Here is a 116172-nt window from a genome sequence, read left to right on the forward strand (position 1 = left end):
AAATAAATAAATAAATAAATAAAAACTTTAAAAAATTGTAGATGAAGAGTACTTCTTTGAAAAGTGCTGTTGGTCCAGGTGCCATGGTGCACCCCTGTAATTCCGGCGACTTGGGAGTCTGAGGTGGGAGGATCGTGAGTTAGAGGCCATTGTTGGCAACTTAGTGAGGCCCTCAGCAACAACATGGTCTTGTCTCAGAAAATAAAAAGGGCTGGGGATGTGGCTCGGTGGTAAAGCAACCCTGGGTTCAAACCCCAGTACCAACAACAACAACAACAAAAGGGTAGGAGGCTCAATTAGATTAAAAAAATTAAATAAGTGAAATGAATAAAAATAGAATCATTAAAATAGAAAATAAATAGAAATAAGAAGAAGAAAAAAAAGCACACCTAAAAACCACAGAACACCAAAAACAATGATATGATCTTGAAAGTAGCTGGAAATAAAAGACAAATCACCAATGAAACAGAAATTAGACCTATTGTGGATTTCTCAGTAGCAAAAGTGGGAATGGGGATGATACTTCCATTCAGTCTACTGAGAGAAAACAACTGTCAATCTAGAACTGCATCCGTGTTGGTCCTTCAAAGATGCAAATGGAATAAACACACTTTAAGGAATCAAAACTGAAAATTGTTGGCTAAACCTATTTTCTTATTAAAGGAGATTTTAAAGAATTGAGTTCAACAGAAAGAAAAGCCATATCCGAGGGGGAAATATGAGACACAGAATGGAATAATGAGCAATAAAAGTGACAAATGTGGGTGCAGATCTAACAGGACCGTGATGGCACAAAAACACATTTCAGGTTAAAAAAAAAAAAAAAGCAGGATAGACCTAAAATCCATGATAATGGTAAGTTAAAAGTTCTTATGTTGTTCGTAGAAACCAAAGGATTGATGAGAAACTTTAAAATAAATTTTTTTCTTAGTTATACGTGGACACAATATCTTTATTTTGTTCATTTATTTTTATGTGGTGCTGAGGTAGGTGGTATTTGCAGGCAGGGGATTAGCTTCCATTACTCGTGATAGGGACACTATGGCATATCCAGCTTTCCTGATCCCCCCATGCATAAAGGAGCTGCCATCAGTGAACCAGGTGTAATCAGGTTGGTCTAGAGGTCCTCAGTGATATTAGTTGGGCATGGGAGGAAGTTTTCTAGAATTTCCCTGAATTTATGTATTGGGGACTGTGTTTGACCTTGACCCTGAATGGGTAACAGAGTTGCCAGGTTGAGAGGGGCACAGGTTTGGAAGGACACGGAGGAGTAGAGGAAAGAGACCAAGAGACAGAAAATTCGACAGATAAGGAGGGTTTGCAGTCCTCTGTACTTTAGCAAGTCCTTGAGGTGATGAGGGGAGGTGACAGTGATTTGAGCTCCAAAGGTAAGCTTTTGTGATTCTTTTAATACAACATAGGAGGCCGCTAGGGCACGGAGACAAGGAGCCCATCCCTGGACAGTTGGATCTGTTTTGAGAGGTATGCCACCGGAGCAAAGGTGGGCCCATACATTTGTCCCAGCACCCCCAAGCCTTGTCCTTTGTTTTCATGGACATAGAGAGTAAAAGGCCTATTAACATCTGGCAGGTGTAGAGCCGGTGCTTGTAAGAGGGACTTCTGGAGGGATCTGAAATGTGGTTCAGCTGAAAGTAACGAGGGCTCATGCTTGTTCCCCTTTGCTAGATCATACAATGGTCTGGCAAGTAATGAGTAATTTGGTACCCATGCCCTAAAATAGCCTGCCAGACCCAGGAACGAGAGAATCTCCTCTTTGTTTTTTGGTACTGGAAGGCTTTCAATAAGGCATTTTCTATTGGTTGTGATAGCTTTCTTCCCTTGGGAAATATGGAACCCAGGCCCTCACATGTGCAAGGCAAGCACTCTACCACTGAGTCACAACCCCAGCCCTGATGAAAAACTTTGATAGACAAAACATGCTTCTATTTTTTTTAAGAGAGAGAGAGAGAGAGAGAGAGAGAGAGAGAGAGAGAGAGAGAGAGAGAATTTTTTAATATTTATTTTTTAGTTTTCAGCGGACACAACATCTTTGTTGGTATGTGGTGCTGAGGATCGAACCCGGGCCGCACGCATGCCAGGCGAGTGCGCTACCACTTGAGTCACATCCCCGGCCCAAAACATGCATCTAAAATAACAGAGAACGTGTAACTTCTAAATTCCTAGAGGGATAAAGATGGACGAGAAAAACCCTCCATCAAAAAGAAGTCACAAAAGGTGAAATAAGAAATCTGGAGGGAAATGAAATAAAGAGAAAGTGCATAAAATATTGTGGCTTAAATATAATAAACATATCAGCAATTAGAATATGAGTAAATGGAGTAGCAATTCAGTTAAAAAACACATACGCCAAACCAGAAGCAGGAAAAAAAAAAAAACTAGGCTTGTGCTGTTGACAAGACAAATGACCGACGCCTTAGAACAAAGGAAGGTTGAAAGTAAAAAGAAGGAAGAAGATTTATCAGCAAAAAACCACCAACAACAAAGACTGTACAGCTACAATAACAAATAAAAAATACCAAAGCAAAAAAAAATTTTTTTAAAGGTAAAGAAAGCCGTTACCTAACAACATAAGAGTTCAGTTCACTGGGAAGAGATAATGATTCTAAGATAATCAACAAATTTCACCCAACAAGGAAAGAATATATTCCTTTTTTAAAAAATTTTATAGTATTTATTTTCATGTGGTGCTGAGGATTGAACTCAGAGCCTCTCATATGCTAGGCAAGCGCTCTACCACTGAGCCACAACCCCAGCCCCAAGAATATATTCTTTTTATTATAAAACTGTTCATTGCAAAACTGACAAAACTTTGGAAAGATTGATAGAAAGAAAAGGCATAATTAAACCAAATTAAAAATGAATAAAAGGGACAAAGATACTTATTCACAGATATTAAAATGACAACTAGAGTATGATCAACTTTTGTCGGGGAGGGGGTACCAGGAATTGAACTCAGGGGCACTCGACCACTGAGCCCCATCCCCAGCCCTATTCTGTACTTTATTTAGAGATAGGTCTCACTGAGTTGCTTAGCACCTCTCTTTTGCTGAAGTTGGCTTTGAACTCATGATCCTCCTGCCTCAGCCTCCTGAGCTTCTGGGATTACAGGCTGTATGATTGACTTTTTGTGAATGTATTTGAAAACTTAGGGGCAATGAACCAATTCCTAGGAATTTACCAAAATGGGTTCAAGAAAAAACATAAAATAGCAATAGTTATGTAACAAGGAAATTAAATAAAATGAGTTACTGGTTAAAAATTCTTCCCTCTCCACTCAACCACCCTATCAAACCAAACACATAAAAACACAGGCCAAAAAATTTTTTAACAGGACATTTCACCAAACATTAAATAAAATAGCAATTCCAGTCTAAAACACATTGTTTCCAGAAAGAAAAGTGAGGAAAGATTTTCTTTTTCTTTTTTCTTTTATTTATTTATTGGTATGTGGTGGTGAGGATTGAACCCAGTGCCTCACACGTGCCAGGTGAGAGCTCTGCCACTGAGCCACGTCCTCAGCCCACAATTTTCTAACTCATTTTATGAGACTAGTATTACTTCGATATCAAAATCTGACAAATTTGTCAATGTTCATTGTGAAAAAGAGAATTCTACTCAAAAACATAGATGCAAACACTGAACAACATATTAGCAGACTGAAATTTGCAGTGGGTTTGTAAGAATGGTTTAATATAGAAAAATCAATAAAAGTAATCCAACACATTAATAGATTAAAAGATGCAAAAAAAGCATTCTAGAAAAATTCAGTATGGATTCATGACTATAATCTCTTAACAAACTAGGAATCGAAGAGTGCTTCCTCAGTGGTGTATGAACTACAAGTGTTAAGGAAAACTCCCTAAAAATAATAAAACAAAAATGGATAATAAGAAAAAAAACAATAAGAAAATTAGAGGCTAAACCCAGAAATGACAAAAAATAGAAAACAGAAAATACAGTTATGAGGAACGCATTAAAGAAATACTACTGGGAAACTCACTACAGCTGAACAGAATTGGAAGAGACCTACAGAGTGTTCTGCACAATTGTTAAAATAGGACAATAATATTTCAGAACAGTCACTGTATAAGCTTTCAGAGAGGGAAAAATAAATCACAGTTAAAGGATGGAAGGATACTGGAAGCTCTGGGGAGAAAATGTTATTTAGCTTATGCATCTATCAATCAAATGGAAACAAGATGAGACATTTTCAGGCAAACAATGTCTCAAAAAAAATTGCCTCCCGGCACTGTTTCTCAAGAAGCTTCTAGAAGATGTTTCCAGTGAAACAAGATAGTAAACAGAAAACAAAGGCCAACCTAACAAGGTGGCAGAGGGAAGGTGGCAGAGGGAAGTCCCAGAGAGCTCAGAGAGCAGCTTTGGAACAGATTTGGAACAGATTTGGAACAGAAGAGCAGAGATACGGGGGGTTCAGTTCCAGTATCATAGGAGTGGGGGAGGGGTACATTTTAACTCCAGTTGTAAAGAAAGACAAAAAGGTGGCATCATAAAGAAATACAAGGGGACTGGTACTGTAGTTCAGTGGTCGAGCCCTTGCCCAGCTCTGAGGATCTACTGGGTTCAATCCTCAGCATCACATAAAAATAAAGAAAATAAAGGTCTTGTGTCCATCTACCACTAAAAATCTAAGGATAGCACCCTACATTGCTCTACTCTGCCATTTCCCTAAGCACAAGAATATCACTGAATATGGATTTAATAAAAGTCATGGAATAACAAAGGACGCTGTTCATCCTTTTGGAAGGATGAATGAGAGGAAGGAAATATGTGTGTGGGAGAGGAATTACGCCCTTCAAAACCCATGAGAAATCTAATCGCCATTGCAACAGTATTAAGAGATGGATTAATGCCATTATCTCCAGAGTGGATGAGTTATCCCTAGAGTGGGTTCCTCACTAAAAAAAAATACAAGTTCAGGAGGCTAGGGTTGTGGCTCAGCGAAAGAGAGTTCTCCTGGTATGTGAGAGGCCCTGGGTTCGATCCTCAGCACCACAAAAATAAATAAATCAATAAAATAAAGGTATTGTGTCCAACTATAACTAAAAGATAAATATTAAAAAACAAATACAGTTCAGCTCCTTCTGTCTTGCAGGTGCCTGGCAGCCCTTATTTTGAAAAGATGGGAACAATGACAATTTGTGTGGATGACATTATTATTATTTTTTGCCCCCGTCTGTCACTGTGGATTCTATGCACCAAGTCCGGGTCCTCAGGAGCGGCTTCTGGGTGAAGGCAGATTGTTTGAACCTGCTTGCAGGACTCTGTGAGCTTTCCTTCTGCCGCACAAGCAGGCAGAGCTTGAAGATCCCCCCAGAAAGCAAAATGGTCCTTGAACCCGGCTGCGCTTGCTTTGCTGAGCTGTGAGAGCTGTTTCACTTGATGCTCAAGTCCTGGCCACATTCACCTCCAGCCAGACTGCAGTTTCTCAGCCAGACCTGATCCGTAGCAAGTTGGAAAGAAGATGCTTCTTGGTACTGAAAGGCTCGTAGGTCCTACTCATTCACGCACCCAACGTTGGGTCAGGGACAGGGACAATTGGCAGTGAACTCCCGTGACCTTGTCTTGGCTTTCAAAGGCCCCGCACCAACCCCAACCTATTTGAATACCCAGCCATCTCTCTCCCTGGTCTTCAGTGTGGGAGAAAACTCACACTCCCCCCCCCCACATCACTGCAGTTCCTCTTCCAAACCTGTGTGATCCAGCCTGCCTAGAGTACGCTTTGTTCCTGTGCAAAACCCACCCACTTTTCAAAGTCCAGTTTCAGGCTCACCTCCTTCTTTCCCACTTCCAAAGTACTTTTTTTTGAATGGCTGCAACATTTCTGCTTCATGCATAACCTTTGAATATACCTCATGAATATCCACTGTTTTTTAATATTTATTTTTTAGTTTTAGGTGGACACAATATCTTTATTTTATTTGTATGTGGTGCTGAGGATCAAACCCAGTGCCTCTCACAAGCCAGGCGAGCGCTCTATCTCTGAGCCACAACGGCAGCCCTTCACTATGTTTTAACATCTAGTTTACAGGTGACATCCACTGCACACACCTCAGCAATAATTCTCTCCAAGATATCTCTCTCCTTAGTTTTCAAAGAAATAAGTTTTTGTGTCAGAGGACGAATCATCTTCAGTCATAATAAATGCTCAGCACCATTTGGAACCTCCTGATCAGAGTTCCCAGGAGAACATAGTTGGTATTAGTCACATAGCATCCATGCCTATCATGCCCACAGCCCAGTTGCTGAAAGACCAGAGACAGTGCCTGAAGATAGCGTGGGAGACATGTGACTTATTGGGGAAAGTTTACAAGAGATCAGTGACGGCTCCAAGAAGCGTTTGGTGGTGACAGGCCAGACAGACAGCACCTCCATCCCTCACTGTGTTGGCCAACCAGCGCCTCCTCCTCCTCCTGTCCAGGGCAGCAGGCTGGACGAGAGACCCCCTATTCTTTCACATTGCTCTCAGTTCCACAGCGGTCAGCACTGACACAGTTTTGGATGTGAAGCAGCAAAAGCATTAGCATTAGCTTGTTCAGTTTGCCCTCTGACTGGCATCCCAAGAAGCAATTGTCCCGGTGTAGATGCAAGAAAGTAGCCTTCTACAGATCACACTAATTTGCTCTCATTCCCATGTGCACAAGACTAAGCTAGTGTCCTTCAAGATAATATGTATCTGGACATTCCAGCCCAGGCTTGCTCTCTTTAGTCACTCAACTAGGCTAGGTTTTTGAGAAAGGGGGCATCCAGGGACATGGGGCTTTACTGTCCCCCTTTCCTCTAATGGTGATACAATGTCATGAAACTTTACTGAATTAATACGCTCAAATATTTGCCTATGAACACACTATCCATCTTTCAGCATCCAGTTGTGCTAACTCCTCCTCTAGGAATCTTTCTGACTACCCAGGTCAAGCTGGTCCTTCTCCAATGTCTTGTGACATCCCTCTTCTTTATATTGATCAGGAAAGTCATCATTTACCTGGGCCACTATGTGTTAAATGCTGTCTTTTCCACTGGCCTATGCACACCACCAGGACAGGAACAGGGTGCCACCTGATTACACTCTCTGTGTGCCTGGCAAAATGTTGGGCACAGACTTGATGTTCAGTGCATTGCTTGGTAAAAAGAAAAATTCAAGTGTGATTCTTAAATTAAAAAATTCAAGTGTGACCCATGGCTTTCCCAAACTAAATGTACTAGCAAGAGTAAATTCTTCTTAACATTTCATTAGAGAAATTTTCAAACACTCCCAAAAGTAGAGAGAAAAGTATTATGACCTGTTCCTGTGTACATTATCCATCTTTGACAGTATTGTTGCCAATCTTTCAATACATCTTATTGGGGTATAGTTTATTTACTATAAAATGTATGCATTTTGAGTGTATACTTTTAACAAATGTGTATACCTACAACCCCCCACATTTCCCTGGTGGCACAGGGAAATTCTGTGTCTAAAAATTTTTTTTTTTAACAGAGAGTGAGAGAGGAGAAAGAGAGAGAGAGAGAGAGAGAGAGAGAGAGAGAGAGAGAGAGAAATTTTTTTTATTTTTTTATTTTTTTTTTTTAGTTCTCGGCGGACACAACATCTTTGTTGGTATGTGGTGCTGAGGATCGAACCCGGGCCGCACGCATGCCAGGCGAGCACGCTACCGCTTGAGCCACATCCCCAGCCCTAAAAATTCTTAGTAAATATTTGCTACCTCATTCAGATGAGATCCAAGACAAGATGAGGAAAAGGACTTGGATTTTGAAGAAACAGGAGATTTTAAATACCCTGGGGGACACATAAAGGTAAAAATTGGGGCTCTTTGGACCCTTTCATTATCTTGGGCCTCAACCTCAAATTGTCTCAATTCGATCCAGTCAGAACACTCATTGTCTACACTCTCCTGGAAACTTCTTCTCTTGTGATCTGAAAATGGAGACATAAAATCTTTACAGTGGGTGCAGCTTCTGAAGCAGGCCATCCAGAGCCCATGACTGTTTCTTTAGCCTTCTTATCACCAATCGTCAACGTCTACCCGTGGTAGCCTCTTTCCCCTGTCCTCACTGGCTGCTCACAGGCCCTGAATACGGGCCCATGGTCTGTTCAGAAAGTCTACCACACCAAGGATGCCAGACAGGGCTGAACAGGAGCCATACCCTTGGCCACAGCTCCACCCTGGACACGCACTGCAAGCCCCAGAGCCGGTTCTCAAGGAAAGTGGGGGATAATGGAGAGGGCAATGGGAAAGGACAAGGGTAGGTGGTTGGTGAGGGGCAGGTGCAGAGCCCAAGAGCATCCTGACAAGGCAGAAACCAGTGGTAGAAGGTGGGGTGTTTAATCATATCCTTTCTACACCGCAAATGTCAGGGGAGGAGAGTTGTTGGGGGACCTCAAAAGGAGGAGGGGCACCTGACAGAAGAACATGAGGATCCAGGGAAGCCCTTATTGAATCAGTATGCAAAGTGTCACTGACTGCTACAGGAACATTACAGCATTTCCTTTGAGCAGGAAATATATCCTAGAGAGGGTCAGGAAAAGGAAACGGGATTCAAGAGAGCTGTCCTTTATTGGAGGAGAGAAAAGCAACCACCTCATGGTGTTGACACTATTTTTTCACATGCCATATTTCCAGCTCTTGGTTCAGGGGTCCACCACAGCACCTGCAGACTTGCTGCAGATAAAATTTCTGCATCTGGGCTGGGGATGTGGCTCAAGCGGTAGTGCGCTCGCCTGGCATGCGTGCAGCCCGGGTTCGATCCTCAGCACCACATACAAACAAAGATGTTGTGTCCACTGAAAACTAAAAAATAAATATTAAAATTTAAAAAAAAGAAGTAAAAAAAATTTCTGCATCTGCTTCCTCCCTCAGATTTAACTTCACAAATCCCTTTACTAGAATCACTGTTCATTCATTCCCCAAGCATTTGGGTCCAGCACTAGAGATGCAATGGGAATTGCACGATAAAGACACATTCAAAAAATTTGAAATGAATCTTTTCTTTTTAAATTTTTAGTTGTAGATGGACACAATACTTTCATTTTATTTATTTATATGTGGTGCTGAGGATTGAACCCAAGGCCTCACACATGCTAGGCAAGTGCTCTGCCACTGAGCCACAACCCCAGCCCTTGAAATGAGTCTTTTATCACTGTTGCTAGCACACATTGAGAATGTTCTCCACATCTGGCGAATCCACTATCGAAAATGAGAAATCAAGTAAGTCAGTGGACATTTGCTAAGAGGTCAACAGAGAATTCCAGAATGATAAGGAAAACCCTCTACTTGGGGGAGGAGAATGGAAAAGGAAAATACAAAGTCAAAATACCCACAAATTCTCCCGAATGATGGGGAAAGAGAGGTCAGAAGATAGGTATTGCTATTTCTTGGAAATAGCATGTAGGAAATTAAGAAATTCAGGAAAGTGATTTCTTGTTCTATTTCTGCCTGACTCATCCTGAAAATTCCAGTCCCTCTATTTACCTCCCGGTCACTCAATCTTCCTCATCTGTTGCAGCTGACCTACACTAATGGAGTGCAGATGGGTATCATGAAAACGAAACAATGTACAAAAAAATGTGCATTGGGAAAGAGCTATATAATTGGGAAAGAACAAATATTTTCTAAAGTCCCTGCTCACATTCCGTAGCTGCCTTCCAGGCACATTCTTTCTTGACACTCAACTCCATTCCATCACCAGCCGGTGTCTGACCAGGTCACACACAGTTGTGGGTGGGGTTTCACTGAGCAAACACTGCAATGCAGAGGGATTTACACATTTTGTGCTCTCAAGGAGCCCAAAGTGGAGATGGGGAGGTGAGATAAGCAAACAGGATACTGGTGGTCAGTACCATCACCCAGAGGAAGAATTGGAATTCCTGCTGAGCAGCTGGTATGTGCCTTGAATCTTGGAAGCCCTTGGAATATGAGACAACCCTTCGGCAGCATTTCATGTTTGCCCTGACTTCACTCTAGCCTGGAGGTCCCTGAGGTCTGGGGCGTTGCATCCTGGGAGATCCCTGAGGATAGGGCTTTCTTTCCCCCTGTCTATACACACATGTTCTGTTCCGTGTGTACACAAAAGTCTGATAGAGCTCACTAGGCTGGACTTGAAGCCATTCTCAACCTCCACTGCACATTAGAATCCCCAGGGGAATTGTGACAATTGGTCACATCCCAGGCCAATAAATCTCTAGAGGGTGGAATTGTAAAAGTTCTTTGGGGGATTCTGACACGAACCTAAAGTTGAGAGCTACTGAACTCCGGCGCCCTTTATATGTGTACATGAGACACCTGGAAGTCTTGATAAAATGCAGATTTTGATTCAGCAGGTCTGGTCTTAGGGTTGGAGGTTCTGCATTTCTAACAATATCCCAGGTTCTGCAGATGCTGCTGGTACCCAGACACACACTGGGCAAAAGGGGGCAGAAACACAGACAGCTGCTTCAGGATTGTGGTTCTGGTGCCCTCTGGTGGCCAGAACCTTCCTAGCAGCCCTTTGCAGAGAAGATCTGATGCTGGAAGTCCTGATAGAGGAACAATTTCTGGAGTCTTCACGGATTCATCCCTTCCAGCCCAGCCAGTGTCCACCTTGACTTTGGCCTTGCAATAAACTGAGCAGTGCCCTGCCAAGCCTGCCTGGACTCCTGATCTACAAAACGGAGATAATAAATGGGTGTTGTTCTAAGCTGCTAGATTTGCGGTAATTTGTCACACCGCAGTGGAAAATGAAGAGTTTTACAGTCTTCACAGGAAAGTTGAGAATCACAAACGCACAGGTTTGGCCAGTGACCTTGCATAGTGACTTTTCTCTAGTCCAGCCAGATGGATCTGTTCCCAGACGCCTACTCCAACAGGAGGCAAGGACAAAGTCTTTGTACTTTAATACCTGAGGCTGGGTACTTGTAAAGACAGGAGGCTCAGTTTGGGAGGTTCAGGTACATGGCCTGGCAATGGCTCTGCTCTAGTGGGGACCTCATGGCAGATGGTATCACAATGAAAAGAGCAAGAGATCACACCGTGAGACAGGGAGCCGGAGAGCGATCCAGGGGCTGATCCTGCTCTTATAACAACTTGCTCTTTTGTGAACCAACTACCTCTCATGAGGCCCCCCAATAACCTAACTATCTCCAACTAGGACTCATCTCTTAAAGGTCCCAACAACTCCCACCACCATCAACACACTGGGGACCAAACTTGTTGCACATGAACCTTTGGGGAACACACTCAAACCACATCCAAACCATGCCAAGGTGAATTGCCTATGTTTCATTAATCATTATTTTTAAAAGATGGTTTCATAAGAAGTCAATCCTGGTTATTACAAAATATTTGGAAATTGACTCTAAAAATTTTGGGAAAGATTAACATTTTTGTAAATTCTCTTGTTTTTTTTTTTCTGTTTAATTCACTTAAAAGTTTGTCTCCTTAAATAGTGGGAAAGTATAGCTTTAGGTATTTTCCCCAGGTGCTTCCCCACTTGTGGCAGGCAGACCTCGAAGAAAGCCTCCTCTGATGCCCACCTCCTGTTCATGAGATGAGACATCGGTCCTGGCTTGATTGAGGCAGAAGATACCAAAAAGCTACGCCTGGCTTCCTGACCCAGAGAAACTGAGGGATAACAAAGGTGGTTATTTTTTTCTGGAGGCGGGATACTAGGGATTGAACTCAGGGGCACTCGACCACTGAGCCACATCCCCAGCCCTATTTTGTATTTTATTTAGAGACAGGGTCTCACTGAGTTGCTGAGCACCTCGCTTTTGCTGAGGCTGGATTTGAACTTGCAATCCTCCTGTCTCAGCCTCCCCAGCTGCTGGGATGAAAGTGTTCGCCACACTGCCCAGTAACAAATGTGTTTTTAAAGCCACCATATTTTAGGATAGTTTGTTGTGCAGTAATAGATAAATAACACCTCACCTCTCTTCTAATCTCCTTTGAGTCATTTCTTTGCCCAGTGCCCTGTCGTGCCCACCCCACCCCCAGCACACACCAGGTTTCTCACCCCGCGTACCAGTCTGAACCCACGTGAATTATGCATTTCTGTTACACCCTGGACCCCAAGACTTCTTTCCTGGTGTCTGTACCTGTGTTTGCTGAACCTCCTGTGGAACACTGAGTCCTTTCCTCATCCCTATAGAATCTTCTCCCCTGCAGCCTGGGTTTGGTTCTGAGTCCGTTAAAGCCTCCACCTCCCTGAACATGACAAATTCATTTCCTGGTCCTCTGCGCTGGGCTGAACTCAGGCTCTGCAAAATTGGTGGCTTCCTCAGGATGCACTGGCTCTTCTGGTGGCAGGAAAGGCCATTTCCTCCCCATCAGGAACTTTCTTTCCTTAGTGTTCCTTCCTTTTCTCTCTTTGTGGCAGTTGGGATTAGGAACCTCCCGATTAGGGCCATTTAGGCTTCTCAACTTTGGAAATCTGAGAGGTCTTGCCCAGCACAACCCCCTGAGGAATCTTGACCCGAGAAGGCCAAGTGCAGGAGCAGCCCCCATGGATGCCCAGGCTCCGTTTTATTGGAAGGAGAGCAGAGTCGAGGCCACCTGGGTGTTTCTGCGTGGTCTTTTGGCCTCCTTTCTTTACTCTCGCCCTCACCCCTTGTATTATGTAACAATTCAAGTTGTTTTTCCCACAAAAGTTGCCTTCACACCATCTGTCTTTCCTTTTGTTTTCACACATTACATTTTAAATTTACATTTTGTAAATTTGAAGCAAGTACTGCACAGCAAGAAGGGCAGACCTGCCTCGGCTCTCAAACAGAGATGGAAATTTTCCATGTGTCCAGTGGTTTCCATGGCCAAACATGGAAGAGGCTGTTTTCTATCATCTGGAGCGAGGCATGCCTTAGTTATCACCCCAGAGTATGAAAAAGGGTTCAGCAAGGCTAGAGGCACTTGAGGTCCCAGGATCCAGGCAGCAGCATAACCGCAGACAGCAACCATGGGAGCCTGGGTGGTCTCCCGGTCAGAGGCCTTTGCGTGAAGACAGGCTATCAGTAGTTTTCTCACCCTCCGAAAAATTTCAGTGCTTATGGGGAAAAGCTCTGAGTGAGTCTTCTTATGAGAAATAGGAAAATGGGAGATGCATAGCTTGGGGGTCCCCGAGTTACAGTAAAGCAACAAGAGCAACAGCTTCAGAGGACACTGTGTCAGCAGACCTGAGTTTTAATTACCCATACACTTAAGTATTTATTGAGTGACTGTATGTTTCAGGTACTGTCTTAGGAAGTGAGGTTAAAAAGGAGAACAAGACATGTATATCATCAGCACAAATTAGGATCCATTCCAAATTGGATGTTGCAAAGATCTATCCATCAAACATGAAAACTACAAAATAGTATAAATAAATATGGGGGGAATACTTTTTAGAGTTAATCTCAGCTTTGGAGTGGCCTCAGTATGATGTCATAAAGTTATTCATATTGAAAAAATACCATAAACAAAATACAACACAAATGACATATTCTTTAACACACTTGATACGCATAGCACAAAGGATTAATTTTCCACCTTTATAAAGAGCTTCTAAAAATCAACCAGAAAAAATATCAGTCCAGTTATAAAATGGGCAAAGAATAGGAAGAAATCAAAATATGATGAAATCATATTTTCTTTTCAGAAAGAGAAAAATCTAATGTTTCTTCAACATAAGAAAAGCCACTTGACTTCAGTCATCTTAAGAGAAGAACAAATTTATTAGTCAGCCATAGGAAGAATGAAACTGTGGCACGTGAATGGATCTGGAGACTGTCATGCTAAGGGAAATAAGTCAATTCCAAAAACCAAAGGCCGAATGTACTCTCTGAGTAAATGCAGACTCACAGGCGGGGAGGGGTAAGAATAGAAGTTCACCTGATTAGACAAAGGGGAACGAATGGAAGGGAGGGGGGATGCCAATAGGAAAGACAGTAGAATGAGTTGGACCTGATTTTCCTGTGTCCATATATGAATACATGACCAATGTAACTGCACATCATGTACAACCATGAGAATGGGAAGTTACACTCCACGTGTGCTATGTATATTAAAAAGAACAAAAAAAGAAAGAAAAAAGAGAAGCAAATTTAAACTTCTACAGAACGTGATTCTTCATGTTTCAGATTGGCCATGATTTTAAAAGTTTGATAATGTTTGCTGCAAGGGTGTGGGCCGACAGGCATCATCGTATACCGCTGCTAGGAACAGAACTTGCCAGTACCTCCAGAGAAAGCTGTGTGGGAATATTTAGAAATGCAGGGTTGTGGTTTGGATCTGGAATGTCCCCCAAAGTCTTGTGTTGAAAGTTTGATCCCAATGCAGAAAGATTCAGAGGTGGAGCTTTTAGGCATGGGTCACGGAGACTCTGAATCTCCTCAGTGGATCAACCCATTTGGTGGATTAATCTGTCTATAGCTGACAGTACTACTGGCTGAGACCTAGTTGAAGGAAGTAGGTCTTTGGGGCCATGTCCTGGAAGAGCTGATCTTCTTCCTATCCCTTTCTGCTCTCGCACTCTCTCTCTGTTTCCAGGACACCATGATCTGAACAGCTTCCTTTGCTCCATGTTCCTGCCACCATGATGTCCTGCCACCATGATGTTCTGCCTCCCCTGAGGCTCAGAGCAATGGAGTTAGTTGATCATGAACTGAAACCGTGAGAGCCCAAAGGAACCTTTCTCCTATTGCTGGGGGACACAGACTGGTCAAGAAGCAGCAGGCAGTGCTCAGGAGAGGAGGAGGAGAACTCCAGGAATACACAACTCTAAATTCTGATCCACAGTTTCTGACAACACTTATAGGTGATTCAGTGTCATCTTAGACCCGTCCTATCATTGAGATTTTTTCCTCTTAAAAAAAAAAAAATTCCTAATCTTCGAGGTGCTGGGTCTCTAACATAAAGCACACTCACAGAACCAGATAAGAAGGAAGGGCTCTTTTCACAAGCATCTGTCACATTTCAAGAGGGAGTCATTGGACTCCCTGGGCAGTTATTTACCATCTAAAAATGTAGGGACCCAGGGTTAATGAGGCTTCCTGGAGAAAGGTGGAGAGAGGGGAGGGGACTGACCCTTTCCCCAGGCATCGGTTTCTTGCTATAATCATTTTATGATCTCATTTCACAACCAGGTCTGGTTTTGCTATAACACGATAAGTTGCTTTCTCTTGTAATTGATAAGAAACAAAAGGCTGACTCATACATCCCTTTGGATTTTAACCAAGACTTATGATGCTAGAAATTTTTCCTGTAGAGAGACTCACAAATGTGAGGTAGAAAATAGGTATTGCTATTCACTTCAGCATCCCCCCACACCCCATGGTACAAAAGATTGAAAACGATTTACAGTTTACGTGATTACTAATGGGGGGTAGTTAAATGAATCCCAGTTCACACTGTGGTGTGCAGCTGGCTTTCTGTGGGGGGAAGAGCACCGATTAGCATATTTGGATTCTTTATCATCTGGAAGCAAATACGAATATAGATGCTTATTTTCTAGAATACTAAATGCACCCTGTGTTTAAATCCTAGTATTCCTTACAGCTCCGCCTGGCTTTCCTGGCTCCTCTCTCCATCCATCCTCCCTGTTCATCTCACTCCTCTGGGGTTTATCCTGTAGAGACCAACAACTCCCATGTCTCCATCTTCAGTCCCGTCCTCAGAGCTCCAGAACCTTCTGGGTGGCTCTCCCAGGATTTCTTGCTTGCTGTTCACCCTCAGCAAGTGAACTCCAAGCCAGACTTCCTCCTGACTCCCCCAAACATCCCCCCATGCCACCATCCCCCCTTTATGTGGTCCCATCCCTCCTCCCCACACCCACAGTCACATTTCCATGAAAGGTTCTTTTTCTGTATCTCACTTTATTCTGAAATAATTTTAGACTTATAGAAAAGGAACAAAAAAAACAGAACACCGAGAGTTCCTAGGTACCCTTCACTCTGCTTCCCTGATCATGCATGACTACAAAAATATTAAGCAAAAACTAAAGAATTCACCTTAGTATGGCACTGTTAACTAAACTCTAGGCTTTGTGTCAATTTGACCAGCTGAGGTCCTGTTTAGGATCCTACACCGCCTTTTCTTGTCCTGGTCCCAATCTGTGATAGTTCTTCAGACTTTCCTTGTTTCTTCTTGACCTTGAACGTTTTGAAGAGTATCGGTTAAGTATTTTGTAGAGGGCTCCTTCTTTGGTTGGGCTCGTCTGATGTTTTCTTTTGATTCGATGGAGGTTCTGATGTCTTGGGAGTGGAGGGAAGGGACCTTCCAGGTGCATCAGAGCAAGGGTTCCCTGGTGTCGGCGTGACATTACCAGTGATGGTGAACTTGATCACTTGGTTAAGGTGGCGTCTGTTGGATTTCTTACTGTAAAGTTACTATTTTTCCCTTGTAAATAATTATTGCTGGGTGACCAGCACCCCCACCAGGGTAGGTTCCTGCTCAGGAGGTGTGAGCCACCTGGGAAGTAAAACGTCTGAAATAATTAGTAAGAAATAGAGACTTGGGCTGGGGATGTGGCTCAAGCGGTAGCGCGCTCGGGTTCGATCCTCAGCACCACATACCAACAAAGATGTTGTGTCCGCTGAAAACTAAAAAAAAAATAAAATTAAATTAAAAAAAAGAAATAGAGACAGATCCAGAAATTAGATAAAAAGGAGAGCACTGAGAAGTCTTCCAGTCCTGATAGGAGCTGGAATTGAACAACTGACAAATGGCTCTGATCCTTTATTTAAGGAGGAGGACATCAAAGGCAGGGATGAGATTTAAGCAGGTGGGGTCTTGGTACTCACTTCTCAGTGTGGCGGGGGGCTCACAGTAAAGAGGTTGATTGGCATTTTGGCAAGCTACATCCATCTCCTAGAGGCTGGGGGCTCCAGTGGGTCATCCCATCTCTGATCCTGTACTGAACTTGTGACGGAGCCACATGAACCAGGCGTTCTCAAACCAGCAGGGTTGCTGCTGGGAGTTCCCGATACCAGGCTTCCCAGCCTAATGGCTTCAACATCGTTTTAGTTCATACACAGTTCACAGATGGCTTCCTGCAAATAATTAATTTCCCTGCATGCATTTCCATCATAGGTTCGGGCACCCAGTAAATGTACAGAATAAGGTTAGACCTCATCTTCACTTTCCCCATGTCCAACTCCTACCATGGGAAGAAGGGACCTGGGGGTCGTCCTTGGCTGATAAAGTCATTTGCTTTCAGGCTGAAGGTCTCTGTAGTCTCAGTCTTCCACCCTGAGGCTCTGGGGAGAGGAAGGAGGGAACAGCCCCCTCCCACATCAAGGGCATTCCCACAAGCGACTGGACAAAGACTCGGCGGCTGCCTACCACTGGTGGGTGCCCTTGCTCTCAATGGCAGTGGGAGGCAGAGGAAAGTGGCATTGGGTTTGGGATGGCCAGCTAAGGAGCGTGTGAGATCGTTGTGCCTGGGAGGCCCAGAAGGCACAAGGCATGGGAGACTCATGCTGGATTAATTTCAGTCAGATGGTGAATAGTTGCAAGCTAAATGACAGTGGAATGCATTTCAATTCTTATTGCACATTAGTCGCAAGCTATTAATGGAAGAAAAGAGAGCTGGGAGACTGAGTAAGGAATTAAGGAGGCGGCTGGTTCAGGAATTCCTTCAGGAGATTATGGAAGCCTGGACTCCCACAGACACTGAGTGATGTAGAATCTTCCAGGTGCTGCTTGAGCACGGTCATTGGGAGAGGAGGGAAAGGGATGGGAGGGGTGGTGAGTCAAGTGCCCCTTTGGGTGAGGACAATGAGCTCAGGCAATTGCACATGAATCCCCAGCCTGCAGGGTACCTTTGTGTGTGTGGCACTTGATCTTTAAATGTTGTGTTCCATAGGGCTCAGTCCTAGCTAGAAAAGTACTTGGAACTGGGGACCCCCTTTCCAGTACTTGGAATCAGGCGCCTGGATTACTGAGGCTGTCCTTTATAGGACTGGGTCAGGATTACTCCCTCAATAAGTCATTTTCTGAGGTTCACAGTCTCTCTCTCTCTCTCTCTCTCTCTCTCTCTCTCTCTCTCTCTCTCTCTCTCTCTCCCCCCCCCCTTTGTCTCACTATCTCTTTTCACCTCTCTCTTTGGAAAGCATTGGACTAGATTGGGAGGGGAGATGTTCACTTGGAGAGGACTGAGAGATACTCAGTGGAAACGCAGGCCAAGAGGGCACAGGAACAAGCCAGTGCCATAACTTTGGAATTCAGCAGGAAATATGTGGTATTTAAGGTCAAGAGACATGAATAAGCTCTGATGAGAGAGAGCAGCGGACAAGAGGCACCATGGCAAAACAGACTAATTCACTCACCTAGTGGTCAAACTCCAGAGAGGGGCAATTAAAGGACTGCAGTTTCCAAACATGTCACTATAAAGCCTTCATCTCAATCGAAGCTAAGGACTTTCCTGGCCCCATGAAAAAGAGAGGGAAAAGAGACGTTTTCTATACAAATCAGAATAGCCTCAAGGTCTTGTTCTGGTACTTATTACCTTTATCAATTCATCCACCTTGTTGTGGCTCCTGAAGATGCTTCCCTATAGCTTGGAAAGGCCAATGGGTTAGAGTCACTGAGGTTTACAATGAAATAAAAATAGACCTGAATCCTACCCTAGAGCTAAGGAAAATTGGAGAAGAGCTCTTGGATTCCATCCCTAGGGGCTTTCCAACTAAAATAGATTGGTCCAAGATTCAAGAGTACAGAAAACAAAGAGAAGAACTAGTTTCTGACTGCAGGTACCTCTTAGAGAACTTCTGGAAGTGTGACTTGGTTCTAACTTTAGGTGACCACATGGTGTTTGCTTTAAGTACTCACTTTGCTAATAGGTTCCTGTGGAACCACAAGAGGTTATTAAAAAACATCAATTGTTTTTTGTTGTTGTTAACCAGGGATGGAACTCAGAGGCATTCAACCACTGAGCCTCATCCCCAGCCCTATTTTGTGTTTTACTTAGAGACAGGGTCTCACTGACTTGCTTAGTACTCACTCTTGCTGAGGCTGGCTTTGGACTTGTGATCCTCCTGTCTCAGCCTCCTGAGCCGCTGGGATTATAAGTGTGCACCATTGTTCCCAGCTTTCAAAAATATCATCTTAATCGGCAAAATGTCCTTATCTCTGATATTCGTGCACAGAATCATGAGGATGCTCTGGCTGATAAAACTAAATCTACACAATGCAAACGTATGGCTTTCCGACTTAAACCAAGACAAACTAAAGAGAAATTGTTCCCAGGCCTTCAGACCAGCCTCAACTTCACCAAAATCTTCAATAGAGATATACTTACAGACATACTGCAGGGCAAAGGGATTTGGGGCTAAAGATTGTGAATTTTAAAAGAAGTTAAAGGACAAATGTAATGGTCTAGTAGGAGTCCCATTGATTCCCTTCTGAGGAATCTGTACCCGACAAACTAATTTACTCGCCTAGTCATGCAACTCAGCCTTGGTCTCAATCTGACTAACCCGCTATATTAAAAGACTTTCCTGGCCCATTAAAAAGTTTAAAAAAAAAGAATTTTTTTTTTTTTATGTAATTCAGAATGGTCTTAGGGTTACAATCTCCACTATTTACTCCCTTCTTGGACTAATTGGTAAAGATGTCCAATGTCCTTGAATCCACAGAGTGGAATCATGAACTCAGCCAATAAGTGCCCACTTCCCTTCTGATGGAAGCCAGGGGCCCCTGTTCCATACTCAACATCCCACAGTTGCCCATTATAATTCTCAAGTACACAAACCACCCCTGGTGGGGTTAGATTATTGACCACAAGACCCCTTTCTGTATCTCTTAGACCCCACCATGTCCAACATAGCTTTTTTGTTAAGCTCTACAACCCTCTTTTCAGTTATTGGGCAAAAATTTCACTTCCAATTGGAATGCTTATCCAAGGGACTAACTCCTGAGGTCCCCGACTCCCCTCTCCCTCATCTCCAGTAGATGACCCAGGTTTTCATGATCCCTCTCGACTCCCCCAGCCCTTGGCAATCCCCTTTCAGGACATGCTTGTTCACATTCCTGACTCACTTGGGGCTAATGGAATGGCAGGCACAGGGCACATCTGAGAAGCAGAATTTAAAGATGAAAACAGACCTCGATACACCTGTCCCTAAACTAACCCAGTAGTCCCTACAACCTGAGGTATGGTTTCAGACTGGAGTGACTTCTTATTTCCACCTCTATCTTCTAAACACATCTATTCTACCAACGGAGGGCCTGGGGCGGTATCTTGGTTGTGGGGTGATGGTCTATCATGTTACCAGCCCCAGGTTCAATGCCTAGCATATCACGTGCACAAGGACACACACACACACACACACACACACACACACACACACACACACACGGTGGGGGGGAAGAAATGGAAAGAAACCTAGCCCTCATCCAGTAGGTGACTGATCTTCTGCTTGTGGTTTGCATCTGGAATGTTCTTCAACGGTCCACATGTTAAAAGCTCATTCCCCAATATGTTGCTAGTGGGCGGGGGCAGAATCCTTAAGAGGTAGGGCCCAGTAGGAGGTCTTAGGTCATCAGGAGTGTGTCCTTGAAGAGGACTGTGGGTGTGTGGCCTCTTCTTCTTTCTTTGCTTTTACTTCCTGGCGAGGATGAGATGAGCCGTTTTCTTCTCCAATGCTCCCCACCATTGTAGCCTCCAGTCTACTTCTCAGTGCTCTCCTTTTTATCTAATTTCTGGATCTGTCTCTATTTCTTTTTTTTCTTTTTTTTTTTTTTCAGCGGACACAACATCTTTGTTTGTATGTGGTGCTGAGGATCTATGTCCCAACTCACTGCATGTGAAAGTGACTATGAAAGAAGTAGGCCAGATTTCAGTGCATTTAAAGTTGTGCCCCAAAGTTGGTTTTTGTCACGATTGCCAGGATATCAAACAGGGGATTATAATGTATAACTCTGCCAGAATTCAAGGTAGCTATTACGTAAACTAAATATGTTTTTATCCTAGTTAGTTTTGTTTTGAAGTTTGCTTTTAGATGGTCTAAGGATTGCCTGTTAATTTTTTTTTTAAGAGGTACTGCTTTAAGAACTCACAACCTGGGTTAACTTAAGATAAGGAGTTATCACCTACAGGATAGAGAGATAGACATAAAAGTTCAGCACCTTTAATATAAGGCTGTTGACTTATTTGCTAGATGTTTAAGATTAAGTTTTAAAATTAAAAATTTGGCTCTTGCCCTCTGAGTCAGTCTGAATCAGGGAATAGGGAACTTTTTCAAAGGGCTCTGCAACTCTAGGCCACATAACTTCCCGAGCAGGGAGATTAATGAGACCAGTGGAGGGCAGAAGGCCAATCAGTGCATTTGCTGTAAAGAGGAGGGTCATCAGAGAAGGGAGACATCCCTGATGCTTCTGAGGGAAGCCGTATGGTCAAGCAAGGCCTGGACCCATCCCAGCGCAAATGGCACTAGCAGAACTGAGAAGCTGCTGTGAAGTTCCCGAGGACTCCCAGGAGACTCAGCTGACTGTTAACAATAGGTAGAAACATAAGTCAGTTTGACTTGCTTCATCTTAAACACTTAGCAAAGATAGTCAAAGCCAAAGCACAGCTGTTCCTGGACATCTTAAATGATAATAATAGTTAAATGTAACTTCCATAAATAAGTAGACTGGAGGCTACAAAAGAGATTCTTAGACAGAAATGCCTGATAACTGTCAAAGGGACTGCTAGAGTAGTTTTAGTCTAAGGCCTTTATTTCTAACCAACGCAGGTAGGCTTGATGTTTGCTAGTATGGTTATCCAGCCCTGAGTAGCAGAATTAAAGATTTCTCTATTAGACACAGAGGTCATACTAGCAAAGGATTTTGAAGGATCAGATGGCATTAGATTATTAGACTATATCTTAAGGGAAAAGACATCTGTAACCCTAAATGTTGTGTTGACATCCCTGACATTTCTGACAATGTGACAAATATCCTTAAAGATTTACATGCTCAGATGGAAGCCATGTCCTCAGCAACTTTGTTGTGAAAACAATATCTTAGCTCCTAGTTCCTGGTACTGCCTTATTGGAAAACATTGTTAATATTTGTCTTGGTCATTATACTCATTGGCATATTCCTGTGCTGTGGCATTTATTACTGCATCAATATGGTTCCAGTACTAATGAGTTCTTGTTTCTCTTATAGACCACCTATCACTCGAATGGCCCTCCAGCCTATTACTTCTCAATTGGACTTTTAGCATGGACCACTCGATAGACCCGATATTTTTAAGGGGGACTCCAAACTGCTTGCCCCACACCGTCCCTTTTCAGCCTGAAGAAGCCAGAGAGATCCTCTTCGTCCCCCTTCCTCACAGCAGTAAGGAGTTCCCAAATTAGAGGGGGGAATGAAGCCAGATTTAAAGTTAGGTAGTCAGTGTAGTTAGATAAATCGGGGTCTAATACCGAGTGAAATCTAAAATGGAGGCCATGCTAAAAATGATTCCAGGAAACACAGGACAACCCATGGTAATCAGAAGGCAATATGCTCCACCGACAGAGATGAAAAATGAGACTCCCCAATAATTATGATTCATTACTTTCAAGATTAAAAGTAGTCAGAAAAAGGAGTGGGGAATGAAAGGGTAAAGTTTCTAAGCTGGAAACCTTGAATTGAAATGTAAAAGATTAGGTACTATTAAATTCCTCTGTTACACCCAGATTCCTGAGATAGTTAAGACAACGCCCTACTGGCCATTCAGCCTAGGGCCCTGTGCAGTTTGTCACAGGGCCCGAACCAATCAGTTTGAATGTGTACCCAGTTTAGAAGTGACCAATCACCCCTGCCCAGCCTGTTCCCGCCAATGAATGGACTAATCATGTATCAGAGTTGTTGTTCAATTTTCCCGCGCCTCATGATGATTTGTTCTGATGTATGCAAAGCCCCCCGCCCTCTCCAAAAAGTGTACTTAAGCTCTGCTTGACCTCTGCTCTGGGCTCTGGGCTGCTCTCCCTTCTTGAGTGAGCACAGAGTCCCAGCGCGCTGGAACGGATCCAATAAATCCCCCTTGCCATTGCATGAAGCTAGTCTCGTGGTCTCTTTCTCCGACGTTTTGCCGGACCCTTACACCATGATGTGCTGCCTGGCCACTGGTCATGGACTGAAATCTCTAAAACTGTGATTCAAAATAAACTTTTCCTCTTTGTAAGTTGATTCTCTCAGGTATTTTGTTTTTTTTCTTTCTTTCTGTCTTTTTCTGTGATACCAAGGATTGGGAATTGAACCCCCCCCCAGATGCTCTACCACTGAGTTACATCCCCTGCCATTTTTATTGTAAGAGAGACTAAATATCCCCTTGACCCATCTTAACTCATACTTGGGAACTTCAGCTGAGCCTGGGAACCAAACTGACCCAAGACAGATTAACAGGAGGAAAGCATACAAGTTTTATATATTTTTACATATACCTGGGGACCTTCACAAGAGAGTGAAGACCCAAAGAAATGACCAGAATAAAAAGATATTATACCTTTTAAACAAAGAAATGATAAAGAAATGGAAAGGCAAAGGGGCTTGGGGTAGGATATTAAATAGTGTGGAAATCACTAGAAGATATATGGGGAAGGGGAAGAGATGTAAAGCTCCTGGAGGAAGTATTATTTTAGTTCAATTCATTCGTACAATTCCATTGCAGCATCAATTTGCTGTCTCTGGTGTTAAGATTTATTTTCTCATCTGGGTACAGGGAAGGCTTGCTTCAGTGTGGCCTGTTGCAGGGAAAGTCAGATCACTCTTTCTCTTTTCAAAATTTATTTATTTATTTATTCTAATTTTTTATATATGAGAGCAAAATGCACCATTCATATTCACATCAGAGCACAATTTTTCATATCTCTGGTTGTATATAAAGTATATTTACACCATTGTTGTCTTCATAGATGTATTTAGGGTAATGATGTCCACCTCATTCCACCATCTTTTTTAGCCCCCATGCCCCCTCCCTTCCCCTTCCACCCCTCTGCCTTATCTAGAATTTGTCTAATCCTTCCATGCTCCCCCTCCCAATTCCATTATGAATCAGCCTCCTTATATCAGAGAAAACATTCAGCATTTGGTTTTTTGAAATTGGCTAACTTCACTTAGTGTTATATTCTCCAACTTCATCCATTTACCTGAAAATGCCATGATTTTATTCTCTTTTATTGCTGAGTAATATTCCATTGTGAATATATACCACATTTCTTTATCCATTCATATACTGAGGGCATCTAGTTTGGTTCCACAATTTAGCTATTGTGAATTGTGCTGCTATAAACATTAATGTGGCTGTGTCCCTGCAGTATGATGTTTTTAAGTCCTTTGGGTATAGACCAAGGAATGGGATAGCTGGGTCAAATGGTGGTTCCATTCCCTACTTTCCAAGAAATCTCCATACTGCTTTCCATATTGGCTGCACCAATTTGCAGTCCCACCAGCAATGTATGAGTGTGCCTTTTCCCCCCACATCTTCACTAATACTTATTGTTGTTTGTGTTTTTAATAACTGCCATTCTGACTGGAGTGAGATGATATCTTAGAGTAGTTTTGATTTGCATTTCTCTAATTGCTAGAGATGATGAGCATTTTTTTTTCATATATTTGTTGATTGATTGTATATCATCTTCTGAGAAGTGTCTGTTCAGGTCATTGGCCCATTTATTGATTGGGCTATTTGCTTTTTGGGTGTTTAGCTTTTTGAGTTCTTTATAGACCCTAGAGATTAGTGCTCTATCTGATGTGCGAGTGGTAAAAATTTGCTCCCATTCTGTAGGCTCTCTATTCACCTCACAGATTGTTTCTTTTTGCTGAGAAAAAAACTTTTAAGTTTGAATCCATCCCATTTATTGATTCTTAGTTTTAATTCTCATGCTATAGGAGTCTTACTGAGGAAGTTGGGGTCTAATCCCACATGGTGGAGATTAGGGCCTACTTTTTCTTCTATTAGATGCAGAGTCTCTGGTTTAACTCCTAGGCCCTTGATTCACTTTGAGTTCAGTTTTGTGCATGGTGAGTACCTGACTGATGTATTGGAAACCTAGGGTATTAGGATTGTCAACCTATACTCTTTGGGAACTAACTTTATCAACTAGAGTATAGCGGATATGCAGTTCTTTTAGTGTTGAGTCTTACAGACTTCTTTGATTTTGAAAGTGACTTAGGTCAGCACTGATTCCCTTACCCTTATCAATGAACTTGTTTCATACATGTGCAATGCAGTTATTCTCTTATCACAATCTGCATTCTTTCCTGGGATCTCATGACCACCTAAGTGATTTTTAAAATTTGCATACATTAAGATTCACTCTCTGGCTGGGGTTATGGCTCAGCGGTAGAGCACTCACTCGCTCACTTAGCACATGCGAGGCGCTGGGTTCGATCCTCAGCACCACAGAAAAATAAATAAATTAAATAAAGGTATATATATAAAAAAAGATTCACTCTCTAGCTGGGCACAGTGATGCCATCCGTAATCCTAGCAACTGGGGAACTGAGGCAGGAGGATCACAAGTTGGAGGCCAACCGCAGTAATTTTGCAAGACCCCATCTCAAAATAATAAAAACAAAGGGCTGGGATATAGCTCAGTGGTAGAGGGCTCCTTGGTTCAATATCTAGCACTAGAAAAAAAATTCACTCTCTATACTATAAAGTTCCATGCATTTTTTTTTTAATTTGACAAATGCATAATGTCATGTATCCACCATCCCAGTATCCTACAGAATAGTGGCACTGTCTTAAAAACCCCCTGTACTTCACCTCTTCTTTCCAAATTCACTTTGTTCCTTTTCTATGGGTTAAACTACAGCTATCTGGGGCCAGACTGTCTATGATCTTATAGAAAATTATGTGACATGTTGCTGTAAAATAAAGTGACTAGAATTTTAAGAGCCTGGCCAGACAAAAATATGTAGGTGCATATAGGTTTCTACCATGGAATATTTTGGGGGTTCTTTCCTTGGGATTTTCTTTAAAAGTATTTGCCAAAATATATGATATGATCAGTGTTATCTCAAGGTAGAAACATATTACAAAGAAATATATAAAAATAATAATCTCTTTACTGTAAACCCTCCTTAGAAGTTTTTAGTGAAAACATTCCTAGTTTGGCCTCATCATTGTGGGCAGGAACTTTATATCATGTATTGCTATTGTACAAGTTTTCTCCTTTCAACGAGTTAATAGAGTTATCATATTAAATGACAGTGTGTATAGTTTTCTATTTTTTTGAGAAGGGAATTATCTTTTGGGAACCGCGGCCTGCACTGTCCTCATTCACTATCAACACAGTACCCACTACTGTGCCAGTTGCTGATACCTGGGTTTGAGAGAGTCCAAGAAAGCCCTCTCTTGAAGCACCACGGTTCTTAGCCCAGGGTATTTATTTCCAGATCTGGAAGTTCCTTTTACAACAGGAACTTCCAGATCTGGAAATAAAACTTCTCATATACAGAACTGGGCTCACACTTGTCCTGAAAGCAGAAGTGAGATGCCCACAGGACAAAAGACTTATCACCTGGTTCTCCCCATCTATTGTCCTGTCTTTGGTTGAAGGGATCCGCTGTGCACTTGCTGGTACAATGGATAAGAATCACGGGAGACCCCTTTGTTCGCACACTGCCGAAGTCTGGCTGGGCACAAATCAGGAGCCACTGAAGCAGGAACAAACTTTATTTCTGAACTCCACCAGCACACTCTACATACACTCCCCGGGAACTCTCTCGAACGCCACGTGGCTCCTCCAGGAACCACCAACAGGAAATCCCTCCTCTGGCACTTCCCCAACCAATGCGAACTCTCCAGGAACCCCCCCCCCAACTCCAAAGTAGCAGGCCGAGGTGGACTAATATACACAGCTTAACATAACCATTATCATCTCAATGGCTTGCTGGCGTCACCTCTCAACCACTCCGTTCTGGCAAAAATGCCATGCGTCATTCGGACTCGGCTATGGCTCTCAGCAGCACACATTGGGCATATGCTGTGTCCTGGGCACACTGAAGGGAGCTGGAACACATGGGGGCAGAGGCATGGGGCCTGGCCTTGAGCAGGGCGGGAACTCACTCTGTAGTGTGGGCAACACTCATAAAGGCTCAGGGAATCAGCACTTCCACTAGGACTGAATCCTGTGGCCTTCAGAAACACAAAGGACAGGAGAATCGGAACTTGGGTATGGAAGGGCAGGTGCAGAGGGCAAAGAATGGTCTAGTGGGAAAGAATTTATACTCTGGGGATAAACTGTGATTCCAGCTGAGTGAATTATGATGGTTACCAGCTGAATGGCCTCCTGAATGCCACTTCTCCCTGGGCCTCAGTGTCCTCATGTTAAAAGTGGTGCTATAGTTTGCACATGATTGGTTCCCCAAAGGTTCAGGTGTTGGAAGCTTGTTCCTCATTGTAATGGAAAAGAGAGGTGGTAGATCTTAAAGAGGTGGAGCCCAGTGGAAGATGACTAGTCCTGTGGGTACCAACCTTAGGAAGGATTAGTGTTGATCTTCTTAAGTAGGTTGGGTCTCACAAGTGTGAATTAGTTCTCGAGAGAGAGTAGGTTGTTATAAAGCAAGGCCACCCCATGTGGTTGGCCCCTTCTGCACATGACTTCTTCCCTTTGTGACACTGTCAGGTAGGCCCTTGCCAGATGCTGATATCATGCTATTTGGATTTTCCAGCACCTGAATTATGAGCCAAATAAATCTGTTTTCTTTGTAAAGTACCTAGCCTAGTGTATTTTGTTATAGCAACACAAAATAAGTTAAGAACAGAGATAAAAAAATTAAACTGTACCATAGGGGATATAGAGCAGTAATAAGGTAAATAGACAGGAAATGAGGTGATTTGATGCCTGAACAGATGGTTTCAAAGAGAAAGCATCCCCGGCAAAGGACGGGACATGCCAAGATGCAGAGGCAAGTGACAACTTAGTTTATTGCAGGGTCCAGGTGAACAACAGTGTGTCCAGAAAGGAGAGAGGAAAGGGCAGGGCCAGATCACAGGGCTTTGTGGATCACAATGAGAAATCTGGATTTATTCTACCTCTGTTTGGAGGCCAAGGAAGGGTTTTAACCAGTGACATGATCTGATTAAATCTGACTCTGGATGCTGTATGAAGAACACAAGAATTGATGGGGGTCCCAGGGAGGTGTCCACTCCCCTGTTCAGGAGTACATTAACAGTGAATTGGCCCAGGGTGGTAGGGTTGGAGGTGGTGAGAAGGGGACAGTCTGGCACGTATTAGGAGGTGAAGCTAATGGGACACCAGGATGGTTAGGGTGCTAGATAAGGCCCAGGCAATGTAAGCTCCTCTCCTGAACCTCCATAAGATGGTCCTTTGTACCAACAACATGGCAGGGTGGCCCCTTTTCAGCACCCATTTAGAGTGACTGTATGAAGCCAAAAGCTCCTGTTTCTTAGAGGTAATGCATATGCCAGTTAGCTCTATTCAGCCATTCTGCAATGCTTATTTCCAAAATATCATACTGTACATAATAAGCACAGACCATTTTAAAATCAATTTAAAAATAAAAAAATAAATGCATCTCATAAAAGAAGAATGAGAAAATAATATGAAAGGACCCAAGGGATACAACCTTATGCCTTCATGTATTTACTGAGTCAGAGAGCATTGTATTTTATATTTTGACAAATACCCTAAATGACCTTGCTGAGAAGGGTCTCTTAATGCCCTTTCACAGCCCTGTTTGTGAGTCTTGGGATGATGATGTTGATAGCAGTAACTTTTATATAAAGCAGAAACCATGTACCTTCCATGTATCCTGTTACCCATTAGATGTGCGTAGTGTTATTTTTCCCATTTTATATACTGGATTTTAGAGAGTCCCTGTTCTCAAATTGGAGCAATCCAAGATTGCTTGATCGCCCCAGATGGCTTGTTAAGGCATTGAACCCCATTCCTAGAATTTCGGAGTCCTTAAGTTTGTATTGTTGTCTCCAATTCTTGCATTTCAACAAATTCCCAGGCGATGCCAATGTCCTGGTTTGAGAAGGACTGAATTAGAACATTTAATATTCGTACGCAAAGATCCGCCAATCAGGTACTAACTTCAGTTTTCAATGTGAATCTAGATCCCTGAGTGAGGGGTGAAGGGCTCACCAATACCCACACCGGCAGGACGGGTGCGGGATCCGTCCGGGGCGTGACCTAGCGCTGGGAACGGTCCCTTTAAGAAGAAAACTCAGGGACGGCCCGGCGGAGGGGGCGGAGCCTCTCCGGGGCGGAGCCGCCCCGGGCCCCGCCCAGGCCCCGCCCCCGCTGCCGAGCCGCGGGCGGAACCGAGGCCGGGTCCTGGGGCTCAGCTGGTGCATCGGCGGCTAGCGCCCGGCCACCGGCTGCAGGAGAGCGGCTTTACTTCTGGCTGCGGAGGCCGGAACTTCCTGCGCGACCGTCCGGCGAGTCATTTCCCGGTAGCGGCTCTGAGTCCCCGCAGCCGGAGACCCTGGATCGGGTGGGAACGTGGGGCCTAGCCGCTGACCCTGCCCGGGGGGCTTTTCCGGATCGTGCAGGAAGGACAGGGAAGCTCGGACCCTCCGTCCCGCCTTTGCACCAGCCGGGACCCCCTGGAACTGGGGTGTCCGCCGGGGTCTGGAGGTCCGCGCGCTCTCCGCACCCGCAGAGGCGGCCGGGGCCGCGTGCGCCTTTTACACGGCTTAGGGAGGGGGCACTGAGGGCGGCAGCGCCACCCTCAGCCCGGGGTCCTGTCTCACCCGGGCCTGGCAGGATAGGTGGTGGTGGGGCTGAGTCCCTGAGAGCCACCTCTGTCACCTGCCTCTGACCTTTCCCAGGCCTCAATGGCTGTGGCGGCGTTGATGGACCCCGGGCAGGTGAGCAGGTGGTCTTCAGACCGTCTGTGATGGGATCCCCACCCTCTTGGTCCTGGCGCTCCTCTCCCTGCTTGAGTCAGAGAACCCTGGGGGGGGGGGCAGGGAACGTCATTCCAGGCTTAGGGTCCTGGAATGCAGGCCAGGAATTACACAGAGCAGTTTCCATTTCTGCACTCTGAAGGGTGAGGGAGAAAGGGTTTTCTGCCCACAGGAACCTACATGTACAAGTGTTTGTGAGGGTCGGTGTGTGTGTGTATTTGTGTGCAGTGAGTTGGGAGCCAGGAAATGTGAGGTTACTGTTTCTGTGTCTGCAGGAACCAGGCAGCCCACCCAAAAGGTGCTGGGAGCCCTGGAGGATTTAGAGCAGAGGATGAATGTTGGGGATGCAAATCAAGTCAAGATGGTGCCTGGCAGTTTGCCAGGAGGAGTGGTTTGTGAAGCAATGCCAGGGAGCCATTAAGATGATGAGGATTCCTTATTGGCTGACTGCTGTATCTAGATGATGTTAACTGAGTTAAGTTGTGTGTAATTATTTGGGTATATGTACCTCTGCTGTCCCGCAGAGAAGCGGCTCCTGCTACCTTGGGTGCCAGCTACTTTGAGTTCTTGCTCAGTTCCTGCTGAGTTCACTCGCAATAAAGTAGTTTCCGTTTTAACCTTCAAGTTGCTTGTCACCTCTGGGTTATTTTGCCCAGCCGGACTGTGGCAGATGAAGGTGGTAGGACTTGGATCTTAACCAGACTCCCTGTGGATGCAGAATGGAAACTTGAATGTGTGGTGAGGATGGACATCAGGCAGGCCAAGGAGTAGCCCACTGCAGTAGTCCAGGTCAGTAGAAGAACTGCAGGTGGATTCTGGATCTGCTGAGCAGACTTTCTGATGGGCAGGTGAGAAGGAGGACAAATGACACCATGGTTCTGGGATTTAGCTGCAGGAAGGATGAATGATCTGTTAACTGAGAGAGAAGGTTGGTTCTAGCGAGAATTTTTGGTGGAAATAGGTTAGGTTTTAGCCATGTTGAATCTCTGATGTTCCTGAAATTCTGAGTGGATTTGAAGAGTGGATGGATAATATATGTTCGGGGGCGGGGGAGGTGTAAATTAAGGGCATGAGAACAATATGCAAACTGAACAATGGCCAGACCATATGTAAAAGTGGCACTTTGTCCTGAAACCTGCCCAGGAAACCACCCCCTCATGTTCATACACACCCCAGGAGGCCAGCCTGCTGCAAGTCAGACTTGCAGGAAGTCAGATTGCCATCTCTAGTGATAGTCCAGCTAATTAAGTAACAACTTCAGTGACAATTGGCCACCTGTGTGGTCCAGGCTTGATTAATAACTGACAACTGTGATTGTTGTTCCTGTGTCCAACTTAGGACCAAACACAAAAAGCCAAATGTGTTCCCCCGACCCATCATACAGACTGCCCTGCTTCTGGTGAGTCCACTTACAAACGACATCTGCCAGCCTCGCCCTTTGTCTCCAGTCAGGGCATACCTGCAGCTCTCCTTGTTCTCCATTATAATGCTTTCCCCCAGTTCTGCCTCCCATTGAGCCTCTGCCAAACCCTCAGCAATGGAGGCTGACTCCCTTGGTTTAGCCAGCTCTGAAGAAATAGCCCTTGCTTCTCTTGTTTGGGGGTCTCTCTCTCTCTCTCTCTCTCTCTCTCTCTCTCTCTCTCTCTCTGCAAAACATCCAAATTGTGGCATCCATGTGTTGACAAGAGTGAAGATAGGTGGCAGATTTAAGAGGATGGAATCTTCAGGTCATGGTGACAATCCTGGTAAGAGTAAGGTGTGGCTGGAGAACTGAGAGTAGGACATCTTGCTTGGGCATCAGGGTTGGCTTGTTTGGCATCACAAAAATGGATGAGGAAGAGTGGTGGTCATGGTGAGGGGTGCTGTGTGGGATAAAAGCATCTGGCAAGTGACATAGATAGGAGATGGATATTGAGTAACGCTCCAGTGAGGTTTGGGCTGTCCTTATCCACCCCCTGTTCTTACCAGAATTTTGTAGTGACCCTTAATGGAACCTGGGGATTTTCAGTCAGGCTGAGGAATGGGCTCAGGGGTAGGTAATTAGTTGGAATTGTTGCCAGCAACAATTGTTGCTGTGGGATGCTGGGATGTATTAGTTAGCTTTACATTGCTGTGACAAAATCCTGGGGTGATCAGCTTAAAAGGAAGAAAGATTTGTTGTATCTCATGGTTTTAGAGGTTTCAGTCCATCATGGCTTAGCCCTGTTGCTTTGAGCATGCATGCATAGTCCATCATGGTGGTACTTGTGGAAGAGAAGGTGTGTTCAGCTCTTGATGGCTAGGAAGCAAAGCGAGAGGAGGGGCTGGGATCCCAATGTGCCCTTCAAGGACCTAATTTCCTTCCAGTAGGCCACACCTCCTAAAGGTTCCACCCCCTCCCAATAGCATCACAGGCTGGGGACCAAGTTGTCAACATATGGGACTTTGGGGGACATTCAAGATCTAGACTGTGGATGGGAGTAGGAAGAGCAGAGGGATTGGCTTTGAGTGTGAGTGATGAACACAGAGGGGGCCAAGTGCACCTGACCCCTCATCTGTGTGTGCTCCGGGTGGTTCATGTTGAAGCCAGGAGCAGGTCAGGTCTCAGAAGAAGAGGTGAGGTTACCTTTGGCAGTGGGTGACACCAAAGGCCCAGAGCAGAACGGGATCATGGTTGTATTTGTCAAGCACTCTCTGGGTGCCATGTGCAGAGTGACATGTGGGAGTCCATGGAGATGGCTGTGCTGTGGACAGGGGTGAGGGTAGCTGTGACAGCGAACATGGAGTGGTGAGGTCCAGAATTGTTCAAGGAGTGAAGCGCACCCAGGAGTGAGCTCTTGGCTGAGGGGATCCACACTGGGGATTAGGGGAAAAGACGGAGCCCCCTTTTGTTTGAGCCTGAGAAGCATGACGTAGATGGCACTAGGGAAGGGGGTTGAAGAGGGGTTTAGTCCCTCCAGGTCAGGGCCAGAGCTTAGATGGTGTCCCTGTGCCCACGGCTCCGTGGCCATCTGTGGGCTGACAGAGTGGTCACGTGGAGCAGGAGAAAAGAGCAAGCAGGAACTGGGCATGGTGTCTTCCTGGAGCTGGGGAGCAGGGTGAGGGAGGAGGGTGAGCAGGGGACAGGTAGGGCATGCTGAGGAGAGAGACTGATTACACAATGAAATGTCCTCATCGTGGCAGGGCTGTGTGACCTTTGAGGATGTGACCATTTACTTCTCTCAGGAGGAGTGGGGACTGCTGGACGAGGCTCAGAGGCTCCTCTACTGTGATGTGATGCTGGAGAACTTTGCACTCACAGCCTCACTGGGTAAGGCCGTCATGTCCTCCTAGGTGTCCTGAGCTTGTCTCTGCCTGTCCCCTTTGCTCAAGGGACAGCTCTTTCCTTCTCACAGCCAGACCATGGGAACTGCTTCCACTTTCCAGTCCATGTGTTGTGGGTTCCAGGGCGGAGCTGTGTGCAGTATCCTCGTGTCCCCGATCAGCCCCACTCCTGCTGCCTGAGCCTTGCAGAGAAGTGTTCAGGCACAAGGAGCCTAGCAGTCAGCCTGGTAGAGCCCATCTGATTTGGCCACTCCGCACCTGGATGGTCGTCTAGATCCCTGACAGTGGTTTGGGTTCTGCTGTCCTTTGCTGACATTTCCTGTGCTTGAGTGCCAGAAATTCCAAGTGCTTGTGTGGTGGCTACTTGCTTCCTGGATATTCCTTCCAGACTTCCTCTGTGTGTTCTTTTTGTAATATTGAGTTTTCTGTGATCTGATGTGGGTTAGTTCCCCCAGGTAGGTGCTGGCCACTGACCTTCCTTGTCTTTCCCTCAGGACTTACATCTTTCAGGTCCCACATAGTTGCCCAACTGAATATGGGGAAAGAGCCCTGGGTGCCTGACAGAGTGGATATGACAACGGCCATGGCAAGAGGGGCTTATGGCAGGCCTGGTTCTGGTGAGTGGGAGCTGGGGAGGATGGGGTGTCAATAATGTGTTCAAATAGTCCACCATTTTTCTTATATTCCATCATTAGTGCCAGAGCCAGTGGCCGCACTCATCTCTACCTTTCCTTCCCTATTGCCCACTTGGCATCTCTGCTCTGACTTTGGGTCCCTGGCTGGGCCCCACCTTTCTGGCCTCCACGTCTCCTCCTTGCTACAGCTTCCTCAGTAGCACTCTCCAGTGTTGGATTCCATTTTGTAAATCCTGAGATACGCATATTTCCTTTAAGTGCTTGAAAACTCAGTTGGAATCAGATTTTCCCAGGCCTAGCCTGATGTATAGCCCTCAAAGGTTTACAGCAGTGAAGACCCGGCTGAAAGGCTTTGGAGAGAAGTGAGTTAGAGATACGGCCTCTCCACCCTGTACTGTACCCCATTCTTTTGTTCTTGGTTCTAATAAGGCCTCTCTTGTCTTGTGACTTGGTCAAGCATAAGACTACAGAGCATAGCGTTTTTTACTTTGTCCTGAGGCCTCTCACCTTACCAACAATTCTATGGACTCATTCCAGGGTTGGACTAGGATATGTACTGGGGTGTTTTCATCAAAGTTTATAGGAACTTCACTAGCATTGCTCTGTTTGCAGATTTTTGCCATGGAAGAGAGGGTGAGAAGCTACCTTCTGAACAAAGTGTCTCTGTAGAAGGAGTTTCACAGGACAGGAATTCCAAGGCAGCTCTATCTACCCAGAAGACCTGCCCTTGTGACACATATAGCCTACAGTTGAAAGACTACCAGGCAACATATCCCAGGCAGAAGCCATCCATGTGTGAGGTGAATGGGAGAAGGTTCAAGGTCGATGCAAGTCCTCTCCAGCAACAGGCCCAGCAGAATGCAGACAGGTCTGTCAGAAGGGAGGAAGGCAGGGCCTCTCCTATGAAGACCTTCAGAGACCACACATCAGAGAAGACTTTCATGTGCAGGGACAGCAGGAAGGACTTTGCGACCACATCAGGCTCTCTGCAGCATCATGTCACTCCAAGTGTGGAGGAGTCACACGGGAGCAGTGAAGGCGCAGTGGATTCTCAAACTATGCGAAGACATAACAAGAGCTGTGAATTCAGGGACGGTGAATTTTTGAGTGACAAATCCACACTTGTTCAGCACCAGAGAATCCATGCTGGAGAAAGGCCTTATGAATGCAGCAAGTGTGGAATATTCTTTAGCCATGTTACCGGTCTCATTCAACACCAGAGGGTTCACAGCAGAGGAAAACCTTATGAGTGCTGCGAATGTGGCAAATTCTTTAGCCAAAACTCCAGTCTCATAAAGCATCAGAGAGTTCACACTGGTGAAAGCCCTCATGTGTGCAGTGACTGTGGGAAATTTTTTAGCCGAAGTTCCAACTTTATTCAACATAGGAGGGTTCACACTGGAGAAAAGCCATATGAATGCAGTGAATGTGGGAAATTCTTTAGCCACATTGCTAGTCTCATTCAACACCAGACTGTTCACACTGGTGAACGACCTTTTAGGTGCAGTGAATGTGGGAGAGCCTTCAGCCGAAGCTCTTACCTCATGAAACATCAGAGAGTTCACACTGGTGAACGGCCTTATGAGTGCAACGAATGTGGGAAATTGTTTAGCCAAAGCTCCAGTCTTAATAGCCATCGGAGACTTCACACTGGTGAACGACCATATCAGTGTAGTGAATGTGGGAAATTCTTTAACAAAAGCTTCAGCCTCAATAACCACCGGAGGCTTCACACTGGTGAACGGCCTTTTGAGTGCAGTGAATGTGGGAAAACCTTCAGACAAAGGTCAAATCTGAGTCAGCACCAGGAAGTTCACAAACTAGACAGGCCTTATGAGTGTAATGAATGTGGAAAAGCCTTCAGCCGAAGCTCTGACCTCATGAAACATCAGAGAGTTCACACTGGTGAACGGCCTTATGAGTGCAACGAATGTGGGAAATTGTTTAGCCAAAGCTCCAGTCTTAATAGTCATCGGAGACTTCACACTGGTGAACGACCATATCAGTGCAGTGAATGTGGGAAATTCTTTAACAAAAGCTCCAGCCTCAATAACCACCAGAGGCTTCACACTGGTGAACGTCCTTTTGAGTGCAGTGAATGTGGGAAAACCTTCAGACAAAGGTCAAATCTGAGTCAGCACCAGGAAGTTCACAAACCAGACAGGCCTTATGAGTGTAATGAATGTGGGAAAGCCTTCAGCCGAAGGCCCACCCTCATTCAGCATCAGAAAATTCACGCCAGAGAAAGGAATATAGAGAATGTACTCCCTCCTTGTTCAACACAACACCACACACCGGAGAGAAGCTCTGAGAGTAGGCTTTATGAGGAGCTCTCAGACAGATGTTGAACCTTGGTCACCCAATAGTCTGCACTGGGGAGATTTCCTATGGATGCTCGATATGGTGGAAGCTTCCAGGAGCTGAGTTGCATTTTCCGATGGTGAATGTTATCAGAGTTCTGTCACTGTGAGGATTTATAACAGAAGCTCTCCCACTGACAGACCTCCAAAGTGTATGTCAGCCTCTCCACAGCACTCAGGGAAGGCAGAGCTCTTTCTGCTCCCTGGAGAGAATGATCAGTAGCCTGAGGCCATTGGAAGATGTCCTTCCCTTCCCCTGTGGCAGATTTATCTGTGGACATGATCCATTTTTAGCCATGAAGACCTGAGTGGGGTTCTACTGGCAGCTTGCAGAAAAGGTTTCCCTCTTTCAGGGACATTGGTCTAATGTGATTCTTGTGATGGACTTATTCAGCCTCTGTGTTACCTGGCCCAAATACCTACTGCACATTGCTGTTTTGTGTGATAATAAGGGCTTTATTGATAAAGCCACCTTTAATCTCTGTGTTCTGATCACTGTTAGGAGTGGGATGAGAACAGAACAAATGTCTACTAAATTAAAGAAGTGTTGTGTGTGCCTCCAAATTTACTGCCTCAGAAGAAACAGTTTGATGGTAAAGAACAACTCAGCCCAGGTCTGGCCTTGTGCATTGCTCCCCAGGGGTTTTAAGGAAAGATCATGTGGCTTGGTGAGCCCATTTTTGCAGTCTGAATGCTATGAATTTTCATAATATGACCATGTTATCCTAAGGAGGGGGCAGTTGTGACAACCTCTAAGGCATCTGGGAGCAGTTCATACTTAGAGGATGTGTCCCTCTTTGTTCAACACAACAACACACCAGAGAGAAGCTCTGAGAGTAGGCTCTATGAGGAGCTGTCAGACAGATGTTGAACCTTGTTCACCCAATAATCTGCACAGGGGAGATTTCCTATGGATGCTAGATAAGGTGGAAGCTTTCAGGAGCTAATGTATTTCTTTTTCCCTAGCAGTATTAAGCAGTTGCTATTTAACTGGTACCTGAGGTTCAGCATCTGCTAACAGATGTCTCTTTTTACCAAGATGTTCCAAGCCCAGGTGGACCCATAATTTGTACAGAAACATGGAGCATGATTATAGGGCATAGGTGAGATTATCACAAACCAGCAGGAATGGATCTACACTAAAAGTGCATCCACAAGCCTCCTTTGAATGTGGCTGTGCAGAATTCAGGGTTTGCTGAAATTCTCAGAATCTTACCATGTCTGTCCTACAAATAAGTTTGCTGCGAGAGCAAATAATCTAAACATACTGTAGGCTCTATGCACAATGCATCTCAAAGCCATTGCTAGCCTTTCTATTAAGAGAAAGGATCCTGTTCTCCATGGATGTCACATTTTTTGCTTGCCAAGGCATGAGGAGAGAGATGGCAGAGTTAATATAAAGGTTACTAAATCTACTAGTTTTCTAAAATGGGTGGTCAGATTTTTATGTGCAACAAATTCTTTTAATGTCTTGTTAAAATATAATTGTCACACAATAATTGACTATACCTGCACACATTTGATAAATTTTGAAATACTCAGGGAATCAAACCATAATTATGATATTAAACATATCTTTAGCCCGCGACCAGCACCAGCTTCATGAATGAAGGTTCGAAACGTGAGAAATCTCTAAGGAGTTTTGAATTAAAGAGACAAGACTCCAATTACCTTTAAACTAACTCCAGGATGGCTCCTCCTAGCTCCAGCCTCCAGCCACCTATTTGGTAGCGAGGTTTACTGAAGAGGCTAATGAGAGAGAACACGCCAGGGAGTGGACTTTTATTGGGGAACAAAAAATTCTGAGGAAAATCCCATCCAATGAAGATTAAGGGGGCAATGGAGGAAGGATAGCATCTTCAACAAATGGTGTTGGGAAAACTGGAAATCCATATGCAACAAAATGAAACTGAATCCCTTTCTCTCGCCATGCACAAAAGTTAACTCAAAATGGATCAAGGAGCTTGATATCAAATCAGAGACTCTGCGTCTGATAGAAGAAAAAGTTGGCTCCGATCTACATATTGTGGGGTCGGGCTCCAAATTCCTTAATAGGACACCCATAGCACCAGAGTTAATAACAAGAATCAACAAATGGGACTTACTTAAACTAAAAAGTTTTTTCTCAGCAAGAGAAACAATAAGAGAGGTAAATAGGGAGCCTACATCCTGGGAACAAATTTTTACTCCTCACACTTCAGATAGAGCCCTAATATCCAGAGTATACAAAGAACTCAAAAAATTAGACAATAAGATAACAAATAACCCAATCAACAAATGGGCCAAGGACCTGAACAGACACTTCTCAGAGGAGGATATACAATCAATCAAAAGTACATGAAAAAATGCTCACCATCTCTAGCAGTCAGAGAAATGCAAATCAAAACCACCCTAAGATACCATCTCACTCCAGTAAGATTGGCAGCCACTATGAAGTCAAACAACAACAAGTGCTGGCGAGGATGTGGAGAAAAGGGTACACTTATACATTGCTGGTGGGACTGCAAATTGGTGCGGCCAATTTGGAAAGCAGTTTGGAGATTCCTGGGAAAGATGGGAATGGAACCACCATTTGACCCTGCTATTGCCCTTCTTGGACTATTCCCTGAAGACCTTAAAAGAGCATGCTACAGGGATACTGCCACATCGATGTTCATAGCAGCACAATTCACAATAGCTAGACTGTGGAACCAACCCAGATGCCCTTCAATAGATGAATGGATAAAAAAAAAATGTGGCATCTATACACAATGGAGTACTATTCAGCAATAAAAAATGACAAAATCATAGAATTTGCAGGGAAATGGATGGCACTAGAGCAGATTATGCTTAGTGAAGCTAGCCAATCCCTAAAAAACAAATACCAAATGTCTTCTTTGATATAATGAGAGCAACTATGAACAGAGCAGGGAGGAAGAGCAGGAAGAAAAGATTAACATTAAACAGAGACATGAGATGGGAGGGAAAGGGAGAGAAAAGGGAAATTGCATGGAAATGAAGGGAGACCCTCATTGCTATACAAAATTACATATAAGAGGTTATGAGGGGAATGGGAAAATAAACAAGGAGAGAAATGAATTATAGTAGATGGGGTAGAGAGAGAAGATGGGAGGGGAGGGGAGGGGGGATAGTGGGGGATAGGAAAGGTAGCAGAATACAACAATTACTAATAGGGCATTATGTAAAATTGTGGATGTGTAACCGACGTGATTCTGCAATCTGCATTTGGGGTAAAATTGGGGGTTCATAATCCACTTCAATCTAATGTATGAAATATGATATGTCAAGAGCTTTGTCATGTTGTGAACAACCAATAAAAAAAATGCCCCCCCCAAAAAAAGATTAAGGGGGGCAGTGTCCCAAGACCAGGGGTGACAATTGGGACTTTGGGGTAGTGGCCAGACACGTCTCCACACGGACAAGCCCTCGGACCTGAGGAGGGTGGGGAAAGCTCTGGACACAAGATGTGCCTAAGCACCTCTGGCCCAGCCAGGGAGGTAACTCAAGTCACGTGTGAGGATGGCCTCCCATACATATCCATCACCCATAGAGCCACCTCATACCCCTTTATTACCCCTTCCTGCAGTCCTAGGAAAGCCATTGATTTACCTTTTTTTTCACTATAGATTTGTTAATGTTTCTCAAATTGCATATAATTAGAATCATAGAATATTATACTCTTTTTTAGTCTGATTTCTTTTATACTGAGCACAATTATCTTTTCTTTTAACAATTATGTTGACTAAGTTGTTTTAGATTTCAACAGGAAGAGAATGACTATGTGAAAGCATAATTATTTTGAGAATCTCTGGGTTGTGGCTTTGTCTAGTTCATTCCTTTTACTGCTGAGCAGAGAACTGTTGGATGAGTACACCACAATTTTTTTTGATTTATTAGAAGTTTTAAAGTACATAGCAAAAAAAAAATTGGCACCTTAATCATGTTAAGTGTACAGTTCAGTGGTATTAAGTATACTTATATTGTTTTACATCCATTACTAGCATCCATTTCCAGAATTCTTTTCCATTTTGCAAAACTGAAATCTATACCAACTAAATAATAGTTACCATTGTCCTTCCTTGATGGGGTTCTGCCCTAGCGGGGTCCAGGGAGTCCTGAAGGATGAGTGGCATCAATGAAAAGGAGGGAAACAGAGGTTGTTCCATTGGAGCAATCTCCAGAGAGAGAAATCTAACACAGCTTTCTCTGGGTCATCTTTTATTGCAATTTTTCTCATCATTATGGATTCAAAATACATCATTGATTATACAATTTCAAAAACTTTGCCAAGATGTGACATTTTCTTAACCATCATTAGGGATATAGAAAAATGTAACATCAATTTACATTTTTTCAGGATGTGGCATTTAGTTATCATTTACTAAGGGTACAGAATCAGGCTGGGGATGTGGCTCGAGCAGTGGCACACTCGCCTGGCATGTGTGCGGCCCGGTTCGATCCTCAGCACCACATACAAATGGGGATGTTGTGTCTGCCGAAAACTAAAAAATAAATATTAAAAAAATTCTCTCTCTCTCTCTCTCTCTCTCTCTCTCTCTCTCTCTCTCTCTCTTTAAAAAGGGTACAGAATCGTTAATAAAATGCATCACTAATTTACATTTTTCAGATTTTTCTGAAGATGTACTATTTTTCCCAAGATATGCTATTTTCTTATTAACTAATGCCAAACTACGTAACCAGACTCTAAGTCTCCTCACCTATCATTAACCTTTAAGTTTAAAGTATACTTGCACCTTATTTTTAATCCAAAATTCCCATCTAAAGAAATCCCCTTAAATCTTATACTTAAAATATCCTAAAGTCTACAAAACATTCTTAAATTCTATAAACCATTCTTAAAGCATATCAGAAAGCCATACAGCTAAAAACTTAAGAATTATAAACCCAAGAATCTAAACAAAATAATATTTCTATCATTATTCTAAAAAGATGTCTTACAAGGTTGCTTTAATTAATTCCTACATTTATTCTCATTCACTGGTTGAACTGCTTTCCTCAAAGAGTTTCTTTGTTTCTTAGTCAAGGTGCACTAGTTCTTTTTGAATATTTATTTTTTAGGTGTAGATGGACACAACACAATGCCTTTATTTTTATGTGGTGCTGAGGATCAAACCTGGGTCCCTCACATGCTAGGCAAGCGCTCTACCACTGAGCCACAATCCCAGCCCCAAGGTGCACTAGTTCTTATATCTTTGTAATCTCTCTCAGTAAAAGGCAAGTTCTAAACATCAGTCCACTTACCGCCAACATTAACTATGCTCATCATAAGTCCCTATGTGAAGTAAAAGAGGGTTTATAGAAAAGAGGAGAATATATCTTCATATGTCTTAACTTTCCTAAGTGTATAACATAACTTTTCCTTAATCAAAAATAAAACTACATATGGTGGGCTTTGTGCAATAAGCCTAATGATTAGGCTTTCTAAGAGGCCAGAAATATGGGCTTGGATTCTTAGTTGATATAATCAATGTGGTGCTTAAAATTCTCATGACCTTTCAGAGAATGATTGTTGTCCATTATCAGTTTTGTCAGTGTACTGAGATAGAGGAGCAGCCTTCTATTTTGTTCTTGTCATACTGAGGGGTAGTAGAACAGCCTTCAAGGCATGAACTACCTATTATGTTCAAGCCACCTGAAATTTAATTTGGGTTACCATTTAACATACTCATGCCTCCTGTCAGGAACATGAGCATGAAAATGAAAAGTCCCAATTACATAAAAAAGGGTCTCATGATTTCGGTTTGCCAGCATTCATCCTCACTGTGACCTTGTCAAGACAGTGGGAGAGTGGCTTTGCCAGCATTCATCCTCACTGTGACTCTGTCGAGACAGTGGGAGGGGGACCACCTTCACCACTTCCTTCCCATCCCGGGTCCTGGAAACCACCATTATACTTCCTCTTTGTGTGAATTTGACAACTCTCAATGCCTCATATAAGTGGGATCATAAGCATTTGTTTTTGTGGCTAGCTTATTTCCCTTGGTATAATGTCTTCAAAGTTCATCAGTGCTGTCACATGTGTCAGAATTTCTTCTTTTTAAAAAATTTTAAAAATAGATTCCTTTAAAAAAATTTTATTTTTTTTTAGGTGTAGATGGACATAACACATTATTTTTATGTGGTGCTGAGGATTGAACCCCGGCCCCACCACTGCTAGGCGAGTGGTCTACTGCTGAGCCACAATCCCAGCCCCTTAATATTTTTTAAGTTGTTGATAGAACTTTATTTATTTATATGTGGTGCTGAGAATCTAATCCATTGCCTCACACATGCTAGGCAGGTGCACTATCACTGAGCCCCAGCCCAGAATCTCTTCTTTTTAAGACTGAAAGAATTCCAGCTTACTTCCTAAATATCATATTTTTTTGATGCTATTATAAATGAAACTGTTTCCATAATTTTCTTTTTGGAAATTTTTATTATTAGTGTAGAGTAGCAGCACCCATTTTTCCTGCATTGATTTTTTTTATCCTGCTACTTTGCTGAATTTGTTAGTTCTAATGTGTGTGTGTGTGTGTGTGTGTGTGTGTGTGTGTGTGTGTGGTGCTTTAGCATGTTCTCCATATAAGAAAATATCATTTGCAAACAGTTTTATTTTTTTCTTTCCAGTTTTGGTGCCTTTATATTTCTTTTTACTTTCATTTTTTCCTACTTGCTGTGACTAGAACTTATAGTTCTGTGTTGAAATATAGAAAGGGAGCATCCTTGTTACTGATCAGAAGGCTCTAAGTATTTCATTGAGTATGATTTCAGCTGTGAATTTTCATAATTGGCTTATGTTGAGGTAATTTCCTCTATTCTTAATTTATTCCATGTTTTTTTTAAAATCATGAAATGGTGTTGAATTTTGTCAAATGTTTTATGAGCATCATATGAGTTGGTGTTTTTGTCCCTTTATTCTGTTGATACTAGTGTATTACATTGATAAATTTTCATGTCAGACATGCTTGCATTTAAGAAGTAAATTCCATCTAGACAGGGTGGGATTTGGTTTCCTAGTTTTTTGCATCATTGTCCATAAGGGATATTGGTTGGTAGTTTTCTTGTAGTGGTTTTGGTGTTTGGTATCAGGACAATGCTAGCTAGCCTCATGATATGAGTTAAGAAGTGTTTCCTATTTTTACAATTTTTTGAAAAGTTTGAGAAATATTGGTGTTAATTCTTTAAAGGGTAGAATGCATTGGTTAAATTTTCAGGTTCAGGGATTTGGGGGGTAGGGTATATTTTTTTTTTATTCACTCTCTTTACTACTTATTGGTCTATTCAGATTTTCTATTTTTTTCATGACTCAGTCTTGGTAAGTTTTTTGTTTCTAAGAATTTGTCCATATGTCTAAGTTATCCAATTTGTTAGGATACAGGTGTTCATAGTGCTCTATTGTCAAGTTTTTATTTCTGTAGAATCAATAATAATATCTTCACTTTCATTTCTAATTTTAATAATTTGAGTCCTCTATCTTTTCTTCCTGAGAAATATACTTTATTTTTAAAATTATTTTTATTTCTTTTTGTGGTGCTGGGAATTGAACCCATGGCTTTATGCATGCGAGGCAAGAGTTTTACCCCAGAGCTACATCCCTACACCTGGTATGTCTTATTCCACTTGGTGTTGCTACAACAGAATACCTGAGGCTGGCTGCTGTCTTAAGAAAAGAGAATAAAATTCTGGAGATTCTAGAGCATCTTCTTGATTCTTGCAAGGGCCTTTTGGCTGCATCATGACATGGTGGATGTCATCATGGGAGCACATGTGAGGGAGAGGTCACATGACAAGACAGAAAGTAAGAGACAGTGGAAACCCATGAACTTGCTTCATAACAACTAATTTTTGTGAAAATTCTTCCACTCTTTGAGACCAGCATGAACCCTTCTTAGGCCAGTACCGCCATGACCTCACCATCTCCCACTAGGTCCTGCCTGCCTCTTAGAGGTTCTACCACCTCAACACCATCACAATAGTAACGAAGCCTCCAGTGTTTGAACCTTGAGGGACACATTAAACTTTATCCAAACCACAGCAGTGTGTAAATGTTTACATGTGTTCTTGTTGTATTGAATCTAAATATATAATGCCTTTTGTTGTTTTCTTAAGTATACTTTGTTTAATACCTACATAGCCACCCCTGCCCTCTTTTGGTTACTATTTACATGGAATGTCTTCCCATCCTTTCACTTTCAACTTATCTGAACCTTTGAATCTAAAATGAGTCTTCCACAGACAGCATATCATTGGATCATGGGATTTTTCAATTGTTTGTATTGTTTTGTAAAGCAGTCTACCAATCTCTGTGTTTCTTTAAGAGCTGAATAATTTATATTTAAAGTAACTACTAACAAGGAAGACTTACTTCTGTCATTCTGCTACTTGTTTTTGGTGTTTTTTGTTCTTTATTTTAGGCACTACAAGCTTCTTTTATGTTTAATTTTAAAAATGTGAAACATTTTAATTTTCTTTTGTATATATTTTATGACCACTTTCTTTGGGATTACACTTAATATCCTAGAGTCATAATATTTTAACTTGAACTTATACCACCTTATTTGATAACATAGAAAACTCTGTTCTTATGAATTCCATTCCTAACACCTTCAGTTATTGATGTCACAAAATCTTTTTTTTTTGCATTTTATGTCCAAAAACCTAGATTAATATTTTTAAAATATATCATTCCCTTAAATACTGTAGAAAAAAGTGGAGCTACAATAACACAAGCTTTTAAAGTTTCCTGTGTATGAACCTATGCCAGTTATCTTTATGTTTTCACATAGTTTTGAGTTACTGTCTAGTGTCCTTTCATTTTAACCTGAAGGGCTTCCTTTAGCATTTCTTGTAGAACAGGCCTATTGGTGATGAATTCCCTCAGGTGGAAATGCATTAATTTCTTCATCACTTTTGAAGGATAGTTTTATTGGATGGAGACGTCTTGTTTGGAGAGAAGCACACAGGGATGTGTGCACACCAAGGAAAGATCATAGGAGGACACAGCAAGAAGGTGGCCGTCTGTAATTCCACTAGAGAGGCCTTAGGATGAATCAAAACTACCCACACCTTAATCTTGGTCTTTCAGCCTCCAGAACAGAAAGAAAATATTTTTACGTTGCTTAAGCAACCCAGTCTGTTGAATAATGTCATGACAGCCTTAGCAAACATATCAATTAATACATAGATCATCTTGCCACCTGAAAACAAGGATGGTTTTATTTCTTCCATTCTAATCTGTTTACATTTCCTGTCTTGTAGTAGTGGCTAGAATTCAAGTTACAGTAAGAGTGGTGTCATCGGAAATCCACTCTTTGTTTCTGATTTTAAGTGGAAAGATTTCAGTCTTTCATCATTATGATTGAAGTTGCTTGTTCGTTTTTTTCAGTAGTTGTTCTTTATCAAGTTGAGGAATTTCCCTTCTATTTCTATCTAGTTTGCTGAGGTTTTTAATTATTTTAAAATCATGGTTTTATTTGGAAAATACTTTGTAAGTATCCTTTTATTCTTCACTTGCCAAGTGCCCCGTGGGTTTGGCGTTTATCATTTCTGCAGGTTTTCTCATGGTATGCACAGGGAGAACCTTGGGGAGAAATGGATGGCCCAGTACTGCTGAAGTATTCTGTGCTGATGTGCAGCCACAAGCAACTTAAGAAATTAATTTGGAGGAAATAGCAGTTGCCAGTGTGGACTTCAGCTAGCACTGGGTAACTAACAGGAATGAGGTAGATGGTGGCACAAAGGTGATTTGCAATCAGCATGCTCTCCTCTCCCTGGTCTCCGTAATGTCAAGGTTATACTTGGCTTCAGGCTAGAAATTTTTACAGACTCTTAGGCCATTGTCCAAAGGGTTTCCCCTTTGGGATAAAGAACTCTGGGAATATCTTACCAGGCCTCAGTGAGGCACTTGTCCCTTTCAGAATCCCAGACATTACTGACAATGACCAAGTATTCTTCTCACTTCTCTGAATGCACCTGCTGGGCACTTGCATGAGACTCTCAGTGGAAAGTCCACCTTCCTAACAGGCTTCAGGCTTCAGGTCTCATAGCATGCTATAATGGCTGTTGTTAACAAGTTCAAATTCAGTTAAACAAAACATGGCATGTTTCAGTCATCAACCAAACTTCAGGGGTGAACTGTAATGAAGAGTCTGACTCCACTTTTTGATGTTTGCTCATAGCTTTTAAGTCTCATCTCTTTCTTCTTCTTGTACCTCACATCCAGTCAAGCTGGTAAGAAAGTGATCCCACATCTTAAGCACAATAAAAACCCAAGCCTGACCCCAGGGGACCTCACTATATATAACAACCCTTTCACGTGTGTGTGTGTGTGTGTGTGTGTGTGTTCATCAGTCTCCATATATGAACTAAAGTTTAGGTGGGGGGGTCCATCCTGTCTTGTAGCGGTGACTAAAACGTAACTTTCTATGTATTTTTAAATATGGCATCAGACATGTTAATTATTTCTAAATATTTAAGTTAAAAGTATTCAGCACTTTTATTTTTATAGTAACCTTAGTAATGTTGTTCTGAAAATATTGTGTTTCCATTATAACAACAAGTGGAAAGGGGCTGGGGCTGGGGCTCAGTGGCAGAGCGCTTGCCTCACACATGTGAGGCGCTGGGTTCTATCCTCAGCTGCTGAGGGCCATTGCCAAGTAGGAATGACGCATCGAAATTTCCTTGCCAGCGTACCCCATGTTGCTTAGAGGACATTCGCTGGGACATTGCATGTATGCTTTAGTAAGGTGACCTTGCTCAAGGACCAGGGCGGATCCGGGTTTAGAGCTGATCACGTTTTAGGGAGTATCCCATCCTTGGGTTTAGGGAAGTTCCAGGTTTAAGGTGTACCCTGCAGGGGAATAGGGCGTATCCTGCTGCCTCAGGCACGCCCGATCCTTGAGTTCCCGTTGAGTTCTCGTGAGATTCAGAAAGTATTGGAAAAGAAAGCCTCGTGGAGTAGGTGAATTGGGCGGCGGCAGAACTGGGATTTCCCCAGAACGTGTGTAGAGGCCGTGTGTAGAGGCCGGTGTGAGTTCGGGAATAAAGAATTGCTGTTTGAATCTACAAAGCTGTGAGTGGCTCGTGATCTTGTGCCCAACCAAGACTGCAGCACTCAGCACCATATGAAAATAAATAAACAACATAAAGATATTGTGTCCATGTATAACTAAAAGAATATTTTTTAAAAAGTAGACAGGAACTTTGTTAACTGGAAATGAAGACATTTAGTCCAAGAAGGAAAAAAATTACAAAGCCAAAGCTAAACCTAATGATTATTATTTTTTAAATGGAAACTTTCTCTATGTAAAATAAATAAATTTGGTTAAAAATGTTTTTATCACTATGAACTGAATTGGTTAAGAAATATCACCTAAAATATAGTGAGCAGAGCATCCAGGGTTTTGCTTTTATCTTAGCTCAAGTTGCTATAGCAAAGCACCATAGACTGGGGTTTAAGCAGTGGACATTTTATTTCATCCACAATTTTGGATGCTGGAAGTCTGAGATGAGGGTGCCTGTGTGGCTGGACTCTTGATGACAGCTTTCCTTCTAGTCTGCAGATCTGCTTTCTCCTGTGTGTTCACAGGGCCTCACCTTGATGCATCCACATGGAAAGGAGAGAGAAAACCAGATTTTTTTGTTTTGTTTTTAGATGGACCCAACATCTTTATTTATTTATTTTTATGTGGTGCTGAGGATCGAACCCAATGCCTCACATGTGCTAAGTAAGCACTCTACCACTGAGCTACACCCTCAGCCCCACCACATCTTCTTTTAAGGGCACTAATCTTATCTATCATGAGGGCTCCACACTCTTGACTTCATCTAAATTAATTACCTAAAGCTTTACCTTGAAATAACATCTCACTGGTAATTAGAGCTTCCACCTATGAATTTTGGGGGGCATAAATTTCAGTCCATAACATTTCCCTCCTAGTCACCCTCAAATTCATGTCCCTCTCACATGCAAAATAAATTCATTCCATATTACCCCCAAAGATCTTAACTCATTCCAGCATTGACTTTTTTTTCTTTTGGGTACTGGGGATTGAACTCAGGGGCACTCAAACCACTGGGACACATCCCCAGCCCTGTTTTTCATATTTTTATTTAGAGAAAAAGTCTCACTGAGTTGCTTAGCATCTCGCTAAAGTGCTGAGGCTGGCTTTAAACTCGCAATCCTCCTGCCTCAGCCTCCTGAGTCACTTGGATTACAAGTGTGTAATCCTACAAGTGTGTAATCTGTGCCCCGCTGCAGCATTGACTCTCAATCCTAAGGTCCAAAATCTCATCTAAATCTAAATCAAATATGGGTGAGACTTGAAGTATGATTTAACCAGAGGCAAAATTCCATTCTACTTATGAACCCAGGAAATCTGACAAGCTATGTTCTTCCAAAACACAATGGTAGAATAGACAATCCAGTTCAAAAGTAGAAATTGCAATGAAGAAAGAGGAGGAGAAACCCAACTGACTCTAAACCCTATCAAAGCAAATAAGACAACATGGTAAATTTTAGAAATAATCCTTTTTTATTCAATGCTCCACTATCTGTGATGCTGTGAGCCTTTCAGGTACAGTTGCATCCTGAGTATTGGTTTACCCAAAGACACTGCTGGGTGGAAGTTGTGCCCTCAAGACTCCAGACTGCCCCATCCCCTGGACTCTGAGCAGCTGCAGTCTGGTCTATTGATACTGAGGTGTTGGCACTCCTGAAAATAGCTCTGTAATTCAGTCCTGTGATATCTAAGAAGTCAACAGCCTTCCTTCATATTTTCTTGTCTCTGTCCCCTTCAGTTCAAACTGGCAGAGTTTTTGCTGAGAGCTGATTAGGTTGCTGGTTCATACCCACACTAATCTTACCAATGGTACCTGGCCATACCCTTGGATTTTTCTTCCAAACACACTTTCTCATTTTGTGACACATAAACAATCTTTTGGTTTCTTTTTTGTTATTGTTTGTTTTGTTGAATAAATAATTCTTCAATTCATTTCATCCTTCTTATATTTCACTATAGGTCATCAATAGGACCCAAGCCACTTCTTTATGACTATGCTTAGAAATCTCCTAAGCTAAATATCCAATTTTACTTCCTACAAAACACTACAATATGAACAAAATTCAGCTAAATTCTTTGCTGCTTTATACCATGGATAGCCTTTTCTCCATTGTCTAACACATTTTCCACATTTCCTTCAGAAACCTCATCAGAATGGCCTTTACCATCTATTTTTTTTTCAAAATTCTGTTCATGGTTATTTATGTATTCTTAAAGGAGTTGGAAACTTTCTGTACAACTTTTTTCTTTTTTTCCTGAGCCCTAACCAGAATCATCTTTGTAAGTCCTTTTACAGCAATCTTGGCTTCTCCTAGCTTGGCATGTGTCTAACATGCACCTCAAAATTCCTTTCTCTTAGTTCCACAACCACTTCCATATTTTTTAGATAGTTGTGTAACAGAACCCATTTGTAGTAACAAGATCTGTCTTTAATCAGCTCAGACTGCTATCCAAAATACCAAATATTGGGTGGCTTAAACAACAGACATTTATTTTTCATAGTTCTGGAGGCTGAAAAAGTCTGAGTTCAGGATGCTAGTGTGTTTGTTGAGTTCTTGGTAAGAGCACATTTCCTGGCTTGTAGATGACTGCCTTCTCACTGTGTGCTCACAGGTCTTTCTTTGGTGGGGGATGAGGGGTTGAGAGGGAGGAATAGATCACTCTTCTTATCTTGTAAGGACTCGAATCTCATTATGGGGGCTTTACCCTCATGACTCATCTAACCTAATTATTTCCCTCACCTCCAAATATCATACTATTGTTGATCTTGGCTTTAACGTATGCATTTTTTTTTTTTTGGAACACAAACATTCAGTCCACAATGTTTCATCTTTTATATCACTCCCTACAAAGTTAATTGAGATTTCTTAGAGAAATTATTACTTCCAGCAATGGTGCAGGGGAATTGCAAGGTGATCTTGGGACAGCTTTGTCCAAAAAGCAAAAAATTAATATATTTTATAAAATACACAGTAGTCAGCTTAAAGGATTTCTACTGACATGAGTTGTGATAATTTGAGCATGTCAGTACAAATCTTTTCAATCCTTAGACAAAAGCCAAGTATGTCCACTCTTACACTTTCAACGTGGAACTAGAAAACACAGTATGAGTTGAATATTGAGACTGGATAGAAAGAAGTGTCTTAATTTTGTGTATAGAAATCCTAAGAAATCTACAAAAAGCTACTGGAACTCAAAGGAATTTAATTAGGTAATAGGAAAATTAAGATGCAAAAAATTATTCCTACAGTAGTTAAAGATCTTTTTCTAATTGTTTATCAAGAGTACTTGCCATGACAGAATTATTACTTAATTAGGGATAAATTTCACAAAATATATAGAGGACCTGACTCTGATTATTACAAAATATTGCTGAAATTAGAAATGTAAATAAAAGGAGAAATACATGCTGTGGGTGGTGGACTTAATAGTGTTAAAATGTGAATTATCTCCATATTGACTAATAGATTCAATGCAATCCACTTTATAATCCCAGCAGCTTTTTCCTCTCCATAGAAACTGATGTTGATTTAAAAATATGCAAGTGAAAAAGACCTACAACAGTCAAATAATTTTGAATTGTCATAATCAATATTCTTTGATATTGAAGCAAAAAAAAAAAAAACCCATGGCACAGTGGTATCTTGGTCCACTTGGATTACTATAACAAAATACTATAGACTTGGTGGCTTATAGACAATTCACTTCTCCTGTTCAGGAGGCTGGAGACTTCAAGATCAAGGTGCCAGCAGATTTGATGCCTGATGAGGGCCTGTTTTTTTCATAAACAACTATCTTCTCACTTTAACTTCACATGGCAGAAAGAGTAGTGGTGGGGTCTCTCTTGGCATCTTTTTTTAAAAAAAATATTTTTTTAGTTGCAGTTGGACACAATACCTTTATTCTATTTATTTTTATGTGATGCTGGGGATTGAACCCAGTGTCTTGCATATGCTAGGCAAGCACTCTACTCCTGAGCCACAACCCTAGCCCCTCTCTTGGCCTCTTTTTGAGAAAGTAATCCACTCATGAGGGCTCTACTCCCAGGACCAATAAATTCTCAAGGCCTCACCTCCTAAAACCATCTTCGTAGGGATAGGATTTCAATATAAGAATTTTGGGGAGGTATAAACATTCAGACCACAGCTAATGGTATAGAAGAGTATACATTGAGAAATAATTAAATCAAGCTTGTGGTCTGTTGATTTGCAACACAGTGACTCAATGAGAAAGGTAATTCTTTTCAAAAACCAGCCCCAGAACAACTGAATATGATTATTTCTTCTTTTAATAGCTTTAGTAATTACATATACTCTGGCAATTATTACATTGGTGGAGAATGAAGAGGTGAACAAAATGGTTTCCTGTTGGTATTAAAACTATTATATATAAACAAATATTTCAATTTTACAGCTTTGGCCTCAAATTATAATACTGCCAGGTATGGAGGCCTGTGCCTAGAATTCCAGCTACCTGTGAGGCTTAGACAGGTGGAACACTTAAGCCCTGGAGTTCAAGGGCAGCCTTGGCAACATAGCAAGACTTCATCTCAAAATAAGTAAGTAAATACAATAAAAATTAAAATGTTTCTGATGCATAGGCATCTCATATTGCTGTTCTCTAAATAGACAAGAATTTCAAAATTTGATTTTCTCTTTATAATAACTATACAAATAGAGATACAAAAATATCACCATTCAGATTATTCACTGTATAAGGGAGCCTTATAATAGACTCCAACAATGCGTACCAAGTTTTAAGTTTGACTAATTATGGAAAGTTTCTAGATATAGGCAGTGTCAGCTTGGAAATATTCTTTAGAACCCAATGAAATCTTTATAATATATGTATGTAAAAAGGGAATAAAAAGAACAAGTTAAATGACAGTATAAACAATCAAATGCAGAATGTAAGGCATTTTACAATTTCCTTAAACTCTTCAATAAAAATTCAAAATTGTGTAAAATGATGGGGCTCAAAAGTAATAGACTAATATTTAGGAGTGACAGCTGATGTTTTCTCAAATGTAGAAATGACTGTACAAGAGATACAGTGACAGATAAAATAAATAAGACAAAATGTTATTAACAATGGCAGCAATTTTACTATTGTTTCTGCTTTTCTCCATGTTGAAAGTTTTCATCATAAGTCTTAAAAGAAAAATTTCAAGTGGATTACTTATATTTGCTACTCTATTATTGATTTCTAATTTACCTTGAATTTTAGACAAATAATGTGGATCTATAGGCTAGTGTCAACATTTTAAAAAATAATCTTTAAAAACTTTTTAATGTTTATTTTTTCGTTTTCGGTGGACACAACATCTTTGTTTGTATGTGGTGCTGAGGATCGAACCCAGGCCGCACGCATGCTAGCCGAGCCCACTACCGCTTGAGCCACATCCCCAGTCCATGTCAACATTTTAATACACATTGTAACAGTGGATCTTTCAAGAATTGTAACTCACCTTATGAAATGATCTCTACATGAATCACCTCTCCTGTTCTTTCTTTCTGTTTTATCTGGAAAGATTTATCTAAAATTCTAAAATGGATAAGTGGATACAGAGGCATTTCTCGATTAATTTTATCTTTAGGGGTTAACTCTCAAATTTTCACTTTATTTATTTAAAAAAAAATCAAAAGAACCAGGTTCAGTGACACATGCCTATAATCCCAGTGGCTCAGGAGGCTGAGGCAGGAGGATTGAAAACTCTAAGCAACTTCAGCAAGTTATCGAGGCTCCAAGCAACTTAGCCAGACCCTGTCCCAAAATAAAAAATAAAAGGGCAGTAGATGTGGCTCAGTGGAGGGCGGTGGATGTGGCTCAGTGGTTAAGCTTCCCTGAGTTCAATCCCAGGTACAAAAACAAAAACCCACCCAACCAACCAAACAAAACTATTATTGAGCACAGGTTTTTACAAGAATGTAGGCTTTATTATCAACACTTTAAAACAATGCCTTGAGGTGATAAGTATGAGTGTATTATCAACAGGCCTGTGGAATGATGATGATAGTTAACATGTTGCTAAAGGCTTTCACTGTATTACATGAAATAGTTTTTAAAAACCAAGATGAATTACCTAAAGTTCAACAATGGCTTCAGAGTTACAGGGAGGTTTTATTCACGTATTCTTATTCATTCAATTATATTAGAATACAGCATACAAAATTTCAGAATATCCAAGCTGTGAGAACTAAGTATTAATGTTTCCCACCTTTCCTCAATTGTCCACCAATTCTGATACTGTAAACACAAGAAAGACAAATGGAAGCTTTCCTATTTTCTGAATTACATTATGACTTCTCTAAAACAGAGGGTCCCTGACTTAATGATGGCTTGACTTAACAATCTTTTGACTTTTGGATGATGTGAAAGTGATATGTATGCATTAGAAACTGTACTTCAAATTTTGATTTTTTTTCAATAAATTACTGATATATTCAACATTTTATTATGACATAGGCTTTGTGTTAGATGATTTGCCTACAAATTAATGTAATTGTTCTGAAAAAGGTTAAAGTATGTTTGGCTAAACTATGGTGTTTGGTAGATTAGTTGTACTGCATTAAATGTGTTTTCTATCTGTTTATTGGGACATAATCTCATTGAAAGTCAAGGAGCATCTGTTAAGAAAGATGAGAATATTTTCAAAAGGTCTACCAACATTCTTTACTTCAAAATTTCTTACCAGTATACTGAACAATGATTGAACCATATATAAAAAAGACTTCCAATGGGTGTAGTAGCATACACCTGTAATCCCAGCAGCTCAGGAGGCTGAGGCAGGATTGTGAGTTCAAAGCCAGCCTCAGCAACATCAAGGTGCTTAGAAATTCAGTGAGACCCTATCTCTAAGTAAAATGCAAAATAGGGCTGGGGATGTAGCTCAGTGGTGGAGGGTCCCCGAGTTCAATTCCCAGTACGGAAGGAAGGAAGGAAGGAAGGGAGGGAGGGAGGGAGGGAGGGAAAGGAAAGAAAGAAAAAAGATTCCCATATTTCTGAAATTCTTAGGGTTGTACATCCATATGCTTTCTCTGATGTGCTTTGAGGGCTGAACTATGCCTAAAGGCCTTCCCACATTTTTTACATTGAAAGGGCTTCTCACCAGTATGTATCCTGTGATGTTCAGTAAGAGATGAATTCAGTCTAAAGGCCTTTCCACACTCCTTACATTCAAAGGGTTTCTCACCAGTATGAACACTCTGATGTCGAGTAAGGTGTCCATACACAGCAAAGGCCTTTCCACATTCTCTGCATTCATAGGGTTTTTCACCAGTATGAATTTTCTTATGTTTAACAAGGGATGAGCTAGTAGCAAAGGCCTTTCCACATTCTTTACATTCATAAGGTTTTTCACCAGTATGAATTCGCTGATGTTGAACAAGGTATGAAAAGGTAGTAAAGGCCTTCCCACATTCCTTACACTCATAGGGCCTCTCACCAGTATGAGTTCTCTCATGTTGTATGAGGTACGAGGCCCGACTAAAAGTCTTTCCACATTCCTTACATTCATAGGGCTTCTCACCAGTATGAACCCTTTGATGTACAGTAAGTTGATGGTGACTAATCAAGACCTTGCCACATTCATTACATTTAAAGGGTTTTTCAACAGCATGAATTCTCTGATGCTGAATAAGGTATGAGCCAGCACTACAGGCCTTGCCACATTCCTTACACTCATAGGGTTTCTCACCAGTATGAATTCTTTGATGTTGAACAAGATATGAGACACGACTAAAGGCTTTCCCACATTCCTTACACTCATAGGGCTTTACCCCTGCATGAAATCGCTGATGTGCATTAAGAAAAGAGCTAAGCCTAAAGGCCTTCCCACATTCCTTACATTCAAAGGGTTTCTCACCAGTATGAACACTCTGATGTCCAACAAGTTGAGCACAAGCAGTAAAGGTTTTCCCACATCTGTTACATTCATAGGGTTTCTCACCAGTATGAATTCTTTGATGTTTAATGAGGTATGAGCTAGAACTAAATGCCTTCCCACATTCCTTACACTCATAGGGCTTCTCACCAGTATGAAATCTTTCATGTTGAATAAGATATGAGGCAAGACTAAAGGTTTTCCCACATTCCTTACACTTATAGGACTTTACGGCTGCATGAATTGGCCGATGTGCATTAAGAAAAGAATTAAGCCTAAAGGCCTTTCCACACTCCTTACATTTGAAAGGTTTTTCACCAGTGTGAATATTCTGATGCCTAATAAATTTTCCATACACTGTAAAAACTTTCCCACATTTCTCACATTCATAGGGTTTCTCACCATTATGGATTCTTTGATGTTGAATAAGATATGAGCCACTGTAAAAAGCCTTTCCACATGCCCTACATTCATGCGGTTTCTTACCAATATGGATACACTGATGTACAATAAATTGATGGCTACTGTTAAAAGTCCTCCTGCATTCCTTACATTCATGAGGTTTCTCAGCAGTGTGAATTCTCCCATGTTTAACAAAGGATGATTCCCTAATGAAGGTCTTCCCACATTCCTTACATTCGTAGGGTTTCTCAACAATGTGAGTTTTTTGATGTTGAATAAGGTATGAAAAAGGACTAAAGCGCATCTCACATTCTTTATGTTCATAGGATTTCTCACCAACGTGCAATCTCTGATGCATAGTGAGTTGATGTCCACTACTAAAGCTCTTCCCACATTCTTTACATTTGTAGGGGTTTTCACTACAATGTATTTTCTTGTGTAGAACAGGCTTTGAGCCTTGACAGAAAGTCTTCCCATATTCTTGACATTCACATGGTTGCTCTCTACTAAGAACTCTTTGATGTAGAGCAAAAGATGTACATTTTTCATAAGGGGGAATTTCTTCAAGGCTGACTATTTCCTTCTCCAACTGCAAATCTGAAAGAAATTTTAAAAAAACAAAAAGTTTCTTTTTCCAAATAAGAAAAAATAATTTCTATGAAAGAGAAAATAAAAATTGAAAAAAAACTAGAAATAAACAGCTTAAAAAAATAAAAAGAAATAAATAGCTTAGATAATTACTATAAAATTCAAAAAGAAAAAAATGCAGAGTTAATGGGAGTTCATAGTAAGATTAGTGATTAGTGAAATGTTTCATTTCTGATATTTAGGTATAGATAAAAATCTTCAAAGGGCTTGTTAAAAAAACTAAACTAAACTAATGTTCAAGCACTATCTAGAGCCCTGAATCAGGATATACAGAGAAGTTCTTGGGCATTGATATTTTTAACATTTCTAACAAATGTTTCTGACACAGATGAAACTTTTATAACCCATATTTCATCCTCTCATAGTTTCTTTCTACATTTAGATTAAACCCATATGCCTTTTTACAAATAATGCAGTCCCTGTATACATGTCAGGCCTCCTATGAAGCTACAGCTCCCTTTGTTCCCTATTTACTTCACTTCCCCCTTTTAGCACCTAGAATGTGACACAAATTTTCTCATCTTTTGGTTCTATGAGCAGGTAGCACCATCTCCCCAAAACTCTTTGGCATGTGTTGTTTGCCGACTGGATCTTTCTCATCCCTACATAGGTAAAATGTCACTTTACCAGGAATACTAAAAAACTGCTGGCCTTGTCTAAGGATGTCCATGTCTTTCTTTTTTTATCCAAAACTTCATTTATTGACTTCCTACTAGTTTCTGATTCTGTACTTAAGATTTTTCTGTTATGATTTTAATTTATTTTTTCCAAACACCTCTGTAGTAAAGACTATTTTGGTCCTCATGATCTTTGTCTGCTCATCATGCCCATGAATATATTGTGCCACCTGGTAAAAGGTCTATAAATAAGGCTACTAATCGGTTTATTTAAGGATACTTAAACTCTTAACATTTGTTAGAGTTTTCTCCTGGCTGAGGACAACAGAGGCTCAGAGAGATTCAGCAGAAGGGGAAGTAAGAAATATTCAAAGTGTAAAAAGGAGAAGCCTTACTAGCTCTTGGCTTAAATAAAGGTGGAAGGGGCCACAAGGAAATAAATTCTGCCAACAACTAGTGAGCCTGGAAGAGACCCCTGAGTACCAAATGATAGCAGCTATGACTGATACCTTGATTTAGCCAATCTGTGCTGACTTCTGACTTGTAAAACTATGTGATAATATATGAATTTAATGTTAAGCTAGTGCATTTGTGGTAATTTGTTGTGAAGCAACAGATAACTAGTAATACATTCCTCAATTCAGGCCCAACACATCTTTCATTCAGGACTGAACTATAAGCACACAGTAGTAATTAGCTGATTGCAAACAAATCTCTGAACAAACGAAATGAAATTAGAGCAAAATTAAAAGATAGTATTATAATAATAGTTCAATGATAATCCATTAATATGAATCAGGAAAATCCTTGATGGAACAGATAAATTTCCAGAATGAGGCAAAAGTACAAAGTGAGACTCGGTCATCTTATACTAAAAAGGAAGAATAATTTCTAAGATTGATGGGTTTCCAAACTCATCAAGTTATATTAAATATGTACAGCTTTTTCTGTTTGCCAATCATATCTAAATAAAGTAGTATAAAAATTGAGTTTCATGAGTTTGTCCAAAAAAAAAAAGATGACTTAATTTGGAGCTCTGGTAAAAACAATAACAAATCTAATGACAAAAATAATATGCAAATAATTATTTTGAATTATAAAATCAATGACAATGAAAAATGAATACATAATGATACAAAGACCGATCCATATTCTGAGCTTCCCTAAATGTAGATCTCTTCTAAATTACATGTCTCTTGTGAGGACCCTGGAGACTATACCTATGGCATTGTTACAGATACTAAATTCTGTGAAATATATGTTCTTTAAGTCATGGCAACTCCCAAACCTGCATGATGTGTACCTCACTTCTTTGCACCTTAGTTTTTGGATGACTGTGAGTGTATCCTGCATGAAACACTCTGAGGATTCATACTAAGAGGAACAGTTGATGCTGCTGTGTTGGCAAGCTGGAGTTCCTCTTGTGTGATCTAAAAGAATGAGCCAAAACACCAAGGACCACCTTAGTCTTAATTGAGCCTAAGATGATCCTTTTGTGGGTACTGCCAGTGAAACATCACGTGTGGGGACGGGGGATGTGGGAGTTTAGGGAGAATAATATCCTTTTTCTTAGTATTTAAGGATAAAGTGTTACAATCTGTGAAGCTTACTTAAATAATATAGCTAAAGTTTTATACATATATAGGTATACAGCAAAGTGGTAAGCACTGTGAATCTAGATGAAGATTTTAAGGATGGGCATTGTATTCTTTTTTCACCTTTTTATGTAGTTTTTAATTTAGTTGGCAAAATGCTAAAACAAACCAAAATCCTACACCTTTAAGAATAGTATAATATTCCCATATGTTAGGAGATACAAATATGACATGTAACTAAAACAAAATATGCTCAAAGCAATATAAGTAGTCTGCTAAGATACAAGGTATATTGGATTGAATACTTTCCCCCCAGAACTTCAGAACATGATTTTACCTGTCTGTTTCATCTTTTCTGAACCAAAAGCCTCACAAGAACTATTATACTCTCAGGGGTTCTGGCCCTCCAGATCACCTCATCCAGTACTATGGCCTTAAATACTAGCCATATGCCAATAAATATATATATATATTTTTTGTACATGAGCCTAAATGTTCCCTGAATTCTGGAACTGCATATTCAACAGCCTACTCAGCATCTCTCACTGGATGATTAGTAATCATCTCAAAATTAACATAGGTAAAGCAGGTATCTTTAGATCTACCCTTTCATTATCATCTCAGGCAACTGTTACCCTTTCAGCTTCTTAAGCCAGAACCTGTTGATTTCCATCTTTGCCTCCATATCATATCATGAAAACTATACCTTCTCGCCATTTTGGAACCATTTATGTTCTAAACCAAATACTATCACCCACAGTTTCTACTACTCTTGTCCCCATTCAGACTACCCTCTACAAACATCCACAGCAATTAGCTAAAATAGAAATTAGAATTGAGGTGGAAGTACTAGCACTGTTTTTTAATTTAACCAAATAACTTCCATAAAACAAAGCAAACAATAGAGCAAAACTACAAAAAAAGCTATACACAACATATACCCTATAACTACAGGGAAAGGTACTCTTAAAAACTCTTTATTAGTGGGAGGATGCAAGATACTATAGCTGAGGTTTATGTGGTCTACATATTTGTGCAGGAAAAAGAAAAGAGAGCAGTGTGAAATTATTTGACAAACCCAAGAACCCAAAAACCCCAATAGGCAATCAACAAAATGTTTAGTAGGCTAATTTGAGAAGAACGTGTGAAAGTGGGAGATATGGGATACCTAGAAAAGTTTGAAGTGGCTAAATGGTTAATTAGGGAGGGAGGAAAAGGGTTTATAATTCGACAGAGGCATGTGAAAGACTTAAGCAATAGTAGGAAAATTTTATTTCCTCATTTGGAGAGGGATATATGAAAAATCTTTTGTATAATTTTTTAACTTTTCTGGAAGGCTGACATTATTTTTTTATAAATGTTTAATCTTCTGAACCATTATAATAACTCATCAAGCTGTATATTTTAATGTGTTTTTCTAGTATCTATTTCATATATCACAGAAATTTTTAAAATTTAAAAATTAGATAAACATAAATTAGATCATAGCCACTAGTCACTTTTAGAGAAATAATTCAAATACTTGACAATTAATAAAAAACTATATAGAACCTGGCTCCTCCTCTAGCTTCCTTTTTTCTTCTTAGTCTTCCCTTAATCTGCTATCACTTATTGCTCCTGACAGAGCTCATTCCTACCTCAAGGTATTTGTTCACCCTACTTAAGATGTTCTACATAGTCAAATGGCTTGAGCCCTTACTTCTCGTTCTTGGGCCTGATCCAATATTACTACCTCAGGATATATAAATAAATCTAAATGTAAAAGACAAGCTGGATGCAAATTCAAAATACAGATGAAAAATTATACTAGGAAAGAATGTAAGCCCCAAATAAAATGAGAGAGAAATAAGAGAAGGCAAATAAGGGTTAAAATGGGTAAACATGAGGCTCCTTTGGAAAGTTTGGTGAGATATCTATTTCTTCCCCAAGTCTCAGGCCTTTTCCACACAGGTCTTTGAAGGAAAACTTCCAACCACTCTAGGAATATGCCTCCTCCCTGACCACCTGGGCTGTTTCCAGCAGTGATGGTTTCCACACCTGACTCACTCTTACCTGCACATTGTCTTCTTTTATCTGTCCTCCCTGTCTCCCATGGATCCTTCCATTGTTCCAATAAGGTAATCACATGTGGTTTAGAAAGAGAATGCCCTGCTTATAAATAAGCATGCCAAATAATAAAGCAAAGAAAAATATTAATTCAAAAATACCTTGAGCTTTGGTTAATTTTTAATAAAGGCTAAAACAATTTTGATAAATACTTCAAAAAAGGGAAAAGGAGTTCAAGTAACCAGACAGGCAGGGAAATTGTTTTATTTTAAATGAAATCTACGTATCTATCTACATACCTACTTATCTACATATTTATCTTCTGTGTCTTAACAGAAAGTATGACTATGTAACTAAGAACACAGAATGAAGAAACAAAGTGCCTGGGTTCAATTTTACTTTTGCTACTTATCAGCCATGTGATCTTATTAAGTAGTGTGTAATTTACTTAAAGAGCACTGTCATTTAAAATGACTGTAAAAATAGTACCTGTCTTAAAGGTGATCCTAAGGATAAAAATCAGTTAATATAAGTATCTATTAAAGATTCGACAATAGTGACTCATACATGGTAAGCACAGCATAAACTATTCACATTACAATGGTCATTTTGCTGAGGAAAAAAAAAGTTTCCTGAGTCATTTCCATCTATAAGATAGTCATTTAATCTTAAATGCAAAGTTGAGGAGATATACATTTTATCTATAAAATCAGATTAATTATGTTGTAAGAAATAAAATAAGGTAAATTGTTTTAAATGATTCCTGTTTATACAATCCACCATTTGTACAGGCTCTTCAGATATTTGAAAAATATCAGGACTCTTTGTCTAGCTGTTCTGCCTATATATGGGTCAGACTTTTAATAGTGTTTTTAGCAATTTTGAGCATAAACACAATAGGAAACCTGGCCTCTCTGTCAGTGTTTATACCATAATGGAATTCTAATCTTGTTTCATCCTTTCTAGCCTAACAAAGCTAGATTTTTTGGGATCATGGAGAATCAATTGTGTTCACTTAAGACAGCCCTAAAATTTATAATGGACAAAGTTTCAGGGAATACATTTTAAGTTATTTGAGAGAGGTAAACTTACCCAGTGAGACCAAATTCCTATAGTTCTCCAACATCACATCTCTGTACAAGTCTCTCTGAGAAGAATCTAGACTTTGCCACTCTTGCTGAGAGAAAGCAATGGCCACATCCCTGAATGTCACTGATTCCTGAAACTGCAAACTCATATAAATCTGGTGAAATTAAAGAAGTTATTTCTCAGTTTCAGTGTTGTAAGATAATAATAATATAGCAATCGAGTAATCTGGAAGCCTATGATATGGGAATTGTATGGGAAGCAAAGTATCAGTATATTGTAGAAGAATCTTATTGCCACAGACAAAATTTTCTATATGTTGTGGATACTTCAATTCTCTATACCTACAGGGAAATGAATAAAATAATACAATTTCCCCTGTCATATGATATAGCACAACAAAGACACTGCTTGCTAGGTACCAACTAATAGAATCTCAAGAAATATTAGTCTCTACCTTTAAGAGAAAAAAACTATGTTTTTTTTTCTTTCAAGTAAATTTCTATTTAAAAAGTAGGCATTACAAAATTTGTTAATTCTTTACACTTCAAGATCATTCTGTCAAATCAAAAGTACTTTTCCTTCTGTTGAAATAAAAATTTTCCATGATGACATAAAAGACAACTCATCTATAGATAAGAGTTAGCAAATTATTTCATATTTATAAATGTAGACTGGACTGTCTCAGGTTTCCCCAATCTGTAATCTATTAACCTACTACTTAGGAAAATATACTTGTATTGTTATACAGGATTCCTCACTTGACACTTTTTGCTGTTCTTGAATCAGTGGGTTATTATGAAGATGATTCAGAATCAGATGTATGCTACCATTACACAAGACTAACCTAGCATCATCCTCAACATCCCCTGGCAAAACCATATGAATGTTTTCATGTCAAAGTGAAGTTCCCAGTCAACCTTAAGAGCACATGATCTCATCATACTAAGATTGAGATCAATCAATACAAAATTCCAATTTATCAGGATTCAGGGAAACTATGAATCTTTGGATATGTGACCTAGTAAAGCCAACAGCTCTAACTCACCAAAGACAGAGTAAGCTCAATAATTCTCTCATGGATTTCACTCCTTCATTATTTTATCATAGCCCTTCCACAAAGACTTATCACATAGTACCTGCACAGTTATTTGTTCAATGAATTCATGAACACTGATTAGAAGAACAGAGGACGTTGTAAGGAGGAAACAGTTATTTGACATCATTCTTTCAATGAAGAATCAATAAGCAATTAGATGGTGTTCTCTTAAGCAGATCAATTCAGCTTAATTAGTGAAAATATCTATGTAATCTAAAAATCCCATTATTTAAAAAATAAATACTAACTTACCTGGGCCATGCTTTTTGAAATATGGGGTTCCTCTTCAGAGAAACTCAGAGCTGAAAGAAGAAAAGGAGGCTTTAAGTATTCCCAATGACATAAATTGGTAAAACTTCATTTTAGCTTCCAAACCATGCCACAACTACCATTAAGCAAAATTTTGAGGAAAAACAAGAGGATTCGAACTCCAGCAAATCAAGCCATTCCCCTGGATGCCGAGTTGTGATGAAGCAGAATCTAATTTCATCATGATTTTACCTAACCATTTACTTACATTGAACTTATACAAGATCATTATCAGATATTAAAGTATTTGCACATCAATGGTTCAAAGTATTTTTATGATGCATAGTATCTTTGTTAATAGAATAAAATCACAATGTTTCTCCCCAGAAAAACATGTGTGTGTGTCTATTTTCTACATACAATTCCACATGCATTTACAGGTGGGTTGTGATCACCTGGAAGGCTCTTAAATAATGTCAAATATATCATTTTAAGAATTTCTTTTTTTAGCCAATTGAGTTTATTTCTGTTGCTACTGAATTCTGAAGGAGAATAATCCAGAATTACTAACTAATAAACAGTTAATATTTCCTGAACATGTATAATGTTCCAGGCACTGTTTTAATGGACCTTACACGTACTAAAACATCTTATCCTGCTGGATGAGGTGGTACATGCCTGTAATCCCAGCAGCCCCAGAGGCTGGGGCAGGAGGGTCACAGGTTCAAAGCCAGCCCCAGTAATTTAGTGAGGCCCCAAGCAACTCAGCAGGATCCTGTCTCTAAATAAAATACTAAAAAGGGCTGGGCATATGGCTCAGTGGTTAAGCAGCCCTGAGTTCAATCCCTGGCATCCCCCCCCCCAAAAAAATTCTTATCCTTATATCCCTATGAAGCAGAAACTATTATCAATCCTATTTTAGAGATGTAAACAAGAATGCATAAACGGATTGTTCAAACTCAAACATCTAGTAAGTGGAAGAACCAAGATTCAAAATCAGATATTGAAAATTCAAAACTCATATTCTTCAACAGCACACCACACTGCATCTTAGGGCCTAATGATTCTGAAATAGACTCTGCAGTCAAAACTCAAAGAAGACCTAATAAGTTTCTGAGGACACAGAGCAACCTATATATGCTCCAATCTACAATTATATTGCCACTTCTAGAAGCTTCACCCAGAATACGACTTTGTCATGTTCTAAAAGCCAACTTCAGAGTTGTATTTCTCCACCAAACCATCACAATGCTTAGAAAAAGAGCACAGAAGAGGATCTGAATGATTTGTTCAAAGGGAACAAGAAATTGACGAAGAGATAGAGAATGAGCAGTCACAAGGAACGGAGGCACAATCTCCCAGGACCCCATTCACAAGATCTAGAGAGGTCACAATTCCGGAGACTATTTCAGGCAAAGGAAAGTAAATATTTTCATATTCTGAAAACAATGATTTTATGTACAAAAGAGAAACACAAATTTTCCTAAATCTTAATTCTTACTTAGGCAGCAGTTATTTCTTTGCGTTAGGGTCTTTCTCTTAAAGAATGACAGAATTGGAAAAAGAGACCATGGAGACAAAAGGCCTTTTGGGGACTCAGAAAACCCTCTCCAGGCCAAACTCAAACCTTCCTCACACATATAACCGGATGGAAGTGAATGGGAGGCAGAACCTGTCGTCAGTGCCCCGGGAATGCCGCGTTTCTCAAACTGTAACTGGCACCCACAGACCCCCCATCTGGGAGGAGGGAGATTTCCCAACCAATCTTGTCGGTCCCCCCCCCCCCCGCCCCGAAAACACTTCAACTCTAAAATTCCCATATAGAGATCATCTCGAGCCTTCCTGCTGGGAAACTTCATTCAGGAACTGAGCTCGCTTGGGGGCCACCTGTTTGGGACAGACCCTGTCGCGGTTTGGAAACGGGTGCAGAAGGCAACGGGAGCCCAGAACACCGGGCACCGCGGCGCACCCCGCCGCGGAGAGAAGCCAGCTTCACAGGTCACGCACCCAGTCTTCCTGGGGACACAGGGTCCCTGTCACAGGCGCGGACATTCCCAAGTCCGCCCCGCCCCCCAGCTCCCGCGCGCGCGCGCACACACAGGCTTCGGATCCGGTCTGGATGAGCTCCGTCGCCATCCTGCTTGTCCCGTCCACTCCACGCTCAGCCCGCGGCCGCGGACTCAGTCCCCCACCCCCACAGCTCCCGAAACTCTTTTCCTTCACAGAAGTCCAACTTACCCCGTGGGGCTCGCCCGAGTCTGCAAGCCCTCGGCCTGAGGCCGGGCGCTTATTTTATTTTCCTCACAGAAATCCAAAGTTCGCTGCCAGGTTAAAAATCACAACACCCCGGACAGTCAGAGCGCCAGGCGAAGGTGCCCCGGTGGCCTCTGGGAAGTGTAGTTCCAGGCTAAATTGGTTGGATCGCAGTGGCCTAGGGGACATGTAGTCCGGAGCCGGAACACCGGAAACGTGTGCCCTCGAGGTTTGTGGGAGTTCCTGTAGGTGCTGGGGCGCAGGCGCAAGCGTTCGTCTCGGTTAACCCGTGGTGACTGTACCCGCCTCAGAGGTGCTGTGCGGGTCGGTGGTCCTCGCCCAGAAGAGACGGGGGTCTGGGCGCGCCAGGGGTTCTAGATTTCTCGGCGTCTGTGACCCGAAGTAGATGCCCAGCTTTCCAGACAGCCGACACCAGAAGAAATAAACAACAGCACCACCAACAAAAACCCACAATGTGTACTAAAATGGTTTATTATCTCAAACCTATGAAAAATAGGTGTTTGAAATGATTTTTCTTTATGGATCTACTTTTCTGTTACAGGGATGCTATTATTTAATAGAACCTTAATAGGGCTAATTTAGAGTGGTGATTAGTACCACTAACTAATTACACCTGTGAGGACAATATTTCCACTGGTACAGCAATCTAACTTTTTATTAGACAAATTCTGTAGGCTATATTACTGTGTATTCTTAAGAGGCATAAATGTAAGATCTTTTAAAAGGAGAACATAAATAGGAAATGACTAACTATATTTAAAAGACACGTTTCTGTCCTGTATATATTAGGATATTTTTACTCTTTCGGCTGCCTTTTCCAATAATAACACTTCTGCCTCTAGCCTTTATGGCATTCTTCTTGTGTAGTTGTAAAACTTAGTACAGACAAATGTAAAAATCACTTTGACTTGCAGTTCTGCTCTAGTCAAGCCCACATGACATTGATTCTTGTTGTCCGTCGATAGGATGACATTGACTTAAATATCCTTTCATCAGAAGCATTTGAGTGTGGAATAATTAGGATTTTACTTCCTAGCAACAGCAGTATTTTTTAGCTTTGTAGCTAAAAAATTCCATCCAAATGAGAATGATTACAGTATCAGTACTATCATAACCCAGAACTCACCAAAAGAAAATTCTGTGTAACTATTATTTTAATGACAGATGGAAGAATACATACAATTGACTTAGGTAAATTCAACAGCATGGTGCACAATAGGAAGGACAGATTTTCATATTGGGCATGACAGACAACAGCATGAAAGAGGTGTTGGAGATGGGTCTACCACGCGGCCTGCGCAGTGGTTTCATTAATGAGGTTCTAGGCATAAAGTTAGTTAGAAGAGATCGAAATAAAACACACAAACCAGTTACCTTATTTATATTGCTAGGTCCGCTCACCTCCCTGGTTCCCGCCTCCAGCCGCCCAGCAGGGCAGCGAGGATTACTCTGGGCTAGCAGGAGAGAGAGAGAGCGAACACGCCTGGGAGTAGCCTTTTATTGGGGAACAAGAGATTCAGGGGAGAATTCCATCCAATGAAGGTTGAGGGGGGGGGCTGCACTCCAAGGTCAGGGTCAGTGATTGGGTCCCCAGGGTCAGTGGTCACGCACACCCCCACACGGATGGGCTCTCTCATCAGGAAAGGGTCGGGAAAGCTTCTACAAAGCCAAAGCGCCTCAGACCCTTAACGGGAGTCACCCAATCACGTGTCAGAATGGCTCCCCACAGATGGGGATTTTGCAAGTCCAGGATGAATCAGAGAAATAGTTCTAAGTCTAAATTTTAAAAGATTGATATTTGTCAAAAATGAATAGCTAAATTATCTTGGACATAATCACATGAACAAACATGTGTTCTATCATTCCTTTGTTTATGAAACTGAGTAAAGTTACATTTCCTGATCCAGAGATTGTAACAAAAATAACTTGTGGTTGAACAAAATGTGACATTTTGATACTACCTATGTTTACCCCTTACAGTGCAAAGAAGATTATATCAGATCTTACCTATCATAGTGAGATGTATGGGATCATGAAAGCACTAATAAAAATATTTCATGTGCTTCTTGTTACTTTGATTTGAAAAATGGAGTTTCAAATGGTACTTATTTCTATGAAGATTATAAATGAACCATATAAAACTGAATAAAAGATTGTTAATATCCAAAAACAAAACTTTAATCATTTTTCTGTATCTTCAGTAAGCAAAGAAGGTGTAAATTTTGGCAAAAAATCATCCAGTCCATAAATTTCTTACTAAATAAAATGAAGAGATCTATTTGCTAATTGTTCTGCACGACCAATACACAGAATGACTACAAGTGATGTTGCCAGGTTTCTATTCCCAACCAAAAGGCTCAGGAGTCACTCCAGGTAAACTGGGCTGACTGGGCTGCACAAAATAACCACACAAGAGACACAAATCCTTTTTCTTTGGGGTCACTGTGACGGCTCCTCTGACTTTAAGGGTCCGCAGGAAGAGAGAGAGCCACACCCTGACCCCTTTTATTGAGGAGAAGCTGTTAAAATGAGGCAAGGGGTCAGGTTTCAGGGGGCTGAGTCAATCTTCATGATGTCCACTGTCAGCAAGTTGACTGACACCTGGGTAGGCCACACCCAAGGGCACAGTAAGTGATCGGGACACACTCAAGGCACTTCCATGGAACATTCTATCCTAAACAGGGCAAGGGGTAATATTACAAAGGAACAAGTGAACACAGCTCCACCCATGGGGCTGTAGGATGCCTGATGCCACATCGCCCAGCAGGGGAGTTAACTCAGTCACATGCGAGAGCCTCCCACATGATGTCATTTGCTTACCTATGATATTGAAGACTTTACTAAAGTTTTTGGCCACTTCAGTTTCCTCAAAATGTGGAAAAGCACTTTGTAGACTTTGTAGAAATGGAAGAAGACTAGACATATACTTACAGTAAACACAAGAGTCATTGTCGTCAAACAAATGCTGGTTTGTTCACCTGCCGTAAAACCATATTTTCAAAGTGTGGGACAAGAAAGTGCCTTTCTCTAATTTGGAAATGCATTGACAATAAGAGTGGTGGAAAGGATTACAGTAAAACAGAAATGTGTATGACATCACCCCGTGATTGCCTGTTCCACAGTGACTGCTCTGTGATGAATGTTAACCTGTTATGTAAAATAGTCACACTTCACATCTACTTTCATATTTCAGCCACATACCCTTATTCCATCTGGGTCACTGGCCACTGCCTAGGAATTTACATATATTCTAACATTAGGTTATTTTCACAGAAAATAGATGCCCATGTGCTGTGTTCACAAGTCAGTTCAATGGAAATGCTTTTCCTCTGCACTGTCAAGCATACTCCAAATATGAATATAATGTCCCTGCACACTGAAATGATTTATCTCACATTTATTTTCTAGGTATTTAGATATTTTCTAGTTCACTTTTTGTTCTCTGACTCATTATATCTGTTTCCATTTTGCTTTCACCACATCAGTTCTTTATGTAACTGTATTTTATGATTAATGTTTCCTTTAGTTCTTTTATATTATTAATATACTTAATTTCCTCTTTAAGCAGTATTACTGTAATCATTTTTATTATTGCATTTAAATGGATTTTTAGTATTTTCCAAAGAGCTGCAAGCACTTGAGATAGGAACCTGTTGCTGTAAGCAAAATGTTGCAGGTAAATTCAGGTGGTTCTGGGAGAATATGGAGAAGGGCTTTTATGCTGATTTACTTCCACTGCTTGAGTCTCCCAAATAATGTCTGCCAGCACCAAACATCCCTACAGTATTCAAACATGATACATCACTTCACATTTGAATCTTCCCCATATCTCATATCACTCCTTAACTGATTATATCATTAATATGACATATGATGATTTCATATACATATCTCTCCTTACCGAGTATGAAAATAAAGAGCACATCAAAAATGTAGCTACATTGTGAAAATAAACTTTATTTCTTCACTCATAAAGGAAAATGTCCATCACATTATTTGCATAAACCTACAGAAATGAAGGCACTGTCAAGGTTAAATCTCTCAGACTGCTCTCCTTGAGTTCATGGAAGTTCCTTTATGGCAATTTCCATACAGTGGCAGGAAAATTTAGAGGTGACAATGAAGATATTCAGCCCAGTAGAACTGTGGTAATCAGCCAGGTCCCCTGGTCTTTCTGTCTCAGCCTTCTGTCTTTAAATTTTACTTTTATTTTTAGAAGTTGTTGAGTAGCTATGAACAATGAGTTCAGAGGTAATAGTATTTGCAAGTTGACCATATACTTTCTATAAAGTAGGATGAATGTATTTTCCCAGTTTCCTATGTGTGCATAGGAAAAATCTAGCAAAACAAGATGTAAATGAAATCTAATGTGTGATCAAAACACAATACCTAAAGGTCATGCGGAATTTCCCCCATGTCCTTGGATGGTGCTTAATTTATTTGCTTAATAAATCTAAAATTCATAAGTATGAAATATAAACTTTCATTTTTCTTTAAAAATAAAATGCTTACCATTTCTTCCACTTTTAAAATTTTATGTAACCTCTTGTTCGGTCAAGACTAGTTTATTCTTCTTCTTAAAGTTTCATTCTTGCTCCTACTCAGCAATCATGTGCAACCCGGTAAGCAGATTAGTTCTTTTCTCAGTATCTTTTAACCATACCATAAATTCCCTACTATATTCAAATTCTTCTATATATCTTTTATTTTCTATTGGCATGTATAGGAAAAGAACATATTTCTGTGTAAAAAAAATGAACACATAAAACAGCTTATATTGCATATATATTCAATAAAATGCACATATTGTTAGAAACACTTCCAAACACTTCCAAAATGGACTCAAGTAGATGTAGAAAATATGAATAGATCATAATAGGTAGAGATTAAACCAGCAATCAAAATTTCCATACAACGAAAAGTCCAAACTGGATCATTTCTATGATGAATTTTTTAAAATAATTTTTTAAATAATTACTACTTAAGCATACTAACATGAACCTAATGAAAGTGTCAGATGGAAAAGAAATAAAGATGGGACAGAAATCACATTCCATCACTATTGCTGGTCCACACCATCATCATCTCCCACCTGGACTGTGGCTTTATCCTCCTGACTGTTGTTGCCTCACACTCACTCCCAGGTAAAGAACAACGCTGCCAAAAATCAAATCAGATCAGGCTGTCCTTTTCTCTAAACCCTTTAATTACTCCAATCTTTGAGTAAAAGGCGACTTTCTTATGACCTCCTGCAAGGCCCTCCTAGACTGTGCGCTGTCCTCTCTCTGCACTCTTCTACCCTCATATTTGTTGACTCTATTTCATCTTAATAACTACTCCCCGAGGACACCAATCTATGCTTCTCCCTACCTGCAAATTCAATTCTCCACGAACCGTTTTATTCTCTACAGCAGTCGTTATCAACTAGCCTACAAAATAATTTCCTTCTTTATTCTGTTCGTTGATGTTCTTCCCTCCAACTAGGATATAGATGTCATTTAATCAGGGATTTGCCTTTTTTATAATTACTACTTAAAGTTGTCTTGAGCACATCCTCACTTCTAAGTATGTTAAATTCATATACAAATGAATTCACGGCCTTCTAAATATCACCTGGATCTTCACATTTAAAAATTAAACTTATTGTATTTTTCCCAAACTTCTCATGTCCATTGATCCAAACCTGGTAGCTAAAGTCATCGTGGCCTCTTTGTAGACATCTGCTTTACCTTCTCTTCTGTTGCTTCCTCACCATCCCCACAATCAGCTCCTCTAGACTAGGAGCACATTGACTTCTTTGCTTGAGTTGCTGCAAAGAGTCCTTTAAGCCCCTTTGTCCTGGTAGGCATTAAATATGTGATATTATGCACTACTCTGCCTTCTCAGGCACACACAGAGGTATTTCTAAAGTACATAATATAATTAATGTAATATATATTCCAAGACATATTTCTTAGAAATAATATATATTAGAAATTATATATATTAGAAATAATATACATTAGAAATTGTATATTAGAAATTATATATATTAGAAATTATCTATATATATTTCATTCTTTTTCACTTGTTTGTTTGTGGTATGCTATGGTTTGAGTATGTTCCTGAGAGGCTCATGTGTTGGAAGTTTGGTCCCCATTGTGGCAATGTTGAGATAGTGGTAGCTCTAAGTGGTGGTGCCTAGTGGAAGGTAATTAAGGTCATTGGGGGCCTCACCCTCATGAATGTATTAATGCAGATCTCGGGTATCCAAGTGGTGGGTGGGTGCGGCAGGAATGAGTTCCTTCCTGGGAGAATGGGCTGTTAAAAATGAATGCACCCCACCCCTCCCAAGTCTTTTGCTTCCTATCTCATCACCTAATCTCTTCTTGCATGTGCTCTTACCATTGTGATGCCATCTGCCAGAAGCCTTCACTGAAGCCAAGATGATCCTGCATCATGCTCTTGAATCTCCATATTTGGAAGTTCTTTCCTTTATAAAGTACCCAACTTTTAGTTTTGTATTTTGTTATAGCAACACAAAATGGACAAAAATATAATCCTTCATGTCTCTCCATGTTATAGACCTGCTTAGATTATGGCTCAGCTCATAAGCACCCTATAAAATGAAGGATATTAATAGATAAGACAAGGTAATATAACAGGATAAGTAATGTTAAGTTATCCTGGCTATAAGTTAGAAAGAGTACTTAAAAGAACTTAGTCTGAGTGACTCCATTTTTAAGTTCCACCATAGTAACCTTGATATAACCCTAGTTATATAACTTATTTTTTGTAAAAGTTGGTTTTGTACTAGATGTGTTAGGAACAAGGATGTGATTATATGCATTGGCTGGCTGACTGCTAACTTTAGCTTCTGTGTCCTGCTGGCTTGCCTGCACCTACATTTTCAAGGATATGGTTTTTCCCCTTGTAAACCCTATAGAACTTGGACCCAGCGCTGTTCCTGGCACAGACAGTTTGGGTCCTGCAGGGAGCAGTCTCTATCTGGCTAAATAAAGACTCTCCAATTTGGACAAAACTTGGACTGAGTGTGTTTTCTGAGTGATCGGCCCATAACATCCATATGTTCAGGATCATGGAAAAATCATACGTCCTTGTTGTAGCCACATCTCCAGCTTTGGTTTCAGTTTCCACCCATACCTGACTACCTTACCTTTTCCACTGGCTTAATTACTTACCTGGATTTTTTTCATGCTATTTCATTGACTTTGGAAATAGCCCGTCTCTACTTACTTGCTTCTTTAGGCACAAGTCAAGTTTTGTCTCCTCCTAAGTTTTAAGTCCTTATTATCTGCTCCCATATTCCTACAACTATTCTTTTCAATTATAATTTATTTACTAATTCATTTGTAGTCCACACTGATTATAATTACTACTGTGGCAAGAGATGTCTTTCAACTCATTATGACTAGGGTCTAGGAAAGACTGTAGTGTAGAGTCAGAAATGTTTTATAAAATAATATGTAAGATTGAAGGTTCAGTACTTTCAACCTTAGAGACAAATTGGCTGATGGATACTGTGGCCTTGGCAGTGAGTGTCTGCTCCACACTGGGTTGGGCTTGGTCAAATGGGAGGAAGCCCTTATTAGGACCTGAGGGAGACCCAAAGATGAAAGTCTGTGAAAACGCAATGGCATCCACATAGCTTATACCCAAGCACAAAGCAGGCTTGAGATTTAGTCTTTAGATGTGCAGCCTGCAATGGTGGAGTGATTGCGAGCGCAGTGATTGAGTGGTTGGTGGAGACAGGAGTAACTATGTCACTGACTAGAGGAGAAGTCTGTAAGGAAAAGAGAGAAAAACCCACATGCATGGAGGTCACTGACGCATGTGGCAGGAGGTGGGCTTTAGGAAAATGATGAGGGATTAAGAAATCTGCAGCTAAGGAACTTGAATGCAAATTACCTCCATTCCCATTTATAAGTGGAGTTCCAAAACTCATATGGAATTTAAGAGAGAGAAATGGAAGGGACGGGGGGAAATAAAAGGGCCACAGTGGCCAGACATGGTGAATTCTTGTTTGACAGGGTATCAGAAACCTTTCCTCCCTGTGTCTTCTCTATCTTTGTGAGGCTAGAGAACTGGATCAATGACCCACATCAAGCTGTTCTTTTGTTGAACTTTCTAGCAGCAGAGGGCCCATTATAAATGGACCAGAAAGTGTGGGGCTCACTTCTAAAGAACCAGGAATCCTCCAGCAGACCAGCAAGAGCTGATGAAAGCCTGGCCTTTGAGGAAGGAGCTCATACCAACCTCCAGGAACGACTGCCTGCTCAAGTGACAATGGAGAAGAGCCAATTAGCATGTTGAGTGACAGATTTTGATATTTCTAAGTGACTGAACATTGGAGTCACTAGTAGTGGGCAATAGTTTTTTCAGAGAGTCCTGCCTTGATGCAGGAGAGGCTGCCCGAGAGGAGCACCGAGCTCCTGAATCAGATACCAAGAGCAGTGAGGTAAAGCCCAGGTGGTAAAGACTGAGCATACAGTGGAACAGCCTTCCAATAGTCTCACCCACATCCCATGCAGGCGATGGAATTGGGGTCCCTCTGTGTGGAGTGGGCTGGCTACGAAATAAAAGGTAAGAGAGAGAAAATGGTGAAGTAATTTTGAAAAGTACATGGGAAGTAATTTTGAAAAGCTGGGGCAGGATGGCTCTTTGATCTTAGGGATCCAGCTTCCACAGTGGAAAGAGAGATGGCGCCCACCCCTGCTTTAATTATAGGGCTGGCTCAAGCGGTAGCGCGCTCGTCTGGCATGCGTGCGGCCCGGGTTCGATCCTCAGCACCACATACCAACAAAGATGTTGTGTCCGCCGAGAACTAAAAAATAAATATTAAAAATTCTCTCTCTCTCTCCTCTCTCCTCTCTCACTCTCTCTTTAAAAAAAAAAAATTATAGGGGGGGGGGAACATCAATGGTTTTCCATGGAATGTTCTTTGCCAAGTAAAAGGAGGAGGTGGGCTGTCCAGTTCCCAATGGGTTACACCCAATTCCGGAGCTAGGAGAGCTGTCTCACTAGTAGAGCAAAGACAGAGATCTAATGCCTTGGGCAGTCTGATACCACGGGAAAGCTGGGATAGTTCCCCAGGAAAAAAACCTAAGTCTCCATGTAAAGACCCCTCAAGTAGTTCACGGGGAGGCGGGGGCTTCCCACAAACCAGGGCCCAGGATAAGGCAGCCATCAGCTACCAGGTGACCCCAGCCAGACAGAGGATCACTGGTGGATAGTGGCCAGGTAGCAGGAGGAGCAGATATGAAGCTTGCTGATGAAGTTGCCCATGAAAAGTCGCCTGTTGACTGAGATCCTTGGAGTGGGGTGGGAAACTCAGAGAAGTGTTTTGGCTGCCAACGCCTTCAAAGAAAAGCTTACACTGTTCAAGCTGATGCAGGGGAGATACCATTGGAACACATGAAAAAGAAAGGGGACACAAGAAGAGGACAAAGGGTGGGAGAGGGCCAATGTCCAAGCCCAGTTAGACTCTCAAACTTTGAGCTTTAGCTCACTTGTCTGCAGCCATTTGGCACCAAGTGCCGCTCCACCCCCTATCTCCCAACCCCTTGCCCATACCACCATAATTGCTCAGGAAGGACCACAGGAGTGCTCATCACCTGGCCTGGGGGCATGGGCTTCAGTAGCCAGGGCCTGTAAGTCCTCCAGCCCTAGCTACTGGGATCACTGGAGGCAGATCCTGGCAAAAGTCAGAGGTGGGAGCAACCCACATCCCAGAAAGAGGACATGTTTATAGGAAAGGGAGGGAGTAGAAATGAGAGGTTGGTGTTGCTTCCTGACTCTGCCCAGTAGCCAGGGATCCTACATCTTGCCTGTGCTAAGGTAGGAAAGAGAACAAGAACAAGAATAGCTGGAGCAGAACTATTGAGTTCTATAGTTTCTTTGTTCAGCTTTTGTTTGGAAGATCTATCTAGTGATGAAGGAGGTGTGTAAAAGTCACCCAAAATTATTGCGTTTTGGCCTGTTTGACTCTTGAACTTGAGAAGAGTTTGTTTGATGAACGTAGATGCTCCATTGTTTGGGGCATATATATTTACAATTGTTAAGTCTTGTTGTTGTATGGTTCCCTTGAGCAGTATGAAATATTCTTCTTTATCCTTTTTGATTGACTTTAGTTTGAAGTCTACTTTATTTGATATGAGAATGGAAACTCCTGCTTGCTTCCGCAGTCCATGTGAGTGGTATGATTTTTCCCAACCCTTCACCTTCAGTCTGTGGATGTCTTTTTCTATGAGATGAGTCTCTTGGAGGCAGCATATTGTTGGGTATTTTTCTTAAATCCAATCTGCTAGTCTATGTCTTTTGATTGGTGAGTTTAGGCCATTAACGTTCAGGATTATTATTGAGACATGATTTGTATTCCCAGCCATTTTTGTTTATTTTTGGTATTTAACACGAATTGGTTTCTCCTCTGATTAGATATTCCTTTAGTGTAATACCTCCCTCTGCTGATTTTCATTGTTGTTTTTCATTTCCTCTTCATGGAATATTTTGCTGAGGATGTTCTGTAGTGCAGGCTTTCTAGTTGTAAATTCATTTAACTTTTGTTTATCATGGAAGATTTTTATTTCATCATCAAATACAAAGCTTAGTTTTGCTAGATATAAGATCCTTGGTTGGCATCCATTTTCTTTCAGAGCTTGGTATATGTTGTTCCAGGATCTCCTGGCTTTGAGGGTCTGCATTGAAAAGTCTGATAAGATATAAATTGGTCTCCCCCTATATGTGATCTGCTTCCTTTCTCTTGTGGCCTTTAGGATTCTATCCTTATTCTATATGTTAGACATTTTCATTATAATATGGCTTAGTGTCGATCTGTTGTAATTTTGTACACTTGGAGTCCTGTAAGCCTCTTGTATTTGATTTGCCAATTCATTCTTCATGTTTGGGAAATTTTCTGATATTATCTCATTGAAGAGATTGTGCATTCCTTTGGTTTGAAACTCTGTGCCTTCCTCTATACCAATAACTCTTAGATTTGGTCTTTTGATACTATCCCATAATTCTTGGATGTTCTGTTCATGGATTCTTACTATCTTCACTGTGTGGTCAACTTTATTTTCCAGGTTGTATACTTTGTCTTCATTATCTGATGTTCTGTCTTCCAAGTGATCTAGTCTGTTGGTGATGCTTTCTATTGAGGTTTTTTTTATTTGATTTCTTGTATCCTTCATTTCAATGATTTCTGACTGTTTTTTTCCAGAGTTTCTATCTCTCTCTTGAAGTAATCTTTTGCTATCTGAATTTGCTCTCTTATCTCATTGTTGGAGTGATTGATTTTTGCCTGTTTTTGCTCATTTAGGTCATTCTTTAATTCACAGATCATTTTAATTATGAACCTTATGAACTCCTTTTCTGATATTTTATCAACTTCACTGTCCATGGGTTCTGGTATTGTAGTATCCTGGTTTGTTTTGGGCACTTTCCTCCCTTGTGTTTTCATGTTGTCTATGTGACTTCCTTTCTTGCAGTGTGGATCTGAGATATTACAGTCTCTTCCCTATATTCTTGTAGTACCCATGCAGATTGTACCTCATCTTGATGTTGGGTTTCCAGACCCTACTGGTGTTCCTCAATGTATGGTACTGCATCTAAAGGTGGTGGCAGCAATAGCCGAGGTGACTCAAGATAATAGTTGAGGTGCCCCAAGATGGAAGCAATGTCTTACAGAGATGGGGCTGAAAGGTGGGCTTCACACTCCCTTTGGGATTCCTGCTCTGAGATGCAGCTGCTTCTAGGCCCTGTCTGTTGTCCAAAAGTTAGGGGCTACTGTGTGGGGAAGGCTATGGCAATGACTGCAGTGTCCCAAGATGGAAGTGGGTTAGGCTTGGGCTCCCAGGTGGGGGCAGGGGGATAAACTTGAACCTACCCTGGATCTGGGTCCTGAGCAAGTCCGTGTGGGTGGATCTGGGCCGGGCATGGGCTTCTGCAGTAGTCTGCTGGTCCGAAGAGGCAGTCTTGTGCCAGAGGCTGGACTCTGGCGGTGCCTGCCTGTGGAGGGATGGTCCTGGGCCTACTGTGAGCCTGGATCCTGTCCAGGCTGGTGTGGGCAGATATAAATTATTATTTATAATAATAAATATTTATAGAGCACAGGGTGATAATTCAATGTATTATATTAATTTTTGAATATTTAAACCAACATTGCATTCTTTATTTTTTTGAGGGATCTTTATTTATTTATTTATATGTGGTGCTGAGAATCGAACCCAGTGCTTCACACACAGGCTAGGCAAACGCTCGACCACTGAACTACAATCCCAGCCCCCAACTTTGCATTCTTGAGACAAACCCCATGAGTTGGCTGAAATAGACAATATCTTTTTATAATTGTTATATCTGCTTGATAAACTGATTCTTTCTTCAGTATTCAATGTCTTTCCTTTGCTTTTATAACAGTTTTTGACCTAGAGTGTATTTAGGTGACATTAGTAGAGCTACCCCAGCTCCCATTCGATTATTATATTTATCAGGTAATTTTTCCCATATTCTCACTTTCAGTCTGTGTCTTTGGATCTAAATGAGTCTCTTTTAGATAGTGTGTAGTTATATCTTGGGTTTTTTTAAATTATCAAATCCATTCTTCCAGTTTGCATTTGAACTGAAGGGTTTAATTCATTTAAATTTCAACTGATTACTGATAAGGTAGAGCTCTACCATTTTTCTATTTGTTTTCTGTATGCCCTGTACCTCTTTTGTTTTTCTTTTCCTCCATGTCTTCCTTTTTGTGTGTGTGTTTCATTGATTTTTTTTTATGAACTGCTTTTATTCTGGTCTCATATCCTTGTGGTTTACATGGGAATTACATTTAACATCCTAAATTTATAATTTAGTTTGAATTTAGTACAAGTTAACTCCAGTGGCATGTAAATATCTACTACATAGCTCCTCCCTCTTTTATTTTATTTTTATGGTTACACATTTATACATTGTGTGCCCTGAAATGTGTGTTTTCAATTTATTTCATGCATTTGACTTTATATTATGTAAGAAATTTAAAAAGTGGACTTCTAAGTTAAAATGCACTAAAACTGGCTTTTATGTTTGTTTGTATGGTCACCATTATTAGAGATATTTGTTTCTTCAGATATGTTTATTGTATAAAGCTCTTCCTCTAAAATGTAAAAATAAGGTAAGTATGCCCACTGACAACACCTCTTGCCAACTATGGACATCCTAGCAAGAGCAACTAGGAAAGAAAAATTTTTAAAAAAACATCCAATTTGGACAGAAAAACTTATTGCTACTTATAGATGGTGTGATCTTATATGACAAATAATGATTCTACACACAATAATCCTGTTAGAAGCAATATACAAATGCAGAAATTTTTCATGAAAATTAGTGCAACCACTCTGGAAAGCAGGATGGAGAGTCCTCAGAAAACTTGGAATGGTACCACCATTTGACCCAGTTATCCCACTCTTTGGTATATGCCTGAAGGACTTAAAATCAGCATACTACAGTGACACAGGCACATCAATGTTTTAGCAATGTAATTCACAATAGCCACGCTATGGAATTAGCCTAGGTGCCTGTCAACAAATGAATGGATAAAGAAAATGTGGCATATGTAAACAATGGAGTATTACTCAGGCACAAAGAAGAATGAAATTATGGCATTTGCCAATAAATGGATAGAACTGGAGACAATCATGCTAAGTGAAATAGGCCAGACACAGAAAGTTAAAGGTCAAAGGTTTTCTCTGATCTGTGGAAATTGGACCAAAATAAGGGGTGGAGGGAAAGGAAAAAGAAAATGTGGAGAGGGAATTCCATGAAAAGAAGAAAGAGGTCAGTGGATTAGAAGAAGGGATTAAGGGGAAGGAGGAGGAATGGAGAAAGGAAAGAAGCCTGGAATGAATCTGACCTCATTTTTCCATGTCCATATATGAATATACCACAGCGAATCTCACCTTCAGGTTTTCCACAAAGCACTTGCTTCAGTCAGCTTTTTCACTGCGGTGACTTAAAGACCCAACCAGAACAACTTCACAGAAGGAAAAGTTTATCTGAGTGCTCACGATATTTTCAGAGGTCTTCATCTACAGAAGGCTGGCTCTATTCCTCAGCGCTTGAGGTGAGACAGGACATCATGGTGGAAGAGTGTGGCAGAGGGAAGCAGCTCACATCATGGTGATCAGGAAGCAGAGAGAGACTCCACTTGCCAGATACAAATATATACCCCCAAAGCCATGCCCCCAATTCCCACCTCCTCCAGCCACACCCCACCACTTCAGTTACCACAGTTAATCCCCATCAGGAGATTAAGCTTTGTTTTATTTTTATGTAATCCTGAGGATCAAACCCAGGGCCTCGCACATGCTAGGTGAGTTCTCAGCCCCATCAGGGGATTAGTTCACTGATTGGGTTAAGACTCTTACAACCCAATCATTTCTCCTCTGAACCTTCTTGCATTCACTTGAGCTTTTAGGGGACACCTCACATCTAAACCACCACAGCACTAATTTTTTTAAAAATATAAGTAAACAGAATAAAGATCAGTAGAGGTAAGGGAACAGTGGGAGAAAGGAGAGGAGAGAGAGGAGAAGGACTGGACACTGGATTAGAGCAAATTATATTCCATGCTTGCATAATTATATCCAAATGCACCCTAGTATTATGTCTAACTAAAATGAACTAATAAAAAGTTGCATGATATGAAATCAAAACATAAAATCAGTTGCATTACTAAATACTAACAATGTAAAATTCACTGTGTTATATAAGAAAACAACTACTTACCATAGCAACAAAAAATACTTAAATGATGCAAAGGACTCATATAGTGAAACGTATAAACCTTGCTTAAAGAAAACCCATAAATGCAAATATATATATATATATATATATATATATATATATATATATATCCATTAAATATATATATCTCCATTCAATGCATCCCTATCAAAATCTTCAACCACATTTTTTTTGCCAAAATAGAAAAATTACTCTAAAATTCATATGAAATCTCAAGGAATCCCTAATAGCCAAAACAGTTTTGGAAAGAAAAATAACGTTGAAGGTCTCACACATTCCAATTTCAAACTTATGAAAGAGTGTGGTGCTGATATAAAGACAAATAGACAGATGAGGTAGAATTGAGAACCTGGGAATAATCCCACAAATGTTTTTTGGTGGGGAGGGGACACCAGGGATGGAACCCAGCATACTCCAACCACTGAGCCACATCCCCAGCCCTTTTTATATTTTGAGACAGGGTCTCTCCAAGTTGCTTAGAGCCTCATTAAGTTACTGAGGTTGGCTTTTAACTTTTGATCCTCCTTCCTCAGCCTCCTGAGCCCTTGAGATTACAGGTGTGTGACACTATGCCCAGCTCCAAGTATGATCTTCAAAAAGAATATAAAGAGCATTCAACAGGAAAAAAAAAACAACCTTTCAACAAATGGTGCTGGGGAAATTGGATCTCTACATGAAAAAAAAAATAAAATTGTACCCAGTGCTCTAGTTTGGATCTTGAATATCCTCCAATAGCTTCCAAGGTGCGTGTGGAAGACTTGGTCCCCAGGATGACACTATTGCAGGCATGCCCTTGAAGGGGATTGTGGGATCATGTTTTTTTTTTAATGAGAAAGGCAATCAGTTCTCCTCTCCACTGCTTTGGGATGAGTAGACTCCCCAGACACGCACCAGAGGCTCAGTAGCACAGGTACACACAGGAAGATTCGCAATCATATTGAGTGTATGCTCTATTCTCTGACATCATCTTCCCACCAAAGCAATTCTTCAGTTTACTGGTATTTGTAATATGATAGATTGTTGTATTAATCATCTTTTCATCACCATTACAAAGTATCTGATGCAGGATACTTATGAAGTAAAGAGGATTTTTAATTCACAGTTTGGGAGATTCAAAGTCCAAATGGCATAAATAACATGAGCTCTATGGTGAGGGCCCATCCCTTAGCTATATCACTTCATGACAGACAGCAATGGCGGGAACACACATAGGAGCAATAAGATTACATCTGGGAACAGGTTTGGTCCTTTTATGACAATCCTTTCCCTAGAACTCAAGGTGTTTCAAGAGAATTTCCAAGAGCACACCCCCAATGACTTAAGGACCTCCCACTAGACCCCACCTTCCAACAGAGCCACTTTAGAAATCAAACCACAAATCAAAATGGACACTTGAGGGGCAGTCCAAACATATCCAAACCATAGCAGTTGTCATGGTATTTTGCTACTACATTGGCATATTGATCAGGGGTGATCATGTTAATATTCATACCCACAACTGGTTATGAAAATGTCACAACCCTGGCCACAAAGGTAAAAATGACAGTGCTTTAAAGCACACTTATCAAAACATATTCATTCATATCAAAACATATTCATTTGAGCATGTCGGGAAAGGTCATGTCATGCTCAAAACTTCCTTAATGAGTTTTCAGAATTCCAGGACAAAACAAAACAAAACATGTCTCCGGCTGCCTTCCTCTGCAGGAGGCAGAAACAAGATTTGACAAAGCAGCTGCATTGTGCAAGAGACAGGTGCTCTCTATCTACGGTGGGACTCCTTTTTACATGTTTTTGGTCATACAGTGGGACAAGATCTAAGTCAAAGGTTTCATCTTCCAGGAGGTACATTCCTAGAAGTGCCTAGATCTATGGAAGGAGGATATATGTTTGTGGACAATATGGTAAGTCTGAAATTAATGAAGACTTAGATTTCCTTCCCTATCTTGAAGGCTCTGACTTAGGATCAGCTGACATGGAAACCTAAGGCGCATATTGACAAAAAAATCTGACTTAGAAAAAAAAAGAACCCCAAAGGATACAGAAGTGAGGCAGCATATCAGAATACTGTGTATCAAGATTCCACTTTGGGGGTCTGGCTGATTACTACTGGCCTTTGGCACTTACTGACTTCTATATGGTCATGCTCCAATCACCTAACTCCTTGAGCCTATTTCTCCATTTATGTAATGAGGATCATTTAACATACATGTTCAGTCTTATTCTGGGGAGTCAACAAGACAATGCACAGTGTTGCCCTCTGTCCTAGCTGGCGACCTAATGCTGGGTTCCCAAAATCTGACTGTTCCAATGACTTAAGAAAATCGCGAAGAAATCACACAAACACACAGAAGTAACTTTTCAAAATCTGGGATGGCTCTCCGACCTTAGGAATCCATGGAAAAAGAGAGAGAGAGCCACTGGAATTCTTTATTCTTATATAGGGGACACACAAGGGGAGGTTCCAGGAAACATTCTATCCCAAAAAGGGCAAAAGGGTAGGATTACAAAGGAACAGGTGAGTGTAACTCAACCCCACCAGGTAACACCTACTCCTGGAGCCACGCCCCATTATCCCAGGGGAGGTAAAGCCCAAGTTATTGAGGAACACAGTAATTGTTCAATCTCTCTTGCTTAGGACTTAAGGGCATGCGTGTATTTGAGGAGCAAATTAAGTTTATCCACATAATTCTAAGCACAATGCAAGGCCTAGTAAGTAAATTCCCAGTGAAATTTTGTGTGACCAATAGGGGAATAAAGAAAAGTAATCCTAGATCTAAAGCCATGGTCTCTTCTACCATGGCTCCCAGATCAGGCTTCTTACATGATGGACTATGTCAGCCTGGATGTAAACTGAAGACAGTCTGCCCTTTAACTTATAGGATTTCCAAAAATCTTAGTGCTAATGGAAACGTTTCAAAGCTAGTTTGAAGGACAGGCCAGAGCACGAGCCCTCTGACTAGTTGATGAGGCCCTTTTCTGCTTTTATCACAATCTGCCTTTCATCTGCTCAGCAGCCTCTCAGCCTGTTTCAGGAGCCCTGGCTTCTCTCCTATACCTGGCCCAGAAGTTCTATTTGCAGGTGAACTGAGTCCTCAGCCTGGTTTTTGGAAATGACCTCAAACCAGACCTGAATCTACCAGTGTTCTGACAGCCCCACTGGGAGACACTGGCCAGACTGATGTCAGGTGCCCCTTGCACTATGGTAGTTTCAGGGGGCATGGGTGTCTTGTGATCCACATATTCTGCCTCATCTCACCCAAGAAGCGGCTGTGAGCAGATGGTCAAGGAGAAGCAGGTGGCTAACAGCATCTGAGAAATCCAGGCTACAACAGTCAGAAGTGGGGTCATGGCCGAGCTGCAGAGGATAGTACACTGGCCGTGCTGCTTAGTGCATCTGGTATTTCTTTTCCTAATAGCTCTTGCCTTGGACTTCTTTGGTTATGATTACTTGAACCCAAAGAGCCAGAACCTTAAAAGCATGCAAGCTGGGGTAAGCATGGTTGTTAGAGAATGTCATGATCCATGAGTCATAAAATTACCAAGAGTGGTATCTCCATGGCCAAATGTGCTAAGACCCTCTAGGACAGATGTCCATGTTTTGACTTCTTGATTTGCCCCCATTGTGTGGGAGGGAACTTTCAACAATGACATGCTGAATGAGCAATTCCATCACCAGAATGCTACCATTGGGTTAACTGTGTTTGCAATGAGAGAGAGAGAGAGAGAGAGAGAGAGAGAGAGAGAGAGAGAGAGAGAAAGAGAGAGAGAGAGAGAGACTATTTGAAGGTGTTCCTGCAGACTGCAGAGATACACTTCATGGTGGGGCACAGGGTGAGCTACTATGTCTTCACTGGCCAATCCAACAACGTTCCTCAAATCCTGCTCCAAGAAGAAAGGCAGATGGTCATCCTCAAAGTCCAGAGCTATGCCCACTGGCAGGACTTCTTCATGCACTGCATGGAAATGATCAGTAATTTTTCTCAGGAGCGCTTCCACAGGGAGGTGAATTATCTTGTCTGTGCAGATATGGACATAAAATTCAGGGACCTTGTGGGTGTGGAGATCCTCTCCTCCTTGTTTGGCCCTCTTCATCCTAGCTACTTCCCCATCCAGAGGCGGTTTTTTGACTATGAACACAACCCCCAGTCACAAGCCTGTATTCTAGAGGATGAAGGGGACTTGTATTACACAGGGGCCTTCTGGGGGGCTCTGTGACAGAGGTTTATAGGTTCACCAAAGCCCGTTACCAGGCCACAATGATGGATCAAGCCAATCACATTGAGGCCATAAGGCATGATGAGAGCCACTTAAACAAGTACCTACTTTACCACAAACCCACCAAAGTCCTCTCCCCAGAGTACATGTGTGTGAACGCAGAGGAAAGTGTATTGTTTCAGAACAATCCAGGCTTGTCCACCATCATAAAATGGGCAAGATTTGTGGTCTTGGAAAAGAATTACCATTTTATGAGGGCTCATGAGGGAAGTGTCCAGAAAGGTTCAGAGAAGGGTAACATGGTCAGCCCTAGCCTTCCTCCTAGTATGTTATCCTAATTTGAAATCAGTTTTATGTAACAATTGTAAGTCCACCTCTTCTATCTGTATGGATGAGGAAAATTGCCAATGCCTCCCAATTTAGTCATATAAAGCACCATAGATCTCCGGCCTGTCATCCCTCACATCCCTCACACATATTTAGAGAGGTCACATTACACAGTTTAGGCACAAATTCATGAACTTCCACCACCCAAAGATGGATGAAAAGTGTGAACTGAGCCTGGCTTTGAACTTGCCATCCTTCCTGCCTCAGCCTCCGGAACCACTGAGATCACAGCCAGCCATGCACCACCTTGCCTGGCCTACAAGGTTTTCTTTCAAAGAAAGAAGCCTAACGACCTCCAAAGCATCTCCCATTGCCCAGGGCCTGCACTCCCTCTCCCCTTGGGTTTGCACCTGCTCTATTGTTTGGTTTCCTGAATAAGAAGTCTCTACTCTTTTTGCATGGAGATTCATCTCTAATTTGTGTTTACCTTTGATACCCCCTAATCTTCGGGTACAATCTTAAAACACCTGGCCCATACCCAGGTGCAGCCAGGATGCTGGACTCCATGGCAGGACTGGAACTGAATGTGACATCAATAGGACTGACCTGAGACACAGGCAGGTTCATCAGCTGACCTCCGACAAACACTCAGACCTCATTCCTCACCTCTTTGTTACTGATTCCGTGGTTTCTTGTGCTATCAGAAAGAGTCAAACAGAGGCAGAGCAGTACAGGAACAAGGCTTTCTATCCTTAACTTGAGCACAAGGGAGATGGCATGGAGAAGACAGAAATCCCAGACTGACTCAAACAAAGGGGAAAGATGCAACAAGCTTTGATGCCATCTACAGGATCCACAGGGACCCTGTCTTCTTGATGTCATCATGTGTAGAGGTGAGTTTCAGTTGCACCTGTGCTTTTCCTCATCATGTCTCTCATGCAAACTGTGTCTCGTTATCATGTTTGGTCTCCACCCTGAGGTGTGATTTTTTACCATGCTAACAAGGCAGAGGTTACTGTAGGGTATTTTAGTGACTAGCCTATGCATGCGCTTGCCCATTACCCACTGGAATTTGCTTCCTATCATCTGAGAAAGTCCCTAATTTGGTTTTGGAGCAGGATAGGTCACTGTTCTCAGTGGATTGATTTTAATGATCTTGTTTTTCTGGGCTCTGACTTCCAATATCTCTGCTGACTACATGGTTTTTGAACATGGAGCTGATTTCCCAACCTCCTGTCGCCTAGTGTATTATCTTAATTTTACAGCCAACACACAGTGGCACAAGATAAACATTCCTGTTCCCAAAGGAAGGAATAAGAGAATACCAAGGAAGGACTGGACCAAAGCAAGACCAAAACTCAGCAGGGCAAACATTAAATCCTACAGCTCTATGTCTGGCATGTGGGCACATGGTGGCATGATGTGAGTTCCAGAGTGCTTGGACAGCACTGCCGAAAACTTGCCCACTGAAGCCCACGTGGCCATTGTCTTGGGTTGGCTTTGCTCCTTGCCTTCAGCTTTCCTTGGCAGGCATTCCACGCTCCTGCCATCTTTAACTTCCAGGGTCTCCATTGCAGTTTTGGCGTCACTCAGAGTTTCATGCATTGGCCCCTCAGGGACTTATGACATGGCCTGAGAAATTCAGCTTAAAGGAAGAAAGATTTATTTTTTCCCATAGTTTCAGAGGTTTCAGTCCACAGTTGACTGGCTCCATTGCTTTTGTTCTGAGATGAGGAAGAACATTATGGTGGCAGAAGCTTGTGTCAGAGGAGATTGTTCACCTCCCAGCAGCCAGGAAGCAAAGAAAGACAGAGGGGCAGAGGGAAGGGGCAGAGACAAAATATACCCTTCAATGGCACACCTACAGTGACCCACCTCTTCCAACTAGGCCCCACTTTTTAAACTTTCCACCCCCCCCCAATAGTACCATTATCTAGGAACCAAACATTCAACACATGAGCCTTTGAGAGACATTTCAGATCCAGACTCTAACAACTTTCCTCTTGTCTCAAACTTTTTATTTATTTATTTATTGCATACATGACAATAGTGGAATGCATTACATTCTAGGGGGAAAACAATAACACAACAGTCACACAAAGCTGGAAAGAAATGTGAGCAACATGAAAAGACAAGGAAAGAAAGGACCACAAACAATACAAGACAATACAACATTAGAAGAGGTAACATCTACAGCAGAAGGAATGTCAGATAAAGATTTCAGGATATACATAGTTTAGATGTTCTGGAGTCTCAAGGAAGATATTAGACAACAAATGCAGACAATGAAAGATCACTTTGACAATGAATTACATAAACAAATCCAAGAAGAAAAGATGAACTCTACAGGGAGATAGAGGTGATACAAAAAAAACAAAAACAAAAACAAAAAAAACCAGAAATCCTAGAAATGAAAGAAATGATAACCTAAATTTTAAAAACTCAAATGAGAGTATCACAAGCAGAGTAGACCACTTAGAAGACAGAACATCAGACAACGAAGACAAAGTATTTCATCTCGAAAAGAATGTAGACAGCACAGCAAGTCTGATAAGAAACCATGAGCAGAACATCCAAGAAATATGGGATAGCATAAAGAGAGACCAAATTTAAGAGCTATTGGGATAGAGGAAGGTATAGAGGTCTAAACCAAAGAAATGAGCAATCTGTTCAATGAAATAATATTAGAAAACTTTCCAGACATGAAGAATGAAATGGAAATCCAAATCCTAGAAGCCTATAGGACGCCGAATGTGCAAAATCACCAAGACACATTATAATGAAAATGCCCAACAAACAGAACAAGGAGAGAATTTTAAAAGCCACAAGAGAAAGGAAGAAGATTACATTTAGGTGTAAACCAATTAGTTAATGGTTGATCTTTCAACACAGACTCTGAAAGCTAGAAGATCCTGGAACAACATATTTCAAGTGCTGAAAGATAATGGGTTCCAACCAAGAATCTTATATCCAGCAAAATTAAGCTTCAGGTTTGAAGATGAAATAAAAACCTTCCACGATAAATAAAAGTTAAAAGAATTTGCAGCTAGAAAACCAGCACTTCAAAACATCCTTGGCAAAACATTTCATGAAGAGGAAATGAAAAATAACAATGAAAACCAATAGTGGGAGGTAGTATACTAAAGGAAAAACTAATCAAAGAGGAAAATCAAGTCAAGTTAAATAACAAAAATAAACAAATATGGCTGGAAATACAAGCCATATCTCGATAGTAACCCTAAATGTTAATGGCTTAAACTCACCAATCAAAAGACATAGACTAGTAGACTGGATTTAAAAAACAGATCCAACAATATGCTGCCTACAGGAGACTCATCTGATAGGAAAAGATATACACAGACTGAAGGTGAAAGGTTGGGAAAAGTCATACCACTCACATGGACCTCAGAAGCAAGCAGGGGTATCCATACTCATATAAAATAAAGTAGACTTCAAGCCAAAGTTAATCAAAAGGGATAAAGAAAGACACCACATACTGCTCAAGGGAACCATACACCAACAAGACATAACAATTATTAATATATACGTCTCAAACATTTATCTCAGGGTTTATGTACTCCCTTTGCACACATGCTCTAACTGTGAACACTTCAACTACTGTCCCATCCTTAGATAGCTTTTGGGAAGTCATTCTGTTATGAGGAGATGCCTCAGAAAGCACTCCAAGTCTGAATTCAAATCAAAAGATAGCTTTATTTACCTGGCCAGGGACTGTGACCCACCACAGAGACTCAAGCTCTATGGGAGGAGAGCAGCTTCCTGGTCTATCCAAAAAGAATATAAGCACAAAACCCAAAACTCAGTGACTTGCTTATCATCATGTAAGCTAGTCAATCATAGAAATTAAAACATTAATAAGTGGGACCTGTGGGCTCTTGGCAGGACTGGAATTTTCCAGTCAGCAAGCAAGTGATAAACAGAAGCAAAAAAAAAAAAAAAAAAAGCATTAGCTTTGCAGTTCAGTTGACCACAGTCCTGGGTTTAAGCAGGTGCTAGATAGTCACATCCTGAATTTGGGTGGGGGTCGGCGGGGTAAGAATCTACTTTAAAGTCATGTAGCCCTACAAAGGCATTTGCACCCAGGATATAGCTCACTACGACCACCACTGCATCCTGAGTAGGGTACAATTTGTGGGGCACAAAGTGCAAAAAGACAATTTTTATAAGAAGACAGTTTTCAGTTTCTCAGAAACAGCTCTTGTAACAGTTTTTTATAGAAGGCAGCAAAATGGAGTCTTAGCCTGATTATGACAGTTCTTGATTTATAATTTTCTTATCTCACTTATCAAAATCTTATATCTATAATCTATATTTTTTGCTAATCTTTAACCTATAACTTATACTTTTATTGATTGTATTTATCAGTTCACACCACAACAACTCAGTTTGATTTAGGTGTCACACTTCCAAAAGGAATTGAATCTCTCAGCATATAGAAGAAAAAAAATACTTCATAGATAAAAATAGTGTTGTTCACTGGGTCAGATACAAATATTCTGAATGTCAGATACAAATAAGCTGAGTGTCACCCTTGTCACTTGCTTCAGAACAACCCAACATTCCTCTTCTGTCTTCTCTTTCATGGGTCTTTCTGGAGATTTTTCCTTTCATCCCTGACCCAACATACAGAAATTCACTGTTCAGCCTACAATCATTTGAAAAGCAAGAAGTTAATGTTTATCAGTTTCCAGCTATAATCAGGCACACTTTCTGTGTCAGTAATACAATAAAATAATCACTCCATTTGGATTTTTTATGAATGATCATCCCATTTGGGTTTTTAGCCTTTGGGAGCAACAAAAATAATGTTTAGTCTGCAAGCATGCTGAGCTTGATGAAGTCTGAACTCGTGTTCAACACTTTCGGTGATGAACACTGTCCAGAAATCTGGTTGCTTCAGGTCTCTAGGGTGCAGTACCCCTTCACCACCTGTAGGTGTAGTCGTGGGAATTACATGGGTCTTACCCAGAATGCTCTGCCCTGGGAGTGAAGTAGCGTTCATCCAATGAAAAGACAAGAGAAAGCAGTCTGATTTTTGGCTGCTGAAAAATAGGGGTGGGACTTCCGATTTTGCTTTTTTTGGCAGTCGCTTTGAGGCTGGTTTACGTGATCACAAGTGCCCGAGCACTGGTAACGGTAAGGCAGCGGCAGAAAATTAGAGAGGAAACGTTCCTATTGCACAAAGGTGAGTTAGAGGTTCTGAGAAGCTGCCCACGGTGACCTCAGTCAGGGCAGGGCAGGGCTAGAGGCCTGGTCAACCACATTTGTGGGCATCAACCCACCATGGGCCCAGATTGTAGAGGCATTGCTGTTGGCCCTGGCATGGGTTGGTACTGGTTCCTTTGGACCGTCACCCACTTCCACCTCCTTTTGTATTTTAAAGCTCTAAAATATGGTAGACTGATTGTTCAGGTCACTGAAGCCTAGGCCCTAGTGTCCAGCACCATGTGGTAGCTGGGAGTGTCTTGGGATATGACCCATTTCTGAAAGCCAGTGTGAAGAGTGATACAGAAAGATGAGTCAGTATGTGCAAAGGCTTGGAGGAGCAGCTGAGCCAGGAGCATTTGGGAAACCTTGGGCTCATGTTGTGTCTATGTGGAACAGAGTATGAAGAGAAGTCAAGTCACAGCTGGAATGGCAAGCAAGGAGGTGTATCTTCATGCCAGTGGTGTTTGGAGCCATGGAGAGATGGGAACAAAGGACAAACACCATCTGAGTTAGGAGTTTTAAAGTTTTCCAAAAACTACTTAGAGGAAGGAGTCTGGAAGAAGAGTGAGGACAATAATAACACAAGGAGATTGAGTTGATCAAAGTCGCAAAGAAGAGGTATTACTGAGGACTGAGATGCAGGGAAAATAAAGTTAGCCTAACAGATCCAGAACTGGGCAGAGATACATTGAAGGCCTGAGCCCTTGTATTTTGCCTGCTTCTTATGGTCTCTCTCTTCCCACAGGTTCCAGTACCCATGGAAGTGCTTATGGACACTACACAAGTGAGTTGGCCCTCATTCACCCCAACTCCCCCTGCACACACACACACGCGCGCACACACACGCACACACACATATCTTTTATGGGAGTGTGGTGCCTTGGGCCTATGCCTGCCACTCTCCTTGTCCTTGTGCCTAGGGACTCCTGAAAAATGTTAAGCCCAGGGTCCTGGAACAGGGGGTTTATATGGAACAGTTTCTATATCTAGCACAATGGAAGGAAGTGTGGAAGGTTGTCCCACACAGTTATCAGCAGATGCAGATGCTTGAAGGTGACAGTGACTCATGAGTGTTCAGCCACAGTCTCCTTTCCTTCTGGTGAACAGGAGGATAGGAGTCAGACCTAGAATGACAGAGAAGTTGGGTGTTTTTTTTCTAGAAATAATAGGAGCAGAGGCATACAAGCAATGATGTGATGTGACCCAGGTCCCAGAAGGCTCCCTGTGGCTGGAGAATAGACTTGAGGATTAAAGGAGGAGAGGCAGGAAAACCAGGGATAAGGCTGCTGCAGATTACAGGTGACTGTTGGTGACATCTGGAAATGGGAAAAGTAGTTGGATTCTGGATCTGGTTTCTAAGTAGGTTTGACTGTTAGATTTTCTAATGTTGAGGATGAGAGAATAAAAGGGATCAGAGATTACCCCCAAGGTTTATGAAAGAAGCAAGGGGAAATAGGTAGTAGAAATAATTTTGAAGGGCATGCAGTTTTATTTTGGCCATCTTAAGAGTTTGAGATGTTCCAGAGATGAGAGGAAAGGTGTCAAGTGGGCAGCTGGACACAAAGGTCCGAAACACTTGGTAGAAGTTCAGGGTAGAGACATCTAAAGGGTAATGGACATTTTGTGGACTGAGGTGAGACTTTGGATCACATTTGGAGGAAGAATCTTCAGTTCATGGTGCTAATACTATAAGTTGACCCAAGAAGGGGAGGGTGGTGGCTTGGATCACTTGCTTGGGCACCTGGTTGAGAATGGTAGGCCTCACAAGCACAACTGAGGGAGACAAATGACCATGAAGGGTGGGTGTGGGGAAAGGCTAGCCTGGCAGGTAATCAAGGTTTCTAAGGGAATATTCGACATTCATATGGATTTAGAAGTATAGGCATAATGCAGGGAAGATGATACTGAGGCTGGGGCTTGTCCACAGCTTTATGGACTCATCAAGACTTGTGGATGACCCTGGAGTTTTTTACTCAAGCTGCTGGTTTAATTCAAGGGCAAACATGGTCATCTGGTATAGTCACTAGACAGGCAGGTCTGGGGTTTGGATCTGAAGTCTGAATATCATTCTAGATAGTTCAGGTTAATGCAAGAAACAGAGCCAGAAATCAGGTCTTCATAGTAGGATTTAGAGTTGTCCTGTCAGTAGAACCATTGGAGGTCTGGGGTAGTACCAGGGCCTGATCATATTTTCTAGGTACTCTCTGAATGATGTGATAAGTAACACTTGATAAGGCCAGGGAGAGATCTACAGCATGGGTCAGGGAAATAGTAACAATGGGAACTGGAGTTATGAGAGACATACAGTCAAAAGACTGATGTGCGCATGGAGAGGGGTATGAACTGAACTTCCCAAAGCCTTATTATTAGAGAATTAAAGATAAAGGATAAGCCCAAGTTTGGTTGTGTTTGGAGATACCATCTGTAGGACTTCCCAGTCACTTCCTGGTCATCGTGGGTGAAGCCCTGCATGACAACCCAGAAATTAAACGACAACTATCTGCCCACCTGCTTGTTGTTGCTGAGGGCTAGGCACAGTGACTAATGGGGCTATGAGACAGAAGAGTACAACTGGCACCAAGGTCTGATATCTCCTCTTGAGTTGTGGAAGTTGAAGGGAGCATGAGCATGAGGTGGACATTTAGAAAGGGGAATTGGGGAACCTTAGAAGAGAAGTTGTTCATGGTTTCATCTGTTCCAATCATGGCAGAACGATATGACTTTTGAGGATGTGGCTGTGTACTTCTCCTGGGAAGAATGGTGTCTTCTTGATGAGGCTCAGAAACTCCTATACTGTGATGTGATGCTGGAGAACTGTGCACTTATGGTCTCTCTGGGTAAGGTTATCACACTCACCCAATGCCTTGGGATAGGCTCCTTCTTTTCCCCCAGGGACAGAGTCATCCTTTTCACACTACTTCCCTCCCCAGTTTTCTGGGTAATTTCACTGTTTATAGGGCTGAGCTATTGCACTACCCTATCTTCTTCCCAAGCAGTCCCAATACCTGTTGCCCCAAAGCCTTACAAAGAAGGGGATCAGGATTCTCACAAGACTGAGATCCCACCTTTCCTTGTTCCTGACCAGGTGACCTCAATGCCACCAATTCTGCTCCCTTCCTGTGGCTGATACATTCCTGTGTCTTCCTGTACCAGGAATTTCAGTCATTGATGGGATCACTATTATATCATCCTCCGTGGTTCTTTTTTGTAATATTTGGTTTTCTTCCTTGTGGTCTGTTGCTCTGAGTCACTATGGACACTTATCTGACCAATCTTTCCATGGGATTTGTACCATATAGGTACAGTGCTCAACTGGGGGTGGGGTGGAGGGAAAAGCTGAGTCTTTCTCAGAGTGAACATAATTCTAGATGTACCAAATGAGTTCAGAGAAGCCCTGGCCCTGCTGAGTAGCAGATTATAGGACATGGCATTGGGTCTGTGTTCAAATCATCCCATCCTAGTAGTGTTCAAACTTTCCACTACTATTTTGGTGCCAGTATCAGTGCCCACACCTCATTTCTATCTTTCTTTTTCCTTTCTTGACATTTTGCCAGATTGTTACTTCTCCTCTTTTGGCCCAAGGATACTTCCAAAATCTATGGGTTCCACATCTTAGCTATTCCTATCTACTACCTCTATTCTCCAACATTGGCCCCATGTGCACATATCATTAGATAGCCTCTGAATGTGAATTACCCTATTGGAACAGGACTTTTGGGGAACTAGATTCACCCTTCTGCACAGCCCAAGGGTGAATGTCATCAGCAAATAAGAGGTGCTAAAAACCATTAGCAGAGAGAGAATTTCAGGCCCTACCTCTCTTTGTGCTGCACCCCATCCTTGTGTCCTTTGCCTGATGAGGCTTTAGAAGGCTTTCTAAAGGTCATGCTGTGACCTTTAGAAGGTCATTACTGGACAGCAGCTGATTTCTCCACCTGAACTGTGAAAACAGTCCTATGAACTTACATAGACTCATTCGTTGGTGTTCAAATCACATTTGTTGCCCCTTCTCACCAAAGTCAACATGCACTTCATTGGCATTTCTTCACTTTCAGGTCACGGGCATGGATTGAAAGATGAGGAACCACCTTCTGAGCAGAATGTTTCTATAGAGGAAGTGTCACAGGTCAGAACTCCCAAAGAAGGTCCCTTTGCCTAGAAAGCCTACCCCTGTGAGATATGTGCCTTGGCCTTGAAAGACAGGGAAACACATACAAGGCAGACACCATATGCTTATAGGGCCTGTGGAAAACAATTATTTAATATCCTTCAGCAACTATATCACAGCAAAGAGAAACTCTTCAGAAGGTGTGTGGGTAAGTTCTTATTTGTAAAGAGCTACAGATTCCATGTACCAGGGACATCCTTGACCTGAGGGGACATTGGGAAATATGTCTTGATCATTTCAGGTCTTCTCTAGAACCAGGCCACTTACAACAGAAGCCACACAAAGTGGCTGAGGAAAGCAGCCATTCACAGTGAAAAAAAATTGTTCAAGTGCAGTGAATGCAGAGAGCCTTCAATTGCAAACAGTTTGTTCAGCACCAGCAAGTCCACAGTGGACAAGGATTTTATGAGTGACAAATATGTGAAAGCCATCAACTATAAACCTTACTTTATAACACCCAAGGGGCCAAACTGGAGAAGGGACTTTGAAGTTCCATGAATGTGGAAAAGCCTTCAGCTGCAAATACATACTTGCTCCTCATCAGTGAATTCATACTGCTGAAAAGTCTTAGTAGTCCATTGAAATGGTGGGAAATTACATAGCTAAGGCTCCAGCTTGAATCAGAAACAAGAGTTCACACTGCAGAAAGACCTCACAAATGCAGCAAGTATACAAAACGCTTCAACTGCAACTTGAGACTCACTTGACACCAGGGAGTTCACAGTGGGATAAGGCCTTGTAAATGCAACAAAAGTGGAAAATTCTTAATTCAAAGCTCCAGTCTTATAAACCAAAGAATTCACACTGGAGAAAGGCCTTATTCATGCAGTGAGAAGGAGAAATCCTTTAAGTAAAGCTCCAGCCTCAACAAATATCAGAAAGTACACACCAGAGTAAGACCTTCAGAGTGTGGAAATTCTTTTACCAAAGCTTTGGTCCCATTCAACATCACAGCATTCACACTGGAAAAAAAAGACCTTATGCATGTAAGAAATGTGGGGATTTTTAGCCAAAGTACCTTGCATATCCAGCACTGAAGAGTTCACACTAGAGAAAGTCCTCGTGATGTACAGAGAATGTGGATAAACTTTCAATTCAAATTATCTTGAGTTGCCTGAAAGCATGTCTGCAGCTAATGTGGGAAATCCTTCAGCCAAACACCAGCAGAAGCAAATCCATGATGGAGAAAGAAATTGCAAGTCCCATGAATGCAGTAAAGCCTTCAAACATGTTCTGATTTAGAACAAAATATTCACTCAGATAAAATTTTTGAGCACAGTGAATTAGCAAAGGCTTCACCCAGAGTTCTAATTTCATTCAGTGCCAGTACACAGCAGTAAGGCCTTATGAGTTTAGTAAATGTGGAAAAGTTCCCAGCTGAAGTTCTTAGACATACAGGGAATATGCAGTCTCCTTACTTAATATAATGACCCTGGAGAAAGGCCTTTGTGAAGACACATCTGTCCAAAACAAACCTTACCCATGTGAACATGCACAGCTCAGATTTCCCCATAAGTTTCAAGTTTGTGGAAAGCTTTCAGGAGCTGCCATGCAAGTTCTACCCTGGCCTGATCCCTTGCCAGGTGTGTTGGCAAAAACAAACTGCTTATTTTCCCTTTAATCTGACTATAGTAAATACAGAAGATTTCTATGGTCCCCAAAGACATGAGGATTTCTACCCCCTCCCCATCAGTCAGTTCTGCAGTGGACATCTGGTGGATGCCTAACCAAATTCATTTCTGTCCACCTAGAAGTAATGTCAGATCCCACAGATTGAGGGCTCAGTCCCCAAGACTCCCCCCTCCACCCACAAAATGTCAATCAGAAGTCCCAGATGGTTTTACCTATTATTCTGATCAACCGGCTATAAATCAGGGTTTCCATAACCCCCTCCTCAGTTTTCATTATGCTTGAGCAGTTCACAGAACCCAGGGGAATTCATGCTTATGTTTATTGATTTATTATAAAGTACATCACAAAGGGTACAGAAGAAGAAGATACACAGAACAAGGTGTAAGAAAAGAGGTACAGAGCTTCCACGCCCTCTCTGACCACAACACACTACAGGAACCTCCATGTGTTCAGCTACCCAAAGCTCTCCAAAACCTGTTCTTTGTATTTTTCATGGAACCTTCATTACATAGACATAATTGCTAATAGACTGAGTAACCCTAACAAGTCCTATTTATTACAAGGCTTATCCAGATTCTTCTTGATCTCTGAACATCGCTTACTCCAGGGGCAGGACCCTCTGTAATGAGGGTCTTGTGATCTACTATCAGACAAATTTAGTCAGAGAAATTCTTTATGGCCAGATAGAGGTAGGGGGAAAGTAGTTTTGTGATATACCTAACTTTGGAGATGGAGTTATGAACCAGGAACTGTGGAGGAAAATGAAAATCCATGATGTCATAATACCCATAATACCCCACCAGACCTATATCACCGTTGCAGAAGCCATCTCATCTACCCACAGGTCTGCACCGTGGCCAGTTTCAAGCTGCCAAAATGATGTCACTGAACATATAATTGAGAAGAGATGTGTAGTAGCACATTGTATTTTGTTTCCATTATATTTATGAAATAGCCATAAATAAACCCCAAAATTTAGAAAAGTGTAAAAAACTAACAAATGACAACTATTCAGTTTTAGTAATAACTTTATTGAACTTTATAACAGCTCTATTGGGTTACAATGAACTTAAACTGAACACATTTAAAGCATACATTTTGATGTTTTGATACATGCTTATACTCCTGAAACTAAAAAATAGTCCTTCTTTTAAATAATTTTTAACATTATTGCTACAAGGATATATTTTACCTTTTGTAATAGGTATTTTCAAATATAAGTAAAACTTTTAAAAAGGGCAAAGCCCCATGAACTAATCCCCAAATTTCCAGTATTTGTCATTCCATGGTCATTCTTTATTCATCTGTGTACATATCTGTCACTGGATTATTTATAATCATGGACATCATGTCATTTAATTTGTAAAGTCTTCATTAGGCTTTCTAAAATGTAAATGCTGTATAAAACATGAAATAAATGTACTTGAAAATATCAAAATGTTATCAGAGTTCATTTTTCTCAGCTGTTTCAAAAATTTTTTTTAAGGTAGATGCATTGTGATCAGCATCTAAAATGTATCTGTATTGCTTTTGGTAGACATGTCTCTTGGGTGTCTTACCTTATAGCTACCATTTATCATCTATTTAAGTTGCTGGGCATTTGTCCATTAGAATTTGTTGCATTCTAGATTTGGCTTTTTGAATCTTTCTGATGCTAATTAACATACTTACCTTTCTTCCATCTTTCACAAATATTGATGAGATGCATAATTGAGGTCTGCTCTTGGCTGAAAGGTATGTGATGGTGACACACCTGGAAACACATTAGGTGTGACAGTATGTTTTGTTGGCACACTGCAGAACAGTCTGAAAACAATATTTCAAGTACTCAGTCCACTACGTATGTTTCAATGGCACTGCAACAAAATCTACCATCGTGCATGTATATCGGTGGGACCCCAGGTGATTGGTTTGTGATATACCTAACTACAACCTAGGTATCCAACATATGGTCCCCCAACATACACGCTTGGGACACTGTGTGACAGGTATTGAGACACTCCTCCAAATAGCCAAGACACACACACAGAGAAAGCATATCCACAAGAAAAAGGAGAGACATGAAACAGTACAAAACCAATGTCATACACAAAAAACATCAGGGAGCCATGATACAGGAGGGAGCTACTGACACCAGCAGGTAGGGTGACAGTACTCTGTGGAGACTTGTGAGAAAGGCGCTTGTGGTAGGGATACCCCAAAACCTGGTGTGTAGGTCACATACAAACCATCACATAGTCCCAATGGGCCAAATTTGATGAAGCAGGACTCTGGCTTGAAGAGAACAACATGCCATTCATCCTTGTAGATTCAGTGATTCACTGTTCAGTGTCAGAACAGGATTCTGGGATGTACATCTCAGCAAACCTAGAGACTCGTGCATAGTTAATAATCAAATGTGAGCACATGAGCACTGGTGGGAAGAAACAGTTGGGTAGCAGAAATGCTGTCTAGGAAGGCTTGGAAGCAGTGGTCTGACTGGGGCAGATTGGCAGGGCTGATTCAAGTTTTACAGGGCAAGTCAGCTTGTGGTCAGCCAGTTTGGGAATGATTGGTCAGCGTTCTGGGGGAGAAAGGAAGTGTCCTTGCAGATTAGTAGCCATTGTGGAGCTATTTGCATTTTACCTAGAGGGAGGAGGTCAAGTGGTCTGAGCTAAGGGCACGTGCAAGAGGGTATGTGGAAGAACGACCACAGGCACCAGGACATACAAGGATGGCATGGGAAACTCTCAGTCCTTAAGGATTTCCGATAGTAGCCACAATATTAACCCTAATAATATTGAGACACAAGAGAGGAGGAGGCCTTTAGTATTTAGAGGATGCCCAGCAAGACGTTGGGGATGATGAAATCCTTGTGGCAGTGATAGCCAGGGGTATCCTGTGATACTGTGGGGGATCCCTGGAGTGGTATTGCCATCGATGATAGTGTTCCATTGTGGTAGAAGTTTTAGAGGAAGGCTCTATACATTCATGGACTGAGGACTGTCCTCCAAATGATGTCATCCTGCTGGTGGAGATGTCAGGATATGGTTAGTTGACAAGGGCTCAGTGGACAGTCTAAGCTTAGAGTCTGGGAGTCCCAGCCTTGGTGAGGGCAACAGTGTCCTGAAGATAGATGGGACATTTATAGCTCCTGGACTCTTACAGGTCTGCAGTCTCCCACACCCTCCCCACCCATGTTCTTTCCTCCATCCCAACCCAATCCAGACTACTGGACATGGGAACTTGGACTTGGCGACAGTAGAAACAAAAACCAGTTCAGGCAAGGCTTTCCATTAGGGCTTCTCCTAAGAGAAGGAAGATGTAGCCCTGACCAGAGTGTCAGGCGAGCTCCCCAGAGAGGGAGGGCTAGTTGATTCGTGTGAAAGGGCTGTTTGGGGCAAAGGTTTAGGAATGTTAATTGTCTTTAGGTACATTTCAAAGATGCCTCTCTTTTCCTATGAGGGCGCTTGAACTGAGGAAGTCATGATCAGTTGGTCATCCTGGAGCCAAATGTTAGTTTTTCATTTGGATACCACATGCTGCTGTAGCTGTTTAAGAGAACCCATAGGTGAGAAATGGAAGAAAAGACAAACTATGGCAAGTACAAGTGAAGGCCCTGGGAATTTGCTGTTTTGATGGTACCTCACAATTTTTATCCTTTATGTTGTTTGTCCATGGAGAGTCGTGGCAAGAGCATCCTGACCCTAGTGATGTACCTGGTCTCTAAAGCTGATAAGGGGGAGGGTAAGGCACATACCAAGCTTTTTTGTACCCAATAAGCTGTGAGTTAAGGTGAGAGAGCAGAGGAAAAAACTTATGTTATCTTTTAATGGCTGTCAGGTCTTGAGTTAAGGCTCAGGTATGTATTTGCCCTTTGTCCCTATGTGGTCTGTCTCAGATATACAGTTGACCCACATGACCCAGGGATACCCATGTGTCACCATAGATACCAGATAAAGGACAGCCTCAAGGATTACCTTGAGATTCTGTTCATTTGCTGCACAATAACTGCAGCCATGTCCTCTGTCCCCCATGTTCCCAGCCCTCTCTGTTCCATTGCACTCAGCCAGATCTGTCCTTTAATAGTTGCCTGTTGATATGCTCTTTTGCTGGGAAAGGTTTGCATCAAGCCTGTAACTGTGTCCACATAAGTCAATGCACATTTGACCCCTTCTGATAACAGGAGAGGGCCAATGTACTCTATCTGCCATTGCTGAAGAGAGACCTCACTTCTTTTGATATGTTCCTTGGTGGCATCCAGTCACTACTGGCATACAGCAACAACATCAGACATCTTTATGGGCAGTCCCTAGAATATCACAGCTGCCCACCTAGTCTTTTGACCTGCATGCTTTAATCTATGATATAGCAAAGTGGCAATTTCTTCTCCAGGGACTTCCCCCAGCCATCTTATCTTTGCCAGTTGGTCAGCCTCATTAGTTCCTAGAAATTGAAGAAGGCAATGGACACTTCCATGGTACTTTGTGACAACTTTTTTTTGGACACATCAAGTATCTTCCTTCAGTTATTTCCCCAAAAAGCCTTGCCATTAATTATCTACTGTTGTTGCTGTTGAGGCATCTTGCATGAATATGTAAGGATATAGCAAGAAAGCAATCATCTGCAAACCAGGAAGAGAGTTGAATTTTCCAACATCTTAGTCTTGAACTTCTAGCCTCCAGAACTGTGAGGACCTAAGTTTTTGTTGTTTAGGCTGCCCATTCTGGGATATTTTGTTATGGCCGCCCTAGTTGTCTGATACAGACATTTTGCAAGATCATTTGTCAATTTCATTTTTTAAAAATTAAATATGGTTTTACCATATGAAACAGCAATCATACTCTTATGAATTTATCCTATTGAACTGAAAATTTATGTTCATGAAGAAACCTACATATGAATGCTTATAGGAGATTTATTCATAATTTCCTAAAATTTTAAAACAACCAGAATGCCATTCAACATGTGAATGGATAAAAGTGTGTGTGGGGGGGGGATCCCTGTACTATATCCATATAGTGGAATATTATTATGGGCTATCAAGGTCCTAAAAGGTCTAGAGTTTCCTTCCATGCATACTCCTAAATAAAAGAAGCCTGACTAAAAAGGCTATGCTGTATATGATTTCAATTGTGTGGCATTTTAGAAAAGACTGTCTATAGGTAACTAAGATTGCCACAGATTAGGTCCAAGAAGGTCCTCAATAGGGAAAAGGGGACCTCACCTCAATCCTGGCAGGTTCTTGATTTACACCACAAAAATGAATTTCAGGATGTGTCAAAAGAGGCACAAGTAAAGATTTATTCAAGAAAGCAAAGAATAGAGCAGCATACACACTCAAAGGGAGAAGGGCACTTGAGAGTGAAATGGACTTTGTAGGTCTCAGACTTCTCTTTTAAAGGAAATCTTGTAAAGGGTGACCACGAGAAGGATAAGGGGCAGCACCGTAACTAATAGATCTAACCAGAACAATTGTAGGGGAGGAAAAGATTCTTTGGAGGCTCACGGTTTCAGAGGTCTCAGTCCATAGAGAGCCAAACCCATTCCTCAGGGCTCCAGTGAGGCTGAACGTCATGGTGGAAGAGCATGGCAGAGGGAAACAGCTCACATGGTGATAAGGAAGCAGAGAGACTCCACTTGCCAGATACAAAACATATACCGCAAAGCCAGGCCCCCAATGCCCACCTCCTCCAGCCACACCCAACCACCCTGCCAGTTAATCCCTGGCAGGGGATTAATTCACCTTTGGGGTAAGACTCACAACCCAACCATTTCTCCTTTGAACCTTCTTGCATTGCCTCACACGTGAGATTTTTGAGGAACACCTCACACCCAAACCATAACAGCTGGATTTCTTTGATTATGGAACAAAGCAGGTCACAGAGGTCTGATTCTCAGAATCTTCAGGTTGATGTTATCTATTTAATATATGGCATTTGAACCCTACCCATATTGTAAGAGTCTCACACTATCTTTCTCTAGGCTTCTTTCAGTTAGTCTGAACACACATTCTATAAACTAACAAAGTATATAGTCACCATTTTTTTAATATTTATTTTTAGTTGTAGTTGGACACAATACCTTTATTTTATTTATTTATTTTTATGTGGTGCTGAGGATTGAACCCAGGGCCACTCACGTGCTAGGCGAGTGCTCCACCACTGAGCCACAACCCCAGCCCCCTAGGCACTAATTAACTGGATTTATAGTACTAAAAGATTTGTTGGCATTTTTTAGAATTGAGCAGTGAAGGTCAGAGCATTCGTGGAGTTTTTAGATTTAAAGCTAAATTCTCTCCTTCCTTCCCTGTTTGTCTTCTTTCTACCTACTCTTATTTCTTCTATCCTACCTCAAGATCACTGGTCAATAAGAGTTGGAGGAATTAGGTGAAACAGAGAATTTATGGCTATAAAACTGTGATACCATTATACATTTGTTCAAAACCATAGCACAACACAGTGAACTTTAATACATGCATATTAAAATAATAGACTGGAAAATTGGAGAAACCCATTAAATAATGTATACTGTAACAGAAGAATTTAACTATATTACGAATGTATGAAACAACTTCACAGAGAAGCGGGAGGAGGCTGACCTAGGTAACTTTGGAAATGGTGGAGTCTGTTTTACTAAAGAAAAAATGGACTTCAAATATGCACTTTAGGTGATAAAGTTGTTTCAATGAGGGTACAAGTTACTAATCCTGATGCTGCATGAAATATTAAGTTCAAGTTAACTGCTTGAACTTAATTCAACTATTAATTAAATGGATGCTAGATAGTGGAACCAGATTTCTCACTGTTGGAGTAGGAATTTATAAACAAGAAAGGGGATGATGTTAGAATGATCTCTGTGTTAGTGAATTAGAGTTTGAAACATCAGGAAGATTCATGTTTAATTTAGTATAGGTGTAATTATAGTATAGATGATATTATAGTATATACACATATATTTCTTTGCCCTATCAACCGAGAAGGCCTAAAAGAAATTGCACCCCCAATAGCAATGAGCACCCCTACTACTCGAATCTTGGTTTTAATGCAGTTCTCTAATAAAATAAACCAGGGTTCCTTGAAAAAAATGACTGATTCTAGGACTGGGACAGGAAATATACAACATAAGCATGGAAAATCTTATAATGCCAGATAAATGACTCAAAAAAAAAAAAAAAAAAAGCAAGACCAAACAAGCAAAAATACATACACAACAATGGGGGGCATGTTAAAGGAACATTGGAACCAACTGTTCCAGTGGCCAAAGCTGGAATAATTTTAGAATAAATAGATAAGTGTGTGTGTATGTGTATGTACCCATACAGAGTATTATATATCTATGTGTGTGAGTGTATACACATAGTATTGCATTATAACCCAAAGAATAAAATATAAACCCATTATTAGTACATAGAGGTATAAATAATGATCAAGTAAGTTAATACATGAGCACAGTGAGAAATTCTGGTGGTCCCTTTTCATGATACACTATTTAGCTTTAAATGTAAAATGACTTGGGTTGTAAGAAAGGCAGCTGGACAGGAAGCAGAATAGAAAGTTACAAGCAATTATCACCAGAGGGTAAAAATTCACTCCTTGAAAAACAGGAGGTGAGAAGGAAAGGAACTGACCTGACCAACAGAGATCAACTGTGTGTCAAAAGGCATTTGATCCAAGGGGACAACTAAAGTTTCATTTCTTAAATAACCTTATTGAAGACAGTAAAGCCTAGGTAAAGACCATTCCCTATAGTACTCAGCCAATGATGAACCAGGGGAGAGATCTTGCCCTCTAGGGAATAAAACATTGGTTGTACCCAATCTGTGTGCCCCTGATCACCAGATACCCAATCTTGCAAGACCATCATTTAAGTAAAGCCTCACTTTTTGCTGTACATTGTGTCTCTTAGAACATTCTTTGGGCTTGGACCAGTAAGTGTGTTTCTTACAGCAAGAAGAGACAAATCTCCTGTGCAGAATTCCAAGTATATTAAGTAGATATTCTATGAAGGAGGGGAAGGGAAGTATAACCACTCCTTAAATATGGACTGTGCACAATGACTTCCTTTCAAAGTTACAATATGGACAATGGTGGTGGGGGGAGTAACTTAACAGCAGAGAAACTTGAGGAACACTATTTCAACCAGATGATCATATCACTTTGATGGTATGTATATATCCTTAATATGATGTAATAACAATGGAACTCTTCATCTGTGATCTTCCTCCCCCATCAAAAAAAATTCATAACTTATTGAGGAAAACCCATAATCATGAGAAAATTATCTAATAAGTTCTAGCAGAAAGATATCCTACAATACACCTGACCAGTACTCCTCTAAACTGTTAAAATAGTGCTCCTTTGGCAGCACATATACTAAAATTGGAACAATACAGAAAGATTAGCATTGGCCCCTGCACAAGATGACACACAAATTTGTGAAGCATTCCATATTAACAACAAAAAAAAAAAACCAAGGTCAAGGTCATCAAAATCAAGCAAGTTCTACATCTTTTCATTTCCTCCCTACCACCAAGATAATCATCCTTTTTTCCTTCTATTTCTGATATTTAACTTTTTTTAGATTTCACATATAAGGGATATCATGTAGTATGTATACAGGGTTTTTGTTGTTGTTGCTGTTTGTTGGTTGGTTGGTCATTTTTTGGTGGGGTTGGTTTCATTGTACTGGGGGTGAACACAAGGCCTCCTGCATGCTAGATGAGCACTCTTACCACTGAGCTATAACCCCAGTCCTTTGTCTTTCATTTTTCTTATTTTTTTAAAAAAAAATGACAGTGGAATGCATTACAATTCTTATTACACATATACAGCACATTTTTCCATATCTTTGGTTATTTATAAAATATGTTGGCACCAACTCATGTCTTCATACATGTACTTTGGGTAATGATGTTCATCACATTCCACCATCCTTGCTAACCCCCTGCCCATTCCCTTTCCCTCCCACCCCTCTGCCCTATCTAGAGTTGTCTATTCCTCCCATGCTCCCCCTCCCTACCCCACTATGAGTTAGCCTCCTTCTGTTACCGCTGTTTACCAGTGACGAGTCCTTGATTCCCCAAATGCTGAAGTATAACACTAGAGAAGCAAGCTGAGGCAAGTGTAGAGTGGAAAATGGAAAGCTTTCTTAAAGGACAGCAGAAAAGACTTCTCCCCGGAGGAAGAAGGAGACCTGAAAGGTGGAGTCTGTGGAAGGGGGAGGTCTTCCCTTTTTTACAGCTTAGATCTCCTTTTAGTCTCCCACATTCCTGTCCTTTGTTTCCCTCTATCCTGCAGTGATAGAATGCAGGTGGGAAGGCCCAAAGGTGGGAGATAGGTGGCCTGGAGGAGTAATCTGGGCAGGAAGAGGCTGGGGTGGTTTGATTAGCACCTCCATGTTTGTTGGGAGTTACTTTATTAATAGTTCCTTAGGATGGGTTCCAGGCCTTGGGGACATTAACATTTCAATTTCCCCAGGTGTTGTTCTGGTTTCCTGGACTCCATTCTCAATAATGATCTCCATTTTCTTTATCATACTCAATATTAGACCTGATTTACCTAATCATACTAACTACCTATTTTTAAATCTGGTTCACTTATATCAGAGAAAACATTCGGCATTTGTTTTTTGGAGATTGGCTAACTTCACTTAGCATTATCTTCTCCAACACCATCCATTTACCTGCAAACTCCATGATTTTATTGTCTTTTATTGCTAAGTAAAATTTCATTGTGTATATATGCCACATTTTTTTACCCATTCATCTACTGAAGGGCATCTAGGTTGGTTCCACAGTTTAGCTATTGTGAATTGTGCTGCTATAAACATTGATGTGGCTGTGTCCCTACAGTATGATGATTTTAAGTCCTTTGGGTGTAGACGGAGGAGAGGAATAGCTGGGTCAAATGGTGGTTCCATTCCCAGATTTCCAAGAAATCTCCATACTGCTTTCTATATTGGCTGCACCAATTTGCAGTCCCACTAACAATGTATGAGTGTGTCTTTTCCCCACATCCTCACCAACACTTATTTTTTGTCTTCATAATAGCTGTCATTCTGACTGGAATGAGATGAAATCATAGAGTGGTTTTGATTTGCATTTCTCTATTTGCTAGCAATGATGAACATTTTTTCATATATTTGTTGATTGATTGTATATCATCTTCTGAGAAGTGTCTGTTCAGGTCCTTGGCCCATTTATTGATTGGTTATTTGGTTTTTTTTTGGTTTTTTTTTTTTTTTTTTTTTTTGGTGCTTAGCTTTTTGAGTTCTTTACTTGGGAATCAACTTAACGAAAGAGGTGAAAGATCTATACAATGAAAACTACAGGACCCTAAAGAAAGAAATCAAAGAGGACCTTAGAAGATGGAAAGATCTACCTTGTTCTTGGATAGGCAGAAATGATATTGTCAAAATGACCATACTACCAAAAGCACTATACAGATTTAATGTAATTCTAATCAACATCCCAATGGCATTCCTCATAGAAATAGAAAAAGCAATCATGAAATTCATCTGGAAAAATAAGAGACCCAGAATAGCTAAAGCAATCCTTAGCAGGAAGAGTGAAGCAGATGGCATCACTATACCAGAACTTAAACTTACTACAGGGCAATAGTAACAAAAAAACAGCATGGTATTGGCACCAAAACATACTAGTAGACCAACAGTACAGAATAGAGGACACAGAGACTAACCCACAAAATTACATTATCTTATATTAGACAAAGGTGCCAAAAACATGCACTGGAGAAAAGATAGCCTCTTCAACAAATGGTGCTGGGAAAACTGGAAATCCATATGCAACAAAATTAAATTAAACCCCTATCTCTCACCATGCACAAAACTCAACTCAAAGTGGATCAAGGACTTAGGAATAAAACCAGAGACCCTGCATTTAATAGAAGAAAAAGTGGACCCTAATCTTCATCATGTGAGATTAGGCCTCAACTTCCTTAATAAGACTCCTATAGCACAAGGATTAAAACCAAGAATCAATAAATGGGATGGAATCAAACTAAAAAGTTTCTTCTCAGAAAAAGAAACAATCTGTGAGGTAAATAGAGAGCCTACATCTTGGGAGCAAATTTTTACCCCTCACACATCAGATAGAGCACTCATCTTTTTCTTTCATTCTACAACAGGATCTCACTGATTTGCCCACTTTGTTTCTGTGTCTATCTTATTTCATTCAGCATAATGTCCTCCAATTTCATTCATATTGTGGCAAATGGCAGGATCTCATTCTTTACATCTGAGTAATATTTTGTTGTGTATGCATATGTGTGCATCAGTTTTTTATCTACTTATCTGTCAAGAAACACTGTTTCTGTATCTTGGCTATTATGAATAATGCTACAATGAACATGGAAGTGCAGTGCAGATATCTTTACCAGATAGTGATTGTATTTCCTTTGGGGGTATAATGAGAAGAAACATTGCTTGGTCATATTGTCGTTTTATTTTTCATTTGTTTAGGAATCACCAGACTGTTTTCCACATGGATGCATCAATTCATGGAATCAGAATTCAATAAAGGAAAAAATAGGGAGATATAAGTCAAAGGACAAACAGTAGTACATATGTAGAATGAGGAATCTAGAGATCTAACATACAATCTGAAGTCTGCAGTTAATTACACTGTATTTTGCCCAAATTTTATATTTTAGGTGCTTGTTGCAAAATAATGGGTAACTGTGATATTATGAATACATTAATTTGCTTGACTGTAGCAACCATTTCACTATGTCTGTATCACACTCAAATATATACAAGTATATATTTAAAACCACAAGCAAAATCTGATAAACTGTTGCAGCTAAGGAGACATAACTAATGCAGCATATATCCTGGATGGGCTCTTGATACAGGAAAGTTATATTTAATAGACACTAAGAAAATCTGAATGAGCTATGGACCTCAGTTAATAATAATTCCATATTGATCAATTAACTGTAATGAGTATACCACACTAATGTTAGAGGATGGCAATAAGTGAAACTTTATTGTGGGAGAGTGTAAATATAAGAGCCCTGTACTATCTCCAGAACTTTTCTATTATGAAACTGTTCTAAAAATAAAGTCTACCAGTTAAAAAAAAAGGAAAACAAATTTCAAAACTCAGAGAAAATTCTTACATAAGCCATCCACTTCAGTATTTGTGTTTTGAAACATTGTCTCTTTAATTCTCTAACAACCTGGCAATGTGGAAACTATTATTGTATCAATGGGGTAGTTAAGGCTTAAAGATATGAAGTGACTTCCCCCAAATCATGCACCCAGCAAATCTTGGTTTCTAGAGGCTGGACTGAAACCCAGAGTTTGGCTTCAGAGCTGGGACCCTCAGACATTTGACTACAGTTCGTTGAACCCCTCAGAATGGTGCCAACACCCACCAGGGACCACTGGGCTCCTGATGCTGCTGTTGCTGTTAGCTTTGTTGTAATTTTTGTCAACATTTCCTCACCCTGACACAGCAGAGCACCTGCTGTCTGCACCTTGCAGTCTCTTATCAATAGTGTCTCCAGTAGCTTCCCCATAAAAGGCTTTTTTCTTTGACTCAACACACAAGATCCAAAGGCAGCATCTGCCTCCACAGTGGGCATGTCACAGAGCTCAGCTCACTCACTAGATACACTTGGTGATTCAAGCCTTGGGTCTGTCTGCACCTTTACCAGTGACCAAGCAACAGGCTCTGATCTCATCCAGTCCAAGGCCAATATGTCTGTGTTTGACTTTTCAGTTGTCCATGGCCTTCCAGTACTTAACTATGATCTTCACCTGGGAAGAATGGGGGAAGTTGGACCTGTCCCAGAGGACCCTGTACCAGGAGGTAATACTGGAGACCTGTGGGCACCTGGTCTCATTAGGTAAGCCTCACCTCTCTCCCATGTGTAGACAGCCTCTTACTTCAGGTCTGCCTGGTAGGAAAGGCCTCTAAGCCCACTCTCCCTGCCCAAAATTCCTGCTGTTTTTGTTTCACTTCCCCCTATCTTACTATCCCTGTCTACCCAGGCACCCTGAGGGGCCGAATACAGGAAATCAAGAACCAAGCCTGCACTCTCAATTCTAATATCTAGCACAAGCTGCCCTCTGTCTCCAGTCCTTAGTCCTGATCCTCACCACAGGGAGACTGAATGGGCAAGCTTTGTTGGTTAGGTGTTCCCATGACCCAGTTTGGTTGGGCTGCAGATGATGGTCCATTCTTTTTTAAAAAGTCCATGAGTCTAGCAGGCCAGCTGGCAACTTTCTAAATTACACAGTATCCATTATGCTCACTTTTACCTGATGTCTACACCATCATCCTTGATTCCTAGGGTCTGTCTCACAATCCTCTTTAAGTGCAGATGATTTTAAAAGGTGCACAAATGTATCATCACTGTATCATTGATGGCATTGAATGGAGACCTCTGCGCTGCTTTCTGATTGTTGTCAGGAGAAAGTCTTAATTACTGATGAGTCTCTGGTGCCTGCCCTAACTTTTGCTAATTTTCCTTTTCAACAGAGGAAGTAGCGCTAATTTATAGCACAAGAATCTATAGCATTATTTTTATTTCATTGTTGTATTGTGATGGCATCCTGTTTGTGAAAAATGAAACTAGTTTTCCTATTTAAAAGTCATACAAGATTCCATTTCTGAAAGAATCTATTTAAGTAAACAAAATTTGTGTCAGCCCAAAGAAAAAATAGTTTACAGTAATGGTTACACTAATGTCCCTTGAGCACTAACACCATGTCAATCCCTGTTCCAGTCACCCCCCCTCTGCTCCACTGATTTAATCCTCACAACGTCCCTTGTGAAATGTGGCTTTATTGTTGTTGTTGTTTAAGGCTACTGACTCTGCACCCAGTTCTCTCCCCTGTAGAAAGTTGCTGCCCAAAGACAACAATGATATTTTTAGCATTAGGGGTTTTTTTAATAAGCTTCCTTATTAAGGTATACCTACTATTTGGTAATATGTATGATCCTAAGTGTCCAGCTGATTGCACATTTCATCTGTGGCTTTCATTCCTGTGATTTCCACCTGGATCAAGCTTGGACAGTCTCAGCCTATGACAGATTTCCCCCACTGCCTCCCAGTCAGTTCCCCACAAAGGCACCACTCCACTGACCTCTGTCACCGTAGATTAGATTGGCCCCTTCTTGACCATTATATGAATGGACTCACACTGTATACTTCTCTGTGTCTTGGGTCTCTTGTTCAACATCCTGTTTGAGAAATTCATAGCACAAGTATTACTTTCTTTCCTGAGATCATTGATGCAGATGTTCCCTAGTTCATACACTTTCCCTTCGCTTCACTCTGCTTCCTTAGAATAGCTTAGAATAGCTGTTTTCCCAAATTAAACCGAACAAGGTCAGAGTCAGATGTAGATCAATTTGAACCATGCTTTTTCAATCCTCCCTGCACACTTGGAGAGCTTTTAGAGCTACTAATGTCCAGATCTAATCCCCAGAGATTTTGTTCCATTTGGTTCATGAATCACATCAGACATTCCCAGGTGGTTTTAATGTCCATGGAGATTGAGACCTACTTACTTGGGTTAATTCGAAAATAGCTTTTTCTAGAGGGGGAAAAAGGAAAAGAAAGATATGGCCAATCTCATGTAAATCAAACGGAGATCAGTACAGGAAAGGGCCTAAGGGGTAGGAGGTGGGGAGGGAGCGGGGGAGTGTTTGGAATTGATATTGGCCAAATTATGTTATTATATTGTGCATTGTGTGCATGTCTGAATATTTAACAACAAATACCATCAGTATGAACAACTATAATGTGCCAATTTTATAAAATGTAGGAAAAAGAAAATAGTTTCTTGAATGAAAGGTCTCATTCTTGCAGTCCCATGATTCGTGTAAAGGAGCAAGGGCTGCTCCTGAACAGAGTCAGATTCTGCAGGATGGAGATCCAGGGGAGTGGCTGTTAGGTAGATGGCCATCACTACCCTCTGCAGACTTTTGACACAAGGATGGTGTTTGTGCTCTTGGTTTCCAGGTTACTAGTCAGCATTTTCTTTGCATGGTTGGAAGGAGTAGCCGCATTCTAAGATCTTCTTCTTACATTGAATACCATATTGAATATAGAGGTTCATTTTGTCTTTACCAGAATATTGCTGTCCTGTTTCTCCATGTTCAGGGTATCCTGTTCCCAAACCAGAACTGATCTGCCTGCCGGAAAATGAGCAAAATCTATGTATGGTAAAGAGAGGCCACTCCTAAAGTTCCTGCTCAGGTAAGTGTCTGAGATCCAGGCAAGTGGTGTTGGTAGGGGATCCTTGTACCCTACAGACAGTAGAGAACCTCTTGTTGGGAACAGGAAAGGATCTTGTGACTTTCCTGGGGGCTTGGGAAGCCATGTAGCCCTGTGATCTGTTCTTTCCGCCCCCTCTCAGTACATACTTTTTTGAGACTCTAATGTGGCAACTTTCTAACTTTGCAGTGGAACATTAATCATTTTATACAGATAATGAGCAATGTTTTTAATCCACAGATGCACTTCTGTCTCAGATCTTCATTTCATCACTTATCGAAGATATTTCACCTGAGATGACTTTTCATCATCCTTAAATAGAATTTCCTTAAATAAGAATTCCATCTTATGCAGTTTATTTTTCATTAAACTTTTAGCCTGAAGTACTTTCATCTCAAGCTTTCTTCAAAGACATTTTTACTACATATAGAAATTTAGGTTCATGGTTCTTTCTTCAGCAATTTCAACTGATCCCTGAATCATAATTATGTATACATAGGTACAGAGTGGTGACAGATAATTTATTCTATTCATAGCTTTCAAGTATTAAGTTAGGATGGGAACAGAAAACCCTAATACTGAGAGAGCAGTGATTATTGAAAGAACTTAGGATTGTTGGTAAAGAGAATGAGAGTATTGGTATGTAGGAAAAATAACATGAATATCTGCTAATCAAATCATTGTGCTGTGCTAGGTGCTCAGCAATCCCTTTCTCCCTTCCTGGACCTGGCTTCCCCTACACTTAAATTGGTTCTCACTTGAGGGACTTCAGATTCAGGTAATGGAATAATTAAATCTTGCTGAGGGTGATACCAGGTGACTGAACCACTGAACATCAGACTCTGAAATCTCTCAACCCAAACTTTGTACCTGGTAGGGCTGCCCTAAAGGTCAGAGGGGAGGCCGAAGAGAGGTGAATTTCCTGAGAATTAGAGACTTCTCAACTGATGTCAGACGCTTGAAATCATGTCATCTGCACTCTCCACTTTGGCCGATGGGCAGTTACCCAGTTGTCAAGTGTTGAATCATGTAGCCTGTGAAAATTCATCACAGGCAATAGGCCTACCTATTCATGCATGATCTGTTTTTAAAAATAAAAATTTAAAAGGAGCCACATGTTACAAAGATGTACTTTCATGTAAAAACTTTAATGATTACTCTGAGGCCACTTGCTTAATTGTAGTAATTATATTTTATATTTTTTAATATTTTTAGTAGTCAATGGACATTTATCTATCTATCTATCTATCTATTTATTTTTATGCAGTGCTGGGAATTGAACCCAGTGCCTCACACATGCCAGGCAAGCACTCCTCGACTGAGCCACAACCCCACCCTCTGTATTTTATGTTTTGACAAATATCCCAAATGCAATACAAACGGGACATCTTAGACTTTCAGTGTAAATGGAAGTCTCGTGATGATTCATAGAAATAGCTAGTGTGATTATAGTGAGTAGTATGCTATACATGGTATACTACATGTGTGCCAGATCCTGTGAAAAGCACTTTTTATATCCCTTCCCATGAGGTGTGTAGTATTATTTTATTCACTATGTTATTCACTGGGTTTTAATAAGCATGCCCTTTCTCAAACTGGATCTAGCATCAAAATTCCCTGGAGGACTCATGGAAGCACAGATGTCTGGACCTACTCTCAGAGTTTCTGATTCACTCGATTTGGGTAGGGCCAGAGGACTTGCGTTTTTAACAAATTCCCAGGTAAGACTCTTGATAAAGATTTGGGAATGACTGAATTAGAGCAATACTTAATGTCAGTACACAGACTCCAAAAGAATAGTATTTTCTTCTTTTCCCCCAAGTGTCGAAGAGGTAAGGAGGCTGACCTTGGACCTCAGAGGCAGTAAAATTAAGGGGTTCATCTCTGAGTGTGGGACATTAGTCTAGGTGGTCATACATATCTGGATGTGGCCCCTTTAAAAGGAAGGAAAACACCGACCCATCAGTATAACCTTGCAACAGTATTTCCCAGAGACCTTGGAGTGCTGGTTGGCCATGGTCACAAAGAACAGATACAGGACAGAAACTACACTACCCCAAAGTGTTTCTTTGCCTCCACGGAAGAAGGTATTTTCTGTGCCCCACAAAGACGGTAGTGGAGTTTCTGGAGATGCTGTTAGGGATGTTCATTTGGCAGTGGTGGGTCACTCACTCCACGGAGACCAAGCTGATTCCAGGTCCTCAGGACTGTTTAAAAAGTATTCATAAAACTTATAAAGAACAATAGAACAGATTTAACTCAGAGAGAATATTGCAAGAGGTGTAGAAACCACTTTGTGATGGGGTTTTGCAGTGGGGTGGATAGATTAGGTTCAACTCCAAACACAAGGAAAAGTTGGGATTTATAGCCAAGGAGAAGGGTGGTGGTCAGTGGAAAATTTCTAAGAGGAAGCATCAGAAATAAGGGCGCATTCAGGTTAAACTGAATTATGATTCTTGCTAAAACTGAAGAGGCAACATGGAAGTCCAAAAGTCAAGTTCTAATTGAGAATAGAATTTAGAAGAATATGCTAGAGTCTCGTCGAGTAAAGATCTTTGTCAGGACCAAACAAGGAAACAGTGCCAAGGAAAGGTCCTTCCCCCGCACCTCTGTATGAGCCATGAGTCCCTGGGTCAGGAGTTTTGCCAGGATCCTCCAGAGCGTCTGCACCCACACTTCATCTTCATGATGCCACAGGCCTTGTATGTATTTTATATTGGAGACCAAAGCTTGGAGTGCCAGACATCACACCACACCAACTGTAGAACAAAGTGGGAGCTGGTTGAGCCTAGGAGGCACACTTGTCTCTCAGCTGTCATGACCCTACTGCACCTACTTTGTTCACTGGTGGTCCTGGTGCTGACAGACCCAGTGAGTGAGTAGAAGATCTCAGGCCCCAAGATGTTCAGACTCCTACTCTCAGGTTCTTGGTGCCAAGATATAAAGAATGATGTTGACCTGCGCCTTTCCCCCTGCCCACATGTGGTGATTTAGAAAGAAGAATTTTCGGGCTGGGGATGTGGCTCAAGCGGTAGCGCGCTCGCCTGGCATGCGTGCGGCCTGGGTTCGATCCTCAGCACCACATACCAACAAAGATGTTGTGTCCGCCGATAACTAAAAAATAAATATTAAAAATTCTCTCTCTCTCCCTCTCTCTCTCTCTCTCTCTCTCTCTCTCTCTCTCTCTCCTCTCTCACTCTCTCTTAAAAAAAAAAAAAGAAAGAGGAATTTTCTGGTCATGATGGCAACACTAGTATGTACAAATAAAGGGGCCAAAGGGTCGCCTTGCTTGGGCAAATCAGTGAGGTAGTAGATATCACAGGGACAGGAGAGTGACTATGAGAGGGTACATATAGGGAAGATCAGAATATGGCAATGTCAAATTGTCCCAGGGAGGGTCAATTTGAGAGGGATGCTAAGGCTTAGAGGGAATGGAGGTCAAATTTCAGTATGACCTGTGAGGGAGCTTATTCACCCTTGAATGGATTCATCAGGCTTTGGTGGTGACTGGACACCACTCCCTGAGTGAAGAGACACAATATGAAACACAGTTGAGAGGATATGAGGATATTAGATGTATGTAAGGTTGTGAAAGGTTGAAGCCCCACATGGCCAGGCAAGGTCTTCAAAATAAAGTTGGTGTTGTCCCTGTCAGTGGGAACCATCAAAGGTGTATTGAGTTGAATTGTGTCCCTCTCCTCACCAAAAAAAGATGTTGAAGTCTCAATAATCAGTACCTCAGAATGTGACCTCTCTTGGAAATAGTCTTATACAGAGGTAAGCAAGGTAAAAAAGAGGTCATGAAGGTGAACCTTAATCCAATATGACTGGTATTGGTATGAAAAGGGGAAATTTGGACACTGAGACATAGAGGGAAGACAACATAAAGACACACAGAGACCTCAGAAAACTTGAAATGAGACCACAGTTTGACCCAATTATCCCCCTCCTTGGTATATACCCAAAGGACTTAAAATCAGCATACTACAGTGACACAGCACATCAATGTTTATAGCAGCTCAATTCACAATCGCTAAGCTATGGAACCAACCTAGGAGCCCTTCAACAGATGAATGAATAAAGAAAACATTACTCGGCCATAAAAAGAATGAAATTATGGCATGTGCTGGTAAATGGGTAGAACTGGAGACTGTCATGCTAAGTGAAATAAGCCAATCCCCCAAAACCAAAGGCCAAATGTTTTCTCTGATATGCGCATGCTAGCACAAAATAAGGGGGGGGGGGGCGGAAGAATAGAAGTTTGTTGGATTAAACAAAGGGGAATAAAGGGAAGGGAGGGAGATGGGAATAGGAAAGACAATAGAAGGAATTGGACATATCTTTCCTTGTTCACATATGAATACATGATGAATGTAACTCCACATCATGTACAACCATGAGAATGGAATCCTAATTGGAACAAGTTATACTCCATGTATGTACAATATATCACAATACACTCTACTGTCATGAATATCTAAAAAGAATTTTTAAATGATAAAAAAGATACAGAAGACAGCCACATGATTGGAGTGACGCCTCTTCAAACCAAGAGACACTAAAGATGTTGGCACCAAGTGTCAGAAGTTAGAAGAGGGAAGGAAAAATTTTCCCCATAGCCACCAGAGAAAGCACAGTCCTGCCAACACCTTGACTTAAGTCTTCTAGACTCCAGAACTGTAAGAAAAAAAGTCTGCTGTTTCAAGCCACCCAGTTTATGGTACTTTCTTACAGCAGCTCTAGGAAACTGGTATGCATCTAGGGCAGGGTGAGATCCTCATTGCTTTTACTGACAACTCTGAATGGTGTGTGCAGAGAGACTTGCAGCCAGCCCATGCAGATGTTGGTTTGCAATGGCAATGGGGTTCACAGGTGGGATCTAGAGTGATATGCCTGTGGGAGGAAGCATTATTTGGGGGGCCTGGTGTTGGGGGTTAAGGAAGACGATCAAGTTCACTTTTGTCTGTATCTGGAAAGTATATTTTATGATGCTTTGACATCTTGGGGCCTGGCTTCAGTCTCCTGGAGAGCCCCCCTTTCCCAGAGCTGGATAACTCATTTGTAGTAAACAACTTGGCAGTAAGCAAGTTACTGATGTGTAAACCTATGAATCTGAGTCCATACTCCCGCCTACCTTCTACAGTCCAGGACACTATCCCTCTGCCCTAAACCACTCCAGGCCAGGGACAGAACCTCTAGGAACCACACTTATAGCCCAAGATTCACCAAAATTATTCAAATTTTTCGAATCCTTAACTGGCTCAGCTTACCTGATCTGCCCCTGGGTCATGTTTTTCCCATCACTTTTTCTTCTTTTGTTTTTTCAGAATATCAAAATTCTTTAGCACTTTATTAAGTAGTTACAGCCATTCCAAACATCAGTCAATCAGCCAGAGACTTAGCAAAGTCACTGCTTCCCCCCCTCACTTCCGCCTCCTGACTTCGGATGTCTGTCAGCTCTATAGTGACCCCTTCTCTCTCATTCCT

General features: G+C 41.2%; 3 protein-coding genes and 1 long non-coding RNA gene across 6 annotated transcripts; 3 read left to right on the forward strand and 1 right to left on the reverse strand.

Moving 5' to 3' along the window:
- Window positions 1-29232: 29232 nt before the first annotated feature.
- On the forward strand, window positions 29233-54143 carry LOC308637151. Its single transcript, XR_014019570.1, has 2 exons — window positions 29233-29805; window positions 51619-54143. It is a non-coding gene; the product is annotated as an uncharacterized lncRNA (long non-coding RNA).
- ZNF792 (zinc finger protein 792) lies at window positions 29312-37973 on the forward strand. Its single transcript, XM_081273358.1, has 5 exons — window positions 29312-29388; window positions 31183-31243; window positions 33049-33133; window positions 33642-33764; window positions 34395-37973. The coding sequence occupies exons 3-5, from the start codon at window positions 33100-33102 to the stop codon at window positions 36128-36130; spliced, it is 1893 nt and encodes a 630-aa protein (XP_081129484.1). The 5' UTR covers window positions 29312-29388; window positions 31183-31243; window positions 33049-33099; the 3' UTR covers window positions 36131-37973.
- A 29-nt stretch (window positions 54144-54172) lies between the features above and the next one.
- ZNF30 (zinc finger protein 30) lies at window positions 54173-65206 on the reverse strand. 3 transcript variants are annotated; one of them, XM_081273347.1, is made up of 5 exons: window positions 65068-65206; window positions 62833-62882; window positions 61488-61620; window positions 60402-60500; window positions 54173-56086 (listed from the first exon to the last, which is right to left on the reverse strand). In XM_081273347.1, exons 2-5 carry the CDS (start codon window positions 62839-62841, stop codon window positions 54216-54218), a joined length of 2112 nt encoding a protein of 703 aa, XP_081129473.1. In that variant the 5' UTR covers window positions 62842-62882; window positions 65068-65206; the 3' UTR covers window positions 54173-54215. The 3 variants fall into 3 exon arrangements, with proteins under 3 accessions (XP_081129473.1, XP_081129472.1, XP_081129471.1); XM_081273346.1 differs by having other exon boundaries at window positions 60402-60497; window positions 61488-61638; XM_081273345.1 differs by having other exon boundaries at window positions 61488-61638.
- An 18452-nt stretch (window positions 65207-83658) lies between these two features.
- LOC308637869 (histo-blood group ABO system transferase 2-like) lies at window positions 83659-92187 on the forward strand (the record flags this gene model as incomplete). The annotated part of the gene is given in 5 exon segments (XM_081274718.1): window positions 83659-84082; window positions 84085-84393; window positions 89534-89632; window positions 90401-90439; window positions 92084-92187. Coding segments are annotated over 5 exon segments (975 nt in total), but the record flags the coding sequence as incomplete, so codon positions are not given.
- Between the last annotated feature and the right edge of the window lie 23985 nt (window positions 92188-116172).

This window comes from Spermophilus citellus (genome assembly GCF_964194105.1).
Source record: "Spermophilus citellus genome assembly, chromosome: 18".
NCBI lineage: Eukaryota > Metazoa > Chordata > Mammalia > Rodentia > Sciuridae > Spermophilus > Spermophilus citellus.

Coding starts and splice junctions, on each gene's coding strand:
- ZNF30 (XM_081273345.1), bottom strand. Junction 60,501..61,487: donor TAGGAATTTGGTCTCACTGG/GTAAGTTTACCT, acceptor CTTATTTATAAG/CAGGGCATTCTCTTTCTAAA. Junction 56,087..60,401: donor TAAAAGAAGACAATGTGCAG/GTAAGAGTGAGT, acceptor AATTTCTTTCAG/ATTTGCAGTTGGAGAAGGAA.
- ZNF792 (XM_081273358.1), top strand. CDS start 33,100: ATGCTGGAGAACTTTGCACTCACAGCCTCACTGG. Junction 33,134..33,641: donor TGCACTCACAGCCTCACTGG/GTAAGGCCGTCA, acceptor TCTTTCCCTCAG/GACTTACATCTTTCAGGTCC. Junction 33,765..34,394: donor TTATGGCAGGCCTGGTTCTG/GTGAGTGGGAGC, acceptor CTCTGTTTGCAG/ATTTTTGCCATGGAAGAGAG.